This window comes from Gorilla gorilla, chromosome 10 (genome assembly GCF_029281585.2).
Source record: "Gorilla gorilla gorilla isolate KB3781 chromosome 10, NHGRI_mGorGor1-v2.1_pri, whole genome shotgun sequence".
Classification (NCBI taxonomy): domain Eukaryota; kingdom Metazoa; phylum Chordata; class Mammalia; order Primates; family Hominidae; genus Gorilla; species Gorilla gorilla.
The window spans coordinates 25,955,808-26,077,703 of NC_073234.2; the positions used below are offsets into that span (position 1 = coordinate 25,955,808).

Sequence of the window (121,896 nt, forward strand, 5' to 3'; positions counted from 1 at the left end):
CACACCTGCAGTGTGAAGAGGTTGTCTCTCTAAACTGTTGCCCCTCCTCTCCTGTGGCTTGTTACGTGAAAATAACGACAGTGTTGGGAGAAATAGAAATTCTAGTTTATTTTGGCCTATTCTCAGTCTTGGGCAAGGCCCTATGTACCTTGGCCTCAGGAGTGTGGTTTCCTCAGCATTCCTCATCGTCCTCCTCAGCAACCAAGCTCTTCTTGTATCTATGGGGAGTCTTGGGCAGGAAAGAATTTCTCCTCTGCTGGCATAGCAGATCTCTGCCTTGTGTCACTGTGGGATCCTTGACCCCAGAGGGTTTCCTGCTCCTCTCGGTTTGAACATCTTTTTTCTTCTCCCCTTCCTTCAACAGCAGAATGTTTTTGCCTAGGATCAGTAATGGGGGAGTTTTCTGCCCCTCTTCAAGCAGCAGACTGTTGTTGTGTGTTGCTTGGTGCAAGGCTTGTGGTGGGAGGTATGGTGGTTTCCTTCTCTTTTCTCTGCTACAAAGAAATTTTGCTTTTAGCTTTCTTTTTGCATCACGTTACGTTCTGTAAGACCAGGAGAAAGAGAGAGGTTTATCCTACCCCTCCCCCAAGGGCAGAGAACTTTTGCTTATACTGCTTCTCTAAAAGCACTCAAACTTTGCCTGATTCCTGGGAGCAGGAGGGTTTGTTGGCCCTCCCTAAGTATCTTAAAGGTTTTGCTTCAAGTGAGAAAAGGCACGGGGAAATGCTGAGGTTTCATGCCTAGATGTCGCCATGGCTAAGGGGCTTTCTCTGGCTCTGCCCTGCCCCAGGCCTTCTAATGAGCTCCCACTTGAGGCCTGTGGAAAAGACCTGGAGACTCCCCTTGCAGCTAGGACTCTCAGTGACACATGAAAGCCCAACTGAGCTTAAGACTTTGTTCAAAATTTAGTGTTTTTATTTTACTTTTATGGCTGCCATCTTTTCCTCTTATGCTCTGCCAAAAATGAAACCGTCTATGAGTCCCATCTCTCCTTAGCGGTGCATGTCCCGCTTGGAGTTCAGTTTAAGTGGTTGCCTTGTGACCTCAGCACTCTGGTGTCCTCAAATAAAGTTATACTTTTATACATTATCTGAATTTTTCTTGTTGTCAGGTGAGAGCAATTATCTCTGTGGCTTTTTGTTTTCTAAGCACAAGTCCGTACAAGATGTTTTTTTTTTAACTCAACTGGTTCAGTTTGTTAATACATTATTTTTGAGTTAGCATTATAATATTGCTTTGCTGGAATAAAGTCCTTTGTAAAAATATATTTCTGGATGATTTTCAATGAGGGCACTCTACTAATTGTGGGCTATACTTTATATAATTTTATTTGATATGCTTATAAAATAAGAAGAATCCATGACACCTTTTAACTTAAAAATTGAATCAAAATAAAATCAGGCATAGAAAATTAATAGTGATGATCTTAAATTGATTTAAATACAATTGATACTATTAATCTGAAAATGACTAATTTTATATGAATATCCACATAAAGACAATAAAAATAATGATAAAATTAATAAATTTGGACATTGAGGAAAGAGACATGAAAATATTCAAGTCTTCACATTTTCATACCAGAGAAACAATCTTTACTACAAGTAAAACATATTTTTAAAAGAATAAAAGTCTAGTGACTTCAAAATCTTTGTAAAAATAGTATTTCTCTTAATCTTAAAAGGGAAAACTTAGGAAATAGTGTCTTATGTTAAAGAAACATTAATTCTAAATATTAATTCATTTAGTTTAATTTTCTGCCTTATTTTCTACTAGATCCTGCTAATGTAAAATTTAATAGTTTTTTTACAATTAAAGCATAATATGTATAGTATAATCCTATTTTACTAAATGCATTTCTGTCTTAATATTCTACTTATTCATCTGTATATGTATCCAACTATAATACATTAATAGATTGTATAATCACAATGACTATTTCTTGGTTACATATAACATTTTGGATTAAAAAAAATTTTTTTCCTGTATAATTACCTGCAATTTTTCGTATAGAATCTATAATGTATTTTAAGAAGCAATTGTTGGTTTAATTAAACAAACTTTTTTAAATTTAAAAATGACTGGAAGGGTATTTAAAAGTATTTTAAGTACTCTTTAAAAGAATTTTTAAATAATTACAAATGGTGTAATTTGTCTTCTTTGTGCTTTTATGTAACAATTTCTAATAATATTTCATTCTGGCTTCCAGGTATTTAATCTGCACGTTGTCATGCCTTTGAGAATACTGGACAAACACATTTGTAAAATTTCATGTGTCATATGTATTATCAGGTAGACACATGAAGAGCACACAATAACTGGAGAACACTGTAGAGAAACTCCAGAAATGTGTTCAATAAAATATAGCACCTTAAAGCAAAAAAAAAAAAAAAAAAAAAAAAGGTATTTTAACTCTTGGTGATTCTGAGATAAAAACAAACAAAAACACCTGTATATTTGTATCATAGATCAATTCTACATCATCTTTGATTGGAGATTAGAAATAAAATCTAAAACACATACACGCTAAACACACTCATTACATATAAATTATACTAGTGCACATTTAAATATATGTTTAATATGCATATATATGTTTAATATATAATGTATACCATTTGAACTTAATTAGAAAATAGTATATGCAGAGGGAAATCGATCTCTTAAAAAGTGGTGGTTAGTGTTAGCAAAAGGCATGCAGGGCTCAATAAATATTTGTGGAAAAATGAAGGTATGAATGAACAAATGTATGTATGAATTAATATCCAAATCTAGAGAGACAGAGTTACAGGGATAACAGCCCAGTGGTTTTCTTATTCTCAGGGTTTTTCCCTCCCTCTCATTCATGCCCCAGCCAGGCACTCTTTTTTGATAATTTGTAAAGAAAATACTGTGAAGAGTCTGAAGTAAAAGTTCACTTGTTGAACCCGATGTTTTCTTTCCCCCAGGCATTGGGAAGGGGAAGGCAGAAAAGCAGAGTGCAAAATGAAGTGGTAGTGGGTGCTAACTAACAAGAGAAACTTTGAACACGATGGGACAGAAATAAGGTCATGCATTTTCTACTATCTGTCACCTGTGGACAACTTGCCACTTCAACAGTTCTGGACACTTTTAAGCTCCCCGAGGAGAAGATAGGAAACTTGGACACCCTGTGTGGGATTGAGAATCACAAGGGGACAGTCTCGCACCTGGTCAAGATAAAACTGAACTGAACTCTTCATTCACAAGTGGGATTCTCGTAAGAGGCAGGAAAGCAGGGACCGTCTGTCACTACCCACAGCAGGAAGAGGTGAACCTTAATGAGGGAAGAAAACAGATTCTATTAGGGGAAAAAAACATTTAATCAGAAAATAAGGCTCTGGAAAGAAAAGGCCAATTGGGGCTTTGTCTGAAGAAATAACAGAGTATTTTTCTGCCAGAGAAAGCAAGTCCAAGGAAGGAATTTTCAGATTGACCAAAGAGTATTGGTCAGCATCATTAGTACTTTCAGTGAGAAATAATTGAAAATAAACTAGAGCAAAAGTTCCCCAGGTGTGGTTCCAGGACCAGCAACTGAAACATCACCTGGGAACTGTTAAAAATGCAAATTCTTGGGCTCTCCGCCAGAATCACTGAATCAGAAACTCTGAAATGGGACCCAATAATCAGCAGCTTAACAAGATCTCCAGGTGATTCTTATGCCAAATAAAGTTTGAAATTCCCTGGTGCTAGCGCTGGAAGCAAATGAGTCACAGCTGTGAAGAATCCCTACCATTAATACCCTGGGTGGGATAAATAAAAATGAGAAACTAAAAAGTTAAATGATCAGAGGTTGGCCATAGTTCAAAAGTAAGGATATACCTGAATATAAAATTCTTTCTTAACCTAAATACAAAATGGGAATATGTTTAATCATTTATATAGCATCTCACTGGTTTTTTCCAGCTTGAGACATGATTCACAAAAATTGTATATATTTAAAATGTACATGATGTTTTGATATACATATACATTGTGAAACAATTACCACAATGAAGTTAACATAACCATGACCTCACCTAGCCACCGTTTTGTGCGTGTGGGGTTAAAAACCCTTAAGACCTGCTCTTAGCAAATGTCAAGTATACAGTACCTTATTATTAACTATAGTCACCATGCTGTACGTTAGGTCTCCAGAACTTACTCATCTTCTAACTAAAAGTTTGACTAACTTCTCCCCCAACCCCCAACCCCTGGTAACTACCACTCTACTCTTTGTTACTGTGTCTTCAACTTTTTTAGATTCCACATATAAGTGAGATCACGCAATATTTGTGTTTTGGTGTCTGGCTTATTTCACTTAGAATTATGTCCTCTAAGTTTATCCATGTTGTCACAAATAGCAGGATTTCCTTATATATTTATAGAATAAAAACTAGACCGAATTATGCATTATGTTTCTTTCCTCTTCCCAATTTTTGATACCTGAAAATGATAATCTCCAGGTCAAGCCTAACAGAGCATTGCCTGTTGCCCGATGGTAATAACACCAAGAGCAGGCGCAATGCCTATAGGGGGTCAATTTATAGCCTAGACACATGGCTCTAAACACATTCTCAGTGATTCATTCCAATTACTCCTCACCTAGTGGATTTACACTGGCATTTTTCATGCCCATCTAGGTTCTTCCTAGTACCTCACCTTTTCGGCCAACTTTCACTGGTCATCCATTGGTTAAAACTCAGTCAATGTCATATCATCTTGTCAAAGCATGTTCAAACCAACAGTAAATAATATATAAATAATATCTAATAGTAAATAATAATGGAAATAATTATAGTAAATAATAAATAGTATAGAAAATATATAATTAAATGACACATAAGTGAGTTCTAGATCACCATGCCAACTCAATCCTCCAACCTCATAAGAATTGAAAATCCATTATCAAAGACACTATGAAAATACAGCATAAAATAGACCCAGATACTTCCTGAGAGGTTAACAACATGTAGCCCACCAGAGGAAGAGCTGCAGCTGGAGCTACCTGGGCTCTGTGAGCTAAAACCACACAGGAAGCCTCAAGCACAGGGGCTCACTGTGTACCAGGAGGCCCAGGGGGACCCTGACAAGACCTCCTCTCTTCTCCCGCTTTCATCCAAGGTCTAGAAAGAAACAAGGCAAAAAGCTAATTCTTAAAATAACAGGGATTTAAGATGTACCTTTAAATCCTTGGCTTGCTTTAAATTTGGCCGCTTGAGTATGGATTCTCCCCATAGGTTTACTGTAAGAAACATTCACATGATAATGTGATAATGTACTAAAGAGTCTGATGATTGAAAATAGAATGTTTGGACCCAGATTGGTGGTTTTTGTTTTTTTTTGGGTTTTTTTTTTGTGTCTTTTTGGGAGTTTTCCTTCATTTTTTTTTTATGATTTCTAATAGTCATACTTTACCTTAGATTCCATATTTTTGAAAAGTATTTATTTTGTTGGATTTATTGAAAGTGAGAAAATTAATAATTCCTTTTATTATTATTGACTCTCTTCAAAAATAAGCATTGGCCAATTCTTTGTGCTGTCACTCACATTCCATAGTTTACTAGCTGAATCAAACCAATATATAGAAAAGACATGTGTCAAATACAGTTTTTGGGGGGTTAGGATTTTTTTGTTGTTGTTATTGTTGCTGTTTGACATATATCATCTAATTCTCCAAAATGATATCCGTGTTTTAGAGATGAAAAATTAGGGGCATTAGATGACTCACGAAAGGACATTCAATTGACAAATGTACATCTATATTTTATGTAGTCTACTTTAATCCTCGCTTATACTTACATAGGTAGGAAGAAGAGGATAAATTATGTGATCATTCTCACCCTACTTTTCTGTAATTAATTATAGAAAATGTTTGTCAAATTTTTTTTAAAAAGGCCTTTCCATACAAATCACTTTGTTTTTTACATTCAAGGGATATCACACACAAATGTTGGTTTTTTTTTTTTTTTCTTTTTTTGAGATGAAGTCTCACTCTGTCGCCCAGGCTGGAGTCAGTGGTGCCATCTCGGCTCACTGCAATCTCCACCTCCCGGGTTCAAGTGATTCTCCTGCCTCAGCCTCCCGCGTAGCTGGGACTAAAGGCATACGCCACCACGCGTGGCTAATTTTTGTATTTTAGTACAGATGGTGTTGAGGAAAACCATCTTTAAAAGGCTGCTTTCCAAAGATAACTCCTCCTCTCCAAAAAGAGCTGCCTATACATGTTCTCCCTCTTCACATGTAAATTCTGCTGTGTTAAAATGCTGAGTTCTAGAGAAGAGGGGGAATCTTGTGGAAACCCATATTATTAAAAATCATCTCAGCCTCACAATTCAAATGTTGGAAAAATCAAACCACCAAGATATTTTATTAACAGTATTTCCTACCATAATCTACCTTAATAACAGCACCAATAATCCTTTTCTCACAGGTAGAGAATATCTTTTCCAACAGAGAAATACCCGTAACCAATGCAAATATTTTTTACTCATGTGCCATATTTGCTGTTGGAAATCATTATACAATGAAAAATATGTACAAAGTTCAGTATGTCACATAAACCAAATATTGTAGAATAATTCAAATTGGAAGAGTTGCAACTATTAAATGGGATGAAGAAAGTTTATTGTACCATCATTAGTCTTTAGCATTGTACTTGTTATTTTACAAAATATCTGTTTATATAGCTTTCAATCCAAGTTGATCATACATTCAGGGAAGGCAGAAATTGTGTTACTCACTTTTGAACCATCAACATACAGTGCAATGTCTGGCATATAAAAACCACTAGATAAATAATCGCTGAATGAATGCTTTTTCTTTGATTTTTGTTTTTTGTTTGGGACAGGGTTTCACTCTGTTGCCCAGGCCGCAGTGTAGTGGCCTGATCATAGATCACTGCAGCCTCTACTTTGAATTGTCTCTGGGGCTCAGGCAATCCTCCCATCTCAGCTCCCTGAGTAGCAAGAACTATGGGCATGTGGCACCATGCCCAGCTAATTTTTAAAATTTTTCCCTTTTTGTAGAGACACGGTCTTGCTTTGTTGCCCAGGCTGGACTCAAACTCCTAGCCTCAAACGATCTTCCCACATTGGCCTCTCAAAGTGCTGAGATTATAGGCATGAACCACCATGCCTGGCTGAATGAATGCATATTTTTATGGTTTAACATAGTAGAAGACAAACAATTTTAAATTATAAGTACTAAAAAGCTTTTAATTTATTTGACACAGGGTCTTGCTCTGTGGCCCAGGCTGGAGTGCAATGGTGCCTTCTTGGCTCACTGCAATCTCAGCCTCCCACGTTGAAGGGATTCTGCTGCCTCAGCCTCCTGAGTAAGCTGGGACTACAGGTGTGAGCCACCACACACAGCTAACTTTAGTATTTTTTGGTAGAGATGGGGTTTCATCATGTTGGCCAGGCTAGTCTCAAACTCCTGATATCAGGTGATCCACCTGCCTCAGCCTCCCAAAGGGCTGGGATTACAGGAGTGAGCCACCATGCCCAGCCCTAAAAAACTAATGTTATGTTATTGTTAATTTGATTTTTTCTTATTAACATATGATGTTCCAATGAGTCATTGTTAAAAATTGGAGTAAGAAGGAGAAATATGAAGAGAAAAAACACTTCCTTATAAAATTACATTAATATGTTTCCTTTCTATAATTTCTATGCAACATACTGGGAATCACACATTAGTTTACAACCCAATTCATAAATTAGCATTATGCCAGAAGCATTTCTCATGTCATTGAATACTTCATAAAAGTCATTTGAAAGTGTGTATGTTTTTTAATTGTATGATTGTATCATATATACTAGCCCTTTCATTATTGTTGGACACAAGATTTTACCTGGCATTTGACAATTCCAATAATGCTAAGGTAAAATCTTGAGTGTGTACCATTTTGTCCACATTATTTTCTGAAGATAGATTTCTAGTAGACTCATTGGCTCAAAAAGTACTACCATTTTTTAAGGTTATCGATATATTTTGCTAAATTTGTGTGCAGTATTTATCTACTAACATTTGCTACAGCAGTTTATGAGAATATAGTTATTACTTCATTCTGACCAGCAAGACTAATTTTCAAATAAGCCTTGATTTTAGAGCTTGGTTTATGTGGTGATGCCATCTGGTGGCCATAGTACAAACTTACAGAATCAGAAGTGAAAAACCTTTTGAAAACTGCAATGAGCAAAATTAAATTTATAAGGTGATGGCAAAAGCACAAGTCTTATACGTTGTCAGAAAGCATTCTTGCTGTGTGGATTTCTAAAAATTATCAGGAGCCATGTAAAATGAAGATTACACACTCAAACAATGCTCATTCATTCATCTCTTCAACCTGAGTTTTTGGAGTACCTACCACATGGTAGTACTATTCCCTGCTGATGAAAAAGATGAAGTCTCCATGCATGATTTCCAGGAATGTATAGTTTAATGGGGATACATAAATGCAAATTTACCACTATAAATTTTACCAAAGGCTTTTACAAGTGGTGACTAATATTTACTAATATTTGTCATTTGAATCATTTTTATCAAATGTACAATATGTAATTGTGGTTGACTTTCTCTAAAATAACTCCAGTCATCATTCCACTTCTTGGTATTCATGCCATTGTATAATCTTTTTCCCAGAGCGTGTGCTCAAGTTGGCATCTCTGTTTCTCTTTCTCTCCCTCTTTCTCTCCCACTCCCCTCTCCCACATACACGCCCCCAGCAGAAAACAGAATAACAAAGTGCCATGAAGTGAGTAGCTCTATGGAGAGGTCTATGAGGCAAGGCATTGACATTTCTCCTGTTAACAGTGAGTGAGGACCTCACACCAGCCAACAGCATGTGCATGAGGTTGCATATGAGTCTGCCCCAACTAAGCCTTCAGATGACTGTAGCCCTCACCCACACCCCAAAGGCATCCTTGTGAGAAACTCTAAGTCAGAGTCACCCATGGCTGGATTCCTGACCCAAAAAAAGCATAAGTTGTGGGATAATTTAGTAATTTGTTACACACAAATAGTTAACTAATTAACTAATAAAAAGAATTTGAGCCTGGCCTGGTGGCTCATGCCTGTAATCCCAGCATTTTGGGAGGCTGAGGTGGACGGATCACTTGAGGACAGGAGTTCAAAGACCAGCCTAGCCAACATGGTGAAACCCCATCTCTACTAAAAATACAAAAATTAGCCAGGCGTGGTGGCCCATGCCTGTAATCCCAGCTACTCAGGAGACTGAGGCAGGAGAATCACTTGAAGTCGGGAGGTGGAGGCTGCAGTGAACCAAGATCACCCATTGCACTCCAGCCTGCGTGACAGAGCAAGAAACCCTGTCTTAAAAAAATAAAAAAAAGAAAGAAAGCTATTCAAACATTTGAATAGTGATTTCAACATAATTACTCAAGTCCTATACAAAATTACTTAAATCCTATACAAATTTAAACTACAGTTACAGATTTAGTTAAGCTAAGTCTTTTGAGCACCTCAAACACCTTAAGTAGCAAATATACCCAAAGAAAATTATTACAAAACCTATTGCTTACTCTTAAACCTATCCTAAAATATAACAATAGTTTTTAAACTTCATTTCTTTTGTTATTCCAATTTTTATTCTTCTCTAAGGCTATAATTCCACTTGATACCTTCCATTAGTTGTATTAATGCATCCTTTTACATCTTTCTGGGCTTGTAGTGATCTCCCTAGAACAATAAGCAAAATATTTCAGTAAATGGCTGGTCAAGCAACTGATTTTTAGTCAGTTTGGGACCCGTTGGTTTTTGCCACGATAATTAACTCCAGCTGCAGGCCATGAAGTCATCTCCTATTTTAGAGTTAAACTTCTTTTGTTATAAAAATAAGACATTTCAAATTCTCATCTTTCACATATGTTTTTGGATTTTTATAACCTAATATCTCCATCATAAATGATACATGTTTTAAGTCTTAACCAACATTTCATTATGTATTATCCTATCTCTATTATATACTGATATTTTATGTTAGCATTATTACAAATTATGTATGTTTTATTGTATTATTTAAGGACCACTTAGAAATTCTATATCCTAGGAAAAGAGAAATGAAAGTTTTGTAGTAAGCTCCCTTTTCATTACTATTATTATTTTTGAATTATACTTTAAGTTCTGGGATACATGTGCAGAACGTGCAGGTTTGTTACATAGGTATACACGTGCCATGGTGGTTTGCTGCACCCATCAACCCGTCATCTACATTAGGTATTTCTCCTAATGCTATCCCTCCCCTAGCCCCCCACCCTCTGACAGGCCCTGGTGTATGATGTTTGCCTCCCTGTGTCCATGTGTTCTCATTGTTCAACTCCCACTTATGAGTGAGAACATGTGGTGGTTGACTTTCTGTTCCTGTGTTGCTTTGCTGAGAATGATGGTTTCCAGCTTCATCCATGTCCCTGCAAAGGATGGGAACTCATCCTTTTTTATGGCTGCTTAGTATTTTATGGTGTATATGTGCCACATTTTCTTTATCCAGTCTATTATTGATGGACATTTGGGTTGGTTCCAAGTTTTTGCTATTGTGAACAGTGCTGCCATAAACATACATGTACATGTGTCTTTATAGTAGAATGATTTATAATCCTTTGGATATATACCCAGTAATGGGATTGCTGAGTCCAATGGTATTTCTGGTTCTAGATCCTTGAGGAATCGCCACACTGTCTTCCACAATGGTTGAACTAATTTACACTCCCACCAACAGTGTAAAAGTGTTTCTATTTCTCCACAGTCTCTCCAGCATCTGTTATTTCCTGACTGTTTAATGATTGCCATTCTAACTGGCATGAGATGGTATCTCATTGTGGTTTTGATTTGCATTTTTCTAATGATCAGTGATGATGAGCTTTTTCTCCTATGTCTGTTGGCAGCATAAATGTGTTCTTTGGAGGAGTATCTGTTCATATCCTTCACCCACTTTTTGATGGGGTTGTTTGTTTTTCTTGTAAATTTAAGTTCCTCGTAGATTCTGGATATAGCCCTTTGTCAGATGGATAGATTGCAAAAATTTTCTCCCATTTTGTAGGTTGCCTGTTCACTCTGATAATAGTTTTTTGGGTTTTTTTTCTGTGCAGAAGCTCTTTTGTTTGGTTAGATCCCATTTGTCAATTTTGGCTTTTATTGCCAGTTTTTGGTGTTTTAGTCATGAAGTCTTTGCCCATGCCTATGTCCTGAATGGTACTGCCTAAGTTTTCTTCTAGGGTTTTTATGGTTTTAGGTTTTATGCTTAAGTCTTTAATCGATCTTGAGTTAATTTTTGTATAAGGTATAAGGAAGGTGTCCAGTTTCAGTCTTCTGCATTTGGCTAGACAGTTTTCCCAACAGCATTTGTTAAATAGGGAATCCTTTCCCCATTGCTTGTTTTTGTCAGGTTTGTCAAAGATCAGATGGTTGCAGATGTGTAGCACTGCTTATGAGGCCTCTGTTCTGTTCCATTGGTCTATATATCTGTTTTGGTACCAGTACTGTGCTGTTTTGGTTACTGCAGACTTGTAGTATAGTTTGAAGTGAGGTAGCGTGATGCCTGTAGCTTTTTTCTTTTTGCTTAGGATTGTATTGGCTATATAGGCTCTTTTTTGGTTCCATATGAAATTCAAAGTGGTTTTTTTTTTTTTCTAATTCTGTAAAGAAAGTCAGTGGTAGACTGATGGGGATAGCATTGAATAATCTATAAATTACTTTGGGCAGTATGGCCATTTTCACGATATTGATTCTTCCTATCCATGAGCATGGAATGTTTTTCCATGTGTTTGTGTCCTCTCTTATTTCCTTGAGCAGTGGTTTGTAGTTCTCCTTGAGGAGGTCCTTCAAGTCCCTTATAAGTTGTATTCCTAGGTATTTAATTTTCTTTGTAGCAACTGTGAATGGGAGTTCACTCAGGATTTGGCTGTTTGTCTATTATTGGTGTATAGGAATGCCTGTGATTTTTGCACATTGATTTTGTATCCTGAGACTTTGCTGAAGTTGCTTATCAGCTTAAGGAGATTTTGGGCTGAGATGATGGGGTTTTCTAAATATACAATCATGTCATCTGCAAAGAGAGACAATTTGACTTCCTGTCTTCCTATTTGAATACTCTTTATTTCTTTCTCTTGCCTGATTGCTCTGGCCAGAACTTCCAATACTATGTTGAATAGGAGTGGTGAGAGAGGGCATCCTTGTCTTGTGCCAGTTTTCAAAGGGAATGCTTCCAGCTTTTGGCCATTCAGTATGATATTGGCTGTGGGTTTGTCATAAATAGCTCTTATTATTTTGAGATACGTTCCATCAATACCTAGATGCAGAAAAGGCCTTTGATAAAATTCAACACCCCTTCATGCTAAAAACTCTCAATAAAGTAAGCTCCCTTTTAAGACATTTGGCTAAGTCATCATTTTATAACACAATATTCAACTCCCCTTTCTCTCTCCTTTCTTATTGTACGTGAGCATCCTGTGTCTAGTTCTGCTTTTTCTAAACTGTTTGACTCACAATTCCCAATATTTTTTATCCTTTACTTATAGTTTTAAAAAATACTGCTGTATAAACACACATATATTTAAAAAGAGGAAATAGAATGATTTAGATATATTAAAATACAACTTACTAAAATTTTTATCAGTTTATTGAAATACATTTTTTAAATCTAATCTATTATATTCCTCCTCTTAGATTACAGCTACCAATAGTAAAACACAGCATCTTAGTATCACTGGCAGCTAGCACAGCCCTTGGACGGGTGACCTACAAGTAAACAATTCATGATTATATTGCAGCACAAACATATTGGCATGATAAATCAGATGAAAGAAATTATCATATAAATTAAAAGTATAATTGCAACAGTGTTTGAAACAAAACAAATATTAATAACTACCAATAGTTGTAATCTAGAGAACTTTTGTCTTCTAAGTATCATTAGAAACACATTGCCTTATAAAATATTAGTGTATTTCATTTGTTTATTGCTATTAATGCTCAACTTGTCACAACTTGATCAAAATAAGCCGCTTCCTCCTGACTCCTGTGTTCTTTGTCGTATATGTTTCCTTATTTGCTGAAACAGTAGTGTCCAACAGTAGTGGCACTAGGGTTTATAAGGTAGGAGTGGGCAAAAGTACTGTCACTGCTATTTGTCCTTTTTGTAAAAATTTGAAGTGAGAGTCACAGGTGATGGAACGATTTTACAGTCATAGATTTATTTGTGTTTGATTTAAATTTATTTAAACACTCCTTACTTTTCCTATACTATGAGACTCATAAACTGCAAAGACTTTTCACAACAAGGAAATTTTAGATTGTATCCACTTATCTTCAGCTAATAAATCCTCCACACTGCAGGCAGCCTATTCTCCTAAAATGCAATCTTTACCCTTTCTCTCCTCCATTGAAAATGACTTCCCTTCGAATGTAAGCTTATAAGCATCAAAAAATTAACTCATTCTCTGGCCCCTACTTCTTCATCTTCTGTGACTCTCCCTACTCCCAGTCTCCTCCCACATTGGCTTTCTTTTAGATTTCAAATGCACTAAAATTGGTATTTGCAAATAAGTGTCATTCTTCAGGATTTTTAAGTCTAGTGCAAGAAAGCATTGCAGTAAACCACAACAAAACACAGTGTCTTCTTAGTATCACTGGCAGCTCGCACAGCACTTGGAACACGGGTGTCCTGCAAGTAAACGATTCATGATTATATTGCAGCAAGAACATATTGGCATGATAAATCAGATGAAAGAAATTAACATATAAATCAAAAGTATTATTGCAACAGTGTTTGAAACAAAACAAATATTATCTAGATAAAAACAAAATTACAGAAGCATAAAATTATTGAGGATGGCAACAGCATAATGTGGAACAGTGCCCAATAAAAGCCAGCAAAAAAGATGAATGTAAGAAAATCTTTTTTTTTTTTTTTTTTGAAACGGAGTCTCGCTCTGTCGCCCAGGCTGGAGTGCAGTGGCACGATCAAGGCTCACTGCAAGCTCCGCCTCCCAGGTTCACGCCGTTCTCCTGCCTCAGCCTTCTGAGTAGAGTAGCTGGGACTACAGGCGCCCGCCACTGCGCCTGGCTAATTTTTTGTCCTTTTTTTTTAGTAGAGACGGGGTTTCACCGTGGTCTCGAGCTCCTGACCTCGTGATCCGCCCACCTCGGCCTCCCGAAGTGTTGGGATTACAGGCGTGAGCCACCGCGCCCGGCATCAAAACATGCTATGCACGTGCTGCAGTCTCTGCCTCAAGTTCCTTAATGGGTGTGTCTGTGTGCATGCAAACACACACACATTTACACATACAAATAATGACTTTCTACATTGAGAATAAAAGGTTAATGTTCAGAATTTTAACATTTAATAAATCACTAGAGTGGACTGATAGGACTCACATTTGTCCTAAACCCACCTTCCTAAGGTCACTCACAACAAATTATAGCATGTGTTTTTATTTTCTTTGATTTTTTTTTACAACTGCTATAACTACAAGAGCAAGGATAATTATAAATCAGACTTTTATATGCCAGGCATGTCCTGAAGCTTTCCAAGCCATAAAAGACAAGATAGTTTCCTTCAGTTCTTCTGCTGGCATGGCTATCTGTTGATGGAGGAAACAAGGCTCAACATTAAATATTCACTTGGATTACTGAGAAGGATAGTCAAAAAAGAACTAAAAGAGAATTAGAAGAATGGTGATAAGGGCCTAAACATTACCGAATAATGCATTATACACAATTGCCTGACATTCATATTATTTCCTTAAATAACAAGAGAGTCTTACATTGCAAACATACATTGACTCTATTAGAAATAAAACAAAACAATCTCTCCTGCATTTTCTGCACTGTAATTAATTCACAGATCCAGGAAGAGATGACGAAGTATTGCTCTGAGCTCTTGGGCTAAGCCTCAGAAGTCATTAGGGATGTTATTTCAAAGAGATTACTTCTTCTTTGCTATTAAAAGGCTTATAAATAAGTCTTATTATTTATATACAAGTTTATAAATAAAAGGCTTATAAACTTGTGTATATCAAATGCAGAAAGAAATATTTTGATTTACAATGAAGAAAAATAGTCTAGGAGTAGGTAAAGTCCATGACTGCTACCTTGGGAAGAAATGAGTTACATTTCCTTGGAGGTATTCAACCAGAAAGTCAAGTACTTGGCAGGGAAGTTGTAAAAAGAAATTAACAAACTCATTGAATTGCTGGATATAAGATCCTACTCAAAATTTAAGATTATATGAGAATAGGTGTTTACCATAAGTATATTGTCTGCCAGTAGTTCTGGATTGTATTTTTTCTTTTGTCATGAGATTTCACCTCTGTGTAAATATTCTCCTCAGTCATTTCTGGAGAGTAGAGAAACATAACGAGATAAAATATGGGGAAATAAGAACTTTCTCCATAATCATTCAAGATGTAAGCCAAAAATAAAATTCTAAGTCCCCCAACCATCTGAATAGACTCCGCCTCTCAGCCAAGAGCATTTCAAAGTCAACCTGAAAAACTAGTTGAGGCCATGATGGGAAGGAGGAGTCAGACATGCCTCATTATACCCTCCTACCTTTTGGAATTACTGATTGAACAGACCCTTTCAATCCCCTAAGAAACATTTACAGCCTATTCTCTCTGAGGCCTGCTACCTGGAGACTTCATCTGCATAATGAAACGCTGGTCTCTACAACCTCTTATCATAACCCAAGCATTTCTTTTTATTGACTCCAGGTCTTTAGAAAATAACTCTTTCAACCAATTGCCAATGAAAAAATCTCTGAATCAGCCTATGACCTGTAAGCCCCTGCTTCCAGTTGTCCCACCTTTCTGGACCAAACTAATGTACATCTTTCATGTATTGATTGATGTCTTATGTCTCCCTGAAATGTATAAAACCAAGTTGTAGCTCAACGACCTTGGGCACATGTTCTCAGGTTCTCCTGAGGGCTGTGTTGTGGACCATCAGTCACTCAAATTTCGCTCAAAATAAATATCTTCAAATATTTTACAGAGTTTGACTCTTTGTCAACAAAGAAAACAATCATAATTCATACATCTCATACATATTGGAAGTAGTTGCTAATAAAAATTATAATTGAGTAGGTTTTCTTCATTTACAAGAATTTCTTTACAGGCCTTCCAGAGTGAAGTGTATACTGGAGTTCCATTTGTGGTCTTCCATAGGGTTGAGGATGCTGTTGCATCAGTGATGGGTGGAAAAAGAGTTGATTGGAAAGAGACAAAACTGTAAGATGTTATTATTTCAAAGAGGCTCTCCTCCTACTATGATCAGAAGGAAATTAAAATAACAGGTCAGAATACATAAAAGCAGAGCTGTCAGCAAAAGGGCAAGCTGAGAAGCTACAGTTTTGGCTTCCTGAGAGATTTAAGACCCTGTTAATTTTTAAACCACAAATCATAAGGGTTTCTTGGTTTGTTTGGTCTTGTTTTGTTTGTGTTTCATCTTAAACCACCTTGTTTTGTAGTATGGAACCATTTGTATACTGTAATGCCAAATTGTAAGAACATAATTTATAGCTACAGCAATAATAAATACAGAATTATTCTGATTTATTCATTCTGCTTATCCTACAAGTCCATTTCTAGTTGTCAGATAATCTGCATCTGCATGGACTTCTAATTCAGTGTGAGAGCTCTTTTTTGTGTGTGATAAGGAGCCCATTGAAATCTATAACAGTCACGGGTAGGTAGATCTTATAAATTTGGACATGTGTAATAAAAAGTCTAGAGGTCAAGAGACTGAGGGCTGTCAGCAGCTCAACAGCATCATCAATGCCATTCGCTGTCTAAATCCTTCTAATCTTCTGCGTTTGGACATGTGGACAACCTTGTGGCCACACATAGCTGCCATAGCCCCAGATCAGTATTCATGGTAATGAAGGGGTGGCCTGCCCCTCCACACCTGTGGGCATTTCTCGTCGGGTGGGACGAGAGACTTGAGAAAAGAAAGAGACACAGAGACAAAGTATAGATAAAGAAAACTGGGCCCAGGGGACTGGCGCTCAGCATAGGGAGGACCAGCGCCGGTCTCTCTGAGTTCCCTCAGTATTTATTGGTCATTATCTCTACCATCTCGGAGAGAGGGATGTGGCAGGACAATCGGGTAATAGTGGGGAGACGGTAAGCAGGAAAACCTGTGAACAAATTTCTCTGTATCATAAACAAGGTTAAGAAAAAGGTGCTGTGCTTTGATGTGCACATACATAAACATCTCAGTGCATTAAAGAGCAGTATTGCTGCCAGCATGTCTCAACTCCAGCCTTAAGGCAGTTTTGTCCTATCTCAGTAGATGGAATATACAATCGGGTTTTACACCGAGACATTCCATTGCCCAGGGACAAGCAGGAGACAGATGCCTTCCTCCTATCTCAACTGCAAAGAGGCCTTCCTCTTTTTCTAATCCTCCTCAGCACAGACCCTTTATGGGTGTCGGGCTGGGGGATGGTCAGGTCTTTCCCTTCCCACGAGGCCATATTTCAGACTATCACATGGGGAGAAACCTTGGACAATACCTGGCTTTCCTAGGCAGAGGTCCCTGCGGCCTTCCACAGTGTTTTGTGTCCCTGGGTGCTTGAGATTGGGGAGTGGTGATGACTTTTAACAAGCATGCTGCCTTCAAGCATTTGTTTAACAAAGCACATCCTGCATAGCCCTAAATCCATTAAACCTTGAGTCGACACAGCACGTATTTCTGCGTATATTCTGCGAGCACAGAGTTGGGGGTAGGGTTACAGATTAACAGCATCTCAAGGCAGAAGAATTTTTCTTAGTACAGAACAAAATGGAGTCTCTTATGTCTACTTCTTTCTACATAGACACAGTAAGAGTCTGATCTCTCTTTCTTTTCCCCACAGGCAAGAAGAGAATAGAGGCAAAGCAAGCCACTCCAGAAGTCCTCTAGCCAGCTTTGTCTTTAGTTTGATGGCCAGAGGCGGGCCGTATGGACACTCTATAGCTGCAAGGGTGCTGGGAAAGCGAGTAACTTCTGAGAATGGCAGGAGATTTGGAATGATTCATGGATTGGCCAACAGTCTCTGCTACTTGAGGCTAATGGTTACACAAGATTTAACCTTTAACCAGACATCAACAAATTTTTGAGGGCCTATTATTCATACTCCAAAATAAATACGAAAGTCAGGGATCCAAGAAGGCTCTTTCAATTCCCAGAAAGGGGATAATATATATGCTATATTCCATAGTACATAGTGGATAAAGAAAAACAATATACTATATTTTTTGTGGTATTTTGATCCTCTGCTCGTTTACCTGCAGCAATTATCAGTAAAAAAAAATAAAAATAAAAATATAAAAATACTTTTAAGAAAAGGAACTTGAGCAAATGCCTTTGAGGAAATAAAAACAGAGTTAGAAAAAGTTCACCTGAGGTGTGTGTCAGGGTTAATGGTGATTCCAAAGAGTACCATAGGCAGTAACGACTTTAAATGAAAAAGGAAAGAGGGGTGAGTTTCTGGAATCTACACCAAAGAAGAAAAGAAGAATAGTTTGGCCCTGAGCAGAAATATTTGGATATTTTCAAATTGTTATACAGTATTCATTCTTACATCTGTTATTGAAACTTTTTTTTTTTTTTTCCTACTCCAGCTAAACACTGTGCTGGTTATCCCCGTCCATAACTCCTCCCAAAGGGCCCAATAGCCTACCTTCCAGCAGAGCTAATAATCCATGGTTTAAGTTATGCATTCGGACTGTAAGAAATCTGAATAACACGTCATTCTCGCTTTTATCCAACTGGCAAAATGCATACTCTTCCTCTAAACTCAATTGAATGGAGTTCTTTGAGAAGACTTCCTGATAACATGCTGTGAGTTCTTTGAACACCTTAATTATGGTCCAATGACTTATGTCTTGACATTGCATTTCAATTATCTGTCTGTATTTCTGTTCTCTGAAGTTTGAGCTTCCTGAGGGAAAGATCTGTAATTTATTTATCTTTATAATTTCAGTTCTAAGTATAATACCTTGCACATAGAAAAAGTTGAATAAACAACTGTTGGACAAATGAGTAAAGGAACAAATAAATGTTCTGTTAAGGGAAACAATTATAAACAAAGGAGTCTAAAAAAAGGAGCAATTAATTCTGTATCAAGGCATCTAAAAAGACCAATTTGATTTACTTGAATGGCTTTGTTTCTAAACTAAAATACAAAGTTTATGTTTTGAAAGTTTTCAACTTATAAAGAAAAAAGTCATATAATAGTTTGTCTGTATAACTCCAGATAATAAAAAATCCCTGTCTAGATTACTATAGTTTATAAGCTAAGAATAAAGGCTAACTAAAAAGGGTCATACAAAATGTTCAACAAAAAATATTATTTCTAAACAAAGGGAAACATAAACTTACATCTTCTCTACTTTCTTAATCTGTGTAATTCACTTTATTCAGTTCCAAAAGAAAGAAGTCTTGGAAGACCCAGAATTATTCCATTATCAGAACAGAAATTCTTTCACTCAATTACCTGCTTTTTTTTTTTTTTTTTTTTTTTTTGAGACAGAGTCTTGCTCTGTCGCTCAGGCTGGAGTGCAGTGGCATGATCTTGGCTCACTGCAACCTCTGCCTTCCAAGTTCAAGCGATTCTCCTGCCTCAACTTCCTGAGTAGCTACTAGGACTACAGGCTTATGCCACCATGCCTGGCTAATTTTTGTATTTTTAGTAGAGACAGGGTTCACCACGTGTTGTCCAGGCTGGTCTCGAACTTCTGACCGGGTGATCCAGCTGCCTGGGCCTCCCAAAGTCCTGGGATTGCAGGTGTGAGCCATCAATTAACTGCTTTTAACTCACTTCAACTTGACAATAATCTAATCCAGGGAATTCACTCCCCTTTCCTAATGCTTTCATGTTCTGAATTCACTCTCTCTGAATTTCAAATATCAATCGCCATCAGATAGAATTAAAGGTATCAACAAAATCTTTAGAAACAATAGCTGATGACACCTTTGTCCTTTACCTGAAAGCTCCACAAACAATTTGGTCAGAAATAGAATTGAGAGTCGCTCACTTTCCGTGATAAATGCTGAACAGGAAGAAAATATCCAATGTCCAGAACAACTGCAAATATTGTCAGCAGCACAATAGGAGATCCTGACATTTCAGTGGCATTCTGACGGTTTCTATTCTGGTCAGAATTCTCATAGATGTTTACATTGACACTTTTCACTTAGGGAAGAGAGCTAAAAACAAGTACATATGAAATAAATATATTTAACTGGTAAATGGAGAGAAAAAAATAATACCACAGATAACTAGACAAGGAAGGATGGAAAAAACAAAGAGAAGAAAAAAGGGAAAATAGGAAAAAGGGAGTGAAATGAGAAATAATCTAGTCAAAACTGTAAATGAATTAGATAAGAATCTCTGTAATCACTTTATATGTGGTTTCCATATTGAGATCTTGTCTTTCCTTGATGTTTGTATGATGACAGAGGAAATCTAAGCCAAAAGCTCCAAAAAGCTCCTTTTGGAGACAAGAATATTCTGACAGCACCTCCTACGATGTGACAGAGTCAAAGAAGAAAATATACAAGAGAACTCTGCTATAGAAAATTACAAATTCAAACCATGGGAAAATGGGGAATAGAAAAATTATCTCTTTAGACAGAGAAAAGATTATAAATACTGAAAATTGTCATTTCTATAAATGTCATTGCTCTTATGTTTTACGTTGTGTAAATATTTGGAAGAAAATGGCACAATTTTCTTTCAAAAAAAGGGAAACATTCAAAATATTTAAATTATATATATTATATATGCAACATGATCAGCAAGTCTGGAAACATAACGAAGTTTTATAGTATTGATTTATTCCTATCACTCTGAGATATGGTGACATTACATGATATGTTCAACGTGTTGTTCCTCATTAGCAATGTGTTATGCATAATGGGGACCAACATGGGACATTAATACAACATTTCTATCAATGCCTGCACATGCTTCTGTGATACATTGCCTCCAATGATTTTTGTCTCTAATTTTCAGAATATAAACCTGCTCCATTAGCATTTTTCTGGAAGAAGCAACCAAATGGGTTAATCTGTGAAAGTAAATGTTATCTATATTTCCCAACATTATGGCCATCCTGTATTAACATATATTATGTATATTCTGAACTGCTCCATAATTGGAATAGTCATTCCTTATCAATAATTTACTTGATATCATGGATATGTGTCTTTTAGTTAATGATCCCTTTGCCAACTAGCCTAGGTTATAGGCAGTGACTATATCATACTCATTTTGAATTCCCAATACTTACCACAGCTTCCTATACATGGTAGTTGTTTAATAAATAATTATTGAATAAAAATAAACTTTAAATATTTCCTTATTATTTAGCTTTCGAGTACATCTTGGATATTTGACACTTAAGCACATACCACCCAGATCCTTATTTCCTCTGATGGTTTTATCATAATAATTGCTCTGAGAGATTTTTCCAGTGAAGTCTTAGAGTTACCACATCTCTGCTTATGCTTTTCACCACTGAAAGATAGCTTTCTCCATATTCTTCTTCTTTTTTTAAATGCTCACTTCTCTTCTAAGATATCTGGACCGAATGGGTTTCATTTTGTATTGCCTTCACGACAAAAGCCAAACTACTAAGTGAGGAAATAAACTGTTCAAAGTTTATACAAATTGTGAACGAGTGTATGAAAAAATATTTTTCAGTGGAATTCAAATGACAAACATTTACTTAATGTAATCCAAAGTGACATAATAAAAGACAAAGAGTTTCATAGAGCAGGAGAATGGGCAGTTAATTCTGGCTGGGATGAAACGTGAGAAACTAATTGTACAAGCATATGCCACTTCAGCTGATTCTTGATAGAAAAATTTTAGCTGTAGAAATGGGCAGGATAAAGCATATCACGTCAAATGAAACATAGCTGGAACACATAATAAGTGAAACAAGCAGCATCTAGCACAGAGAATTCGAAGCACACAACAATCACTTCTAAAACAGAATTATCTTAGGGAATTTTGAGTAAAAAAACTGGATTCTACTTTGAGATTTTGACAAAGATAGGCAGATAAAATCAAAGAAAAAAAAACGGAAAACAACCCTATTCCACATTATTGATTCCCAGTATTCTTCTCTTTGCATCATGAGTCAGAATCTACCATTAAGGATAAACTCAGTTTCAGGCTCAACCTTTTTTCTTTTATTCAGTTTAATTTGTATCTCCATTTGGTCTTATTACTGCTGTAACAAACTGAAAGACCTCTTTTACGTAATTGCCATAATAACTTGCATGAACGCATGGCACCTGCCATTTTCAAATGCCTATGATAACATACATATCTGCCTTTGTACCTAGGAAAATATCCATTATTCTCTGTCTAGTAAGATAATGGAAGATATCATAAAAAAGTCTCAGATGGATTTGAATATTCCCAACATCATGGCAGAAAAATACTATGTGAAATTTAATATGATTTTAATGTCCAAATAAGGAAAATCCCAATTTGTATACATTAGGTAAATTATAAGAAATTTTATTTTCCAAGTAGAGGAAAGATTATGGCAAAAATTCTAAACAAATTAACAGAATGTAAAAGACAGGCCACAGATTGGGAGACAATATTTGCAAAACAAACCATATTTTTAATCGGCAAAAGATTACCTATTGAGGAATATTTTGGTTTTCTCTGGATTTTTTTCTCTTATAAAGCTAGTATAAACAGGTATAGAGAGACACCCCACAGATAGCAAATAAGCATATGAAAAGACATTAAACATCATATACCATTGCAAATTAAAAGAATGAGATACCACTACACACCCATTAGCATGGTAAAAACTTAAAATACTGACAACCCAAATGCTGGCAAGGATGTAGAGCAACAGCTCCATTCTCATTCGTGACTGGTGGGAATGCAAAATAGTACAACCTCTGAAAGATAGTTTGGCAGGTGCTAAAAGAAAAATAAACATACAATATGAGCCAGCAATCATACTCTTTGGTATTTATTTAAATGAGGTGATAGTTTAAATCCACAAAAAACCTGCACATGAATGTTTATAGAAGCTTTATTCATAATTGCCAAAACTTGGAAGCAACCAACAGTCCTTCTCCAGGTGTGATCACCTGTGGTGGTACTTCCTGACAATGAAATATTATTCAGTAAAAAAACAAATGAGGTATCAAGTTATAGAGTCATGGAGGAAACTTAAATGCATGCTGCTAAGTAAAATAAGCCAATCTGAAAATTCTGTATAAGATATGATTCCAACTATATGACATTCTGTAAAAGGCAAAACTATGGAGATGGTTAAAAAAAAAAAATCAGTGTTTGCCAGGGCCTCAGAGAGAGGAAGGAGGAGAGGAATAGATGAAGCATAGGAGATTTTTAGGGCAATGAACCTATTCTTTATAGCACTGTAATGGTAGATATACGTCATGCATTTGTCAAAACCCATAGAATGTAAAATACAAAGAGTGAAACTAATATAAACCATGAACTTTACTTAGAAATAACATATCAATATTAGCTCATCAATTATAACAAATACACCACAGTAATGCTAGATATTAATAGGAGAAACTGGGAGGAGGGTGAGTGAGTATATGGAAACTCTCTGTACTTTCCACTCAATTTTTCTGTAAAACTAAAACTGCTCAAAAGTGTAATCTATTTTAAAAAATTCTAATGACATCACTATATACATATCAGGAGGGATAAAATTTAAAAATAACGACAACACCAAATGATGGCCAGTATGCAAAGAAAATGAATCACTCATCGGTATATAAACGTTACAGCCTCTTTGGAAAACAGTTTGGAAGTGTTTTATAAATCTAAACATGAACTACCATAGGACTCAGTAATTGCATTCTTGGGCATTTATCTCAGATAAATTAAACATGTTATGTTCACACAAAAATGTCTATTCCTGTTCATAGCAGCTTTATTTGCAATAGCAAAAAACAAAACAAAACAAAAAACCCTGAAAACAACAAAATATTCCTCAATAGGTAAATGGTTAATCAAACTGTGATACATCCATACCTACTTGGCACTAAAAGGAACAAATTATTGATACCTACAAAAACGTGTATAGATTTTCAGGAAATTACGTTGAGGTCACAGACTGTATGATTTCATTTACTTAACAGTCTTGAAATGATAAAATTATAGAAACAGAGAAGGAGTCGGGAACAAGGAATGGAGAAAAGGAAGCAGGTGTGGCTCTAAAAGGGCAATAATAGGGAGCCTTGTGATAGAATCACTCTGCATTTGTATCAATGTCAATAACTAAGTTGTGATATTATACCATGATTTTACAAGATGTTACCATTAGAGGTGCTTTGGTTTGAATGCTCCTTCCAAAACTCAGTGGTGGAATTTAATAGCCACTGTGACATTATTAGGAGGTAAGACCTTGAAGAGTTGATTAAAGTCATGAGGACCTCACTCTTAAGAATAGATTAATTCCCTCATGAGAGTGAAATCGTTATCTCAGGAGTGGTTCTGTTGTAAAAACAAGCTCTCTCTCTCTCTCTCTCTCTCGCTGTCTCTCCATGTAATGCCTTCACCATGGGATGACCCTTGCCAGATGCCAGTGCCATGCTCTTGGACTTCCTTGGTTTATAGATGCATAACTACAATATTTTCCTCTGTCTTCACCCGGCATTCCCCTCTGTGTCTCTGTGTCTTTTCCTATCTCTTAAAAGAACATCCATCATTAGATTTAAGGCCCCCTTAAGGCCCACCATAATCTAGCATGATCTCATGATCTTTACCTTAATTACATATGCAAATACCCTTTTCCCAAATAAGGTCATAAATAAGGTCATGTTCACATTCTTCAGGGTGAGAACTGGAGCCTACCTTTTGGGGGACACAGTTTAACATGCTATACTACTGAATTAGAAACTCTGGAAGTGAGACTCATCAGGCTGTGTTTTCCAGGTGAATCTGATACTTGATTCATGATAAATGTTTGAGGATATGGATAAGCTAATTACCCTGATTCCTGATTTGATCATTACACAGTGTATACATGTATTGAAACATCACACTGTACCCCATAAATATGTACAATTATTATGTGTCAATAAAAAATAAAATAAAACTAAAAAAACCTTATACAATAGTGTGAAATGCTGTTGGGATGCTGGCCTGTGGCCAAAGCTGGTTCTGGTAGTGTAACCAGGCAAGCCAGTGAAGAGTTCAAGGGTATGTACTGGTCAATATCAGTGGATCTTACTACTAGTTTCCAGTTTCTCAAAATTAGAAACTCTGGAAGTGAGACTCATCAGGCTGTGTTTTCCAGGTGAATCTGATGCTTGGCCACAGGCCAGCATCCCAACAGCATTTCACACTATTGTATAGGTTTTTTTTTGTTTTATTTTATTTTTTATTGACACATAATAATTGTACATATTTATGGGGTACAGTGTGATGTTTCAATACATGTATACATTGTATAATCATCAAGTCAGGAATCAGGGTAATTAGCTTATCCATATCCCCAAACACTTATCATTGCTTTGTGGTGAGGACATTCAAAATTCTCTCTTCTAGTTATTTTAAAATAGACTCTACAATATCATTAACAATAGTCATCCTACTTTGCAATAGAACACCAGAACTTATTCCTTCTATCTGTAATTTTGTACCTGTTGACCAATCTCTCTCCATTCCTTCCTCCCTCTGCCCTCCCCAGACTCTGGTAACCACTATTCTACTCTGTACTCCCACGATACCAACCTTTTAAAATTCCACAAAAGAGTGAAACCATGTAGTATTTGTTTCTGTGCCTGGTTCATTTCACTTAATATAATATTCTCCAGGTTCATCTGAATTAATGCAAATGACAGGATTTTATTTTTTTTATGACTGAATGCTTTTCATTGTCTATATATACTATTTTTTTTTTTTTTTTAAGGCAGAGTTTCGCTCTGTCACACAGGCTAGAGTGCAGTGATGCGATCTCAGCTCACTGCAACCTCTGCCTCCCAGGTTCAGGCGATTCTCCCACCTCAGCCTCCCAAGTAGCTGGGATTACAGGCGTGCACCACCATGCCCAGCTAATCTTTGTATTTTTAGTAGAGATGGGGTTTTGCTATGTTGGTAAGGTTGCTCTTGAACTCCTGACCTCAAATGATCTGCCTACCTCGGGATCCCAAAGTGCTGGGATTCCAGGCATGAGCCACTGCGCCTGGCCTATATGCCACATTTTTTAATCCATTAATTCACTGATGAGCACTTAGGTCGATCCCATATTTTGGCTATTGTGAATAGTGCTGCAGATATCTCTTCGACATACTGATTTCATTTCCTTTGGATAAATATCCAGTAGTGGGATTGTTGGATCATTTTTAATTTTTTGAGGCACCTCCATATTGTTTTCCATAGTGACTGAACTAATTTACATCTCCACCAACAGTGTTTAAGAGTTCCCACTTTTCTACATCCATGCCAAGGCAGCATTTTTTTTTTCTCTTTTTCATAATAATCATTCTAATAGGCATGAAGTGATAACTCATTGTGGTTTTGATTTGCATTTCCCTCATGATTAGTAATGTTGAGCATTTATGCATATACCTATTCCCATTTGTTTGTCATCTTTTGAGAGATGCCTATTCAGATCTTTTGTCCATTTTTTAATTGAGTTGTTTGAGTTTCTTATATATTTTGGATATTAACCCCTTCTCAGATGCATAGTTTGTAAGTATTTTCTCCTATTCTGCATGTTGTCTCTTCACTCTTATTTGATTTGCTGTGCAGAAGCTTTTCTGATGTATTCATACTCGTCTACTTTTGCTTTTGTTGCCTGTGCTCTCAAAGTCTTAACCAAAAAATCATTGCCCAGACCAATATTATGATACATTTCCACTGTGTTTTCTTCTAGTAGTTTTGGTCTTACCTTTTAGACTTTAATCCATTTTGAGTTGATTTAAGTATATGGTGAAAGGTGAGGATCTAGTTTCATTGTGCACGTCGATATAAAATTTTCCCAGCACCATTTATTGAGGAGACAGTCCCTTCTCCAATGTGTGTTCTCAGTGCCTTTGTTGAAGATCAGTTGGCTGCAAGTCTGTGGATTTATTTCTGTGTTCTTCATTCTGTTCCATTGGTCTGTGTGTCTATTTTTATGCTACCATGCTGTTTTGGTTACTATAACTTTGTGGTATACTTTGGAGTTAGGTAATGTCTTTTTGCTCAAGATTTCTACTGTGGGCAGGAGGCCAGTGGGCACATAGATGGAGGCTCAGCATCACTGAACATTAGGGAGATGGGAATCAGAGTCACCACAGATAACTATCCAATCACAAGGTAAACAACAGACAAAGAAAGGACCAAATAATCTATCAAACAACCAGAAAGGAATAATAGAATGCTAATGCATGGTGGGCTTAATACCTAGGTCATGGGTAGATAGGTGCAGTAAACCACCATGGCACATGTTTACCTATGTAACAAACCTGCACATCCTGCACATGAACCCCAGAACTTAGAAAATAAAAATAATAGAATGTCAGGACTAAATCCTCATCTATCAATAATAACCCTGAATGTAAATATATTAAGTTCTCCAATTAAAAGATATAGAGTGCTAAATTGATTTTTTAAAGAATGACCTAACTTTATGCTTCCTGCAAGAGAAGTACTTCACCTATAAGAGAAGCACTTCACCTGTAAGAGAAGCACTTCACCTGTAAGGACGCAATAGACTGCAAGTAAAAGGATGAAAATGATATCCCAAGTGGAGACCAAATGAAGACAGGAGCAGCTGTATTTGTATCAGTTAACTAGGCTATAATTGAAAAACTATAAAAAGAGACAAAAATGGTCATTATGTAATTATAAAGAGGTCAATTCAGCAAGAGGATATAACAATTATATACAGCTGGCCCTCTGCATTCACAAGTTCTACATCCATAGACTCAACCAACTACAGAACGAAAATATTTTTTAAAAAAATCCAATCTGTACTGAATATATATAGAGTTTTTATTATTGTCATTATTCCCTAAACAATAAAGTATACCAAATATTTTACATTGTATTATGTTTATAAGTAATCTAGAGATGATTTAATGCATACAGAAGGATGTACATAAGTTTATACAAATTCTATGCCATTTTATATCAGGTACTTGAGCATCAATGAATTTTGGTAGATGCAAGTAAGAGGTGAAGCCAGCTGGACTTCCTGGGTGGAGTGGGGACTTGGAGAACTTTTCTGTCTGCCTAAAGGTTTGTAAATGCACCAATCAGTGCTCTGTGTCTAGCTAAAGGTTTGTAAACGCACCAATCAGCACTCTGTAAAAACACACCAATCAGTGCTCTGTGTCTACCTAAATATTTGTAAACACACCAATCAGCACTCTGTAAAAACACATCAATCAGCGCTCTGTCTGGCTAAAGGTTTGTAAACGTACCAATCGGCACTCTGTAAAAATGCACCAATCAGCGTTCTGTGTCTAGCTAAAGGTTTGTAAATGCACCAATCAGTACTGTGTAAAAATGCACCAATCAGCGCTCTGTGTCTAGCTAAAGGTTTGTAAACACACCAATCAGCACTCTGTAAAAACGGACCAATCAGCACTCTGTAAAATGGAGCAATCAGTGCTCTGTAAAATGGACCAATTAGCAGGACATGGGCAGGGCCAAATAGGGAATAAAAGCTTGCCATCCTAGCCAGCAGCAGCAACCAGCTCAGGTACCCTTCCATGCTGTGGAAGGTTTGTTCTTTCTCTCTTCACAGTAAATCTTGCTGCTGCTCACTCTTTGGCTCCACATTACCTTTATGAGCTGCGAAGGTCTGGGGCTTGACTCCTGAAGTCAGCAAGACCACGAACCCACCGGGAGGAACAAACAACTCTGGACGGGCCACCTTTAAAAGCTGTAACACTAACTGTGAAGTTCTGTGGTTTCAATCCTGAAGTCAAGCGAGGCCACGAACCCACCAGAAGGAAGAAACTCCAGACACATCTGAACATCTGAAGGAACAAACTCCGGACAGACCATCTCTAAGAACTGTTACACTCACCACGAGGGTCCACGGCTTCATTCTTGAAGTCAGCAAGACCAAGAACCCACTGGAAGGTACCAATTCTGGACACACAAGGATTTCTGGAAACAATTCCCCAGTGATACTGAGAAACAACTATATATATGCACTCAACAGTGGAACACCTAAATATATAAAGCAAATATTATTAGATCCAAAGGGAGAGATAGACTGTAATACAATAATAGTAGCAGACTTCAACATCCCACTTCCTAAAACGGACAGATCATCCACGCAGAAAATCAACCAAAATAAACCCATCAGGTTTAAACCGTACTCTAGATCAAATGGACCTAACAGATATTTACAAAACAGTCCAACCAACAGCTGCAGAATACACATTCTTCTCATTAGCACTTGGAACTTTCTCCAGGATGTATTATATGTTAGAACACAAAACAGGTCTCAACAATTTCTTTTAAATATCAAAGTCATATCAAGTGTCTTTTCTGACCATAATAGAATAAAAGTAGAAATTAGTAACAGGAGGAACTTGAAGAACAAATGGGTCAATAAATATATTTAAAAGGAAATTAAAAATATAGTGGGACAAAAAAATGGAAACACAATATATCAAAACCTATGGGATACAATAAAAGGAGTTCTAAGAAGGAAATTTATAGCCTACATCAAAAAATTAGATCTCAAATAAACCAAACATTGCACCTCAAGGAATCAGAATAAACAAGAACTAAATCCAAAATTAAAAGGAACAACATATAAAGATCAAACAAATGTGGCACATACACACCATGGAATACTATGCAGCCATAAAAAAGAATAGTTCATGTCCTTTGCAGGGGCAAGGATGAAGCTGGAAACCATCATTCTCAGCAAACTAACACAGGAACAGAAAACCAAATATTCCATGTTCTCACTCATAAGTGGGAGCTGAACAATGAGAATACATGGACCTAGGGAGGGGAACATCACACACTGGGGCCTGTTGCGGGGTGGAGGGCAAGGGGAGGGAGAGCTTTAGGACAAATACCTAATGCACACAGGGCTTAAAACCTAGATGATGGGCTGATGGGTGCAGGAAAGCACCATGGCACATGTATACCTATGTAACAAACCTGCACGTTCTGCACATGTATCCCAGAACTTAATACTTTTTAAAAAAAAAGAAACATAAACATTAAAGCAGAAATGAAAAAATAGAGACTAAAAAATACAAAAGATCAACAAAACAAAGTGTTAGTTTTCTGAAAAGATAAAATGAACAAACCTTTTGCTAGACTAAGAAAAAAGAGAAGATCGAAATGAATAAAATCAAAGATGAAAATGAAACATTACCACTGCGTATTTTTTAATCCATTTTTGATGCTTCAACCTTTCCTGTTTCATGCTGAGATGAGATCATCACCACATCCTACTCTATTCAAATAAGAAAATCTAATCTTTTTACAAATTTATTAAAATTCTTTAATGATAGAATTTCATTTCTATGGACACTGAAAAACTCTTCTCTACTGCTATATACCAAATATTTATGTCCCCCAAAAATTCATTTGTTGAAACCTTATCCCCAGTGTGATGCTATTTGGAGATAGAGACTTTGGGAGGTGATTAGGTCATGGGGCTCGTGCCCTCGTGAATGGGATTAGTGTCCTTATAAAAGAGATTCTAGAGAGCTCCCTTGCCTCTTCCTCCACTAGAGAACACAGCAAAGATGGGCATATGTGAAGCACAAAGCAGGCCCTCACCAGGTACTGAATTTGTTAGCACTTTGATCTTGGACTTCCCAGCCTCCAGAATTGTAAGAAATAAATTTCTGTTGTTCATAAGCTACCCAGTTTATAGTATTTTGTTATAGCATCCCAAACAGACTAAAACAACTATGTACCAAGAAACTGATATTTTAGTTCCCAGGACCATGCCATGGGTATAATTCATTCATTCATCAAATATTTATTTAGTAACTACTGAGGAAAAGACCCTTTAATGCACTGTGGATACAACATATAAAAAACAAAGATCAATTTTAAGGTCTAGTAGAACATATAGATTAGTGGATGAGACAGAACAAAACTTTAAAATATGTGAAGCAAAAAAAAAAATAACAGATAAGTAGACAAGTAAAAATAATATTTAAACATTTAAAAATCATTCTTTCAATAATTGATAATTAGACCAAAAAATCATTAGGACAATAGAAGATCTGAACAAAGCTACCAATCACCTTCACCCAATTGACATTTATAGAACACTCCATTCCAATAGAGCAAAACGCACATTGTTTTCAAGTATATATGGAACATTTATCATGATGGGACCATATACTAGGACATATAACAAGTATTACATATTTTAAAGTACTAAAATAATACAGCATATTTTCTGGCCACACAGAAATTAAATTAGAAATCAGTAACAAAATTGTATCTGGAAAATCCTGAAATATTTGGAAATTAAGCAACTTTTTTTTTTTTTTTTTTTTTTTTTTGAGACAGAGTCTCGCTCTGTTGTCCAGCTATTTTTTTGTATTTTAGTAGAGACGGGGTTTCACCATGTTGGCCAGGCTGGTCTCCAACTCCTGGCCTCAAGTGTTCCACCAACCTCGGCCTCCCAAAGTGCTGGGATTACAGGTGTGAGCCACTGCACCCCGCCTAAACAACATACTTTTAAGACATGAGCCAAAAACAATTACCTAACAAAATTTGTGGTACGCAGGAAAATAGCACTTGAAGGGAAATTTATAGCTTCAAATAGTTATATGTGAAAAGAGGCTTTCACTTATGAAGTCAAGATAATAAAAGCAGTTAAACTCAAAATAAGTAGAAAAGGTTAATAAAATGGATATAAACCTCTAGCTAGACTGATCGAGGAAGACAAATAAATACAACAATATCAGAAAAGAAAGAATATAACTACAGGTCTTGCAGACAGTAAATACATAGATAATAAAGGAGTATTATTGTTATGGGTTGAACTATGTCCTCCAAAAATATATGTTTAAATCATAACCCCCATACTTGTGAACGTGACCTTATTTGGTAACAGAGTTGTTTTGCAGATGTAATCATGTTAACATGAGATCATTAGGGTGGGCCCTAACCCAGTATGACTAGTGTCCTTATTAAAAGAGAAAACCACATGTGAAGGCAGAGATACACAGGGAGAAATTCATGTGAAGACAGAGTCAGAAACTGAGGAAGAAGCTGAAAGTGCAGTAACACCAGGTACTGACAGCCACCACTGGATGCTAGGAAGAGGCAAGGAAAATTCCATCCAGAGTCTCAGAAAGAGAGTGGTCCTGTTAACACCTTAATTTTGGACTCCTGGCCTCCAGAACAGTGAGAGAATAAATCTCTGTTGTTTTAAGCCACCAAATTTCTGGTACTTTGTTACAGTAGCCCTAGGAAACTAATATGACTATGAAGAACAATATGCCAATAAATTTGACAATGTAGACAAATGAAACAAGTTTCTTAAAAGACAAAGATTAACAAAATTGACAGAAGAGACAGAATGTCTAAATGGCCCTGTCTGTTAAAGAAATAGTATTCCTAATTAAATACATTCTCCCAGAGAAAACCTCAGGCCTAGATTATTTCACTGGTAAATTAGATCAAACATATAAGGAAAGAAAAATACAAATTCTGAAAAAAAAACTTTCAAAAATAGAAGCATATTCAAAAATATCCCAAATGAACATATAAGACCAGTGTCTTCCCCATACTGTAAACATTAAAATTTTTTAAAAAATAGACCAATATCTCGGGCCGGTCGCGGTGGCTCACGCCTGTAATCCCAGCATTTTGGGAGGCCGAGGCGGGCAGATCACCTGAGGTCGGGAGTTCGAGACCAGCCTGACCAACATGGAGAAACCCTGTCTCTACGAAAAATACAAAAAAATTAGCTGGGCATGGTGGCACATGCCTGTAATCCCAGCTACTCGGGAGGCTGGGCAGGAGAATTGCTTGAACCCAGGAGGTGGAGGTTGCGGTGAGCCAAGATTGCACCATTGCACTCCAGCCTGGGCAACAAGAGTGAAACTCGGTCTCAAAAAAAAAAAAAAATTGACCAATATCTTTTATGAATATAAACACAAAAGTCCTTAAAAAATTACCCAATTAAGTCCAGCAACATATAAGGAATATAATATACTGCAACCACATGAGATTTATCTGAGAAGTGCAAGTTTTGTTTAACTTGCAGAAATCAATCAATGCAATTCACCATATTAAGTGACAAAATGAGAAAGGCTATGTAATTATCTCGATATAGAAAAAATGTATAAAAAATCAACTCCCATTCATGATAAAACTGTTAATATATTAAGAATAGAAGAAAACTGCCTCAAAATGATCTAGAGAATCTGTGAAAAACCAACAGCTGACCTCACACATCACAGTGAAAAACTAAATGCTTTTCTCTGTAAGATTGGGAACAAGGAACGAATGCCTACTAGAATCAGTTCTCTTTAACATTGTCCTGGAGGTCCTAGCCAGTAGAATGAAACAAGAGAAAGAAAAGAACGAAAGGAAAAGTAAAACTTTCCATATTCTTATAGGACATGATTGTGAACATAGAAAACTCTTAAGGAATCTACAAAAAAAAATTGCTAGAAATAAGAAGTACACTTAGCAAAGTGATAAGATATGAGGTTAATTTACAAACTCAATTTTATTTCTATAAACTAACAACAAATACTTTGAAAAATATATTAAATTCCATTTAAAATATGATCAAAAAATAAATTTTACAAAATATGTGTAATATATTCTAGCCAGGTGCGGTGGCTAACACCTGTAATCCCAGCACTTTGGGAGGCCAAGGCAAGTGGATCACATGAGGTCAGGAGTTCGAGAGCACCCTGGCCAACATGGTGAAACGCCATCTCTACTAAAAATACAAAAAAAAATTTAGCTGGGCATGGTGGTGCGTGCCTGTAATCCCAACTACTCGGGAGGCTGAGGCAGGAGAATCACTTGAACCTGAGAGGTGGAGGTTGCAGTGAGACGAGATGGTGCCACTCTACTCCAGCCTGGGTGACAGAGTAAGACTCCATCTCAAAAAGACAAAAAATAACTGTGTAATATATTCCAAAAAAGTACCACAATGCTCAGAGAAATTAAAGAAATGAGAACTAAATGAGAGATAAATCATGTTCATTAATTCTAGCACTCAATATTATTAAGACGTCAATTCTCTCAGATTAATCTGTAGAGTCAACGCAATCCCGGCCAAAATCCCATTAGGCATTTTTGAAGAAATTTTGAGAAAATGCAAGAACCTGGAATAGCCAGTATACTTTTAAAAGAGAATGGATTTGGAGAATTGGAACATTTGATTTCAAGGGCTACTATAAAGCTACAGTAATTGAGACATTATGGTACTATTACAAGAATAGGCATATAGAATGCTGAGACTGAATAGAGAATCCAGAAATTGACCCACACAGGTAGGTCAATTAATTTTCTACAAAGGCACCAAAGTAGTTCAATGAAGAAAAGGAAAGTCTTTTTAACAGCTAGTGCAAAAACACCTGGATATCCATATGGAATAATAGTGAACCTCAACTTTTTCTCACTTATATAGGAAAATTAACTTGAAATGGATAGAAGCTAAACATAAAACTATCAAGCTTCTAGAAGCAATTATAGGCAAAGATTTCTTAGCTCTGTGCTCTTAATATAGGCAAAGATTTCTTAGCTAGAAATTAAGCATGAATAAGGAAAAAATGATGTTAGGCTTCATTAAATTTTTATGTATTTATTTTTCCATAGGTTATTGGGGAACAGGTGGTGTTTGGTTACATGAGTAAGTTCTTTAGTGATGATTTGTGAGGTTTTGGTGCAACCATCTCCTGAGCTAAAATTTTAACACTTCTGCTTCTTGAAAGACACCATTAAGAAAATGAAAAGGCAAGACATAGCCTGGGAGAAAATATTCACATTATCTACATCTAACAAAGGATTTGTATCCAAATTATATAAGGAACTCTTACAACTGTATTATCAGAAGACAGATGAACCCAATTTTTTTAAGTGGGCATATGAATGTTTTACAAATATACATATGGCCAATAAACCCATAAAAAGATGCTCAGTATCATTAGTCTTCAAGGAAATGCAAATTAAAAATGACAATGAGATACCACTAGACAGCTACTATAATGGCTACAGTTAAGAAGACACAATATCAAGTGTTGAAAATGATGAGGAGCAAATGTAATCTTCATATGGTGCAACTGAGAGAGTAAAATGATGCAACCACATTGGAAAATAGTTTAGAAGTTTAGAAGTTTTTTTATAAAAGTAGGCCAGGTAAGGTGTCTTATGCCTGTAATGACAACACTTTGGGAGGCCAAGGTTAGAGTATTGCTTGAGGCCAGGAGTTTGAGACCAGCCTGGGCAACATAGAGAAACCCCATTTATAAATAAATAAATAAATAAATAAAAGTAAACATACACTTACCAGAGGGCCCAGCAATCAGACTCCCAGGTATTTACTAAAAAGAAATTAAAACCTGTCCACACAGATACTTGCACACAAATGTTCATGGCACCTTTATTCACAACAGCCAAAAACTGGAAACACATCAAATGTCCACAGGTGAATGAAGAAATAAATTGTGGTATATCTGTACAATAGAATACTACCTAGTAGGAAAAAGAATGAAATGCTGATACACAAAACCATAGATATAATTCAAAAACATGCTGCATAAAAATAAGCCAGATACAGAAGAGTACATGATGCATTAAATTCTAGACTAGGGTAAACTAATTTGCAGATAGAAAGCATATCACTGGTTGCCTGGGGCAAAGTGGGTGGCGAAGGGCAGAAAGGAACTTTTAGAGATGATGAAAATATTCTATATCTTGATTTCATACTGTGTAAGATATGTATATATGTGTGTGTGTGTGTATATATATATGTTAAAACCCATATTCCTCATGACTTAAAGTGAGTGCATTTTATTGCATGAAAAGTATAACTCAATAAAGTTAATTTTTAAAATGTCAAGGTCAAGAAAAAGCCTAAAGAACTGTTTCGGATTAAAGGAGACTAAAGAGACATTACAATCAAATGCATTGAATTATCCTGAACATGGATTTTTAAGAAATACATATAAATGGCATTATTGGGACAATTGACAAAATTTGAACATGGATTACAGATTAGATCATAGTACTGTACTAATGCTAAATTTCCTGAGTTTGATAATTGCACTGTGATTATATAAAACAAAGCCCTTGATCTTGGAAAATATTTAGACAAAGGGACATGAAGTCCTCAGTTTATTATTAAGTGGAAGATAGAAAGAGAGAGAGAAATATAAAGCAGAGCAAAATATAAACAACTAGTAAGTATGAGTAAAGGTTATATAAAAGGTCCTTGTACTATGCTTGCAACTTTCAGTAAGTTTGAAGTTATATTTTATAGCAAAACAAATGTTTTAAAAGATGAGGTAACTTCTAGATGGGAAGAAAAAAATAACTACATTCTAGTTCACAACTGCTTTCAAAACCAGAAGATGCTGGAATGATTTATCCTATTGATAAGAAAAAAGACCCAGGATATAATATCAGAGTTCTCTAACTGGTTGTATAGGTAGTTCTGAGAATTAGAAAGAATGAATAATTCCTCAGGGACATTAAAGGAAGGAACAACCACTCTCAAAAGAGAAAATCTCCTCTTCTCCAGGAAGAAAGATAGCATCTGATCTTTAAAGTCATAGTCCAAAATAATTTTCTTTTTCTTCCTGTTCATCTTTATCTTTTGAAGAATTAACTAAGTCCTGCAGTTAAAAGCAATGATTTATAATCAGAAATTATTATGGGAAACAAAAAAAGAAAACATTCCATTTTCACCTTTTCTTCTTGGCGCACACTGAATCAGAGAAAACAGAGTCCATTCTCTTCTCACAGATACAATTGTACGTTTGAATGCAATCAATAGTTGCCATTCTTGTTGAGGTTAAAAATGCACATTCTCCTCTCCCAGAAGAAAAACGCATTATTGTAGAATTACTGTAGAACAGAAAACATATGTAGTCAACTGTTTAATTCCAAAGCTTACAATTACATAAACCATGATTTTAAAAAATTCTGCTGCCTAAATGTCTAGAATATGGAAATGCTTATCATAACTTCATCACTAAAATATTTTCTTTTGCTCTTAGTCCATTAAATAGAATCATGACCTCTTAATCACACCCACAATCTCCCATTTTATTCCACACTGACAATTTTTGGTCAGAAGGCAAAAGTACCTTGCAATATTGCAATGAAATTATGATATATTGCTTTCTTGTGCTAATTTTTTTTCAATAAAAGTGAGAGATTAAAAAAAAAAGACGGTGGCCAGGTACAGTGGCTCACACCTGTAGCCCCAGCACTTTGGAAGGCTGAAGAGGGCTGATCACTGGAGCCCAGGAGTTCAAGACTAGCCTGGGCAACATAGTGAGATCCTATCTCTACCAAAAAATACAAAAATTACCAGATTATCAGGATGTGGTGGCACACGCCTGTAGTCCCAGCTACTCAGGAGACTGAGGCAGGAGGATCACTTGAGCCCGGGAGGTTGGGGCTACAGTGAGCTGAGATCATGCCACTGCACTCCAGCCTGGTGACAAAGTGAAATCCTGCCTCTAAAACAATTAAAAAAAGAGAGAGAGAGAGGAATTGAATATCTGTAACATAGATAACCAGGGCTCATGTATATATATTGTAAGAAGAAAAGGGAAGAATTGGAATATAGTCAGAGATGAGATTGTTCGATCGTGTTTTCTCTCCTTTCCTCCCCCACCCTATAGCTAAGAGTTATTAGCTAATGACAATTCTTTGAAAAATATCTAAAGCATGACTTCTATTTTAGCAAAATGGTTAAGTGCCAGAACTACCTTCCTATTAAAAACAATTTAAAATACTGAATAAAAAATATGTTAAGCCTTCTTGACTAACTTCATAAACTGTTAAGAAGCAGATTCATACTCAGGCTGAATATTAAGTAAAGGTGGGACTGCAGAAGGGCAAGTGAAGCACTGAAGATCGTTTTTCCCTTAATGGATGTAGTAGGCTGAAATGAATTCCACTCAAGATGGAGATTCTAAGTAGAAGATAAGCTACATAGGACTGAGAACCCAAAGGGATATACATTCAGTATAAACCACCTAGAATTGTCTTGAACCTTGGATCTAAGCAGAAAAGCCCCCACTTAAGAACTCAAAATCAAAAAAGCATCCGTCATATGTTTGCATTTGCTGTATTATTTAAGAAAGTTCAAATCTGCTACAGGAAAATAAAGAAACAGGTAAGGAAGATAAATGAAACCACATAGTTTGTGAGGCGTAGGTAGAACTCACAAGATGTGTTAGGTGTGAACAGGTAAAATTAGTAACATATGAGACGTTAGATATAGATACAGTAAGTAAAGTATGTGAGCATCGAACATAGACAAAAAAAGAAGGGACCAAATAGACACTAAACATACACAAAATAAACACGAGGCTCATACAAACTCAACATTCTTGAGGTCTTAAATTCACCACCCACTGGTGATACCCATTCTGGCCTCTGCCCAAGAAACACAAATTAAATCCACAGCTGCTCATCAGGGTAACTGGAAACTTACAGCTGTGGCCAGGCTTACACATTCCTGTAAGAGAGAATCTTCCCTGTAGACAAACATGTGTGTGCTGGCCACAAAAACTTTGTGTCTGTTGGGACCCCTTACTCACACAACAAGATGGCCCCATATCATCATCAGGAGAGGATTTATGCAGCAGAGAGAGTCAGGTCGTATGAAGACTGCATAACCCAAGATTCAGGGTTATGCATAACCCAAGATTCAGGGTGATCCCTTCACCCTGCACCTTATCCCAAGTGCAACAACTTATCCTATCTCTTTCCCTTTGAACTGTGCTATGGGTTTTACATTGGTTTAACCAACTGTGATTTGATCATCTTAATTTGGCCTGTGAGCCTTTCTGTTCTGTGACCTCTGGAATAGTTTGCCTGGGAGTGTGCTTGAAGGATATGATTACATCAAGGTAATTCCCTCTGCGTGACATCTTTTGCAGGTTTGCAGCCCAGAACTACAATACTTGCAGAACCCACACTTAAAATTATAATAATTAAGATTTTTTAAAAGTCAATGAATAGTTTAACCAGAACTAAATGTAAACCCAAGAGTTTACTAATAATGTACTTCAAAATAGAAGGTCTATAGTGAAGGTGTGTGTGTGTGTATGTATATATAAAATACATGTTTTATATGCTATGTATGTATAAACTAATTACATAAAGTAACTCAAAATAAATTTTTTGGATACTCAGAATACTCATTTGTGGCTGTGGGAGGGATCATTATGGCTGACTTAGGATGGTCCAATCACTTCATACCACCCACCTTCCTTTATGATTTTGTTTCATTTTATGTACCTCATAATACATATTTCTGAGCATGTGTTTAGCATGATACTTTAAAAATTATTATTAACTCTTTATGTCATCTCTTCCTTTTCTACCTATACTTCCTAAAACACTCTTACCCATTGTTCTAATTGTTACTAAAGACTCCTGCTTAAAAATGAGTTAAACTGTGTGAAATGAGAAAAGATTCTTTAGACACAATCATTTCACACCACCCCCTCCCCCACCAATGTTACAGTTTGAATGCTTTCCAGACACTTACATTCCAGGAGATGTGCCATTATCAATCCATTTCCACTTACTTTCCCTTTCATCATATGATAATCCAATCCAGTAATTATTTTCATAAATCTGAGATTGAATGAAGGCCTATAATAGAACAAAATATATTAGGTGACTAAATTCCCATCTGTTCGATGAGTGAGAACAAGGACAGGTCAAGGGGCCGACTGTTTCTATGGCCAGTACTCTGCTACTCTCCACATCATCCTTCATCCCTTTTCCCTAGAAAAACCTCTCTTCCCTAGATCCCTGCCTTTCCATTTCCCAAAGTAATTTTCCCCTCGTATTAATATAGTATTCATTTATGTTAAAAAATGGCTGTCAGTATCACTGACTATTTAAAACATGGAAAAGTTTAATATCCAAATATCTACCAATAGGAAAGTTGTTAAATATTTTATAATGCTTTATGAAACTATCCAAAATCACGCTCCAGAAGAAGATTTAGGATGTAGAAAATTGATCATCACTTAATCTTAAGTGAAAAAAGGAATCCTCAAAACAAATCTATTAAAATAAAAAGGTGTGTGTATGATAGGGGCGCAGTAAAATCTTAAGCCCCATAAGAGGAAGCCTTGCTATAGTTCCATACTTGGAATGGGTGAAGTATTTGGAAGTATTTACTATGTCTAAAATGTAATATATCAAAGTGACATATTACATAATGTCTGATTAAGTGACTAAATATATTTTTAAATATAGGTTTAAATGTAACTGTTTTACTGTATCATATGAAATTATTTCATAACTTGATATCATGAATTCTTTTATACTATGATTTTTTAAACATTCATTAGATTTGCATATACATTTTGTGTTGTTTTCCTAAACAATAAATAAAAGTTTCAGGCTAATCTTTGCAAACATATCTCTATAAAAACATATTTTGAGTATTTGGATAACTTTTATTAGTAACAGTTTTTAAACATTTTAAACATAATTGTTTTAAAATTCAATATTGTTATATTCAATACTGTTATCACTATTATTCCGTATTGTTATACTATATCACTATATTTTCTCTTTTTACAATTCTGTTTTAAAGATACACATCTTGAGATAATATATAAGAATGTTAAAAAAAAGAAAAAGATCTCAAAAAAAAAAAAGAATGTTAAGTGAATGTTACCTATGAATGCAATGAAAATCACTATTGAGGCTAATTTGTAAAGCTGTTATCACTTTTATGTTCCTCGTTATTATCTCCATTTTTGAAGACAGGCTCAGAGAGGTTAAATAAATACTAGAGGTCATCCATCTCCCTTTCTAAGGAGTCTGCAGTATAACCACTGACAGGGAGATGATTTGCAAAGACCCAAACAGCATCCTTAATAATAATGGTCATCATAATAGATAACGTATTGAATATTTAGTAAGTAGTAGAATTATATGACCATTAGCAGGCATTGTTTCCTGGGAGCCTCTTAACTATATCATTTTTGCTCACACGACAGACACACACAAAGAATAGTTGAAGTCTCTCATTCTGGACTCCAGCCTGTCTTTAATATCTTAGGTCCAACATTGAGAAACAGCGTCCAAGAGAATAAAAGTGAATGTAAAATACCAGTTCATCTTTGTCATCTATCTTCAAAAGGGATGATCTACAATGTTGACAAGTCTGTTTACATCCCTTCCAGTCTTTCTTCTGCATGGTAAAATAATAACAGTTTACTCCACAACAGGACCAGTGGTCTTCAGAGAATTTGCCTACAATATATAAGGTGAATCATCAAACTTCTTGTCATCTGGTATTCTGTTAACCAGAGCAATATGTTTATCAGCCCACCATAACTAAATAAAATCCCAATAGCAATCAATAATTATAATACAAGGTTCATCAAGATTCTGGAATACAAGAGATACCTTCACTCCCGTGTCCAATGCAGCATTATTCACAATAGCCAAGCTATGGAAACAACCTAAATGTCCACTGATGGACGAATGGCTAAAGAAAATATGTTATATACACAGAACGGAATATTATTCGGCTTCCAAAAGAAGTAAATCCTGCTATATATGACAACATGGATGAACCTTGAGGACATAATGCTCAGTGAAATAAGCCAGTCACAGAAGAACAAATACTTTATTATTCCAATTATATGAGGGATCTAAAATAATTAAACTCACAGAAGCATAGAATGGTGGTTGCCCAGGGTTGGAGGGAAGTTCAATGGTATAAAGTTTCAGTCATGCAAGATAACTAGGTTCTAGAGATCTGCTGTACAGCATAGTGCCAACAGTTAACGATACTGTATTGTACACTTAAAAACTTATTAAGAGGGTAGATCTCGTGTTGTTACCGCAAATACATAAATAAATGAAAGGACATGAGGAAACTTTTGGAGATGATGGATATATCTATTACTCTGATTGTGGTAATGGTTTCGTTTCTGTCCAAATTCGTCAAATTGAAAACATTAAAAATATGCATTTTTGTATATCAATAATACCTCAATAAAATTGTCTAAAAATAATAAAATTGAATTGTTTTTAAAAAAGATTCTAGAATGTTTTCTAAATAAAAGAAAAAGTTTAAAACTTTTTCTTTTCCTCCTGTATTTTATACTATATTAAACTTTTAAAATACTACTCAGCCTTTAAAAATAGAGATGGTAAATTTCTACTAATTACCATACCTAAATGAGATTAAATATACAAAAATTCTTTGTAAACTCTAAATCCTAAACAAGTATTTAGTAGTTGTTGATTAACCAGGTCAATTAATTCCATCATTATGCAAGATAATAGAGTTTACTGTATGAGATTTAATATTTTTATATCTTAAGTGCTTTCAATGGTATCATCGCACAGAGTCGCACAAACATTAACACTATGGCAAATCTTGCAGATGTGCTGCAGGGAGTACATACTGGTCACAAATAGACCAAATATGTGAAATCAAGGCAGAATGGAAACACACACATGTGCATGACACACACAATTATCTTTATAACAGCATCCAAATAAAAGCCCTTGTGCCCATTTTAGCACAAATATATTTTTACTGAAAACCTCCATATTCTATGTCAGCAAAAAGTGGAAGTCTTTAATTTGCTCACAGGACCAAAATGATCAGAATTTTCAGGGGAGTTTACATACTAGTTCACCTTTTGGGAGCATTAATAATGTAAGATGTGCCAATGAATTTTGGGAACTGTAAGCTTTTACTAATCCAAACATGGATCCTGGGGTCCCAATCCCATATTTGAAACAAGCGAAACCTCCAAGATACCCACACTACATCTAAGAGGCACAGATTAAAAGTTGCCCAGTAGACCTCAGAGGTCGATAATACTATCATAAGCCTATTTATTAGGCTTCAAGGATTATGGAGGGGAAGAAATAATGCAAAATCATGCAATCTTTCATTCAAGATTCCCTTCGTACCTGTATTTTGCAAAACTTTAAAAACGATCTCATTTTCTCTATGACATCTGTTCTTTTGTATAAGGTGTGAATCCAGTTCCTTTTTCTGCTGAAAGCTGTCATTTTTGAGAACGTCATATTTTAAAGTCTTATTTGTCAAAATCTGCTCTTTTAAGTAGTTGTCATTTTGCATGATGTACTTTTCACTACAGTTTCTTAGAATTTCCTGCTGTTGATGTTTTTCTTGAATACACTGAAAGACTAAAATTAATGGCATAGATATAATACAAATAAGTACTCATAATAAATATTGAAATTTAAGACAAAAGAAAAAATTTCACTCTGACAACCATTAATCATTACTTTAATTAGTCATTACTTTGATTAGTAATTTGACATTTGGAAAGTAACACCTCAACGAACTGATCATAAAAAGGGAAACATAAATTTCTCACCATTAGCAACTTAAGTGTAGGATAAATAACATATCTGAATAAAATTATGAAGGTGACACCTTACTTCTCAGTTTAGTTTATTTTTAATAACTCATCGTTTACAAATAAGCACTAAAGTAAAAGTCAGTTTGCCAACATTTAACCACATATCTTCTGCATATGAAAATCTGAACTAAGAAACATGAAGTGACAGCACAATTATTATTGGGGCAGATAGAATATCCGCAGCAGAAAAGAGAGTAAGATCCAGATATGTAATTTTATCTGAATATAAAATATCAGTGATTTTTTTCAAAAGATATGAGGAATTCAAACAAAAGGTAATGCTTGAATTTAATATTATATAACAGCATGTGTAGATTCTTTCTTTTACTAAACCATTTCGTCATTACATACTTTGAGAAATGTCAAGAGAAAGCCATAATTTCTTTTGAACAGCTGTCTCTCAAAGAATGTTTATCTCAGATTCACAATAATCAAACCCAAATGGCAGAATACATGTATTACTAAATCCTCTATGAGAAGGAATATTACCATGTATTATACACAGTGAGACAGCTCATCACAGATTCAGAGTCAAGGTTAAGTAAATTAAAAATGACACTGTCATATGCCCAGAAAAAAATTACCAACAAAGGCCAGAGCCACCTGGGACATTCTCTGATTACAGACGGGGAACAATGGACAGAGCATGGTTAATATCTGCACAATCAGTGGTTACTGCTGCTACTCGAACGAGAAAGCTGTATTTTATTACTCACTATTTGTCACCAACACTGTGACTATCATCAGAAGAAGTAAACAGAGGATCCCAAGAGTCACTGCAATGAGGCGCCAGGGCACTGAAAATTCTTTAAATACAAAAATAAGGAAAATAATCACCAGGGGAAGAGCTCGGCTCACTACTAACCTTGACCTGAGAAACCATTTGAAACAAAGAGACAATATCCTCTAAAACTTTGACAAAAATATATCACACAAGTATATTTAAATTTGTAATCTGGAAATTACATGCATGCATTGTAGAAATCCCACACACAGGAATAGTTCTATAGGATTTAAAAAGTCCATCCCACATAAAAGCACCAATAGCAGTAGACACAAAACATGTAGCAAAATCTAAGCTAACGTGTGTGCTCCTTCCTGTGATCACAACTAATCATGAAGAGAAAGGAAAAAGCACTCAATAATGCTAAGAAATTAGTAGTCAATAGTGGATATTCTGAAGCTGCAAATGTGGATGGGTCCATCTTCGAGGGAGTTTCTAGAAATCAACTTTTCTTTCTTTTTCATCAATTCTATTTTTCTCTAAACAATGCTATATTTATCCTTTAGCTTTTGAGATCCTCAGTGTCTGAAAGTTGTATCTCTGATTATCTCTATATTAAAGCAGCAAAAGTTATTCTCAATGCATAGTTTAACAATGACCACATTTGAAGGGAGAGAGAGAGAGCATAGAAAAATTAGAATGCCCCTTTTGATTCAAACATTGTTACTGCATCATTGCCATTAAGATTTGGTAAATACTTAAGGCACATAAAATATCTGCTATCTGCATAAAAATGTTGTTTTTAACATTGATTTTTCATTTCTTACACTTCCTCTCATACTTTTATTTCTCTAGGAAATGTCATGTTTTCTTCAGATCTAGTCTGTCCTTTGTTATCAAGGCCTCACAAATTCTTCTTGACCACATTTAAATAAAAACATTCTACTAGTTTCTCAAATTTAAAAGAATTCACTCATTTCTCCATTCTCACAACTTAAAACAAAAATACTTCTACTACTCTACCCCATTATAGTTTCTTATCACCAGCCAAGAACAAGAAGTACAGATAGGAATCTTTTTTCAAATGTCAAAAGTTTGACAATCCATAAGAAACAGGTGAATGTAAATGCTTAAAACGCATACCTTTGTCATCAGTTTTCCCAGGCCTTTGAGTATCATCAGGCCTTAATCTATTCTGTGACTCTGAAGGAGACTGCAAAAATCTCAGGGTTGAATAAATCTCTCCCTGATCATTCATCTTTAGAGTAAGAAGGTAAGTTTTGCATTCAAATCCTGAAATAGGATGGTTTCTGTTGAAAGAAAAATTAAAATGTCAGCCAATAAGAACACACCAGGATTTGATGCTGAGAGATGTATGTGTGTCTGTCTGTGTGTCTGTTGGTGTGTGTTTATTAACTAAGTGCCTAAAGCATTTAGAGTGAGCCTCATTTATAGAAGAAATGAAAAATCTTTCAATACTTTTGTTAAAGTCATTTATACTTCTAGTGATCACAGCCATGATAATGAGAAAATACAGAAATGATGAGAAAAAAATCTACCAATAGATTATTGTTCTATTCACCCAGCCAATTTTGCTCAAAATATTCAACATACATATACAAATGTTAGGTAAAATTGATACCACTGTAAATCACTGAAACACTTTATGAGTTCAACAAACAAAAAATCTAAATTCTGGAAAAATAAAAATATCCTGGCTTTTAAAAACTTACATGTATTCTAATACACATGTAAATATAACAAAGTTCTTGCATTCTTTTCAACTATACTTGACTCCATCAGAGTGCTTTCCAAAATGTATCGCATATACCTTCTACAAAAGAATTATTTGAGGGTTAATATTGCAAATTGGTTAACATGCCAGACTCAGTGCCTTTTGCAAGATGTACTAAATAAAAATCACTTCAGCTGGAGCCCAGATAAATGTATTTTAAATCTCAAATGATTCCATGTACATTAAAATTTTAGAAATAATCTTCCAGTATATTGCCAGAGAAGCCTATGTGAAAATAAAAGTTGTCAACAGGCAGTCATTAATGTCCATAAAAGATTCCATCGATTAATGAATGTCAATATAGAAAAGAATAATTAAATAGTAAATACCTAAAATTTACTTCTTATGTTAGTCAATATAAAAAGATGATATCCAAGAAATGAGAAATATGAAAAAACAAATTGCACATGTAACCATATTCTTTTCTAATTTTTTTAATTTACAAAATTTTCTAACCTAGTCACATTTTCCCTAATTTCCTAACAAAAAGAAGTATTTTCTATTATAGAGTCATTCAAGATGGATAAAATATGTAAATCATTAGACTTAAGTAAAAAGTAATTAACCCCTCAAATCTCTATTCTTTATTTTGATAACACAAAGCAAAAATCACAGCATATTGAGAAAGAGAAAATAACTTTTTGTTAATACTGGACTACAATTTCCTTCAAAGTAGTGCAGCACTAATACAATCAGTAGCGAATGCTTTCCTATCATTTCTGTTATAATGCTAAGTCATTTGTAATTAAATGCCATATTTCTAGAATTAGTAAGACTAAGGATAATCTGGTAGAAAGATCTGAGAAAATAAAAGCGGATATTACCTGTATCTGTGCTATGCAGTGGTGCAGGTGGAGAAAACTGATTTCAAAATGAGGGAGAAGCTGGCCTTTCGGGTCCTGGATCCCTTAGGGGCTATAACATGAAAGGCAGAAATAAATTGTCTTCGAATGATACTGTAACTCAAAATTTTCTGCCCCACCTCTTGACCAAAGTGATAAGAGGAAATTGTATCATGAAAGCTGGTACTGACGGGAAAGGAAAGATGGTCAAAAACTGCATATTCCTCTATCTCAACTAACCAACCACTTAGTACTCTTTGCAAAATAATGTTCAAAATCAATATTTGAGGGCTGAAAAGATAAAATTTTGTATACATCTTTGGAGAAAATAAAACTAATATCATTAACAAAAAACTAACATACTTTAGAGAAACTGCTGGTAAAAGACATTACTAAAATGTCTACGTATAAAAATATAGACATATAAAAGAAGTGTAATGATTGAACTACTTAACTCTTAGTTTAAATAACAGTCTCTCTGTTGGAAATGTTCTCCTATATGTCATTATTTTTTAAAAGTTCCTTTTTCTATCTGTTTATTTCAAGTAAATGTATTTTTTAAATTACTTTAAAAGATCCGTAATTCCACTATAAAATTGTGGCATATATTCTTCCAGTTTTTTTTTCTCTGTATGTTGTGCTTACTATCAAGGTTGGTATCATTCCCCACACAGGATTTTTGATTTATTATTTTCTAATAAATAATATGTATTCCATTATTTCGAAGAAATTCATCTGAAATGTTATTTTAAAAATATTACTCACAGGGATAAACCATCATTTATTTAGGCAATCCCCTACTGTTGGATACTTAAATTGTTTTCAATTTTTTGCTATTGTAAAATATATTTGGTCTGTACTTTTGAGTATTTTTTTAGGGAAACTTTTTAAGCATAAAATTATATGTCAAAGGGTATATGTATTTAAAGAACTCTTATATCACCAAATGCCCTCCAGAAGAGATGTTCCCTTTGATGTTCCATCAGTTGTGTGTGAAAACGTGCACATTTGATTTTTTAAGAAAAAGATACTGGCAAATTATTTCTCTACTTGAGTTTTCCCATGAAATCTCACTTCATAAATCTATCCCTAAAACCTCCCAGCAAGACCTCACATTTTCACCTATATTGAAGACTTGAAAAAATTCATTTTTGTCACACTACCATGAGGCAGACCCTGCCAGAATGTACTCAGATCTCTCATTGACTTCCACTTTTATTGGATTCAGTCTTTTTCAATCTTCTGATTACAGTTCTAGGAAACCAATTTAAATTGTTCAAATCAGGTGATAGTGGTTAATAAGGAGTGTGGGATAGAGAGGCACAGAACAGCAGGCAAAATTGCTGATACAGAGACATGTAGTCCCTGAAGTCGGCCACATCATCATGTGCAGGCCATCAGATGAAATATCTCCCAGAGGCTAATTTTACTCAATAATGTACGCAAAGTTTCATGCATGGAGTTTGGACGCTTCAGGAATACTTGCTGCTGGGCATTTTCTTCTTTCCCTCCATCCTGGATTGGCTTTGTCAATCCCAAATCAGAGTAAAGATGGTCCGTATCCCTTTATCTCAATGCCAAAATAATAAATAAAGGAAGTTAGTTCTGTGAGAGAAGATAGGAAGTGGGTGATGGGGGCAGGGGCTGGGGTGTAGTAATAGCGGATGTTGAAAAGGTGACAGAGATACTGTCACGTATTGGAGTACCTCTTGTGCATATAACCATATTAAAACCTCCCAACATTGACAAGTATTTATTTTTGTCCCCATTTTACAAATGAGGAAACTAAAGTGAAGAAGTTCATTGACTTGCATAAGGAAACATTATTGCTAATTCTTCATTCCTGTTTAAAATCAGGCCTGACTGAAGACAGAGCACAATGGACCGTGAATTCAGAAGGACCTGGGCTTCCAACAAGGCTCTTGCCACAAAGCATGAATCCTGGAACCAGGCAAATCTGGCTTGAAATGCTAGCCCCTAGCTCCCATGTGTGACTTCAGGCAAGTTACTTCATTTCTCTAAGTCTTGTATTCACCATAGTAAAATAGTGATATTTTTTGCCACCCAAGGTTGCTATGAGGGTTAAATGAGATAAGATCCATCTCAAAGGGCCTAACTACAACCTGGCATATATATGGTGGGCTCTCATAAAATGTTAAAAATTGTTACTTGAAGTCCAAGATTCAAATTGTTCTTATCTATAAAAATTTGAACAAGTCAACCAAATCCTCAAGCCTCACTTTTCTCATAGGTTCAATAAAAGTATCACATGCTTCATAGGCTAGGACTAATTAAATTTAGCACTACAGACAGGATTTCTTACACTTCAAAATAAGTAACTGTTTTCTTGTTTGTTTTTCTTCCCCTAAGGTTCTAATAGGGGAAACACCAGGACTGCAGTGCAGAAATCCTGACATATTATACTGAGCCAGGTTCTCTATCCTGCCATGGGGCTTGGAGTGCTAGTGCCACCATCACTCTAGAGAAACCATTCCGTGGCTGCATATCTTACTGCCCCATTCAGACAGATACTGGTTATGTTGAGGCATGTTTCTGTTTTGATTTACATCCATATAGCTGGGGAGAAGGTGAATAGTTCTCAGGATGGAGACTAGACAAGAGCAGAGCACAATGTTTTATACTTTTTACATATTGTCTCCTCTATCATAATATAAAGTCCACAAGTCTGTCTTATTCATTATTGAAACTGCAGCACATGTAAGAGGCATGATGCCTACAAGTGCACCTGATGAACAAAGTGGATCAAGTTAAAAGGAACTGACTATAAAATCTAGATTTCTTCATAGTTTTGAAAAGAGGCAGAATGAAACTGACGATGGGAAAGCCAAATTTTCTAGCTGCTCCCCTGTTTTCTCTTTATTACCAAGCTCTGAATTGCTGGAAAAGGCAAATTTCTCCTTTAAAGGAAAACACAGTCAGCACCAGAAGATAACAGTAACTTCAAATGAGACTGAAACTCCCTACCTGGCCTTTTGATTAAAGAGGCACAAAGTTGGAAGTATTAAACTTTATCACAACCAGTTAATAAAACGGAAGAGAAATATAAAGGGTTTTGAATGTTCTGGTACTTTGTCTTCCAAATTCACTTTTGTGCAAAACATGCACATAACACACAAATATGAATATATGAAGTATTAATTTGCTTATCTTCTGGCTCCTTTCCTGCAAAAGCCCTTTTTATTTAGGAAACCACACATTTTACTCACTCCTTTCTGACCATACTGTTAGCTAGAAGCTTAGAACAGCTTCTAGTCACACCTTCAAACCTTCGGGTCACACTGTCAAACCTCAATGGTTTATCATTTCACAGCAGCACACTGTTCTTCCTGCCCCGGACTAAAATGAAGGATGTCTGGAAAAACCCCTAGCATGCAGGGAAGATGGTCTGAATCACTTCACTGGGAGGACTAACCTCACCCAGACAAGTTCCCATCTCCTTTTTCATTTGTTCTAATGCCTAACTTTTATCCCACTGCATGACACTGAATTTCCTGGCTCTTATAGTAAAGAAAAAGATAAAAAGAGGCCGAAGCAGGCACAAAGTCAGGAGATAGAGACCATCCTGGCTAACACGGTGAAACTCCGTCTCTACTAAAAAAATACAAAAAATTAGCCAGGCGTGGTGGCGGGCGCCTGTAGTCCCAGCTACTCCGGAGGCTGAGGCAGGGAAATGGCATGAATCCCGGAGGCGGAGCTTGCAGTGAGCCGAGATCGCGCCACTGCACTCCAGCCTGGGTGACAGAGGGAGACTCTGTCTCAAAAAAAAAAAAAAAAAAAAAAAAAAAAATCTCTAGCTTGAGATTTTCTGTTTCCCTAATCACCCTTTTTGTCTTTCTTGTCTTTACAGTAAAATACATTCAAATGCTCTAAGTTTAAAACACATTGTCCCAACTGAACCTCTAGTAATTGATCAAACAGTAACCATCCTTCCTCTTATTTCTGAGAAACCAAACAAGAGGGCCACCTCAGGAACTAAGTTATCTATGATGACATAATGGCAAAAAAAAGGATTCCCGATGGCAATTTAAGGGAAAATAGTTAAGCTGATCTGTAATTAAGACTTCTGATTCTTAAATTAGTATTCTCTCCACCACATCACACAGTTCAAATTAGGACAAGGTAGATGCCAGAGATTTTGAGTGGTAGTTATCCAACTTTACTGATCATCATATGGAAGTCAGCCAAGGCAGATTCTGAACTCACCCTCAAATCCTTCATTTACCTTTGTCGTTTATCTTTATTAAATTTTTAAAATTTTCTATTCTACTTCATTATCCATTCATGCTAGGAATCCAGTTATTAATTAAAGGGGTCAGTGGTTAAACTTACAGCACAGTCCATGCTCATAGGTTCACACATTTCAAATCAAAACGAAGTAGTCTAACAATAGAATATATAAATCATCTCAGTTACATTAATATTTACATTAAAAATATCCATACAAATAGACTCAGCCTGATACCAATGAAATACCAAAGATAAATAATCTAAAGGCAAATAATCTAAGGACAGAGCAAGACAGCAACCAATTCAACAAACGTAAAAAACACCTACTATATGGAGAAGACTGTGCTAGGGTTCTGCACTATCTCATGAATGGGGAAGAGGTGGGATGAGGTGCGGACAGTACTTGGAAAAAGTTTGATTATTTCAAGTGGTCTCTTTATTAAGGAAGGAGGTAAAAGGAACATAACCTGAGTGCAATAAAAATCTAGTTTCATATAAAACTAGTACTATACAAAATTCAGTTTCTAATGATCACTGTCCATCAGCAACTTACAATCAAATAGAAGACAGATCAAAGTATAAGAAAATTGTAGACGGTAATATTTTCCTAATGACCTAGTCTCCCATCTTGGTTTAAATATGAGAAATTCTAGTAGATAGTGGGGATAGAGCTAAATAAACGAAAACGTAAGGAAGTTAGAGAATGGGGCCAAAGACTTAAAGATTTTTCAACGTAAGCACTATTTCTCCTCAACCTTGTTCAGTTTTTAATGGATCATCTTATTCAACAGGAGCCACAACCTGTTTTGAGGAACAACCAACAACTGTGGGCCTACTGGAAGTTCAAAAGACGACTGTTCCTGTTTCTGTTTGAGGTTGACATCTAAATGCAAGAAAATTACAATACGATTTCATACTGCACAATCATCAAGGTCTACAACTGGAACAGAAACATTTTACATACAAAAGACCTGAAGATGACAGTGTACTTGCATAATGAAGTTGAAATCATTTGACTTTCCATGGCAAACCTGAAGACAATGGGTATGCATTTTGAGGAGTAAAAAGGACCATCTAGTGCTCCATGGCAAACAGGTTACCAAGCCATGCTCTAGAGCTATACTGTCCAAAGGGTAGCCACTAGACACATGTGGCTATCTAAATTTAATCAAAATTAAATAGCACTACAAAAAAAGTAGTTTATTGGCACCAATTACACCAGTTAAGTGAAAAACCAAGATTTATTATAATAGAGATATTACAGTAAAAAAGATGTTAAGTATAGAATCTAGGTTGGCATATAGGTGTTCACTTTATAGTTCTCAAGAGTTTTTTATGTTTTATCCTTTTCACGTTAGAAAAAAATTGTTTAAATAGCACCATAAATTCAGTTATACAAGGCACACCTCAAGTAATCAGTAGGCCTCATTTGGCCAGTTGCTACCCTATTGGACTGCACATAGAACGTTTCCATTATTGCAAAAAAGTTATTGGACTGCCCGACTCTAGAGCCTAACTGCTCAGGAGTCCTGTCAAGCCTTCAGAAACTAATTATTCCACTCAAAATTCAGTGCTAACTTGTTCCATTGCAAGTGGATTATAACTACTGGAACAGTGCAACTTTTTAAGAGTGGGGCTTCAGAAGGAAGAATAAAAGGAAACAAGGAACATGGTTACTAAAAGTAATGAAAGAGGAAATCTATCAGAAAGAGGTTGAAAGGAACTGGGAAACTTAAGTGAGACTCGTGGTCAATAGGAGTTAAAAATATTTATGTACATTCATACATACATATATGTTTGTCTAAATGTTTAACAATTTATAAAGCTGAAAACTCATTTAGTTCTCCCCCCTCCCCTACACACCAAATACATTGTGAAATAAGGAATAAGGACATAATCAAAGATATGCCTAACATGGGGTAGACTGTACTCTTGTAACACTTTAGGACCTCACTGCTTATAACTGAAAATATTTAAATGTGAATAATCCCTGAGGGGTTTGTGATAACTGTAAAAAAAACTAGACCTTGTATAAGCCCCCCAAAATTAAATCCAATCATGTATGAAGGAAATAAGGGACAATCTACACTTGCCTTTCATGGATGGGAATCTGGCTACATATTTCCACCTAAAGTATCTTCTGTCACAGGATATATCTACCAGAACAATTTCTTATTATCTCTAAAGTGAATTAGAGACATAGCCTCCTGGAAAAAACAAAAAACTACTCTGCAACCAGAATTTGGTATGTTTTATTAGAGCAAATTTTTAACAAAAGGTGGCTTTTATTTACAGAATTTAATGTGTGTGGGGACTGTCCAACCCATGTGGACTCAAGTAAGGATAACCATTAAGCTTGCTAATGTATTTTCTTATTTTCAGTTTACATACAAATTTTTTTTGTTTGCTTCACATTCATAAAAACCCCAATACTATAAATGACAAATAACCCCTCCCATCCCTTAAATATAGAAACAGCCTGAAAACATACAATTTAAATTGGTTTAATCTTGAAGTGTAATCCAATAAGACTGAAAACTAAACATTTCAAGTCTTGTACCAAATAGTAAAATACTCGAAGGCCTTCAGGATCCCTAAAATTTAAAAAGGTAAAAGTTACTTTTTCTTCCTAGGATAAAACAATTCTTTAAATTCCTAAAACAAAACAAATCAAAATCTCATAACAATTAAGTTAACAAAATTTAGGAGAAAGGAAGGATTTTGCTGACAACTAAAATGAACATACAATTAATATCTTTTCTATACGAAAAAAATAGTTTCTTCATCAGTATTCATTTCAGTATTTAAAGAGTTCATATCCTTATGAATGTAATAACCACATCATAAAAATGTCTAATAAAGCAGAAAAAATAATACTGTAATGCTACCATTTCATAGAATAACTATAAACATTTTGATGTTTCTCTATTTTTTAATAACTAAAATTATTCCTTGTGCCCTTTTTTACATTACTTTCCCCACAGCATTAAAAAAAAAAATTCCCTAGTAATTTTTAATTAATTTAATAATTCTCTCCTTGTTAGACACTGGGGTTAATTTCCTATTATAAATAATACTTCAATGAGCATCTTCATGCATAATAAAGCTTTTCCAATATTTAGGAATAGTTCCATAGAAGAGATGCTCAGAAATGAAATTACTAGGCCAAAGGTGAATGAAAAATGTCAACCGTTTTTGATGCATATTACCAAACTGCTTTCCAAAAACCACTACCAATTTATAATCCCAGTAGGGTATCAATGCCACATCCTTACCAAATGTAGGAAAAGAAATTTGATAGTTTAAAAGCATTTGGATGGTCTTTGTGAACACAGATTTTACGTCCAATAGTTATCATGCATTCATTCCTTTCTCCTTTCCGCTAACAAATATTTATTGAAAGCATCTATTATGTGCAGGGCACTATGCTAACTCTGTGGATATAGCAAGGTTCTCAAGGAGCTTACATTCAAACCAGTAAAGCAGACAAATAGGTTATTACAATTCAGGGTGACAGAAAAAAGTAAGAGCACTATGGGGACACTTTGAGGGGAATGGGCACAAATAAAAATAAGTGGCTAGGATCAGACCAAGAAAATGGGATGTGCTACAAAACCCTGGGGCAGAGGAGAGACAGATCTTGGGAAGACATCGATAGCTAAAGGATACTTAGGCCATAATGGATTTTTTTCATCTTTTTCCCAAGTATTGAGCCCAAGAAGGAAAGTGAGATGATATAGGCCTAATGAGGCTGATATAATCCAATAAGGATTTCTTTCCTTTGGATTTGCTGATACTGTATCCACATTTTTACACAAAGTAGCTAATACAACTTGGGCATTATTATATACAGCTGTTGGATTAAAAGTTTTTGGAGAATCAATGAAATTGCTAACTTCTACTGAGAGACAAGATAATAAGCCTTTAATGACATAAAAATCAGAATTACATCTGCATAATAAACTGATAGGATGCCACTGAAATTATCTTGGCTAACAAACTGACTATAGTTCTAAAATGAGCCTCTGTAATAATGAAAACTTCGCCAAAATGCTTTAACATACTTACTTTGACTGATTTACATCAATAAGAGAACCTATTTTTGATGTGGTAAAAGATATGTGCTCATCTCCAATTACAATTTCAAGCTCCTAAAAAATATAGCAGAAAAATGTAGTTAATATAAAAATCTATCCCAGAGGTATCTGTATTCTTGCTACAAGCAGATCCCAATTTTAGTTGCAAGTTTTCTAGCAGCCAACAGAGGGAGTGGGGGGCAGGGGGGAAAGAAACATGGTTTCTTAGATATAAACTATATCCTTAAAATAAAAACTGCTCACGAGCACTACCCCCAAGTTTAGGACCAACAAAGAATTGCTTTCCAGAGACATAAAGACAACACTATGAAACAAAATGACAAAGAAATATTTCTTACAATGTCAGTAAAAACTAAAGACATCACTTTGAAGCACATGTTGTAAAAATGATAGGAGTATAAGACCATTTTTAATATGATAAATACACATTTTTTCTTTCTGGAAGATTCTACAAATAAAATGTGTAATATTAATAACCACCACCACTTTAGCACCTACTGTATGTCAGGCCCTAGTGGTAGGGACTTTGTACTCTCTGTAATCTTGAAAATAACCTTATTAACCTATTTTACAAATGTGTAATCCAAAACTCATAAAGTAGAAGAAAACACTTGTTGATATTTATAACCACTAATAATGATGGTACTTATATTTGATCCCAAGATGGTAAGACTTCAAAACTAATACTCCACAAAATAACTAAAATTAAGAACTAGTAAAAAAAAAAAAAAAAAAAACAACAACAACCTAATGTAGATGTTCCTAGTGTGCTGTAATTACTGTATAGATTTTTCCCTATATTGTTCATCTGCAGGCCTAAAACCAATAATTAAAAAGCTATATCTGTAACGAATCTTCAAGTTAACAGACACTATTGAAGACAATCCTAGCTATTTATTTAATCAGAGGCCTAATTATGCAGTTTATGACACACACAGAATGGAGAATTAGCTAAGATGCTCTAACAGCCATAAAACCTTTGACTTGATACAAAAGGCAATTTCTGAAGCATGCCTACTCCTCCCCACTAACCAAAACCCATGAACACATCCTTAAGTGAATAGATAAAATACTAGGCTCTCCCTGAGTCTAAATGATATAAAAGGTTAGCTGCTGTGGTTTGCTTTTTAGTACATATGTGTATCTGCATAAAACAAACTGAGGCCTAAATTTACTTTTTAAAAGTGATACGATGCTTAAAATAAATACTGTTAACTATTACCTTTGCTTTTCTAAATAATGCTTCTTTAAGCAGAAGACTTAAGTTACTCCTACAGAGTGTCAGCATGTGTTAGATTTCTCCACATTTTCTTCTATTCAAAGAAGGTGATATAAAGTACAATCCTCAGGGATATACAAAAGTGAAATTAAATGTTTCTTCCTTCCAGGGGTTGTTGAAGGAATTTCTCCAAGAGTTGAAAAGACCCAATTCAGAAACCAAACTTTCTTTTTACAGAGTGAAATTAGGCCTTCAGAGTTCTTCAGAAGCCTGAGAAACATCATTTATTCTGAAGGAATATGAGAGGGAAATGCAATCATCAGTTTTAACAAAGAAACCACCAATCAAGTTTCTCTCTGGGGTATAGGGATGCAAATAAGAATTTTAGAAGTTATGATTTGGCGAAAATAAATTTTACATAGTCATATTCTTAATAAAAGTGATTAACACACAACAGAAATTATTCATAACACTGCATTGTGAAAACATCCTAACGTTGGCTGGGGTGACTACAGAGAAAGATGTCTAAATTTAGAGCTATGCACTGACCCCTTCACTACTAGGAGGTAGCACAGAAAAACAGAACTAAGAGATAAAATTAAAGAGAATTTACCAGGTGCCTATTAAATAGAAAGCCAAAGAATCAACTTAGACTCATTCCAAATAAATAACGGGAAACAAAATAGTATTATCAATTTTTAATATTTATATACTTAAAGAATCACTAAATACAAACCTGTCGGCCAACCCTATCAGGGGGAGGCCACAAAGCATCATCTTCTTTTGTAATTTCACTGTCATCAATAATTCTCTTCAGTTCTTCCATTACACTCTTGTGCACATAAGCCTAAAAATTAATCATAATAAAATGTGATAATGCCCACCTATGTCACCCCTCAACTCAGAAAGAAATGAGTTACAAACCCTGAATATCCAAATAGAGGAATATAGGAAAATTTAATTGATTCCAAAAGTAGAGGAGACAGAATCACTTATCCTTGTTACATTGCCTTTCTTCATCTCTTGCCCTTTCCTTTCACATACATTTTTTCCCTCTTCTCATCATTACCTGTCTTTCAAACACTGTATTCTGTCTTTGCAACACTGAGATCCAAATACCCACAAGTGGTTAACTTGTGTCATCACAAGATCTATAAGGTGAACTGTAATAAATGCAAGTATACTGAGGCAGGAGAATCGCTTGAGCCTGGGAGGCAGAGGTTGCAGTGAGCTGAGATCAAGCCACTGCACTCCAGCTTGGGTAACAGAGCGAGACTCTGTCCCTTAATCAATAAATCAATAAATCAATAAATGCAAGTGTAGTTCACGTCAAGGTTAGTTCTCTGAACTTTCTCATTCCTATGGATGCAAACATTGTATCTAAGTTAAATGGAAACTCTTTCAATCTATAAATTGCCTTCTTCTTTACAATATAGCCTTAGATGTACTTTTTTAAATTCAACACAGACCTAACTGCAAAAAAGAAAAAAAGACATTCACATAGAACTTACCTCTTTTCTGATCATGACATCATTTTTGTAATTGCTGTTGTTGGCATATCTAAGCTTTCCTGTGGGAAGTGGAAAAAAATCAGTTTATAATAGCAAAAACTGCTAAAAAAATTAACATCATATACAATTTTGAAGGTAAAGATCATTTTATACTACTATTTTTATTAATATTTCCTCCCTCCTTGTGTAAGATCATTGCTAGACATGTAGACAATAAATGTTTGCTGGTTAAGTTTGCTGAAGTTGAAGCTAGCCAAATATTTAAACAGCCCATGCCTACAATATATATTGGGTCATTTTTAAGGCCTATTTTCTTAAGCTACATCATGAACTAGAAAGAGAATCTGCAAAAGGCACTAACATTCCTTTAAAGTTTGTTATATGTCTGTATTGGTGCTAAGTGCCTCACCCAGAGCATTTAATCTAATCTGTAAAACAATCCCAAAAATCGGGTTTTATTCTCTCACCTATTTATAGGAGAGAAAACAAAGTTAAGTAACTTTACCAGGGTCACACAAGATTCAGATCTAGATCTACTTTCTTTCAATATTCAGGCTTTCCCCACTACACCAAAATGTTCTCTTTTAAAAATTTTTTTCCTTCAAATGTATGCATGCAATTATAATGCAGACATTTTAGAATTATGACTAGGAAGCATACAAACGATGCTTCTGGATCAAAGTTGATGAGTTTGTTAGCTAGTTTATATTTAATTTTAATCCATCATGATTGTTTTATTATCTGATGTATGCTTCCCCTTATGGCTAGTCGGTTGCCCAGACACAGCTATAATGTGCAACAGGTACTCTAAAATGATAGAAATGCCAGTCTTTGATGGCTTGGCGCCAGGCGCAGTGGCTCATGCCTGTAATCCCAGCAATTTGGGAGGCTGAGATGGGTGGATCACCTGAGGTCAGCAGTTCGAGACCAGCCTGGCCAACGTGGAGAAACCCCGTCTCTACTAAAAATACGAAAAAATAGCTAGGCATGGTGGCCCATGCCTGCAATCCCAGCTACTCGGGAGGATGAGGCAGGAGAATCGCTTCAATCCACGAGGCGGAGGTTGCAGTGAGCCGAGATCGCACCACTGCACTGCAGCCTGGACGACAGAGCAAGACTCGTCTCAAAAAAAAAAAAAAAGAAAGAAAAGAAACGCGTCTTCGGGAGGCTCAGTATTACCAATGGAAGTATGTGTAACAGTGTAGTGGCAGATACATTGATTAGAACCACTGTTCTAGCATAAAACTTCCCTGATAATATTCAGGTACTTAATTCATGTGACCTGCTAAAAGTGATAGGGACGAGCTTGATGGTGTTCGCAGGCAGGGGAACTGAAAATAATACTACATAAAGAATAGATGAATTCAGGTAAATTCAGCTGAATTTATGGGGAGAGTCAGGTTAAATACAGTGATTAAGGTTTCTAAATAATTGCAGGGCTGGCCCGGTGGCTCATGCTTGTAATCCCAGGACTGTGGGTGGCTGACGCTGGTGGATCCCTTGACCTCAGGGGTTTGAAGCCAGCCTGGGCAACATGGGGAAACCCATCTCTAAAAAAAATAACATAACATAACATAACATAACAAAACAAACATAACATAACATAACATAACATAACATAATTAGCTGGGTGAGGTGGCGCAGGCCTGTATTCCCAGCACCTCGGCAGGCTGAGGTGAGGGATCACTTGCACTAGGAAGGCGGAGGTTGCAGTGAGCTGAGATCGTGCCACTGCACTCAGATCTGGGTGACAGAGTGAGACCTTGTTTCAAAATAATAATAATAATAATAATAATTGCAGGACTGTAGTTAACGTGAGTTCTGCCTGAAATGCTTGATACTCTTCTCCTTTCCTAATATACGTTCCTTCTCTAATTTTTTATTCTTGCTCTCACAGAACATTGTCCAAAGCCTGCTTATAGGACTTAATACGCATACTGCTTTATAGTTAAATGTCTGTGCCTCCCACCAAGACAAATCTGCTTTAGTTAAATTTGTCTTACTCATTACTGTACCTTAAAATTTTGTATTTGCTTGTTGTCCAGCACAAAACGTGCATTCAAAAAAACCCAAAAAATATATATCCAAATGAACTTTCTTGTTGCAGGTAGGCAAGATCAATGTAACGTTCTCTAAGGATAGCGCTGTCAGAAAACACACTGTTGCACACTACTTGGGTAGCAGTTTCACCTCATCCTCTGCTCATACTGCTCTGGAAGTCTGTTTTTTTCTCTCAAAGGCCAAGTCTCTCATTTCGAGACTCATCTCAAGAGTGCCGTCCTCTAAGATCTTCCTGACTCCCTCCTGTGGAACTTTACCTCTCCCCTCTTGCTTGGTACTCTTCATGCGTCCTATGGTGAACAATTACACGTAAACACCTAAAACATATTATTCTTCTCATTTGTTAACACGTTGGGCTCCTCCCCTTCAAAGAAAACACACAGCCTAAATGAAGAAAAGGTACTGGTCACCACAAGATTTTATTCATCCACTGGACCACCCGCTGGTGGAGGTGTTTTCAAAAAAGTGCTAGCATTTTCAATCAGGGCGACAATCTAGAGTCCCTTCTGGTGCACTGTTACAGAATTCTGATTACTGTAGGTTCAACTTTTCAGTTTGTGACAGGATTAGCTTTAATTTATTGCAATTAATTCTCTTTCATTTATAAAACCAACTTATGCCTCCTCTATTCTTAAGCTCCTATTTCCTTCGAGGGAAGCAGTGGCCTCCGCCGCCTGTACCCCCCACACCACCCGGCCTCTCGGTCTCGCTCCCCTTTCCCAGCACCGCGTGCCGTGGGCCTCTTCTCACCGTCCGGCCGAAATTCGAACTCCAGAAACTCGTGCCCAAACTTGCCCTTGTGCCCTACGTAGTAGCGCAGGTAGAAATCGCTAGCCATAGCCATTTTTGTACCCGGGAAGCCCGCCGAAAACTCAGCCAACGTGTCCCCCGGCGCCTTGCAGTGACGTCATCGCGCGGAATAAGTGCGTCACCACAGGCGCTTCTCTTCCGCCTGCCGTGCAGCCCTAGACGAAAGCGTGAAAGCCGAGTATCGCGTGAGAGGCGCTGAAGGGAGGGTCGCAGCGCCGTGACTTTCGCTTTCCTAGGAATGGAGGCACATTGTTTTCAAAATAAAGATTACATTATACTAGCAAAGATTAGAAATGTGAGCATATGATAGTCTTTTTTATGGACTTAGAGCTAAAGGTTTGCAAGTCACTTTTACTTTTCTGGTCTCCCAATCCTTGCGGCGTTTGTGAGGTGGATGTGGCTCTATGCCCCCTTTAACTGTGAGCTAAATAAAGATAAAGCTTAGAATCGAAATGGCAGACCGGGAATATAAACCATTTTTCTTACTTAATTTCTAACAGGGTGCTTTCCCTTTGGATAGCGATTGGTACTTAGCCGGGACCTATAAGCCTATAATAATAGAGACAAAGTCAAAGGAATCCAAGTCTTAAAACACTCACACCGCCCACCACACCTGAAAAACCCTGACAGTCACCGTGCTTTTTTTAACAGCAGAATTTCTAAGGCTCTTAATTCATTCAATAAGGGTTAACTTTTAGTAGCCTGTGAAGTTTTGGCAATTTGACTTAAGATACAATAATAGTTTAGCCCATTATTGTTTCTCGCCAGATAGAATTAAATTGGGGGAATGAAAGAATGCTCCAGTGTGGCGTAGTTTTTAAGGTAAGGGAAAGACTTTTACACAAAGTTTCCTTTTCAAATATTGATCACCCTTTTGTTATCAACACACAGAGTAATCCTATCTGTCGGTTGACAGCCTTCAGTGATTTTAGTAGAAAGTGGTGGTGAGAAGACCTGGGATTCAATCCCAACACTTAACAGCTAACTAACCTCGGGCAAGTGACTATCTCTAAGCCTGTTTGTTCATCAGCCTAATGCATATACAGCAATCTACATTGCCAAGCTCACAGAATTCTTGAGAGATCCAATGAGATAATATGTAAAATAAGCTTTAAATTTTATAAAACAGTTTTAACAAACATTTCCTATGTGACAGTTTGAAACTAGAAATAAGCCATTTGATCTGGTAGTCTAGAAAAGAAAGCAAACATGTAAGGCAAATACCAGCACAAGGGAGCAATTGCTATAATTAAGAATATATGTGCCATCCTGGCCAGCATGGTGAAACCCCGTCTCTGTTAAAAACACAAAAAAAATTAGCTGGGCGTGGTGGCGCGTGCCTGTAGTACCAGATACGCGGGAGGCTGAGGCAGGAGAATTGCTTGAACCCGGGAGGCAGAGGTTTCAGTGAGCTGAGATCGTGCCACTGCATTCCAGCCTGGGCAACAAGAGCGAAACTCTGTCTCAAAAAAAAAAAAAAAGAAAAGAAAAGAAAGCATATATGTGGCCGGGCGCAGTGGCTCATGTCTGTAATCCCAGCACTTTGGGAGGCCAAAGGGGGCAAATCACCCGAGGTCAGGAGTTCAAGACCAGCCTGGCCAACATGGCAAAACCTTGTCTTTACTAAAAATACAAAAATTAGCCAGGTTTGGTGGCACGCGCCCGTAATCTTAGCTACTCAGGAGGCTGAGGCAGGAGAATCGCTTGAACCCGGGAGGCGGAGATCGCGCAGTTGCACTCCAGCCTGGGTGACAAGAGCGAAACTTCGTCTAAAAAAAAAAAAAGTGTGTAAAACATGCCGGTAGTACAGCAGAGGAAGCGAGAGCATTCTATTGCAGAATAGGGAAATTTGAAAAAAGAGTATTGGAAAAGGCTTGTCAACGGAAGTGTTTGAATTGGACCTTGAGAAGTAAGTTCTGTGTATGTTCAGTGGGATGAAAAAGCATTCCAGGCAGAAAATGACCCGAGCAAAGACAGTGGTGTGAAAATTCATGTTTGGGGAACACTAAGAAATTCGGTATAGCTAGAGCATAAGGTTCAAGTAGAATGACTAAAAAGGCAAATTGGGCCACGTTTCCTTGAGTCCATATTAGTAGTTATATAACTATTAATATGGAAAAATGAATCAGTCCCTACAATAGGCCACCATTTTGGAAAGTAAGTAAGAAACAGGAAGCACCATGTTTTATCACTAGGGTGACTAGCCGTTCCAGTTTGACCAGGACTGTGGAGTTTACTGGGAAATGGGACTTTCCATACCTGGAAACACCCAGGCAAACTGAGATGGGTTGGTCACCACACTTACCACAAGAATAATTCACAGAAATTTGAGCACTCTATTCCGTAGTATCTCTGGAAATATCAGCTGTAATCCATTTTGTTGAATTATATGGAAAGCCTCATTCAATACCTTAGATTCCCTAATGTCTCTCCTTCAGGTTTTTGGCACATGTGCCAATGTTCATCTTCATGTTTACCTAAATAGAACTATGGATACCAGAATGTGTAACTATATAAATAGAGGTTACAGAATGCACAAAGTATTAACATCTTTGTTAAATGGGCCAGTTACTGTCTTGATCTCCAAAAATGACATAGGGGTTCAAGACTATCATCCTACCTGTTTGTAAGATAAAATATGAAACTATATTTACTTAACTCTTTATATTTTAAGCCAAAATTTGAACCTTTTGTATTGAAGCAAGAATTACAAAGTGATAAAGCATTTGCGTTGTGTTGTATTCTTGGATGGTACACAACAGTGTTGTGGAAATGTTCTTCTGTACGGCTGCTGAGCACTTGAAATGTGACTACTGTGACTTCGAACTGAATTCTTAATTGTGATTAATTTAGATTAACATTTAAATAAACACATGTGGCTAGAAGCTACTGTATTGGTCAGCACAGTTAGAATCTTTTCATACACTTTTAGTTGGGCTAGAAATCGCAAAAAAAAAAAATTGTGAACATTTTCAAATTGCTTGTTGTAGGCTCCAAATTAGGACGTACTTACTGATATCAACACAGTTTACTTATGAAAATAAATGTTTGAGCTGCTTAAGTGAAGCCAAAATACTGTTTCCACCTTTGCTAACACAGCGGTAAATTTCAAAGCACAAAGTGAAGTAGGTAAGAAATAAACGTTTCATTTCCATCTGAAATTAGGGCTTAATGATCAAATCATTCTGACTTCCAATTTTCAGAAACATGTTCCATGTTTATTGTGATAAGCACTAGATATTATAGTCTCATGTTTTAAATTTATGAATAACGTCTGATTCATTTGATTTTGTATTTACAGAACAAAAGATGTCAGGGCTATCTCATTCAGTTATTAATAAATGGATCAGAGTAGTAAGTCAAGAATAAGTGCATAATGCGGTTTAAATTTTAAAAAATACTCAGAATGAGGTAGTATTTTAATTTTTAATTCATCCAACCCACCTTGCTCTTCTCTTTTTCCATAATAGACTTCCCTGTGGACTTTAGCCTTATCTGTCTTTTTACCACTTAGTGGTATTAACTTTTTAAATAAGAGAATCACGATCATGCAGAAACACCAAACTTTCCACACCATTCGTTATCACATATGTTCATATATGGCGAGAACTTGGAGCTACTTCTAGATTACCATGACATGATATATTTAATTCAATTGTTCAATCTAAAATTTTTTTCCAGCAAATGACAATATTATCTGCTTCAAACACATAGCATAATCTCTAACTCTTTTCCCCAAAACGGGTAAACACAGTATGCTAAATTAAGGGTAATAGGACATCTTCCAGTCTTCCACTGTATTTGCTACTTATTTATTTCAATAAGAGTGTTAAAGCAAAATTTAAAAAAATTATTGCAACAAAGTTAAGATTAAGAAATCTTAATTAACTGACTTTTTTGTTTTAAAATGCTAAAAAAAAAAACCCCACGACTATTATTTGATTTTAATAACAGAATACCTAAATCTGGCATAAAAAAACATAGTGTGCTCCATAAGCATAATTTAAGAACTACTGGTTCAGACTATTCTATTTTAAATGACGTTGCCAAGTTTCCCTTAGACACTGTATCTAGGTGGGTGTTTGCGTTGTTCCTAAGTGTTGGAATTTTTTTTAACAATAAAGCATAGATTGGAAAAACAAGACTGGAAGAGAAGGCAATCAAAACAATACAACAAAATCTATCTAGAGTCAACCCGATTAAATGATAAATATTTTGATTCTTTTTTTCATTCATTAGCTTGGAAACATCTAGTTTGGCTGAAAGGTCAATGATGCCAGAAATATCATCCTCCTTCTGGAAGAAGCCTGGCCAAGTGAGAGAAAGACCCAGTTTTCTTAGAGTAAAAATTACTGTATCCAGTTTTCTGGGCCAGAAAAACAAATAAAATTGGGGGTAAAAAACTTAAATATCAATTGTCTGCTTCTTTCTCTCCTACTAAAAGAAATATGACAGTACAACAAAGCAACCTTCCATTTCACTGTGTTCCACTTTCCCTTAGCTCACCGTGCCGCAACCCATATGCTTTCTTGCAGTTCCTTGCCTCAGAATTTTCACGCACACATGTCCTCTCCTGGGAGACTCTTCTTATTCGGCCTGGGTTACTTACCCATCCCTAAGGTCTCAGTTTATAGCCCATTTCTGTTCAGGGAAGTGTTCCTTTCAAACTCCCTTCTACTACCCTATGCTTTTTCTTCATAGCACTTAACACTTTGCACTTAACAGATACCCACACAAATAAATGTATAATGTGTCTCACCTTCTAGACTGTAATCAAAAGCTCCCTATTTCTTTTATCCTACACCTAGCCAAGTGTCTGGCACAGCAAGCCTTAACACTCAATATTTTTAAGTAATCAGATAAATAAGTAAATATTTGTAATTTTGACTTAACTGAACAGCTGAGAGGCAACAGTGGGATTCCATAGGACTTTGTAATTTTGTGTGAAGCCACTCTTCTGCCCTTCTCCCTACTGCAACTTGCTACCCATTTAAATCCTGACTAGTCATTGTGGTATTCTTACAGCGGCAAGAATCATTATTCCTTTAGCTGACTCATTATGATTCCATCAGGATTCCAACTTCTACAACATTTTTAGCTGCCAGTCATCTTTCTTATGGTAGCCTTAGATGTCCCTTCCAGGGTACCCAAAGTGTTTTTTAAAATTGCAGACCACCATGTTCAACAGAATTGCCCTCATGATGATGTTTTCAATATTTTGTAATAGTAGGAGTCCACTATCATCATCCAAAAGCGTACGAAAATGATGACTTCATCATTGCACATGTATAATATCACTACTTGTGCCATATCATCACCTTTAGGCACGTCCTGCCTTGCAGTGTTACCGACTGAGTTTCTCTTCTTGGTCACAGTAGATTTTAAATGAAAAATATATGAAAGGTCCTGGGTTAGGAAGGGCAAAAGAAAAGGAGAAACACGTTTATTGAGCGCGTATGTGCCAGATAGTGTACAAATACATACTCAAAACGTATCAATCCTCAGAACAACCTTGTGAAATAGGTATTATCCCCATTTACACATAAAGAATCCCTTTTCTGACATTGTACATTATCTCTTGAATTTTTCTATTGACATTAACTTTCACTTATTCACTTTTATCCTCCCTATGATATTTTTAGTAGTTATAAACCAGAAAAGCATATTTCCATTTAATAAATATTAATTTAATAAAATAAGTTTCACAGTATATCAACAGATGATTGAAAATTAGAAGCTGCTATCCTTCCATATCAGATTACATTCTCTTCTAGCCCTTGTTAAAGACTGAGCTACTAAGGCTTCTTGCTTGGTTTCTACATTTCCTATTTATTGTGCACACACACACACACACACAGAATTCTTTTCACTGTTCTAACATTGACTCTCTAGGCTTAGTCTCCTTAGTCTAATCGGAACTAGGAAGCTAGCTTAATGAACAATACATGTTGAATGTTCTTAATCATGAAATGACTCCTCCACCTTCTAATTAAACGTAGTAACAAACAGAATTTACCTGTCTCAGAATCAGATAAAAGGGGACCATCTTTCTTTTATCTATACCTAAGGTGAAACTCAGAGGTTTTTCCGTTATAGTTCTCCTCCAACCCCACATGTAGGTCTCAGGACTGAAGAACTTTGTGTCCTACCACCTTTTCTTGAAGGAGGTGTTGGTCCATATCTGTAATCCTGAGCAAGAAGAACCTTAAATTTTCTTTCCCTTCAACTCTTTTATTGGATTTCTATTCCTTCATTTCATTCCAAATTTTCATCTAGATAAAAATGTGGTTCCAGAGGAAACTAGCCTAGGATGGGAGGGATGAGCTTATTTGTGCCATGCCCCAACAAATACTGCGGAGTTCTAAAACCTCCTTTGCACAGGTCCACCACTTCTACCCAGGATTTCTAGGACTGGGACAGCAGAAGTGAGACTGACAGTATGTCTTAGCTCAGGATGTGTAGAGTCTCATCCAGCATCATTTCAGATTTCCCGAGAAATGTGTAAAGGAAGATCAAGAATCCATGTCCCATTTCTTCCTTTGTGTCCCTTGGAAAGACCATTCTCTGTTCTTAGAGGAATTGATTCCAAGAACATATAATCATGCATGAATGTTTCTTGCCTGGGACTCTTCAAAGCATGCTATAGTTGTAGAAGAGGCTCTCCACTCTGATGCCGGCCACAGCTGCATACAGTTCAGGTACCACCAACTCTGGTACTTGTAACACAGCCTCGTCATCTGCAGTTTTAATGGCAGCTTCTAGGCGCAAGCGCAGCTCTCTAGGTGAGGGGCGGTCAGCCTCACGCCAGCGCCAGCAGGACTTCATAATACTGTACCTGAGAGGGAAACAAGAGAAACTGACTTCCTTGACAAGGCAAATGTATGGGGAGCATGTCTCCTCTCCTCACAAACTTTAACAAACAACTCTGCAATTCTTTAATTGTCTTCTGTTTGCCCTGTTACTCATATTCTTCCCAGAGAGTGATATTCCTTCTCAATCTTTTTATATCAAGTCTCTTAATAGCACTTTCTGAACAAGTGCTCTTGTATAATAAGAATGACTTAACATTTTCCAAACTAGGGTATGACAGGACAGTTTTATCACTAGATATTGTTTGCTGTAACATTGTAAGCATTGTGCAGTAAAGTAACAGGGCTGGGTAGAAATGAACACAGGTCATTTTTACTCTGATATGAGACGGAGCTTTTAATCATGTATACTGCTGCATACTTTAGGTTGATTTTCATGTTTCAGATATCTCCTCATCAAAATGTTATGTTCTTTAATACTTGTGCCTAGAAGCTGCTGCTAGAATTGCAGATGACAAGGCTGTGTTACAAGTACTAGAGGTTGTGGTACCAGGTCAGGTATTTTGTCAGTTAGGTGTCTTTCCCAGTATTAAGACCAGCCTTTAACACATATAAATGTTTGTCATCAAATTTTTTCTATTGTACCTAGCTCCATCACTATATTCTGTGTGTGTGTGTATGTGTATACTCATATATAATTAAGATACTTAAATTTAATCTGCTTGATGCAGTAATTATTTATCATAAGGAAAACCAAGTGCTGTAAATTTACCCATTCAATGATGAAAAACTTACAAAATAGCAACAATTCTAATAAAAACATTAATATATTCTCTGCTGCCTTCTTATACACAATTTAACCTTTTCTTACATTCTACAGCAGTTCCTTTTTGAACTTCATTGGTAATAACAGTCTATGTAATTTTTTATTTTTCCATTTCCTGCCTCTAGTTTGGTTCACTAACTGTCCCTATCTGCTGACAACATTGGATCCTCCTTCTGCCTTTCTAATTTCTTCTTATCTCCCCATCCCCTGGTTGGCTTCTATCACACTGAGAGTTGGAAAAACAGGGAGACAGTCATTTAAAAGTTAAATACTAAATAAGAACTGGTATACTCTGAATGAGTAACTCTAGTGCAATGGCTTTTATGACAGCTGTCTGAACTGTGGCTGGCAGAAGACTGACATTTAGACTAAACACAACTATACTTGCATTGGGTTTAGTTTACTTGTTACCTATTTTAGAAGCTTCCCATGGAACTAAACTATAATAAAATTAGATTCCTAATATAGTTTTCAGTGTGTGGTGGGGGTATGTGTGTGTATGTGTGTGAGTATGTGTGAGTGTGTGTATGTATACGTATATATAATATATATGCATATATAATATATGAGATAGGTAATATTTTACTGCATGGGTTTGGTTAAAAGCTGTACATGGGTACATATACACAGGTGAGGATCATCTGAGCACTTTGAAAAGGGCACGATTGATAGAGGGCTAAACAACATTTGGAATGAAAGAAGAGCAGGCCTTTAAAAACCACTTACATGGTATGTGTGCAGCAATTGGGTCTCTTCATGATTTTCCTTCTTTGGAGATGCTCTAGGATGCTGGTAGGAGGGACTTCAGGATATGGTGGTGCTCCTGTCATTATGAAAATAATGAGAACTTTAGGGTCCTCTAAAATATGAACTGTAACTAACACTATTCTTCATCCACTTGGGTTGGTTGCTTGCAAAAGATATAGCCATAGGAAAAATACTACATACAATTCAGTTGCTCCCTGGTGATCAAATATGGATATAATTTAGTGAATTGGGGGGAAAGGTGTTTTGGAGAAAAAAACCTGATAAGTTAGGAGAATCTTGAATCTCTAAGAAAGTGATCAAATAAGACAAGGTAAGACATAAGACCTGTCCTCCACTCTCCATACATGGGAAAGTGTGCAGTTTCTCAGTCAAATGAATTAATAAGTCTGGAGTAAACATTTTTATGTTTATGCAAGACCACTCTGGGAATTATCCTTGGGATTTGAAAACATCCCTTGGATTTAGTAATATTTTGGGGAAAATAAAGAGGAAGAGAGCAAAAGAAAGGTAAAAAAGGACAGGGAAGAAGGGACTGGGGCAAGGAGAAAATAATCACTTTATATGACTATCATGGGAATCACGCTTAGATAACATGTCAGTCCATTTCAAGCTTCAGCACTGTACTGAAACCCTTTCAGAAAGCATACATCATCCACCCCTTAAATAAACACGCTTGCATATTTGCATACAGGTACACACTATTTTGGGGCTCATCCTTACCTAGAGTCACCATCTCATAGAGCAGGATCCCAAAAGACCAGCTGTAAAAGAAACAAAGCCATCTATTTAATTTCTATTTCTGTTTTTCTAAAGAGAGCTCATTTAAGTGTCAGAAGCCTTTAGTAAGAGCCCCATGAAAAAGGCAATGAAGGAGAATCGAGGATGAGTGTCTGAAAAACAAAATAACAGCCATTAGAAAGCATTTCTGCTCAATTTCCATAGGTTCGAATCTCTTTTAAGATTGAAGTTATATCTCTATTTACTCTCCTGTGTTTTAAATTAATAGATGTTTATTATTATTTGCAAATGTGTGTGCATGTAACCACACAAACACATTTACCTCAATCACAAAAGCACATTTACCTAAAAATATTCCCTCTGTGTCTCTTTCTTCCTTTCCATCCCTCTCTGCTGAAATTCTTGCCTTTATTCTTAGCACAAATTCAACCAAGTTTTATCATTTAGTCACTATTTTCTCAGTAGATTTAATTGCCCAAACCTAGGAAAAATATTAACAGGGCAAGCTTTATATATAGTTGAAATAGGTATTTGCCTAAGCAATATGACTTGAGAGGTGTATAGTTCACTATTCTGTAATATCATTATTGAATGATTAATATTTTACAGTTAAGTTTATTACCCCCAGATGTCTATTGAAAAGCAGATGTCAGTGAAGCAACAATGGAAATCTTGTAACTGACTCATCATATTAACTGATATTCTAAATTTCCTCTGCTGCTCATGGCATTCATGGCTAGCAGGATATTCTACATTACATCAATGCACTTCTCCAAGCAATTGAGTTATATGGCTACCAAAAGTCAACTGTGATTCTTTATGATCCTGTTAATGCCAATTTTACATGTAATTGAAATTATATGTAGTTATATAATCAATTAGGTATTTTATATACTGATTAAATGCAAAAAAGTGTTATCTTCCTTCAAATGAAGTTTGAAGGAAGTTGAATGTTTGAAAACTAAGTTGAATGTTTTGAAAATGATTTATAAAAATAAACTGCTGAAAAAGAAAGCATTGTTAAATTGTGTGAGGGAGACAACTGTAGAAAATTGGGAAAAGTAACATCAAAAGTCTGCAGTCAAACAATTTCACAATTATTTTCAGGTTTCTCATGCTACCTAAAATCATTCTGAACTGGAACTCAAAAATAAATCATTTTTATTTACACTAAAAGATACTATTTACACTAAAAGAACAACGTGTGACTTCATTTGGGAAACTCATCCTTATAAAAAGAAGCCTTGCCCCTCCTTGAAAAAAACAGATAATGTACATTTATAAGTTTTATGTTAAAATAAGTTATTGAAGGTATGTATATTTCTTTTTATTTTAACAATGTATGGGTTAACTGGCCTTTTGGTTATTCCTTCAGATAAAAGAGACTTTACTAGATTAAGTCCTCAGATATTGATGTGAATAATCTTTTCACTTTTTTTTTTCTAATTAAGGCTGCTAATCTAATACGGAAGAAATACTTGAGTCTGGGCATGGTTGCTCATGCCTGTAGTCCCAGCACTTTGGGAGGCGAAGGTGAGAGGATCACTTGAGCCCAGAAGTTCTAGACCAGCCTAGGCAACATGGTGAACCTTGTCTCTAAAAAAAAAAGGAAAAAAAAATTAGCCAAGCAGGGTGGTGCATGCCTGTAGTCCTAGCTTCTAGGGAGGCTGAGGTGGGAGGATCACTTGAGCCTGGGAGGTGGAGGCTGCAGTGAGCTGTGATCATGCCACTTCACTTCAGCCTGGGCAACACAGTGAGATCCTGTCTTAGAAAAGAAAAGAAAAAGTTGAAAAAGTACCAAAAAGGATTGCAGACAGATGACAAACATGAACTCTGTCACATAGCATTTCTGCTTGAGAGTATTTCTGATTTCTAAGTAGAGATTATATTCGTATACAGAATTGGCAACAGATCAAATCATATTCAGGGACAACACCCAAGTCATGAAGAAAGTAAACTCAGAGTCCAGGAATAAACCGTACACATCTGCTCTGATGCTAGCAGGTCTCAGGAGAAGCCGTTCTGGGGCAAGCCACTTGAGAGGTATGGTTTGAGTAGAGGAGATGGCCCCTCGGGTGTAAACTTCATAAGCCAGGCCTAATCCACAGAGCTTAGCAGTGAGATCACTTTGCATCAGGATATTCCTGGCTGCCACATCCCCATGGAACAAATGCTTATCCTGCAGGAATTCCTGTCAAGATAAAATCAAATATGATCAGCTGCCTGAGATCACAGCTTGGGTCACAGACAAGGAGAGGCAGTCCTAGGAATCTTCAAAAACACAAGGACATTTTCTACTCTGAGCAAGTCTCACTAATAATGATATGTCACTTCCAAAGCATGCTAATGAACTGCACATTTCTGCATTGTGTTTAGGATTACCAAATTGAGCAAATAATTCAAATGACATTAATACTGGATTTTGAAAATATAATCACCTCTGTGTCAAACACTGACCCCTGCCTGATTTTCGTTTCCGGTGAGAAAGGACCCAGATAGACACTGGAAAAGGGAGTAGATTCCAAGTTTCTTTCTTTCTTTTTTTTTTTTGTTTGTTTGTTTGAGACAGAGTCTCGCTCTGTCACCCAGGCTGGAGTGGAGTGGCGGGATCTCAGCTCACTGCAAGCTCCACCTCCTGGGTTCATGCCATTCTTCTGCCTCAGCCTCCCAAGTAGCTGGGACTACAGGCACCCGCCACCACGCCTGGCTAATTTTTTGTATTTTTAGTAGAGACGGGGTTTCACCGTGTTAGCCAGGATGGTCTCGATCTCCTGACCTCGTGATCCGCCCCCCTCGGCCTCCCACAGTGCTGGGATTACAGGCGTGAGCCACCACGCCTGGCCTGATTCCCAGTTTCCAGCAGTAGTCCTCAAAACAATGTAATACGTACCAAAATTGAATATCATAATGAAAAATTTATATACATATCTCACTTTTTCCCCTAAAATAACTGCATGGGTTGAATTCAGAAATTTTCTTTTAGATAAATCTAAATGATTACAAAAGGCCACAGAGTTATTAAGCAGTAGTGACCAGAACCAGGTATTATAATTCATAGGATGTACTATATAAACTCTACTGAAAATTTTCAAGTCAGTCTGCATATTGGAATTGCCTGAGAGCTTTTTAAACATAAGATTTTCACCCCAGATTTACTAAACCAAAATGTAGGAAGAAAGACCTGGTAACCTACATTTTTAAGAAGTATCAAATTCTAGTACAGCCAACAGAGCATCGGAGAGCCATGGCACCCTATGATAATTGATTTTTGGAGTAATTTCCAATGGCATCAAACTATTCAAGGCATAAGAAGAAAGTTGCAAAACTATACATGACTGAAGACCTAGATATTGAGGGCTGTGATTACTAAAAAAGGATGGTATAGAAAATTAAAAGGTAAAGGTGATAATTTCCAATCACTGATGACAAAGAAAACTAGCAGTTTTCTGTGCCTGGTGAAGCTTTAAAATAAGAAATTATACTGCCATGATAAGAATTAAAGAACGTAACTGACTTTGAGCTTGTTAAAAGTAAGAAAAAAATAGCATGATATTGCCTTGTAACAGGTAGCATAGGGTCCTGATGAATGCACCGATTTGACCAATTCATCCCTGTACGGCGCCTCTGCAATTGTGGTTCTGAATACAGGGTAGGCTGTATCCTGACACTCTTTATCAAGGGAACATATCAATGAGGCCATCCAAACACCATAGACAATATTCACGTATATGATGTGTACTCTCCCTTGTCCCATGGGAGCTTCAACCATAACTATTACTCTTTACCCACCTTAATCCTTTTTTTCTAACCTTTTCCTGATTCCACTTACATCCCTATATTTCACACCTCAAAGTAGCAAGATATATCAAATACTTAAAACAGTAGCTTCACAGAACCCCGATTTTCCATAGCAAATGTTAATTTTAAACACAACCATTTAAATAATTTCATAGAAATAGACATATAAACTTCCTGGGTAATTCTGGTAAAGGTAAATTTTTTATCTTAAACCCTGAGTTCTTTCTCTTATTTCGTTATTTAAGTTGTTTTAGGCCGGGCACGGTGGCTCATGCCTGTAATCCCAGCACTTTGGGAGGCCGAGGCGGGCGGATCACGAGGTCGGGAGATCGAGACCTTCCTGGCTAACACAGTGAAACCCCGTCTCTACTAAAAATACAAAAAAATTAGCTGGGTGTGGTGGTGGGCGCCTGTGGTCCCAGCTACTCGGGAGGCTAAGGCAGGAGAATGGCGTGAACCTGGGAGGCGGAGCTTCCAGTGAGCCGAGATCGTGCCACTGCACTCCAGCCTGGGCAACTGAGCAAGACTCCATCTCAAAAAATAAATAAATAAATAAACAAATATTTAAGTTGTTTTTAAATAAAGGAATTATCCAGCTGTTGCTCTTCTCATTCATCCTTTTCCACTTGTTCCTTAATCTTTTATAATTATATGTACTCCCTGTCACATTCAGTATCAAAGCAAGTCTCCAACCAAACATGTTCTGAACTAGTTTTCTTGTTTCTCAGGTATAAAATTGCATACTTCCTTCTGGTTCTGTCGCCTTTCACCCATTCAGTTTCTCTTTCCGTATCTTCTCCCTACTTGCTTCCCTATCTGTCTCTTTTAACTCTATTATTAGTACCAGTGGGGATGTAAAATTATCAAGTAAATGGATGTATACCTCTTGGCCCCGGTTGTTGACTTTTAAGACTGAAAAATCTTTAAAATCCTTCCTGTTCCTTGTATAAACCCTAAGTTGACTACTTTCTTCCTGAAATTACCAATAGTGTGGTAAATTATCTAGATAAATCCCTAAGGAAGGGACTAAAAACAATTTATCCATGCTTGAGTTTCTGCCCCCTAACTTCTATCTAATTTTCTTTAAAACATACACACCACTTGAGAACATTAATATGAGAAATATGGCATCAAAAACAAGGCTAACAAGGAAACGTCACACCATCAGTTGTCATGTTGCCTCGTCTTACCAGCGCCAAAAGGACCTGCTTTCCGATGTGATATACTTGTTTTTCTGTGAGATCATAGAGAAGACCATCCACAGTCATCACATCCTAAAGAGACAGGGGAAAAAAGCCGTTATATCAAAATAGCACTCACAGATTTGGAAAAGAAATAAAGTTGGGCAGAGATACTCTGAAATGCAGTTATCAAAGCTATGAAAAATATAAGGACTAGTGTTCAAAGTGAGGCTGTGGGAGATTTTCAGATAGGCAGAGACATAAAATGATCCATTGGACTGGAAAAACAATGACAGACATAGATGAATAGCAGGTAGGACAAGTCTAAATAAGACTATCCACTGAATAAAGCAGCAATTTTTCTAGGGCTCTGTGTGTGTGCTTGTGTGTGTATGCACATGTGAGCACATGTGTGTTCATGATTAATTTAGCACATAAACTGAATGCGTCTTTACTGAATGCCTGAAATGTCCCTTATTCCATGTTAGGAACTTGGAATACAAGCATGAGTAAAATAGCATGGCCGCTGCCTTCTGGAGCTTATTGGGTGACAGGCACATGTGAATCAGAATCAAATAATCATACACAAATCAATGGTTACATATCTGTAAGTGCCATAAAGGAAATGTACAAAGTGCTAAGACAGCATATGATGGTGGGCAGAAGAGAGTTGATTGAGCTGCAGGGACAGGGAAATTGATGAGATCTGAAGATGAGTGGATATTAACTATGAAAAGAAGAGAAGAGAGAAGTTTGGTGGAACAAGAAAAACATATAAAGATAATCTGAAATAGAGACGCGTGGTATTTTTTAAAAATGGAAAGAAGCTAGTGCAGTTAGAGGACAAAACAAGTTTTAGATGAGTGACCTCTTTAAAAAGTTTAAAATGCCTAAATACTTGCAATTGTCCTATTGACAATACAGAATGGAAGACAGTAACAGGGTCCCTTTGTCATACACATTCAGTTGTACAATAATCAGCATATGAAGGAGCCTCAAATATTGAACTTGCTCACTAGCAAGTGAGAAACTAGGGAAACAGGTAGCACTTCTGAAAGAGGAATATAGAACAAGGGAAATTTTAAGGGAAAGGACATCCATTTGAGGCTAAAAATTTCTGAATGCTTTAATTTTAAAAAACATGAGTTTGAGCTACAAAAGCTCTACAAGCTAAATTTCTCCCTGAGTTTGCCCACCATAGTATGGTGATGTTACAGAATGGAAAACACACTTAATAACTGCAACAAAATTCTAATCATTACCAAAAATACTCATACAAAGATAATTGTTATATATAAACAATATAAAGATAATTGTTATATAATTATAACAGCTACCATTTTGAGTGCTTACTCTGTACCAGCCACGGCTATGTTTTCACATACATAATTTCTCGTATTTTTTATAATAATTATTACTCCCATTTTACAGATTCAGAAAACTCAGGATCAGAAAAGTGACTTGCTCAAAGTCACATAACTAGTAGGAGGTGAAGCCTAAAGTCCATGCTCTAAACTTGTACTGTCCACTCTCTGCTCATTAGCCACCTGTGGCTATTTAAACTTATATTAGTTAAAATTAAATAAAATTTAAAATTTAGTTTCTCCATCACATCAGCCACACTTCAAGTGTCTAGAAGCCATCTGTGATTAGTGGCTTATCATATTGGATGGAGCAGTTATAGAACATTTCTATAATTACAAAAAGTTCTATTATATGGTCATACTCCATTATTCTGTCATGCTATTATAGTGTCTCTGCATTTTGTCATTTGTCACACTAACTGACATGTGAAAAGCTAGTCAACAAGGTCAAGCCTTAACCTCCTAATACCTCTGCCCTACTGCTCACCCGCCGACAGGTCCAGAGAAAGCTGAGCAGGTCCCCGTGGGCCACATCCTCCAACACCATATAGAGTGGCAGCTTTTCAGTGCAGCAGCCTTCCAGCTGCACCAGGTTCTTGTGTTTCCCCAGGTATTGATGGAATTGGATTCGCCCTAAGAAATCTTGTACCTCATGGAGCCCAGCTGGTTCTGTAGAGGACGAAAGAGCCAGGCAGTGAGCAGTCAGAGCATCCTCGATGAGTGGGAGGCAGGGAGCAGGAGGCAACTTAAGATGGTAATTCTCAAGGCCCCACATGGGAGTGAATGAAGGCAAAAATAAACACAAAGGGGACTAATTAGATGAAGATGATGCTTAATGTCACTGATCTTTTATCAAAGGTAACACAGAATCATAATTACTAGAACTGGATAGGCTCTCATCTGCCTAAATAGAGAGACAGTCTGTTTGCATTAAAAAGTTATCACTGTCTAGTCCTTTGGATTACTATCCTTGCTTGTCTTATCCTTGTTCTATGTATCCACCATTACTGGCCCATATCATGAAGAGGAGAGAGAGAGAGAGGGAGAGAAATATAATGTAAGCTGGGCATGATGGCTCACACCTGTAATCCCAGCACTTTGGGAGGTTGAGGCTGGTGGATCACCTGAGGTCAGGAGTTCGAGACTGGCCTGGCCAATATGGTGAAACCCCATTTCTACTAATAATACAAAAATTAGCTGGCCATGGTGGCACACGGCTGTAATCCCAGCTGCTTGGGAGGCTGAGGCAGGAGAATCACTTAAACCTGGGAGGCGGAGGTTGCAGGGAGCCCAGATGGCACCGTTGCACTCTAGCCTGGTGACAAGAGCAACACTCTGTCTCAAAAAAAAAAAAAAAAAGAAATATAATATCAGGAAGGGGTATCAAAGAATAAAGTAAAATGAGGAAACAACCTCAGAATCCTAGTACAAGTAACATCCATTTTGAAAAAATCTGTTTTAACAGCCTCGATAGGCAAAGATGAGCTAGGGAACCTAGGATGCAAAGAAGAGCTAGGGAATCTAGGATGCAAAGATGTTTTAACATATGCAAATCAATTCTGTGACATACCGCATTAACAGAATAAAGGATAAACATCATATGATCATTTCAATCAATGCAGAAAAGGCATTTGATAAAATCCAATATCCTTTCATGATAAAAACACTACACAAAGTACAGAAGGAATGTACCTCAACACAATAAAGACTGTGTAAAAACCCACAGCTAACATCTTACTCATCATAACATTATACTTATTTGTAGTAGTCATTTTAGTTATTATTTGGAGATTGGGTAAGGATTCACAAATAAACAATTTGTGTAATTAAAAAAAAAAGACACCAAGAAAAACATTTCTGCCTCAATTTTCCACTCTATTACCTTCTTCGGTACACAGTTGTGATCACAACTATCTGTTAGTTAACATCTCAATGTTTGCAAAGCCTGTTAATATTTACTGTTAGGGGAAGGGGAGTCAAACACTTCTTGTTTTACCTTTTAAAGCCTTGAGAATAACACTCTTGGGCTTAGAAGGGTCCCCAGTGTTCATATTGGCTCGAAAGATGGGCCCACAGCTACCACGGCAAATCTGCTCCAGAACTTCAGAGAGTTGCTCCCGCGGCACCTGCAGCTTAGCCAGGGCAGGTGTGGTAGCTCCCAGAAAGTTTTCCACGGATGTCTCCTTAAGTGGCAAAGCCACATTTCCTCCATGTCCTGCTTCCCAGCTTAGGTCCCTAGGTGGAGGAATAGGGGCAATGCCTAGAACAGAGAGATGATGTCAACCAGTTTTTCCCCGCCCTGGGGATTCCCGGAAAGCAGACCCTGAAACAAATTGGCAAGGAGGTTCCTTCAGCAGTTTTCTCTTCGGCCAATGTAGAGTTGTCTTCTGATGCTTCTCTATAAACCAGCATCAATGCCAAGTTTGTAGAACCTTTGTAATAATCCCCATTAGTTCTTAGGACAACTCAAGAAGGACCCCAGGAAATCGGTCATGACACTTCCTTTCTGCCTTCCTTCCTCTGGGTTACAATTGAGTACTTCCCATGAGTGTGGTGTGGAGACAATTAGGGAAGTTACTGAATAGGTATCCAAACCACAGATGCCTAAAGGTGGAGGTAACTGCCAGTGAGAACTGTCATTTAAATCAGACAAATGGCTTTCAAAGTTGGAGGAAAGGTATGGATACTTAATCAGCTTTAAGCTATGGTTATTCTTCCTCCTTTGAGTTACCCCAAAAGTCAAGTTATTTCATATTTCCTTGAGTCTTGGTCAAAAAAATCTTCTGGTACTCTCTCCTTCCCTTGGCCAGCAAAAAAGAGAGGTTCATCCTTCTTATTAAATCTACATTTATTCATTTATTCAACAAATATCACCTATTACATGCCAGGTACTGTTCTAAGTGCTGGGAACAGGAAAAGTCCAGATTCACCTGAAGATTACTTTCTACTGGTAGGGGAGAGGAAGCAGGTAATAATATATCAAGCAATTAATGTTGTGGAGGAAAATAAAAGATGGAGAAAAAGCTGAGTGTGGTGCCATGAGCCTATAATCCCAGCTATTGGGGAGGCCAAAGCAGGAGGATCTCCTGAGCCCAGGAGATCCTGGGCTGAATTAACATTCAGCCTAAGCAACTTAGCGAGACTCCATCTCTTTAAAAAAAAAAAAAAAAAGGTGGTGGGGAGAAGAAGCATCAGTGAATCAGTCACCTGTGTTATATATGAAGGTCAAGAAAGGCCTTTCTGATGAGATAACATTTGAGAAAGGCCTGGAAGCAACTAGGGAGCAAACCATGCTGGTGTCAGGGAGAGTATTATAGGCAAAGAAAGCAAAATTTGTGAAAGCATTAAGCAGGGAGCATAGCTGGAATAGTTGAGAAATAGCAAGGAAGCCAGTGTAGCTGGAGCCAAGTGGGATCATTGGAGAGTAGTAGGAGATAAGGCCAGGGAGGCCCAGATCATGTAAGGCCATGGAAAAAATTTTGTCATTTTTCATTCTGAGCAAGGTGGGAGGCTACTGCATGTGTGTGTGTGGAAGAGAGATTTCAAGCAGATAACTAACAGGACTCACTGTATTAAAAGACTCATTCTGGCATTTCTATAAAGGAGTAGGGGCAGAAGCGGGGAATGTTAAGAGTGTGTTGCAGTGATCAGTGAGATGTGAGAGTAACTTGGGTTTATTTTGAAAATAGGGTAACAGTGTTTGCTTATGGATTAGATACAGACTGTGAGAGAAAGAAAGGAGTTATCTTCAAGGTTTGAGACTGAAAACACAGTCTCAAACTGTGTTTCAAGGTTTGAGACTGATATCTTCAAGGTTTGAGACTGAAAACACAGAAGACAGGGCTTGCCATTTACTAAGATAGGCAAGACTATTTGCGGAGGACATTTGTGAGAGAATTTCAGGACCTCTGTTTTGGTCATATTACATATGAGATTTGTATTCTATTGAAACTGTGCAGTAGGTGGTTTAATAAGAGAATCGAGTTCAAGGGACTATCATTGGAATAGAAAATGTATTTGAATCCATAAGACTAAAAATTATAGCATTCAGGAAGTGGCTTTAGTTTTTTCAAGTATTTCAAGAAAGAGAAAGTTCAAAATTGTTTCAAATGCTTTTGACAGATCAAGTAAGACGAAGACTAAGAATTGATCATTGGACTTTTCAATGCAGCTGTCATTGATGACCTTGGAAAGGCTTGTTTTGGCAAAGTGGTAGAGATGAAAACCTTATTTTAGTGGGTTCAAAAGAGAATGTGATGAGTAGAAGTAGTAGGAGTGAGTTTAGACAACTTGTTTGAGAAGTTTTCTATAAAAGTGAAGTACAAGACTATTGGGATAAAATTTAAAGAAAAACTAAGGATTAGCCACTATAGAGTTTCATATCATTATGAGAGTTTTCTTTTTCCTTCTTTTTATCCTGAGTTTCATCTGTGAATTGATTCCCTTTTATTATATGCTCAATGGAACTCCAGAACAGACTGTTATCATCTACTTAGCACTTCAAAGACTATTATAATATAAAGGCCCCTCCTTTCCATCATATATCCTGGAGGCAAAGATTAGGAATGGAACGTATCATAGGGTGATATGTCATCCTCCTAGGATGTTCATAAAGCCTTGGACTTTACCCTCTTAGGTCTTTCTCCTAGGTCCTTAGGCACTCATATAGTCAAAGTTTTGATAGTCCAACAGGAATAGAAACAGGTTATATGAGGTTTCTCTTGCACACTCTTTTTTCAGTCAGTAAGCACGTGTTGAATTCCAACTCAGGAATTCCTAGAAAAGAGATCATCCCCCTCTCAACTCCATGGGAGGGAACCCATGCCTCTCTCATTGCAGGTACCTAGACTTCTAGACATGGGCTCATTGAAACTTAGACCATGCTTTTTCCTAATCTCCATCTTCTTTAAGCCCCTGCCCAGCCCCAAAGTTTGAGCTTTACCTTGAGGTCCAGGACGCTGCTGTTGAGTTCTTTGTTCTCTGATAAAAAGCCACAGGATGACCCCAAGAAGGATGAGGAAGATAGTAACCAACAAAGTTGGGACGATAATCACTTCATACTGCTTCTCCTGGATGACTGGGTAGGCGATCACACAGGAAGAGAAGAGAATGAAGAAGAAGCCTAACCTGGTGTTCATGCAATTTCCCCCACCCGCCAGCTCTCAGCTCATCATACATGAAAAGGTCATCTCTTCTACCATCTCCTCTACTTCCATTCAACAGAAACACTGCTGGGAGCAACTCTCTAATCAGAAACCCCAGTGACTCTGTTTCTTAGCCCATCAAATGTGCATGACGTTGCTTCTGGCAGTTTCTTACCAAGATTGAAGACGCAGCATCTGGATCACTGATTAGCACTTACCCTCTCCCCAAAAAGACAATGGCCTCTAGTCCCCATCCTTTTATCACCACTGTCTTCATTTCTACTGGAAATCAAATCATCCTCCTTCTAGAATCTATCCAGACCTTAGCCTTCATAATTCTAAAATCAGAGGATAGACATCTGTGGAATGTGTACTTACCACACAACTTGTCACTGAGACTGCATTCCAGGAGCATCCGTGTCATGCCCATTGCCACAGGGCTGTCCCCTTCCCTGCTAGGCCCACAGAGAATGCACACAGCACAGCTGTGAGTAATTCCTAAGGATTGAGTGGTTTTTGAAAACAATAAAATAAAATGAATGAAAAAAAATAAATGAAGTACACACAGAATTTTAAACCGCCTCTACAGATCACTAGTTAAGTAAATGGCTACCTCTCTGAGTCATCCGTTTATCTCTATCTACCTAGCTGATATTCAGGTTGGAAGAACCCTCCCAACCTTCTCTTCCTCTCAGCGTTTCTCTTTTCTCTATTACACAGCAAAGAGCTCTGATCTGCTCTTGTCCTTTCATTCAACTGTTACTGAAATTATGTTAAAGTCTCCCCTCCCACCTGAGACTTCTGCTCCCATGATCAAGTACAGATTCACAACATCCATCTGAACTGTGATCCATGGGTTATGTGGGCATGATCTACCTCCCCTACAGTATTAAGCATGTCTAATATATTTTTCTTAGCTGTGCATCACATTTTGTAAGCAAAACATTTTTTGAAGCTGGGATCTTGCTCTGTAGCCCAGGCTTGAGTGCAGTGGTGTGATCATGCACGGCTCATTTAAATCTCAAACTCTTGGGCTCAATTAATCCTCCTGCCTCAATCCCCTGAGTCTCTGGAATTACAGGCATGAGCTACCATTTCTAGCTCTAAAGAAAACATTTAATTTCATTTTTACACACAGTTAATTCAGATAACGAATAAAAAATTGATAGATGTCGAAGGATATGAGTTACACATTTGCTTTGTTTCTCTGAAATATCCACACCCTCACAAGCAGTGAACAGACAGCATTTATCAATAAAAACTATTTAATTCCTCATCCCTCAGAGCTTCAAGGTGCTTCCTCTGCTCATATCAGATATAGACACGGACACTCATTGCTACAAGGATATAAAGGAAGTATCAGTACCAAGCCACCTTCTCTTTCTCTTTTAAATAAAAAGAAAATACATTCATATGATTCAAGAAAATAGTAGTGTAAAATTGTATAGCATAAAAATCTTTCTCCCACCCCATTCTTCTCCATTTATCCAGTTCTTAACTCTCCTCCAGTCTCCTCCAAGTAGACTCTAGTTATTAGTTTCTTGTTTGTCTGGCAAGGGATTCTTTATGTGTATCACTGTTAAGTCTATATAATATAATCAGAACATATTTCAAATAACAGCCCCAGAAACTTGGTTCTTTCTTTCCAAAGAGAACTCATGTTTACCACTGTCCCATACCTCTCCTAAATTTATATTTTGCCTTTGCTTGACAAGACACTCCCATGGTTCTATAGTCAACAAAGCCTACTTCTTTAATTCTGATTAACTTGAAAGAAAATATGATTTTCTGCTAAATAAGTCTAAAAATGTGATCCAGTTTTGTAGCGACTTGATAAAAACATAAAACAAAAATCAGAAGTATAGCTTATATAATATGCTACTATGTTGTACAGGTGTTACATTAGCCATATTATGCTGTCCTCTATCATTACATGATGCATTGTTTTTAATACTGATACTAATAACCACAGTGTTACTTACTGAGGCAGAATCTCTCAGTGCCTGAAAGACCTATGTAAAGAAGCCTCCCAGATTCTGCCTTACCTGTTTTCCACTCTTCCTGGAGCACCATGAACTTGTATATGGGTTTAATAGTTAAACAATTCCCTTACAACTCAAGAGAAACAAAACTGTGCGGTTGGTTGACAGAAGCTCAGGTAAACAGCCAAGTAGCCAGCGGGCGGAAAATTGGCACAGAAGAGGGAACTTCTTATCCTTATTCTTATCCTTAGAATGGGATCTAAGAAGTCGATGAATAGTTAGATAGCAAAGTCCACTGGATCCAGTGTGTAAACCAAAATGGCAAGGAGAAATGTGGCTGAGAAAGCTTCCACAATTCATGAGGCCACGTGGAAGGACTAGCACTAGTGATGAAACTTTCAAAAAACAGACCTTAAGAGAGTGGCACAAAGGAGAAGGTCTGAAAAATAAAACGTTGGATCAGCGCGGTGAATTCAGGAAGGCTTTTAGAAAAGTTATCACTGCTATTATCATTCTTATTTTCCTTTCCTTTGCTTCCTTTTTAGTGGATTATCAGAAGTAATTGTTTTCATTCAGGGAGCAGCCAGTTTAACCAGTTTGGCTTTCTGAGGAGGAGGTTCTCAGCACACTCTCTCTTACCACAGCACAGGTGGAAAAAAGGGTCAGTCAGCAGCTAGCTCAGACTCACGAGCTCGGCCCAGAAAACAAACTACACACCCACTAATACATACTGAAGGGAGTCGTTTAAAGCCATGTGTACGTGTACCCCCACATGGGCACAGTGAACTGCTCACGGAGGGCCATCCATACTCAACTATAGGCACCTGGCCAAACACACAAATCCCTGATAACTCAAACTCATGCTTATATCCTTACACTAACTATCACACCTATTACACAGCACTCACGTTTGGATGCAATATGGCCTGCTACTGCATTTCCTGAGCCAGGTTCTCACCATCACTTTTATTTGTACATAAGTAGCTTAAAGAGGCAAGGCTTATTGATATCTTGCAGTCCAGTGAAATTGGATGCTAGAGCAAGGAGATAAATGTATAGAATGATGAGGTCCACCCAATGAAATTGCTTTCCATATGTGTATACAATAAACCCTTTCTAATGGTTAGAGTTTATTTAGGTAGAGGCATATGGAGTGTACCAGATGAGTCTAGGATTTTTTTTTTTTTTTTTTTTTTTGAGACGGGGTCTCACTCTGTCACCCAGGCTGGAGTGCAGTGGCGTGATCTCTGCTCACTGCAACCTCTGCCTCCCAGGTTCATGCCATTCTCCTGCCTCAGCCTCCCAAGTAGCTGGGACTACAGGCACCCACCACCACGCACGCCCGGCTAATTTTCTGTATTTTTAGTAGAGAGGGGGTTTCACTGTGTTAGCCAGGATGGTCTCGATCTCCTGACCTCGTGATCCAACTGCCTCGGCCTCCCAAAGTGCTGGGATTACAGGCATGAGCCACCGCGCCTGGCCGAGTCTAGGATTTTTAAGGCATACACACTGGGCATACCCACATATCCACGAAAGCTAATGTGGGAAACCTCACCACACAGAGGCCACCAAAGCTCATACATCAGAGGATGCTTATATTTACTTGTAACAGCAATATTCCTCCCTAGATCACTTTTTAGCTTGAAATTCATACTCAGAAACCACATGGCTTTGCCTGTCCAGTCTGTCAAGCTGAGAAGAGGCATGCCTTAATGCCAAAAACCTCTAGGATGACTCTTCGATGGGTTCAACTCTGGCCCACCTGACTACTAGAAGGATACTTCTGGCCAAGATTCCTGTTCTATCTGACCAATACTCCACTCCCTTTCATTATCTCTAAATACTTTTCCCACTATGTCAAAAAATATATGTAGGCTACTGCTTCTTCTCTTAGCTGAACTGTAAAGCATTATCCACAGTTCCCTATTTAATGTTATGAATAATGAAATCCATGGCATTAGAATCAAGGGTCTAGTGAAATTGTAATATATTTCATTCTGATAAATATGTTTGATAGTTGTCAAATATGTTTGTATATACTTTGCCTCTAGTTTACATAATCCTATATCTACAGAGCCAAATCTCTTCAGGCAGGGTTCTAGTTAGAACAATAATATTGCCTCACTTGTAGTTATCATTCCTTAATTTCTCTTATCAGTTGCTTCAGACTTTCTCTTAGCATGTTAAAGGTTTAACTCCCCTCTTTCATTGAGAATCCTGAGAAGAAACAGTGCAATGAAGGAGATACAAAAGGGAGGAGAATGAAAGTGAAATGAGGAGTAAAGTCCATGCTAAATCTTTACAAGACTATAGTCTGAAGACCATAAAAGCTCATGAATATAACTATAACGAAATTGAACTAAATAGTAATATTAATTCTCTAAACTTTTACACATACAATACAAGCATAGTGTCACACTGCATTTATGCATCTATTTTAATTCACAGTATATTCTATTTGCAACCATAACACAACTCTTAATAAGTGGCATTTCTTTTCAGTTAGCACAATACAGTCTCCCGGACACAATCTGCAATTTACCCATGACTTTCCAGAGTAAACTTTTCTTACCAAAATATACCTAGATATAAGACTTCTAAAATCAGATTTCCTGCACTCTACCCGCTTATGTGTGATGAAAAATTCCATGATTGAACTCAGTATAACATCTGGCCCTGTTCCAGTAAGGTACAGTTAAATCTGTTGTGCCAGCCTCACCTTCAACCTTACTGCTTGCTTATCAACACATGTGGATCTTCCAGCCATGTTCTTTTTAGATAGACAAGTGATCCACCCTCCCAGGTGGCTGCCATATGGATCAAGGAAGTTATTAATGGCTTTGGGCTATGGGGCAGAGGACTCAAAGACTAAAAGTGAGGAGGGTAAAATATATGGAGGTAGCAGCCCCTAGCCTGAAACAGTCTGCCTTCTTGTACAGTTAGCGTTTCATCCTTACCCTTGAGCTATCTGGAAAAAAAAAACAAAAACAAAAAACAAAACCAAAACAAACAAAAAACATGTTTAATGGGCTGAATATATTAATTTGGAAGTGAGATAGAGAACAATGCTCAGATCTAGAGAATCTGAGAATTACTTGTTACCAACATCCTATGAAACAAGCTTCCGGTTTTCAGATCTAATAAACCTGTGTTTAGCAACTACGGTCGGTGTGCCAGGTATTGGGCTAGGCACTTTCATACGAAGAAGGCAAGGCAGAAACTGAGGGATTAAGTTATGAATTAGTGATTAAGTTATAAATTGGCCACTTTTTTTTTTTTTTTTTATGGAGTCTCACTGTTGTGCGCCCAGGCTGGAGTGCAATGGCGTGATCTCAGCTCGCTGCAAACTCCGTCCCCCAGGTTCCAGCAATTCTCCTGCCTCAGCCTCCCAAATAGCTGGGATTACAGGTGCATGCCACCACACCCAGCTAATTTTTGTATTTTTAGTAGAGATGGGTTTCATCATGTTGGCGAGGCTGGTCTCGAACTCCTGACCTCAGGTTATCCACCTGACTTGGCCTCCCAAAGTACTGGGATTACAGTCGTAAGCCACCGTACCCCACCAAATTAGCCACTTTTTTAAAAAAAAATGGCAGAGCAAGGTTGCACACCCAGGTCTTTTACTTACAAACCCAATGTTCTTTATACTACTTTGTTGTGCACATATACTTGTCTTTCAAATGAGAAAGACCAACAAGGTCAAGAAGGAATTACATTAGAATCCAAAAGAATCATGGAAACCACAAGGCTGAAACCAAATTTTACTAACATACACTCAATTTGGAAAGAATGGATGAATTGAATCTGCCTGTAAGGGTGTCCATATAGGAACCTCATAGGGACATAGATGACATCTGCATGTCTGTCTTTAAAGTATATTCTGAAAATAGAAGTAGAATCAGAATTTTTTTCCTAGTATTCACCAGATTATGTCATCTTAGGTTGTTTCCTTTGTTCATTTTCCTGGGTCTGATCCCCAATCCTATTTCTATCTTCTGCTTTTTGAGTAAAAAGTCCCGGTTCTTAGGACTAGCCATCTTTCACTGTGAGCATGAGGGTCAGAAAGAGGCCAGAAATGGCAGGAGACAGGGCACTGGCTTAGGAATTAGGGTCTTCATGCTGTCTCTCTCAGTGCCCCAGGCTCTACCTTTCTGGGGAAACAAACCAGTGAGAGGACACAGAGTGCACGGAAGGGCACACTGGAGAGGTGATTCTTTTTAAATCCAGAGAAGCATATTTGTGTAGATAACTTGCCTTATGCCCTGTGATATCTCCTAGTGTGGGTGAGGCAGGGAGGAGGTTATCTAGGAGAGGTTATCTCGTCCTCTCACTCTTCTCAGATATTGAGAAATTGTGCTTATTTCTGATCTTTGCCCTCCCCCATTTCCTAGAGACCCAGGGATCGAAATGAACACTAGAGAAAGTGTTTCAAATGGGTTCTCAAAGGGGAACCCCTTTCCACCATGGTGCCTAGGAGTCCTGCGCCTGTTTCAACAGATCTTTTGACTCACTGGTACTCACCAGATTATGAAATCTGAGGGCTATCAGTTTTTCTTGCTTCTATTTTTACCTGTCTCCAGAGATTCCTGAAACATATGTGATATACAGTTGAGATGAGGAAGCTTAGTCTATATCCTGGTACCTCACAAAAGTTTACTTTGTAGAGGAGCAAAGTGATTGCAAGACAGGCCCCATAACATCTAGGTAAGAAATGCAGTGCTCACAGATGCTTACAAACAGCATCAGATTTTAAATATGGTTTCGCAGATAAACACATTTTATTTCCTTTGAGGTATTATACAAATTCAAAACAGTTTATTTTTATTATAATTATCTTGCTATTTTGTATGTACCCAATTCCATAATCCTTCATCTACCAGTTTCAAAGAAAAGCCCAGAAATAGCATATCTTAAATTAAATATTCTCCTGCTGATTACGTTCTCTTCCTGAGATTCCTAATCAATAACAATTTTCCCAGCTCCTCAGTTTCCCCAGCTCAGAATAAGGGCTATCAGTGACAGGGAAAAGCTGAGAACTCACAACGCCACCCCCACTCAGCACAGGATTATCTCTAATCCATCCGTGTCTCCTTTTCCTACCTGATTAATGCACCAGAAGATGGGTTGGGGATGCTTTCAAATACCTTGTTCCTACTGTTGTCAGTGACCTTGCATTTCCAAGGATCAGTCCTCTTCTTTGGTATTCAGCCTGCTGGGTTTTTCCTTCTAAGAAAGATTTTGGGTTCTCTAAAACTCTCTTGGAAGTCTCCCCCCATAAGTGAGGAGATCTGTTTTGTTTTCTGGCCACTCTTCCAGCCTGTCTAACACACTGCCCTCTGGCAGAGAGGAGGGCCCAAGCTGAGGAGGACTGAAGGAAGACAGGCTACAACAGGCTGTAGGGGCACATATATACATACACACACTTTCTCATTCTCTGATAAATGAGTCCCAGGCCCAGGCAGAGAGATGTGGACATGAGGTTTCACCATCAGAAAGCTAACTCAGCTCCTGTTTACCTCAGTGCTGTGCCATACAGTGTGTCACTATAAAAGTTCTACCTGTAGAATGTAATTCCAGGTAAACAATAACAAACTCCTGGCGAGAGGAAAAAGACACCTCTGGGAACACATAACCTCCTGCCTCATTCTGTACAGCCAGGATCCAAGGGCAGTTTCCCCTCCCTAGGGAGTGGGTCAGCATGGTTCAGAGCTGAGCAGTCCAGGAATTAAGGGAACTGGAGTCAGCCCTGACTTAGTGCTGTAATAACAGAGTGAGAGGTTGGAAGTTCTAGTTCTGGTTTGGTGGGTGATTCATTCAGCATCCGGAAGCATGTCACCTGACCTTGCCATTCCTTGCCTTCCTAGTTTAGTGAGCAGGAAACGTGCATATCTCCTAAGGGTAATAAAGAACTGCAGAGAGCAGTAGGAAGTTTATCAACTGGAAAACGGGCATGCCAATCAATAAGTACCCTCAGCCAGTTATGCTACCTCTCCTTGTCCCTGCAAGAGCTCCCAAATTTTGCAGGCTTCCTTTCATCCGCATCTTCCTACCCATATCATGGCAGCCCTGGAATCTGTTGGATATCTATTCCTACCCTTACCCTGCATACAATTTCCTGTGCTATAATGGTAAGACTTTGGAGTTTGGCTCCCATTTGAATCTCATTCCTATCATTCATGATGACTTTGTATAAGGTATTTTAACTTTGTGAAGGTGTTTTCCCATATGTAAAGTGCTGCTGATGATAGCTACCTACCAGGGTTGTTGAGAGCTATGCAGCATAATTTCTGTAAAATGCCTAGAACATTACCAGAGCCATTGCGATCATCAATATGTGTTAGTCTCCCTCTTCCTCCCTTCCTTCTTCATCTGCCTTTCCAGTTGGGAAATAGTCACATAGCTGTATCAATCAGGTAAACATGTATAACCAAAAATAACAAAATGAAACAAAAAATCTTTTATCTAAATATTTATAATATTTGTGGATGTAAGTATACTCTATGTACAGACAGGGAGTTGAAGTAATCAAAAAGTTAATGCAGGATTTAAAACTTCTTATACTTCAACTAGGTGTCATTTGATAGCAGAAATAGTACAGCTGCCAGTAGATATCTGAATTTAACAATCATGTTGAGAAAGAGCGATTTAAACCAGATAAATCAAATAGCATAATGCTGTAAAGTAAGGTACAGAAATGGAAAGAATGCTAGATAGTGGTATGGTATTTATCAGGGAAAATATATCAGCACCTGCCTGATTTCTTCTGTCTCTAAATTTTTCAGCTCCTTGTACTGGTTCCACTGATATCACTTATATGCTGGCTAATTTCCACCCAGTTCCTGAACGAATTATGACGGGGGCATTACGGAGATCAGCAGTCTCAGTCCTCTTCATCCTATTTATCTTACATACTCTCCAATTTGGGGAAGATGTAGCCTTTATCCACTTCCCCAAATCTGCCCACTTACTCATGCCTATTAACAAAACCCTCTCAAATCTGGACCCCTCACCTGAATGCCACACAAGTCGATGGGGCCTTGTTGTCCTCTCTTTGCCTAAATCAATCCTAAGTGAGATTGAAATTTTACTTTATACTCTGATTACTGAGCTCTTGCTACTAATATAAAAGCCTCCCAGATAAATGCAACCACAATGGTTGAATGCCTCTTTACTGACCATCATCCTGCTCCACTCTACTTCATTCTTATTTCATTCACACCCCTGAACCCATTGCCTTTATGTTCTGCTGGCCACACTGAAAACCTGAGTTGCTAATTCTTGCCTGAATTTTGCTCTGTAACTGAACTGTCCATTCAAGACAGCTCTACTTCTTCCACTTCTACAATCTAGTTAGTTTATCTCACATCATTCCTTGGGGGGCCAGCCTTATTCCAAGTCATTCACTCAGATGTTAAATAATTAATCATAAAAATTATTAAATATGTTTTGCTATGAAGGAGAAGTTTAGGGTGCTATAAAAACAGGGCAATAGGAAGGAAGTCAAAAAAAGTTTCTTTAAGTAAACAGTATTTAAGCAAATGATAAGTAGGAGCTGACTAGATAAAGGTGGGCACAGGCACAAGGCAAGAGAGGAGGAATATCCAGGCCTTGGATGGGAACAGAGCTTGACACATTCTCATAACTGGAAAGTCAGTGGGCCTGGACAGTAACAAGAGAGGAGAAAACACGAAGAGATGGCACTGTGCAGGTAGGCAAGAGGCAGATCATAATGAGCCTTTAGGCCATGCTAAACATTGCTTGTTTTATTCTAAGTATCACTGAAGTGCTTTAAGTAGAGTGACATGGTCCATTTTGTATTTTAGAAAAAAAAAAACATTATTTGGAATACTACTTAGCAATAAGAAGGAACAAATTATTGCTACTTGCAACACTTAGATGGAACTTAAGGACTTTATGCTGAGTGGAAAAAGCCAGTCTCAAAAGGTTACATGCTGTATGGTTCCATCTGTATAATATTTCCAAAATGGCAAAATTAGAGAGACAGAAAATAGATCAGTGTTTACCAGTAGGAACAGGGAGAAGGTGTGACTTTGAACGGGTAGCATGAGGGAGTTTCTTTATGGTGACAGACAATTCTGTATCTTGACTGTGGTGAAAATTACATGAGTCTATACATGTGATAAAATATCAAAGAACTATGCACAGAGAGGAAAAAGATAATGTGTGAATGCAAAAACTGAAATCCCAGGAAACTCTACATTCTAGTTCATTATACTGTGCCATTGTCAGTTTCATAATTTGGATAATTTACTACAGTTATTTAGATGTTCCCATTGGGAAAATTGGTAATTGTTACATCGGATTCTATACTATTTTTGCAACCACTTACGAACCTTTAATCATTTCAAATTGAAAAGTAAAAATGAGTATTAGTTTTGCAGCAACTGAGTAATAAATTGCAGGTGATAATAAATACATATGAGAATATCAATTGTGAAACTAATAATTTCATAATCATTTTTTGGATTACAGTAGTGACAGTAAAAAAAAGAAAAATAATGGATTGGAAACCTTGAGGAGATTGAACCAACAGGACACAGTGCTTGTAGAAGGTAAGAAGGAGAAGGAGAAATCAAAGAAGCGGAGATGATGAGTTGTTCTGGACATTTTGATTTAAGATGTCAGTGTGACTTTTAAGTAGAATATTAGAAAAAAGCATTTGGTTGTACAGTTCTTAGGATTCATAAGGGAAGTCTGGACCAGAGATAAGTATTTGGGAGTCATTAGATAATATTGAAAGCTTGAAAGTGAATAAGAGAGAAAGAGGAAAAAATGAACAAAAAGGAAAAAGAGAAGAGAGGAAAAGAGGGCCTAGGAAAGAATCCATGGAGTTCCAACAGATAAGGGCTACATGAAGAAAGAGGAATTGGGGTCCAGGGGGAAACTCAAAGAGGGCCTAAGAAGGAAAAACTAGAGAAGTAAAAGGGGAACCAAGAGTTTGTGCTGTTGTGGAAGCAAAGGAGAGGGGCATGGACAACAGCTGGGCTAAAATCTGATGAGAGGTCAGGAAAACAATAAGTAGCAGATACAGGCAACATGGAGGTCACCCATCATAGAAAGAATAGCTATAGTGTAGTGGCCAGAGAGCAGGGTGGTTCTGGGAATGAATAGGTGGTGAGGATGTGGAGAAAATGTGTTCAGGGGGCTCTTCTATGATCTTTGAGACCTATATGAATGAGAGGACTGAAAAGAGGAGTTCAGAGAGAGATTTTATAGTTGATTTCTTTGGAAACTTAGGGCTCCAGCAAGATAAGAAAGGGAACTGGTAATACCCCAACATGCAGTAATCTCTCATTCTAAAAAAAACAAAGCAAAGTTTGGTATGGAGAGGCCTGTATCAGGCATAAATGTTTTACAAAGCCTAAACACATATACACCCACACACACTGAAGAACAGAGAGCTAGATTAATAGAACACATAAATATCCCAGAAAAAGAGACACATATTTAGGACTTTAATATAAAGAAGTCAGCAAGAATCAAAATAAGCAGATCAGTGGTTCTCAAACCAGAGAGCACATTAGAACCTCCTAGGAGGCATTTTTAAAAAATATCAATCCTGGTGTTCATTTCCCACTTGATATGGTTTGGCTGTGTCTCTACCCAAATCTCATCTTGAATTCCCGTATGTTGTGGGAGGGACTCAGTGGGAGGTAATTGAATCATAGGGCCAGGTCTTTTCCATGCTGTTCTCATGATAATGAATAAGTCTCACAAGATCTGATGGCTTTATAAGGGGGAGTTTCCTTGCACAAGGTCTCTCTCTTTGCCTGCCACCAACCACGTAAGATGTGACTTGTTGCTCCTTGCCTTCCACCATGATTGGGAGGCCTCCCTAGTCACTTGGAACCGTAAGTCCATTAAACCTCTTTCTTTTGTAAATTGCCCAGTTTCATGTATGTCTTTATCAGCAGTGTGAAAATGGATTAATACAGTAAATTGGTAGCAGGAGTGGGGTGCTACTGAAAAGACAGCCAAAAATGTGGAAGTGATTTTGGAACTGGGTAACAGGGAGAAGTTGGAACAGTTTGCAGGGCTCAGAAGAAGACAGGAAACTGTGGGAAAGTTTGAAACTCCCTAGAGACTTGTTGAATGACTTTGACCAAAAAGCTGATAATGATATGAACAATGAAATCCAGGCTGAAGTGGTCTCAGATGGAGATGAGAAACTTGTTGGGAACCGGAGCAAAAGTGACTCTTGTTATGTTTTAGCAAACAGACTGGTGGCATTTGCCCCTGCCCTAGAGATCTGTAGAACTTTGAACTTGAGGGAGAGGATTTAGGGTATCTGACAAAGAAATGTCTCAGAAGCAAAGCATTCAAGAGGTGACTTGGGTGCTGTTAAAGGCATTCAGTTTTATAAGGGAAACAGAGCACAAAAGTTTGGAAAATTTGCAGCCTGACAATGTGATAGAATAGAAAATCCCATTTTCTGAGGAGAAATTCAAGCCAGCTGCAGAAATTTGCATAAGTAACAAGGAGCCAAATGTTAATCACCAAGACAATGAGGAAAATGTCTCCAGGGCATGTCAGAGACCTTTGAGGCAGCCCCTCCGATCACAGACCCAGAGGTTTAGGAGGATAAAATGGTTTCATGGGCTGGGCCCAGGGTCCCTCTGCTATGTGCAATCTAGGGACTTGGTGCCCTGTGTCCCAGCTGCTCCAGCTGTGACTAAAAGGGCCAAGGTACAGCTTGGGCTGTTGCTTCAGAGAGTGAAAGCCCCAAGCCTTGGCAGCTTCCATGTGGTGTTGAGCCTGTGGGTACACAGAAGTCAAGAATTAAGGCTTGGGAACCTCTGCCTAGATTTCAGAGGATGTATGGAAATGCCCAGATGCCTACGCAAAAGTTTCCTGCAGGGGCGGGGCCCTCATGGAGAACCTTTGCTAGGGCAGTGCAGAAGGAAAATGTGGGGTCGGAGCCCCCACACAATGTCCCTACTGGGGCACCACCTAGTGAAGCTATGAGAAGAGGGCTACCATCCTCCAAAACCCAGAATGGTAGATCCACCAACAGCTTGCACCATGTGCCTGGGCAAGCTGCAGACACTCAACACCAGCCCATGAAAGCAGCCAGGAGTGGGGCTATACCCTGTCAAGCCTCAGCAGCAGAGCTGCCCAAGACCATGGGAACCCCCCTCTGGAATCACCATGACCTGGATGTGAGACATAGAGTAAAAGATCATTCTGGAGCTTTAAGATTTGACTGCTCTGCTGGATTTCAGACTTGCATGGGGCCTGTATCCCCTTTGTTTTGGCCAATTTCTTCCTGTGGAACAGCTATATTTACCCAATGTCTATATCCCCATTGTATCTAAGAAATAACTAACTTGCTTTTGATTTTACAGGCTTATAGGTGGAAGTGACTTGCTTTGTCTCAGGTGAGATGTTGAACTGTGGACTTTTGAGTTAATGCTGAAATGAGTTAAGATTTTGGGGGACGGTTGGGAAGGCAATATTGGTTTTGAAATGTGAAGACATGAGATTCGGGAAGGGCCAGGAGTAAAATGATATGGTTTGGCTGTGTCTCCACCCAAATCTTATCTTGAATTCCCATGTGTTGTGGGAGGGACAAAGTGGGAGGTAATTGAAACATGGGGGCAGGTCTTTCCTGTGCTTGTGAGAGTGAATAAGTCTCACGAGATCTGATGGTTTTATAAAGGGGAGTTTCCCTGCACAAGAGAGTTCTCTCTCTTTGCCTGCCATCATTCACATAAGATGTGACTTGCTCTTCCTTGTCTTCTGCCATGATTGTAAAGCCTCCCCAGCCACTCAGAACTGTAAGTCCATTAAACCTCTTTCTTTTATAAATTGCCCAGTCTCAGGTATGTCTTTATCAGCAGCATAAAAACGGACTAATACACCACTCCTCTTAGAGATTATGATGATTATAAACCCCATAGATTATGACTTCAGATATCAGCTTCAATCAAGGAAATGCTTCCCAGGAGATACTAACATACAGCTGGGGTTGAGAAGTACTAAGATAGATTATTTATCAAATGGAATTTAGGCAATGGAATACTTGTTTGATAACAAAAATTATATTTTTGATTCACCTGTACACAAAATAAATTTTGGGAAAAAAGCTAGATGCTTTAAGAGACATAAAAAACTTAACATTATAAATTATATTGGGTTTGTGATAACTTCCTAAGCTTAAACAAAAAACTTTCTTCCAAAAGAAAAAAAAATCACAATGGAAACATCAATCAATAAACAAATAAAAACATAGTACTTTTATAGTAATGAGAAAACCACTAATATGCCAATAAATAAATAGTCAAAAACGTGAAAAACAAAAGTAAATGAGTTCACTGAAACAAAATGTTTAACAAATATGGAAGCATGGTGAACTAAGATGAAAGATTTTTATCTTAACTAGTAATTTTAAAAATACTTTAAAATAAAACAAGATACATTTTTTGCCAATCCATTTAAGACAAAATATTATTTATTTATTTATTTATTTATTAATTTTTTGAGCTGGGGCCTCACTCTGTTGTCCAGGCTAGAGTGCAGTGGTGTGATCTTGGCTCACTGCAGCCTTGATCTCCCGGGTGGCTAATTTTTAATTTTTTTGTAAAGATGGGGCCTTGCCATGTTGCCCAGGCTGATCTAAAATTCCTGGCTTTGAGTGATCCTCCCACCCTCAGCCTCCCAAAGTGCGGAGGTTATAAGTGTGAGCCACCACACCCAGCAGAAAAGAAGATTTGAAAACTAATGTTTATTCCCTAAAGAGTTTTATTTAAAAAGATGACTCTTGTAAGACTGACAAGGAATCTAAATGTCTGCATTTATGAAAAATAACTTGGCACTATGAAAATTGAGAGCCTGAATGGCATTCATAATTTTGACTCTGTAATTTCTCTCCCAAGTGTCAATTATATGTATTTTTTTTAAAAATGGAAGATGTTTCTGAACACACAAGAAAATCTGTGACCCTTATTTAATTTTTTTGAAAATATAAATAGGGATTTGCTTCAAAATATAATTCATGGACTTGAAGGAGGAGAAATAGGTGGAGATGTAAATAAAAAAAAAAAAACCATGTGTTCAAAATTGCCAAATTCAGGGGATATACATGGGAAGTCATTCTACTATTTTTGCTGCTTTTGTACATATTTGAAATTTTCTGGAAAAAAATTAAAAATAGAAAAAATAACTAATTTTCATCAAAAGGAGGGATGTTTCAAATTATTTTTATACAGTTGGACCATGGAATACTACACATTTATTAAATTTATGTTCACAAAAATGTTTAATAAATGGCAATTTGTAATGTTAGTGGGTTAAGTAAAAAGGCACATTTTAATGATGTATATACGGCAAGAGTACAATGAAATTGACTGGGAAAAACACCTGTGTAGGGGAAGCCCAAAGAAAAATATATTAGAATGTTACAGCAACAGTGATGATGGTTACTGTTAATAATTTTTTTCTCTATTTTCTATTTTCCAAATGGAATGAATTAAGCCTTAGTTATTTTATAATAAGAACATGCAAAGGAAGAAAGGCTACAAGGCAGAAAAGTTTGATAGCAGAAATACAAAAGAAAATTGGCTGAGGGTAACAAAAAAAGACCAAGAGGGAAAACAATCTTCCTAAAGAACTAGTGTTTAGAATTAAAGACAAAGTACAACCGTTAAATCAAGATTAATGGCTTCAGGCCGGGCGCGGTGGTTCACGCCAGTAATCCCACCACTTTGGGAGGTCGAGGCGGGCGGATCACGAGGTCAGGAGATCGAGACCACCCTGGCTAACATGGTGAAACCCCGTCTCTACTAAAAAATACAAAAAAATTAGCCAGGCGTGGTGGCGGGCGCCTGTAGTCCCAGCTACTCGGGAGGCGGAGGCAGGAGAATGGCGTCAACCCGAGGCGGAGCTTGCAGTGAGCCGAGATCGCACCACTGCACTCCAGCCTGGGCAACTGAGGGAGAGAGTGAGACTCTGTCTCAAAAAAAAAAAAAAAAAAAAAAAATCTTGAGTTTAACAAGCTTCATTGTTGCTTGCTAAAGGCATTATCTTGCCGACCTGGGAGAAAGCCAAGTTGGGACTCCCAGGAACAAAGTTAATGTATCATCTCCATCCAACTGTAGTAAAGGAGAAAGAATAAAAGAACCAGTGTCAGAGTTAGGGGTGGATTTATCTTAATCTATTGAAGTCTTGGTTTACTAACCTATACAGCTGAGATAATTCTGCCTGCTTACATCAGAGGATTCTAGTGAGAATTAATAAGAAAGTAAAATTGTTCTTCAGTGATAGTAGCTAAAAGTGCCTCTTCTAGCAAGAATTTATTTGTATAACATAATTGCTTTTCAGATCAGTGGTTCCAACTTTGTGCTCCTGATCAAGCTTCCCTTTTTGATTACTACTGCCCCACCCCAGTGGTCTGAAGAGAGTGTGGCTTTCCTTCAACGCATTAGCATAAATGTAGCTAAAACTTCTTTCTTCTTAGCACAGACACAATAAAATGAGAGTTGCCCAAAGACTTGCTAAATGTTAAGTAAATTTGGGAAACCAATTCAGTGAACAGAAAGTGCAGGAGCAGGGCCGGGCGCAGTGGCTCACCCCTGTAATTCCAGTACTTTGGGAAGCAGAGGCAGGCGGATGACCTGAGGTTAGGAGTTCGAGACCAGCCTGGCCAACATGGCGGAACCCCGTCTCTACTAAAAAAATAAATACAAAAATTAGCCAGGCGTGGTGGCACGCACCTGTAGTCTCAGCTACTCAGGAGGCTGAGGCAGGAGAATCACTTGAACCCGGGAGGCGGAGGTTGCAGTGAGCCAAGATCGTGCCACTGCACTCCAGCCTGGGTGACAGAGCGAGACTCCTTCTCAAAAAAAAAAAAGTGTGGGAGCAGTGTGTGTGCAAGTGTGGTTTTGGGTGTGTGAGATGTGTATGCAGGGGTGTGTATTTTCCTACGTTGAAGTTTGCAATTCTACTGCAGCTAGCTTGTTATCTTAAGAGGACCACGCTGGAGCCCAACAGCCTCCTGCCTTGGTCCTGCACTCTTCCTGCTCTAAACTTGTATGCATGAGCGAAATGCTGGGCTCACTCACTTCTTTCCTTATGGTCTTTTATATCTGCCATGATAAAGGCATATTTATTATTCAGACTCCTAGGTTTCAGCTCAGTTTCCAGTTTTCTTACAAGTCTCAGAAGCATAGCCCAGCCCGTTTCTGAAATCCAGTATACCCATCTCTCCTACTGCTATAATTAGTTTTGTACTCTTAAGCAAATTACTTAATCTCTCCTAATGCTCAGTTTTCTCATCTGTAAATTGGGTTTGCAATATTATCTAACACAAAGAGCCACTGTAATAATTAAACAATTTTACATGATAATGCACTTAGAACACCACCTAGTACATAGTAAGCAGTAGCTGTTACTAATTATTCCTATGATAGCTATAATTATAAGAATATTCCTATAATAATTACTATATCATTATTATTATTCCTCAAATTATGACATTGTTGAACGACCTCACCTTGTGGGTAAGAACTTCATTCTATGTAACATCAATATGATAACATAATACCACTCGCATTTCTGTATATTCCACAGGAATAAGATAATTATTTCCTGACACCTGACTTTACAGGAAATCTTACTTATGCTTCAGTAGTTTTCTTACCATCCTTCTGCAATGTATCTACTTTTTAAAATCTTAAATTGTCAATTGTTCTATTCTTTTTTTTGTAAATTGCTTCATAGTTTTCAAATTTAAAAGGTCATAGGCATATTAAAGTGGATGCAGCAGATTTTGTACTATTCTTTTCCTAGGCTCTAACAACCAAGACTTAAGCCAGTGGTTCTACTTGAGGAGCTTTTTAAAAATCCCATTGTCTGAGATGTATCTCAAACCAATTAAATCAGAATCAGACTCTGGGAATAGGAACCAGGTATTGAGATTTATGTAAAACTCCTAAGATAATTCCAATATGCAGCCAAGTTTGGGAACCCTGCCTTAAACCCTTGTTATCTCCTTTTCTTAATTAATCCAGAGAAAATTCACCAGACTCTAATTTATTAGATAAGATTCTACATTGGCAGCCACTATTCTAGTTCTCTCTCTCTCTCTCTCTCACATTCTTTCTCTCCCCCTCCTCCCTTCATTCATTTCTCCCTCATTTGTATGTAATCTTCAGCAAGTTAGATCACTTCCCTGGGTTTTAATTCCTAATCTGTAAAACAACGGGTCATAGTCTTGCGCAATGTAATCAGAGATGTTTTGACAGCACAAATGAGATAAAACATATGAAAGTACTTTAAAGTTTTAGAATACAAGTATTTCAGAAATCCAAGGTAGAATTATCATATTCCCCACATCCTTCCCTCTCCTGTCATGTAGACAGGCGCAAGGCCATCTCTTCTGAACTACCCTTGCTTCCTGAAGTAAAGCTTTTCTATGGTGAATAACTTGAGGATCTGTTAAATCCTTAAGGCTTTGGTATTTCTTTCACAGACTTTCAAGCCAACTTTACTCAAGGCCGTATCATTTGTTGACCACACTTTTTATCTTGTCTTAGATCACTACTTATAGTTCTTAGAATGAAAAAGGGTTAACGAGTCTAAGGAGAGGTAATATGAGATGCACTCTGGAAAAAATCTAAGATAAATGAACTTTAAAATAATGCTATATTTGCACCAATATAGTCTCCAGTACGATGAGGTCCTGACAGTAATCTTCACTTTGGCTTCAACTTCCCTCTGCTCTGAAATTCATCTTGTTTTCCTCACCTAAATTATTTCTCAATGGAAAGTTCTAGGAGAAATGCTTGGTGAAAAGGAAGAAACTTCTCCTGAAATAGGGAAAGGAGTCAGGAGATCTCAATTATGACACTGGGTCAATGACTTCCTGTGTGACCTTTGGCAAGTCAATTAACATATCTTTTCTTTCTTTTTTTTTTTTTTGAGACGGAGTCTCACTCTGTTGCCCAGGCTGGAGTGCAGTGGCGTGATATCGGCTCACTGCAAGCTCCGCCTCCTGGATTCACGCCATTCTCCTGCCTCAGCCTCCTGAGTAGCTTGGACTACAGGTGCCCACCACCATGCCCAGCTAATTTTTTTTTGTATTTTTTAGTAGGGACGGGGTTTCACCATGTTAGCCAGGATGGTCTCGACCTTGGCCTCCCAAAGTGCTGGGATTACAGGCGTGATCCACCATGCCTGGCCCAATTAACATACCTTTTCTAGAGAGTTGCATGTAAAGTATTTGAGATGTATAACAATCAGTACAAATACAAGGTCTTATGATTATTTATTGATACCTCATGAGGAGTACCCAAGAAAGTAGAACTATAATGAAACTAAGATATATAAAATATATTTACATATGAGAATTCAGAAGTGTAAAACCTGAGAAAAGGTGGGTAAGAGTTTTTCTCTATCATTTTAAGCAGGAAATTTAATACCTTATATCATTTCCTCAAAATCCAGTCCTTCCAGTCCCTTTAGTACAATCTGTACATCCTGTATGTTGACAGAAAGAGTCAGAGCTACAGGAACATCAAGAAGTGTAGATGTGCTCCGACTGATACAGAAAGCAGTTTAAAGCCAAGGTATATGAATATTGCTAGCAATACCTGCTACCCTCGTGGATTCTTGACTTGTCCTGGGAACAAAAATGTGGCACTGCATTAATGTTTAAAGATTGGCCTTGTTGGAGGCATTTGAACCAGAGCAGCTCCATCTTGAACAGGGGCTTGGTAAAACAAGGCTGAGATCTACTAGGTTGCATTCCCAGGAGGTTAGGCATTCTTAGTTATAGGATGAAATAGGAGGTCAACACAAGATACAGGTCACAATGGCCTTGCTGATAAAACAGAATGAAGTAAAGAAGCCAGCCAAAACCCACCTAAACCAAGATGGCCATGAAAGTGACCTCTGGTCATCCTCACTGCTCATTATACACTAATTATAATGCATTAGCATGCTAAGAGACACTCCCGCCAGTGTCCTGACAGTTTACAAATGCCACAGAAACATCTGTAAGTTACCCTGTGTGGTCTAAAAAGGGGTGGAATCTTCACTTCCCAACCCTTTCCCAGAAAACTCATGAATAATCTACCCCTTGTTTAGCATATAATCAAGAAATAACTAAGTATACTCAGTCAAGTAGCCCACACCGCTGCTCTGCCTGTGGAGTAGCCATTCCTTTTTTCCTTTACTTTCTTAGTAAATGTGCTTTCACTTTACTCTATGGAGTCACCCTGAATTATTTCTTTAGCAATGTCCAAGAACCCTCTCTTGGGGTCTGGATTGGGACCCCTTTCCAATAACATCTTCCTGGGAACCATGAAGGGACTATACTGAGGAGAATCCTATGGACCCAAAGGAAATAGACCACAGCACTGCCAATTGGCCGACTTTAGGTAAGGGGCGGGGTATGTTTTGCCCGGGTAAAGGATCAGATTGGGTTAGAGGTCCAACTTAGGAGAGTCTCTCCTAAGACAGAGAGGGTTAAGGCCCCTCCTAATAAAAGGCAAGGATGCTTAATGAAACTTGAGTTTGAGGCCCAATTTAGAAAGGTTAGAGTGCTTCCTAAGATTTAGGGATTAGAGGCCCCTCTCAGTAAAGTCCTTCTTGGTTAAAAGTGGATTTGACACTATGGGATGTTAACTGCTATTCTCTTTGGATTCATCTGCCTTGCACTCTTTGCTGACAGCTATGGATGACAGGAATAGGCATGTACAGGATCACCAGACACGGGGAGCTTTTTTCTCCCCAAAGTGGGAAACTTGAGAGCTGACTGGACTGCTAGAAAAGATCCTTCACTACCTAGTCTCTCTGAGCTCCTTGCCTTCCCCACCCCACTGTAGGCAACACTTTTATCCCTTCCCTTTCCTCTCTCTCTGTACAAACCAGTTGTAGGAATGGTAGAAATCATTATCTCTTGCAACGTTTTGATTAATGAATAAAAGGATTCATGAGGCTAGTCCTAATACTGTAGTGAATCTGGTGTATTTTGTGCTTTGAATTTGTCTTTCTGTGTTATTCTGTCATAAAGGGGAGGTACCTTGGGATAGAACACAGGCTTGGGACTCCATAAGCTAGATAGGGTTTCTCTCTCATCTTGTTTTATATCCTTGGGAGCTTGACCTTGTAACCACGTGGCAGTACTTTCTCTTAGTTTCTGCCATCCAGAGGACAGCAATTTTGGAGTTTATGACATAGTTAGCTCTAAAAATTGTTTTGAGCAGTTAAAAGCCTTCATTGGCTCAAAATTGTCTGCTCCAGGCTCTTTCTGAGAAGGCAATGGAAACTTCCCAATGCTGTAGCTTAGTAGCTAAGGCTTTGCCTTTTCACAATGGCATCCCTGGTTCAGGGTTCAGTTTCTGGTTTAGAGAATGAGTACTTTCAGGTTGATATTGGTGTGATCTTTGCCATTTGTTGATTTTATCCCCTCCCCCCATGAACAACTTCTATCTTCCCTTCTTGAATCTTCCTTTCTCTGAGGCACCTTGTAGACTCTAAATCTTGTAAAAACTGCTAATCATCTCTTTTAAAATACTGGTACACTTGTGGTTAAGTCATAACCTTAGTGAAAGCTTACTGGTTTCATCTGGGAGGTTACCTTTGGTAAAGCTTAAAAGCCAGAAAAATGGATTGTGTGGACTGGCTGAAGTCAGGTAATAAGAAATTTAAAAGGATTTTTGAAGTGCTATGGTTAAAAGTCAGCTTTAATTAAAAGAAGATATATGAGCTATACGTATATTTAAAAGGTTTTTATGTTTTTTCTCTTCTTGGATCTTATTTCTCTGAGGAAAAAGTTTTTTTCTTCTCAGTTGACTAAATTGTTGATAGGGTTTGGCTATGTCCCCACCCAAATCTCATCTTGTAGCTCCCATAATTCCCATGTGTTGTGGGAGGGACACAGTAGGAAATAACTGAATTATGGGGGCAGATCTTCACCATGCCATTCTTGTGATACTGAATAAGTCTCGTGAGACCTGATAGTTTTAAAAGTGGGAGTTTCCCTGCACAAGCTCTCTCTCTTTGCCTGTCGCCCACAGGCAAAAGACATGGCTTGCTCCTCCTCTTTGCCTCCCACAATGATTGTGAGGCCTCCCCAGCCATGTGGAATTGTAAGTCCATTAAAGCTTTTCTTTTGTAAATTGTCCAGTCTCAGGTATGTCTTTATCAGCAGCATGAAAATGGATGAATACAGGGCTGAGTGCAGTGGCTCACGCCTGTAATCCCAGCCACCGCACTTGGGAGGCTGAGGCAGGTGGATCACGAGGTCAGGAGATAGAGACCATCCTGGCTAATATGGTGAAACCCTGTCTCCACTAAAATACAAAAAATTAGCTGGGTGTGGTGGTGGGCACCTGTAGTCCCAGCTACTTGGGAGGCTGAGGCAGGAGAATGGCATGAACCTGGGAGGCGGAGCTTGCAGTGAGCCGAGATCGTGTCACTGCACTCCAGCCTGGGTGATAGAGTGTGACTCCATCTCAAAAAAAAAAACAAAAAACAAAGGATTAATACAATTGTTTTTCTCCATTTTGTCTTCTTGCCACTCTTGATACACATGAGGGGATCTAAGATAATTTCTAACAGCCTGAGACTCCTTGGGAAAAACAGAGGAGTTGCCACAGATCCTGTTTTGGAAAAAAGCGTCTGTTTTCCTTATGAAACCACTAGAATTGAAAGGGGATAAATAAATCCCTCTCAAAATCTAATGCTTTGTTTCATTTTGTATTGTGTTATCTGACAGTTTTGACTTTTGTGGGTATCAGAAATTACTTCTTATTATGAGAGAGCTTTGGTTTGTAATAACTAGGTAGGAAACATACTTTTAGGGATGGCTAATGGAAGTTATGGGGGATACTCAACTCTTGGCATGTTTGGATCAGAGAAGCATACTCTTGACCACCTGGAAGATATGGAAGTGTCCCCATTGACACACTGAGAGATAAGAGTCCCATAGGAGGTGAGCTGATTTCCTCTTTTTTGGGATCCAAGATCTGGTATAAAAATGGGACCCTTAATTTTTTGAAATCTGTTTTGCCTTCCAGCTGTGCCTGCCTATTAGGCTCTAGAAATTGCATGCTTTCCTGGCCCTCTTCCTCAAAGGGCTCTTCCCTGAAGCCAGTAATTCAATTAAGAAACTTAAAAATTGGCAAATGAAAAATCTTACAACTACTGGATCTTCTGTCTGTTGTGTATTCATATGTGTTGTATGTGTAACATTTATATATGAAAGAGCTCTGATTAATTGGTCTCAAAATAATAAGCACTTAAATATTTTGTCAGAAAAACAAAAACTGTAATGCTTTTTAGTTCATGTGGCTTTAGTAAGCTTTGGGAAATAAAGACAGTTTTAAAGATTATTGGTAAAATAAAAATGTCTTCCAAATTTAGACATTTGGTCTAAATTAGGCAGATCAGATATTAGATTTGCTAAATACTTTAAGGTCATAAACTGCTTATTTGACTTTTGAAAACTGTTTGCTATACCTGCTTTAGAGCCATTAGATTCTAGATAAGTCCTGGGGATATGTAGAATTAGACATGCCCCCTGGCAATGCTGGAAAGAATCAGACCTTATCTTGTACTTCTCTCTGGTGTCCTAGGCTTCACACCTAGTACCTAATTAAAATCACTTACTTACCAGGTTTTTCACCAAAAATAAAAGTTGCTAAGAGTTAACATTGTAACATATAATTGAGACTACTGGAAAAACAGTTTTAACATGCAAGGTGTATAAGGAAAGTGAAATGTGTTTTTGGTAAAAGATTATAAGAAGGCATGGGAATGTGAATTTTTTTAGCCTAGTTTAGAAGGCTAAGGGGTTCTAAGTTAAGTTATCCTCACTTAAAAGTTAGGATGAAGCTGAAAGTTTGAGCAAATTGTGGAAGATTTGTGAAAAATTAACCTTGTGAAGGAAATTCTGTGTGAACATATTGGCTAAAGTTAAAGGGGTCTTACTCAGTTTTTCTGTAAATTGAACATTGGAATAAAAGCACAACAGGGTGTTCTTAGAGCAGTGATCTGCTCCTTAACAAAAGTTTGTAAAGAGTTTAAAAAGGTTTATGGGAATCTTACCTCTTGGTCTAACTGCTTAAGATTGAATAGATTTGTCTATAATGTTTTATTAAGAATTGGGATTGACATTAACAGTACACTGTAAAATCTGGCTTTCTCTCTTGAATAAGATTTTTGTGTAATATTTTTAAAAACGAAATTTTGTTTGCCTTTTGAATAAACTATAAGAAAAAGAAAGGAAGGAAAAGAGACATTGTGTGGAAAGCTGTCTTCCCTCTATTAATGAGTAAAGTTTTTTATCTTTTTAAAATTTTTGAGTTATCGTTTTGGCTAAATGAATGACTTACGGTGACCTGAGATTCTATGTTTATAGTAATCAAGTGGTTAAACCTTCAATATTTGACAAACTTTCCAAAATCAAATGGTAAATTATGTCTTTTTCTGACCTAATTAATCTTTTCGTATTAGGTCCCCTAAAGTCCAGAAGAGACATATTTGGCTTAACATGGTATAAAAATCTGTAGAAATCATACAGGAAGCATTATAAAATATAAAATTGTGTTTGGCTTTCTTTGGGCTGTATTTGAATAAATATGTTCTTGGTTATGTGTCCCAAAATTATGGGAAACTCCTATAATTCTAATATGACTTAGTATGTTATTAGTAATTATAATTGTTACATAATATTATTGTGTGCCACAGAGGTAACCATATTTCCTTGTCAATCATGTCTGACTGTGGCTGCCCTAAGACTTTCTGTCATTCACAGACAACTGTTGTCTTGTTTTGATCCTCTTTTAAAGGTGCCTTATAGTCAGTAATAGGATTTGACAGGTGCTCTTGAATGCAGGTTTCTGATAACTTTGGAGATTGTGACATTAGGATAGAGGAGAAAACTTTCATGATTCTCATGGAGAGCTGAAATGTTCATGAATATCAAACAGAACAGGAGTTAACTGCATGGACTGAACTAATGAAAGACTGAAATAATCCTTTTATGACTTTTTGCTTAAAACATTGCTAATTCTTTGTTTTTCAGAGTCAAGAACATTTTTGAGTTATCTGTAGCTTGTGGCAATACTCCTGTAAACAAAATTTTAGAGCATATTTCTCTCTATCTGATTTCTCCAGAATTTGGAAACTATTTGTGAGTATGCTTAACTTACGGCAATATAGTTATTTGCATAAGTGCAAAAAGAATGCTTTCTTTTGCAACAGGACACAATTGGATAAACTGTTTTTATTACCAAGTCTTTGACTGAAATAGAGTGCTTTCCTTTGAGGAATCAAACTTGACTTACAGAGCCAATAAAAGCTCCTTGGGAAAACTGGCCTCATACCTTGTCTATGTAGTCCCTGTACAGGGTTCCTGTAAGTGAAGAATGTCATTTTCTGACGGGCCCAGGAGCCCCAAGTTATCTTGGGACCTCAAGAGGAGGGGAATTTATCCAACTCCTAGGTATTTTATGGTACAAAACCATGGCTGAGCTCAAGGAGTTTTTTAAAAGTCTTATCTGAAATTACTTATGGAATAAAGTTTCATCAGAGCTAATTTAAAAAGAATCTATGTGAAAAATAATTATTCTTGCTGAACTTCATATAAATAATCAGGCCAAGTATAATACTAAAGCTTATTTATGCAAACAAATCAGTTCTATTATGATTTGTCTTTAGTAAAAATGAGGAGATAGAAAAATTATGTTTCAAGAACTACGGTACACCTGTTGTTAGATTCTAGTCCCATCAGTTTTTAGTTTTTTTCTGCAATTTAGACTGACCCTGCTTATTCCTGTAAATCAACCAGTGATCTCTGACTGCAGCTCAGAAGAAACAAGATAGATGGGTAATATAAAAATCTGGATCAGTATTCTAATTCTGGGCAAGTACTGGAATCAGTTAGTGACCCCGTATCATCTTGGTTCTAACAGTTGCCCACTTCACAAAAAGCCTTGTTAGTTTACTTAGGATAGTTTTGCTTATTTGGCTCTACTCTTGCAGAATATATTGCTTTGTACCCTTTGTGTAGGAATGCAGTATAAGCTTACTGAATGTTTTCTTAAATTGAACACTTATTAATCTTCCAGATATTACCTTTTGTGGGAAATCAAGAGTTATGAATGGCCCTCTCCATACTGATACTTTCTGACCAAGCTTCTCTCTACCCTGAATACAAAAGACACTAATAGTTAGGTATCAATATCATTGCCACTATTCAGCTAGAAGAAGTTACAGAAGATGGATCGTCATCCCTCTACAACCCTTAGGATTAAGGGTCCCCTTGTAAAGGGGAGGAGGGAAATATGTTAGAGGCATTTGAACCAAAGCAGCTCCATCTTGAATAGCAACTGGGTAAAATGAGGCTGAGACCTACTGGGCTGCATTCCCAGAAGGTTAGGCATTCTTAGTTACAGAGTGAGATGGGAGGTCAGCCCAAGATACAGGTCACAGTGACCTTTCTGATAAAACAGAATGTGGCAAAGAAGCAAGCCAAAACCCACCTAAACCAAGATGGCCACAAAAGTGACCTCTGGTTGTCCTCATTGCTCATTATACACTAATTATAATGTATTAGCATGCTAAGAGACACTGCCACCAGTGTCATGACAGTTTACAAATGCCATGGCAACATCAGGAAGTTACCCTATATGGTCTAGAAAGAGGAGAAACCCTCCGTTCTGGGATTTGCCCATCCCTTTCCCTGAAAACTCACGAACAGTCCACTGCTTGTTTAGCATATAATCAATAAATAACTATAAGTATACTCAGTCAAGTAGCCCACACCGCTGCTCTGCCTATGGAGAGCATTCCTTTATTCCTTTACTTTCTTAGTAAGCTTACTTTCACTCTACTCTATGGACTAGCCCTGAATTCTTTCTTGAGTGAAGTCCAAGAACCCTCTGCTGGGGGTCTGAATTGGGACCCCTTTCCGGTAACAGTCTGACCTTTACTTTTTGAAATGAAATAATAAAAACGTCTCAAGAGAAAAGTAATCTGCAAATCATAACAGGAGGAGAAACATCATGAGTTTACGACCAAAATTCCCGAGGAAAATCCTGAAAAGTTTTTGCCTAATTTTTATTTACATTAAACAACAAACATATATTAAGTGCTGTTAACCATTCCTTGCTACTCCTCCATATGTCCCCTCTAACATATTTTTGGACCTTTTCCCAGGACCCAAGTAAGATGGCAACATTTAGATGTTATATTCTCGATCCGTATCATCTCTTCCTCCTCTTGCACAAAACCCAGACTCGTCACACATCGGCATGGAGCACAGTCCAGCCAATAAACCAAGTGAAGCAATCTGCTTTGGAATCCACCCTGCTCTGCTATTCCTTAACTGATATTTGTCTTTAACACAAACTTCCTTGATACTGGTTTTGATTCCCACTATTACCTAGTACAGTTTATGGCACCGGTTATAACAGCAAACATTTATATAGTGGTAGTCATGTGTTTGGCACTCTTCCAAGCACTTCACAAATATTTAGTCATTTAATTCTACCAGATGAAGAAACTGGGGCACAGAGAGAGGTTAAGTAAGTTGCTCCAGATCACACAGCTAGTAAGCAGTGAAGATGGGTTCCAACCCAGATCATTTGGCTTAAAAATCTGTCCTATACTGTTTGTCCAGTAAATTCTCAAAAACTAGTATTTTTTTGCAAAATTAGAATTACCTTTAATATTACTTGTGTTTTTTAAATTGAGATATAATTCATATACCATAAAATTTACCTTTTTAAAGTGTGCAATTTAGTGGTTTTATTATAGTCACAAAAGTATGCAACCATCACCACTATCTTATTTTAGAATATTTCCATTACCCCAGAAAGAAACCCCTACCCAATAGCAGTCATTCCCTACTCTGCTCCCTTCCCCAGCCCCTGGCAATCATGAATTATTTTCTGTCTTTATGGATTCGCCTATTCAGGACATTTCATATAAATTCACTCACACAGTATGTGGACTTTTGTATCTGGCTGGCTTCTTTTACTTGCAAATGTTTTCAAGGATTATCCATGTTGTAGCATGAATGAGAACTTCGTTCCTTTTTGAGGCTAAATAATATTGCATTGTATGGATATATACAGAGATTCTGTTTTAGCCATTTATCAGTGGGTGGGCATTTGGATAGTTTTCACTTTTTCACATTTATAAAAAATGCTGCTGTGGACATTCACATACAAGTTTCTGTGTGGACATGTTTACTTTTTCCTTGGTATATATGTAGGAGTGAAATTGCTGATATGGTAACTCTATGTTTAAATTTTGAGGAACTGACAACTGTGTTTTAAAGTGAGTGCATCACTTTATACTCCCACCAGTAATTTATAAGGAATCCAGTGTCTCCACATTCTTGACAAACACTTCTTGCTTTTTGTCTTTTTTACTGTAGCCCAACTAGTTGGTGTGAAATGATATCTCACTGTGGTTTTGATTTGCATTTCCCTGATGATAAATAATGCTGAACATCTTTTCATGTGCTCATTGGCCATTTGTATATCTTCTTTGAAGAAATGTACATTCAAATCCTTTACCATTTTTTTTTGATTGGGCAATTTGTCTTTTTATTGTGTAAGTACCCAGTATATAGTCCAGAAACTAAACCCTTATTAGATATATCATATGCAATATTTTCTTCCATTCTGTATGTTGTCTTTTCACTTTTGATAATGTCCTTTGAAGCATAATAGTTTCTAATTTTGACAGTTTTGTGTTTGATTGCTAGTGCTTTTGATGTGTGTCTAAGAAACCATTGCCCAACCAATATCACAAAGATTTACACTTACGTTTTTCCTAAGAATTTCATAGTTTTAGTTCTTATATTCAGGCCTTTGGTTCATTTTGAATTAGAGGTAAATGTCCAACTTCATTCTTTTGCGTGTGAATATCCAATTGTCCCAGCATAATTTCTTAAAGACAATCTTTTTCTGCTCTTTATTATGATTAAAGATAGTCTTTTCAGCCTTATTATTATTAGAGATAATGTCTCACTTTGTGACCCAGGCTGGAGTGCAGTGGTGTGATCAGAGCTCATTGCAGCCTCAAGCTCTGGACTCAAGGGATCCCCCTGCCTCAGCCTCCCAAGTAGCTGGGATTATAGGCACGTGCCACAGCACGCAGCCCACACAATCTTGACTACTGTAGATTTTTAGTAAGTTTTAAAATCATTAAAACTTACAGGCGCGGTGGCTCATGCCTGTTATCCCAGCACTTTGGGAGGCCGAGGTGGGAGGATCATGAGGTCGGGAGATCGAGACCACAGTGAAACCCGTCTCTACTAAAAATACAAAAAATTAGCCAGGCGTGGTGACAGGCGCCTGTAGTCCCAGCTACTCCGGAGGCTGAGGCAGGAGAATGGCGTGAACCCGGGAGGCAGAGCTTGCAGTGAGCCGAGATCGCGCCACTGCACTCCAGCCTGGGCAACAGAGCGAGACTCCGTCTCAAAAAAAAAAAAAAAAAAATCATTAAGTGTGATTCCTCCAACTTTGTTCTTTTTCAAGACTGTTTTGGCTATTCTGACTCCCTTGTGTTCTCATAAATTTTAGAATCACTTTGACCATTTCGGAAAAAAAAAAAAGGCTGGAATTTTGATAGGGATTATGTTGAGTATGTAGATCAATTTGGGGCGTACCACTATCTTAACAATATTAAGTCATCCCATTTAAGAAAACAATATGTCTTTCCATTCATTTAGGTCTTCTTTAGCTTCTTTCAAGGATACTTGGGCTGTTTTGTAGTTTTTGGTGTACAAGTAACATTTGTTGACAATAAACTTTATAGTTCCATGGCCTTTAAAGGTTAAACCAGAATTTGTGTGTGATTTGGTGAGACCACAGAATGTTCTGTCTCCGAAAGAATCTGTCCTAGAACAGGTCGGGCAACAAATGCCTCCCAGACCCAGAGACTAGCCAGAAATGCATTCTATGTGAAGCAGCATGGTGTAATACAAGGCCACTGTTGATCCTTCTCATACCTGGATAAGTAGACAGAATATAGGGCACTACATTCTGTAGTTGTCTTGGTGTCAGAACCCAGCTCATTTTCCCCTGACAGACCACAAGGGATGATCTAAATTTCTCAGGTTGTCATGAATTGCAGGGACAAGAGAGTGTGTCCAAAGAATCCGCATCCCTAACTTCCTATTAATATAAATACTTCTATTTATCCATCCTCCTACAGAGACCACTGCTCCCTAGGCACCCAAAATATGTCTGACTGAGATTCTAGTAAAAGTCCACAAAGATGCAGCCCCCAGTATCACCTCTAAACCCTAAACTCAGGTGTAAAGATGCTAGTACATCTAGCACAGAACAGAGAGTTCTATGCCAAGGATCAATGAACTTCTTTTTGTGAGCAATCGATCTCACACACTATCTGAATATTTATAAACCCACAACCTGTCACTAGTTATGTCTTGCTGATACTGCCAAATCTTTATTGTCCGTCTGTTTGTAGATATCCTAAGGTCATACTTTTATGACCTTAGTTCAAGTGAGCCTGTCTCTATTTCCTAGTAAATGTTAACTCAGCAAATTAAGAATAATTTGTTTTAATGTTAGCCCCCAAAAAAGCAGACTTGGAAAAATGATTTTGGTGTGGGAGGGGAGATTATAATTGTAGTTATAAATCACTTTAGGTTTACCTACACTCCTTTTTTTCTAATGCTGCAAAACTGGAATATTTTTCAAAATTATCCCCATTTTTGTAATAGGAAATCATTTCATAATAATTCATGGCTATTTTACCTACTTCATATTGCATGTGGAAACCAAGTTTAAGTGAAAAGGTGACATGCATAAGTCAGAAAATGAATCAGAGATCTAATCAGATGTGGGACCTTCCAATCATGAATCCATTAATTAGACTGTCCCTAAGTATGAAACATGGGTGAGGAAAAGAGACAGAGAGTGAAATCAAGGTCACTTGGGGTTATGGGAGCTGCTTGGGCTTCAAGAAAGAATGCAAACACAGCAGGTTCAACTCTTAGTGTCAGAAAGCCATGCCATTCACACACTGTAAATGAGGTAACCATCCCATGCCTTCTGTGCCACTATGATCACACCTCCCTGTTACAGAAACAAAAAACATAAGAACAGCAACCCTGTTGTCTATTTCTTGATCTCTTTGACAAATACACTATGAAATGCAGCACATGCTTCACAAATGCTGTAGAATGCCCTATGTGTACAAGGGTGCTTTGAAAGCAACAACAAAAACCTAACTTCCAAATTTACTGGTGGGGGAACTAAGGCACAGAGTTCAGACACCTCCCAGCAGTTAATTAGCAGCTAAGCATTGTGTGTTGAATCTCCATCTGATGCTCTTCCCACTACACTTTCCCACCCTTCATAAGGCTGACTGGATATTCCATCTATTTTTTTCAGTTGAGTTTTGTAGGGATGAGAACGAGGAAGAAGATCCTGGCCCTTGCAATTCACAATGTGCATACACTGTCACAGTTTCTTCTGGGACTTTGGGATGCACATGTGTCCAGACTAGCCTCTGCCAATCTCTACCAGATACATGAAGGCTACAATATTTATATCCCAGCTGTGTTTTCACTGATGGAGCTTTAAGAATATTCTAATTAATACTCTGCTTCCTTTTTCTTCCTCAGCCAGAACTCACTCTGACTTATACTAAGATATCAGCCCCAAGGTAAGTTAAAGGAGTCAGGCCTTGAGCCCTGTGAGGAAAGACCACAGAAGTAGGAGTCAGGGAAGCCATGTGGTTTCACATCAGATGGGCTGGATTTGTGGAATCTGCGAATAAGTCTTATAGAATAAATCTGACCACAGGGAAGTCAGGATCAATTTTCAGCATTCCGTTTGCCTCTCTCCTCCTTCCTTAAGCCAAACCTGTTAATTCTACCACTAAACAAGTCCTTTCTTGCTGTTATAGCTTCTAACTGGCCAGAAGTGGTACTAAATTTGGGCCCAGGCTGAAGAGGTGTCAAAGAGCATGTAGGTGAGGGTCAACCAGGAGCTTTTCCTGTCTAAGTGAAGCCAGCCTGATCTGACTTAACAGAGACTTTGGAGAAGTTGATTTTAAGCCTTTTTTCACTGACACAAACTAGGGGTGACTTGACATACAATTGGTCCCGATAGCTGACTATTGTCAGAAAAAATAAGTACTTGAGATCAACTTCTCTAAACACCAAATTAGCACCTTTGGCAAATATTTTTCACCACTTATTTGGTAGCATAATATGAATATAACATAATACTGTCTCCTAAAGTTATCCAACACAAACCCTGCATTCATCTCCCACAACATAGTACATCTGGTTAAATCATTCAATGTCTGAGTGTACAACTAAAACCAATCATTTCAAGGCTTTTTCCAGAAAGGCACCTGACTTCATATGTGGATATTACATGTTGATATGATTTGGCTCTGTGTTCCCACCCAGATCTCATCTCAAATTGTAATCCCCGTAATCCCCTCATGTCGAGGGAGGGACCAGGTGGGAGGTGATTGGATCATGGGGGCGGTTTCCACCATGCTGTTCTCGTGATAGGAATAAGTTCTCACGAGATCTGATGGTTTTATAAGGGGCTCTTCCCCCTTTGCTTCCTTCACACACTTTCTCTCACCTCCACCATGTAAGACGTGCCTGCTTCCTCTTCTGCCATGGTTATAAGTTTCTCGAGGCCTCCCTAGGCAGAGGAACTATAAGTCAATTAAACCTCTTTTCTTTATAAATTACCCAGTCTTGGGCAGTTCTTTATAGCAGTGTGAGAAAGGACTAATACACATGTGTATTACTGAGATTTTTCTATAACCACAATGCATAGTTTGAAACATGTTTTTTCCCTTAAACCTTTGGCATCTACTACTGTGTCTTACTAGAATTCTAACTTAGCCTAGAATTATATACATAATTTTAATTTAGATCAATATTCTAAAAATACCATATTCCTATATATTGTTATCTAACAATTTTTAAAAATACCCTTAAATGTATAAAGATGGAGCTAGTTATTGAGGTTATAAAGGTTAACAGCTACAGAGGAAAAAACTAAAACAGGTTTCCTTTTCATTTTTTATTTTAGCCAGTAATTTAAAGCATAAAAATATAAATTTTGGGTCATAAAAGTTAAAACACTACCTTCGATTTGCTCTGACCATGGCAATTGTTAAGAATTAGCTGTCAGCTGACCTCCGTCGCTGACTTCTGTAATCCCAGCACTTTGGAAGATGAAGGCATGAGGATCACTTGAGGCCAGGAGTTCCAGGCCAGCCTGGTTAGCCAGGGTCTTCAGCAAGACCCTGTCTCTTTAAAAAAAAAAAAAAAAATACAAAAATTAGCTGGACGTGGTGGTGCACGCCTGTAGTCCCAGCTACTGGGGAGGTTGAGATGGGAGGATCACTTGAGCCTGAGAGGTCAAGGCTGCAGCAAGCTGTGATCATCCCACTGCACTCCAGCCTGAGCAACAGAGTAAGACTCCATCTCAAAAAACAAAACAAAACAAATTAATATTCCTGTTGATATTCCTTGTTGTCACTATGCCAAGAAGGGTTATTATGAATGAGAAATATGAGAAAACCAATTGAGATGGCTTTCAGGGAAGCACATAATGCTCAGAAGCTTGGATATGACTTAGACTGCTGGGGGCTAAGGAAAGAGTGAGCATCAGGAAATGTTTGTGTTTCCTGAAGACTCACCCTTAGGAGGTAGTATTCACAATATGATATGGCTGAACTCTAACTGCCCAATTCAGCAGAAGGTATAGGGAAGAAAAGCTAGTGAAGAAGGACACCTGGGCTGAGGAGGTGAGAACAACTGCAGGAAATGAGGCTTTAAGCCAACGGATGGATAGAAACCCCTTACTCCATCCCCATTATCCTTTCTGTTTCCAGAGGTGACTGTCTCCTCTAAACTCTAAACTATCTTATTATTATTCTGGTTAGAAATCTCAAAGAAATTCTGAGAAGTTCAACAATAAAATACTTTTTTTTTTTAACCTGGAAGAATCTCCAGCAATTTCCCAGTCAACCTCTACCCTTCATTTTTCAAAAGGAATAAAAATAATAATAAAACAACTAAGGACCCCTGAGGTAGGTGCCTTGTTGTTTGCTCACAAAGAGAGAATCAGAGCTTAAAAAGGATTTCAGGTCCCCCAGACTGAGAGAGGACTCTGTCCACTCTACACTGATGTCTGTGTAATTTGCTGCTGCTGCTGCTGTTTTTTCTTCTACTTCTTCTTCTTTTTTTTTTAGACAGAGTTTCACTCTTGTTGCCTAGGCTGGAGTGCAGTGGTACGATCTTGGCTCACTGCAACCTCCGCCTCCCAGGTTCAAGCTAATCTCCTGCCTCAGCCTCCCGAGTAGCTGGGATTATAGGCACCTACCACCACACCTGGCTTTTTTTTTTTTTTTTTTTTTTTTTTGTATATTTACTAGAGATGGGGTTTCACCATGTTGGCAAAGCTGCTCTCGAACTCCTGACCTCAGGTGATCCGCCGGCCTCAGCCTCCCAAAGTGCTGGGATTACAGGTGTGAGCCACTGCACCCAGCCGTAATTAGCTTCTTTACCTTTGTGCACATTCATTCCCTTCTACTTTCACTTTCTCCAGTTAGAAACTATGCCAAGACATGATATCTAATACCCAACCTACTTATTCAGTACTTAACCAGTTTGCCTATTATTAACTGTTTCTTCCCAACAAGACCGTAATTTCCTGGAGAGCACAGTCAGCTTCTTTAGGTCCCTCATTAGCCCAGCCCAGAAGTAGGCACAGAACAGTAGCCACATCTAAATTCAGAAAGCATGTTGGAGAACTAGAGACTGGCTGAGCCTGGGCTGGTGGGGAGGACAAAAATGAAGTGGCAAAGGAAGAAGAAAAAGCATGAAACCTTCATGAGAATAAAAGTTTAGGGACCAGCTATTTTGTTCATTGCTGTATCCCTAGCACCAAGAGCAGTGTCTGGCATATATCAGAATTCATATGATTGTTGAATAAATAAGTAGCTAATTCATCTATGAAAATAGCACTAGATCTGCAAGAAATTTTTATAGAAAAATAACCTATAGAAACTAATGGGGCATAAAGGATTAAGCTATAATACTAAAAGTACAAGGGGGAATGGGGAGTAGTTTTTAACAGTGTATATAGCAAGTACATGGTACCCAGGTTTCTGTTCAATAGGGACATATTTTTTGTTCCATCATTAAGCAGATTGTTTTTCTTCAGAAAAAAGATTTAAAGTTCTTTGCTTTCTATACACAGCAGGCAAAACATTGAGCCTTCAGAATAAAAATAAGATAATATACTCAATAAAGAACACCATGTACAAAAATCAACTCAAAATGGATTAAAGACTTAAATGTAAGATCTGACACTGTGAAAGTACTAGAAGAGAACATAGAGAAAATGTCCATCATATTAGGCTAGGCAATGTTTTTTTGGACATAAACCCAAAAGCACAGGCAACAAAAGCAAAAATAGACAAATGGGGTTACATCAAACTAAAAAATTTCTGCACAACCAAGGAAAAAATCAAGAGAGTGAAGAGATAACCCATGGAATGGTAGAAATATCTGAGAAGTGATTAATATCTGGTAAGTGATTAATATCCAAAATGCATAGGGAACTAAAACAATAGGGGGAAAACAAATAACTGTATTAAAAATGAACAAAGGACCTGAATAGACATTTCTCAAAAGAAGACACACAAATGACCAACACATATGTGAAAAAATATTCAACATCACTGATCATCAGGGAAAATGCAAGTTAAAACCAAAATGAGCTATTACCTCATACCTGTTAGAATAGCTATTATCGAAAAGATGAAAAATAAGTGTTGGAGAGGATATAGAGAAAGGGGAATGCTTGCACACTGTTGGTGGGAATGTAAATTAGTACAACTGTTAGGGAAACAGTATGAAAGTTCCTCAAAAAATTAAAAGTAAACTACTATATGATCCAGCAATCCCACTATTGGGTATACATCCAATAGTGATCTGACTTTTGTATATAATGTTCTTTATTGAGTATATTATCTTACTTTTATTCTGAAGGCTCAATGTTTTGCCTTCTGTGTATAGATAGCAAGAAAATGAAATCAGTGTGTCTGATTTCAGACATATTGCTGCCTGCACGCCATGTTTATTGCAGCATTGTTCACAATAGCCAAGAGATGGAATCAATGTAAATGTCCATCAATGGATAAATGAATAAAGTATAAACACATACAGTATAAACACAATGAACTATTATTCAGCCTTTTGAAAAATGGAAATTGACAACATGAATGAACACAGGAGATATTATGTTAAGTGAAATAAGCTAGGCACGAAAAGAAAAATATCATAGGAACTCACTTATATGTAGAATCTAAAAAAGTTGAACTCATAAAAGTAGAGAATAGAAAGATGGTTACCAGAGGCTGGGGGAATTCGAGGGGTTAGAAAGATGTCAAAGGATATGAAAGGGTATGACCTTATTCCTCCTTGTTAGGAGGAATAAGGTCAAGAGTTCTATTGTACAACATGGTGGCTATAGTTAATAACTATATATTGTATTCTTGAAAATTGCTAAGACAGTAGATGTTAAGTGTTCTCATCACAAAAATATGTGAAATAATACTATGTTAATTAGCTTAATTTAACCATTCCACAATATATACATATTTCAAAACAACATGTATATGATAAATATATATATAATTTTTAATTTTTTTTAATTAAACATAAATTTTAAATATACGTATAATAAAAATAAAGAATACCCAGTTGGGAAAGCTCAGGTACAGTAGGCAGAATAATGGCTTCCCAAAGATGTCCATGTCCTAATCTCCAGAACCTATGAATATATTGATTTTTTTTTTTTTTTTGAGACAGAGTCTGGCTCTGTCGCCCAGGCTGGAGTGCAGTGGCACGATCTCAGCTCACTGCAAGCTCCGCCTCCTGGATTCACGCCATTCTCCTGCCTCAGCCTCTGAGTAGCTGGGACTACAGGCGCCTGCCACCACGCCCAGCTAATTTTTTGTATTTTTAGTAGAGGTGGGGTTTCACTTTGTTAGCCAGGATGATCTCGATCTCCTGACCTCGTGATCCGCCCACCTCAGCCTCCCAAAGTGCTGGGATTAGCAGGCGTGAGCCACCACGCCTGGCCATGTTGATTTTTAATAGCGTTGAAATAGCGAAGGGGAATTAAGGTTACAGATGGAATGAATCAACTGACCTTAAAATAGAAAGAATACCCTGGAATACTCAGTGAGTCCAGTGCAATTACAAGAATCCTTAAGTGTGAGAAAGGCAAAAGTGAGCGTCAGCATGAGAAGACATGAGAAACACTTGACCGGCCATTCCTGGCTTTGAAGATGGAGGAAGGGTCCATGAGCCAAGGACTGTAGCAGCCTCTAGAGACTGAAGGAGGCAAGGAAATTGATTCTCCCTTAGAGCCTCCAAAAAGAACCATCCATTTGGAAACCTGCCTATCCATTTTTACTTCTGACCCCCAGAACTGTAAGATAAAACTTTATGTTGTTTAAAGCCACCACCATTGTGGTAATTTGTTACAGTGGCAACAGGACATGTACACACTGAGGTTAAAAGAAAACAGAGCTGCAGAATCACATAACTCCTGGCAGATCTTCGGAGCACGTGTTGGTTGGGACTGGTTGTGAGGGTTTGGGACAGGTGGGAAATAGTTTCTGCCAGAGAAAACTGAAATACATGCAATGCTCAACTAACTTGTGCATAATTAAAGACATTAGTTGTTAAAGGGTTGAACTGTACACCCTCTCAAAATTAATATGCTGACATTCTAACCCCCAGTAACTCATAATGTAATTTTATTGGGAGATGATAGTGCAGAGATAATCAATTAAAATGAGGTAATTAGGATGGACCCTAATCCAATAAGACTAGTGTCCTTATAAAAAGGGGAAATTCAGAGACATATATACAGGGAGAACACCATATAAACATCAAGACAGCCATCTACAAGCCAAAGAAAGAGGCCTGGAATAGATGCAGGCTTCATAACACCTTAGTTTTGGATAGCTAGCCTACTGAACTGTGAGACAATCATTTCGTTGTTTAAGCCAGAGGTCACCAACACCCGGGGAGCCGACTGGTACGGGGTGCACAGCAGGAAATCAGAGGCAGGTGAGCCAGCAAAGCTTCATCTGTATTTACAGCCACTCCCCATCGCTGTCATTGCCTCCTGAGCTCCTCCTCCTGTCAGATAAGCCACGACATTAGATTTTCTTTCTTTTTCTTCCTCTTGTATTTTTGGTAGAGATGGGTTTCGCCAAGTTGCCCAGGCTGGTCTCAAACTCCTGAACTCAGGGCGATCCACCCACCAACTCCTCCTAAAGTGGTGTGATTACAGGTGTGAGCCACCGTGCCCACAAGCATTAGATTGTCATAGGAGCGTGAACCCTATTGTGAACTGCTCATGTGAGGGATATAGGTTGCGAACTCCTTATGAGACTCTAATGCCTGATGACGTAAGGTGTAACAGTTTCATTCTGAAACCATCTCCCGCCAACCTCATCCGTATCTGTGAAAAAAATTGTCTTCCACAAAATCAGTCCCTGGTGCCTGGTGCCAAAAGCCATGCAGTTTGTGGTACCTTGTTACAGCAGCCCTAGCAAACTCACACAGTAATGGAGGCACTGAAAGAAAAAGTATATGATTTTCATTGAAGCAAATACTTCATTGATGTCTCATTGAAAGACCTAGCTGCCACCTAGCTAGCTGTCAGTGGAGATTCCGGTGCATTGAGGGGGAAAAACCAGGTAGACAGCACAGAGTTCTGTTTCCAGGTGTATTTCAATTGAGCTGTGCTGCACATTACAGTAACTCGACTCCTTTATTGCCACAACTGCTTCCCACCGAGTGGGAAGGAAGTGTGGTCTCATAGGTATAAGAAACTCCAATGTGGAGAGGACCCATTACAGAAGGAAGCAACAATCGCATAAATGAAAGAAAGAAAGGGGGGAGGAAGGGTTGATAGAGAAAAATGAAAGAGGAAAAAAGACATTGAAAAGAAAACAGAGGCTAAAATGGTGAAACCCCGTCTCTACTAAAAATACAAAAATATAAATAGCCGGCCGTGGTGGTGGGAGCCTGTAATCCCAGCTACTTGGGAGGCTGAGGCAGGAGAATCGCTTGAACCTGGGAGGCGGAGGTTGCAGTGAGCCGAGATCGCGCCATTGCACTCCAGCCTGGGCGACAGAGCAAGACTCCCTCCCCCACTCCCCACCCCCACCAAAAAAAAGAAAGAAAGAAAACAGATTCAGTCAACAAAGGATAGCACATCACGCTGTACGCTTTTAAAGCATGGTTATTGATATCTTATTTAAATATCGCAACAACCCTGGAAAGTAATTACCGTATTTATGCTTTGCAGATGAGGAAGCCGAAGCTGAAAGCAATGATTCCATGGTCTGAAAGGCTATGCAGTCCTCTGACAAGTAATTCCTGTAACCTCATTCTTTCCCTTCCCCCTCTCCTGATGGCCCCCTCTCCAGGAATAAACAGAGGTCCCCCATTCCTGGGTTTTCTCATGCTTCTCTCTGCACCAAATCTGCTGAGGCAGGTTTAGTCCCTTATCGTATAGAAACACAGAAGCCAAACCCCACAAGATGCTTGTTCCGAAGAAACACAGGTTAATTACACTTGGTGATTTCTGTTTGTTCACATAAACACGCGTTCCGCTCCCAGCCTCTTCCCTTTTCTCCCTCCCCAACTGCAAAGTCCTCCCCCAGCTGCCTCGCTGCCATTCCCTTCCCACCTTCTTTACCCTCCCCGCCGCGCCCGCCCCCCATACCCCGTTCACTACCGTGTCTCTCCTCTGGTCACTCCGGTTTCAGATGGGACCGGCCCAGTCGGAGGGGAAATAATGACCGGGTTGGGTAGGGCAAGGTGTGCCAGCCTCAAGGAAATGCTTTTCAGTCCCTCCTTCCCACTGCGGGGCGTGGCTGCCGGCAAAGGATGGAGTTCGGGCGGGCTCCCGCGAAGGGAAGTCTGCGGGCTCCGAGGTTTCCGGGACTTGCCACACTCGAGCCACAGGAAACCTCTGCTGCAACTGTAAAGGCTGGACTTGTTGCTGATCTATACTCATTTCCTACTCTAGTGATTGCTAGATGTCAGGTATCACGGTACTCCAGTCCAGGTGAAAACCGTGTCACGATACAGGGCAACAGCGCCACCTCACGGCCGGCCCCGTAGCAGCGGCCTCCATTGGCGCCTAAAAATGGTCAGGATTCACATTCAGGTGGATTATTCCGCGCCAGGAACATTCTCCACCTGAAGGCTTTGCCGGGATGTTACAAGGTAATACTGACGGGACGGGAGTGGTGGCTTACGCCTGTAATCCCAGAACTTTGAGAGGCCAAG

At 37.7% G+C, this 121,896-nt stretch overlaps 3 protein-coding genes across 6 annotated transcripts; all 3 read right to left on the reverse strand.

Moving 5' to 3' along the window:
* Positions 1-35,554: 35,554 nt before the first annotated feature.
* LOC101129370 (killer cell lectin-like receptor 2) lies at positions 35,555-51,364 on the reverse strand. Its single transcript, XM_004052714.4, has 8 exons — positions 51,314-51,364; positions 46,946-47,036; positions 45,470-45,636; positions 44,319-44,408; positions 43,124-43,363; positions 41,298-41,440; positions 39,711-39,817; positions 35,555-37,045 (listed from the first exon to the last, which is right to left on the reverse strand). The coding sequence occupies exons 3-8, from the start codon at positions 45,582-45,584 to the stop codon at positions 36,883-36,885; spliced, it is 858 nt and encodes a 285-aa protein (XP_004052762.1). The 5' UTR covers positions 45,585-45,636; positions 46,946-47,036; positions 51,314-51,364; the 3' UTR covers positions 35,555-36,882.
* MAGOHB (mago homolog B, exon junction complex subunit) lies at positions 51,202-66,202 on the reverse strand. 3 transcript variants are annotated; one of them, XM_055358668.2, is made up of 9 exons: positions 65,803-66,202; positions 63,215-63,396; positions 60,850-61,141; positions 60,357-60,389; positions 58,039-58,097; positions 57,264-57,374; positions 55,280-55,362; positions 53,703-53,805; positions 51,202-51,364 (listed from the first exon to the last, which is right to left on the reverse strand). In XM_055358668.2, the coding sequence occupies exons 3-8, from the start codon at positions 60,941-60,943 to the stop codon at positions 53,706-53,708; spliced, it is 480 nt and encodes a 159-aa protein (XP_055214643.1). In that variant the 5' UTR covers positions 60,944-61,141; positions 63,215-63,396; positions 65,803-66,202; the 3' UTR covers positions 51,202-51,364; positions 53,703-53,705. The 3 variants fall into 3 exon arrangements, with proteins under 3 accessions (XP_055214643.1, XP_063549886.1, XP_055214645.1); XM_063693816.1 differs by lacking the exon at positions 51,202-51,364 and having other exon boundaries at positions 53,448-53,805; positions 60,357-60,483; positions 60,952-61,141; positions 65,803-65,896; XM_055358670.2 differs by lacking the exons at positions 51,202-51,364; positions 60,357-60,389; positions 60,850-61,141; positions 63,215-63,396; positions 65,803-66,202 and adding an exon at positions 60,054-60,350 and having other exon boundaries at positions 53,448-53,805.
* Positions 66,203-66,320: 118 nt separating this feature from the next.
* On the reverse strand, positions 66,321-121,620 carry STYK1 (serine/threonine/tyrosine kinase 1). 2 transcript variants are annotated; one of them, XM_019038003.4, is made up of 10 exons: positions 121,340-121,620; positions 81,916-82,035; positions 81,336-81,470; positions 78,390-78,653; positions 76,881-77,062; positions 75,039-75,122; positions 72,033-72,241; positions 70,033-70,073; positions 69,271-69,367; positions 66,321-67,744 (listed from the first exon to the last, which is right to left on the reverse strand). In XM_019038003.4, exons 2-10 carry the CDS (start codon positions 81,965-81,967, stop codon positions 67,540-67,542), a joined length of 1,269 nt encoding a protein of 422 aa, XP_018893548.1. In that variant the 5' UTR covers positions 81,968-82,035; positions 121,340-121,620; the 3' UTR covers positions 66,321-67,539. The 2 variants fall into 2 exon arrangements, with proteins under 2 accessions (XP_018893548.1, XP_018893547.1); XM_019038002.4 differs by lacking the exon at positions 121,340-121,620 and adding an exon at positions 120,890-121,251.
* Between the last annotated feature and the right edge of the window lie 276 nt (positions 121,621-121,896).

Coding starts and splice junctions, on each gene's coding strand:
- LOC101129370 (XM_004052714.4), bottom strand. CDS start 45,584: ATGAATGATCAGGGAGAGATTTATTCAACCCTGAGATTTTTGCAGTCT. Junction 43,364..44,318: donor CACAGTGTTGGTGACAAATA/GTGAGTAATAAA, acceptor CATTAATTTTAG/TCTTTCAGTGTATTCAAGAA. Junction 39,818..41,297: donor TAGATGACAAAGATGAACTG/GTATTTTACATT, acceptor GTTCTATTATAG/GCCTTCATTCAATCTCAGAT.
- MAGOHB (XM_055358668.2), bottom strand. CDS start 60,943: ATGGCTATGGCTAGCGATTTCTACCTGCGCTACTACGTAGGGCACAAG. Junction 58,098..60,356: donor TACCAAGCAAGAGGGGAGAG/GTAAAGTTCCAC, acceptor CACTTCCCACAG/GAAAGCTTAGATATGCCAAC. Junction 53,806..55,279: donor ATTGATGTAAATCAGTCAAA/GTAAGTATGTTA, acceptor TTTAAATTTTAG/GGATCCTGAAGGCCTTCGAG.
- STYK1 (XM_019038002.4), bottom strand. CDS start 120,941: ATGGAATCATTGCTTTCAGCTTCGGCTTCCTCATCTGCAAAGCATAAA. Junction 82,036..120,889: donor ATCTGCAAAGCATAAATACG/GTAATTACTTTC, acceptor CTCAATCCTTAG/GAATTACTCACAGCTGTGCT. Junction 69,368..70,032: donor CTATGAGATGGTGACTCTAG/GTAAGGATGAGC, acceptor TCATAATGACAG/GAGCACCACCATATCCTGAA.